The following is a 118755-nucleotide window of genomic DNA, read 5'->3' as shown; positions in this document are numbered from 1 at the left end:
CATAACACGGCCCCACTTTTCCCGTGTGCTGGGCCACAGTTGGTTCTGGCACCGCGGCTTCCGTCAACAGTATCCCCTCTGAGGGGTGTGCGGAAGGCTCATCCGGCTCTCCCCGTTCCCATAACCCACAATGCACTGTTCTCAGGTGCTTTCAACCACCCGACTGCTTTAACTGTGCGTCGCCAAGATTGGCTTCAAGCGGTCATGAGGTCAAGCTGACCTCATCTGACACATCAATAACCTTAATGTCTATAAGCAGAAAAGATCAATGGGCATTGATCAGACGCCGTCTGCATTATGAAACTCGACCCACATTAAAAAAAAAAAAAAACTAACAAAACAACACCCCCCCACCAACAACAAAAAACACAAGAGGCCTTCCAATTACGCACATATCAATAGTTACGCCTACTTTGAACCTTTTCTCTTCCTTTCACGTCAAAATAGGCCTAGTGGTGTGACTTTCAGAGCCAAGAGTTGGTGACTGTACTTTAGTCGATTTTACAGATATCTGCTGGCAACTTATTTTTCTTTTACTCCCTACATTTGAAAATAAACATGTTTGCATTTTCTACACCTTTGTAAAAATAGGCTTGTTACTTTGTACAATTTCCGCATATGACATTGCATTAAAAGAAAAAAAAAAACCACACGATGTAGAGAGGCAAATTCAACCAGAGTTAAAATCGTGATTGATGGATTGAAATATTGGAGGAATATGCAACAGATTTGGAGAAGCAAGCTCTTCCCCTCTGAATGCCTGATTTAAAATCTTTCATGTTGTCGGCCAGAAGAACGATTCAAGGCAAATGTTTTGTTTTGTGCCAACTTAAAAACCCCCGGGCTTTTGTCTGGCCTTTAAAAATTCTCAGTCTAACCTGAAAAATACATCTTTTTTTTCCTCCACTTCTAAGGGTGCAATATGGCACATCTGCATTACGTTTCAGAATCCCCCCCCCCACTTAAGAATTCTATAGGTCACTATAAGAATGCAAAACTGCTGCCTGAAAAAAAGACCACAGCAGCTGACTCTTAATTGCGTTTCATAACAGTATGGGTGCAAAACAATGATGTTATAAAAATAACATTTATTTGTTGCTAATTCCCCACATACATAGATAATATATAAGCACGTGACTATCACACTTTATTAAAGGGGAAGTATAGTTGTTTTACCTGCATCGAACCGTTTTGGATGCAATTTTGTATCAACAGTGAATTCTGGTCAGAACATCGTACAGGTCGACTCGCAAAAGAAAGATGAACAAGTGATGCCTGACTCAAGTGTGCAAACACCACAAATTGAGCCTGAACTGTTTGGACCAGTCAAATGTTGACTTTGTTTAGTGTGGTGATGCGCCACAGAATTATGCTAACACGATCCCCATTCACAATTAGTCATGCTAAATTAAAAAAACAACAACAAAAAATGTGATTCAGCAGAAAGGCTTTGCTCAAGACAGACTACACACGCTTTAAGGTTGTTTAAACAAGTTTAGTGAGAAAAAAAGGATTCATAATAACAGGTAATCTCCTACACCTGCACATTAACTATAAGCAACTTCCTGTCATAAAATGTTTGAATATGCTCAAACTGCAATTAGAGAAACAAAAGATACCAAGCTATAAAAATATCAGAAGGTGAAGCAGTCCAAGCACCAAAAAAAAAAAAAAGGACATGAAAAGGTAGCTGCCGTTAGAAGGAAAGAAGCTCCTGGAACACAGGACTCATTGCTGGAGTTAACATTATCTACAGCATGCAGTAAAAGGAACACAGGCTGAAAACACGGCTTAGTGGACAATGAAATATATACAGTGCAAGACAAAAACAATGTAACAATGTGAACTTGAGAAACTGATTTAAATACCGCCAGAGGAATTGGGAATGTTGTTTTCACTTGGAGAAGTTGTCATGCTAGCTGTTACTGATATGTTGCAAATAAGGTCTTTTGTGTCCCGAGTGTTGCTTTTCATATTATCACCTACATTGAACCACTTAGAAATTACATTTTAAAAAATGGTGCATGCTAACTGTACGGATTGACTTGAACGACTAAAATGGTCTTCAAAGAAGTGGAGTGTAATTAACTGTAAATGTAGTCCGAGACCAAAGTGCTGTGTGTTTGGGTTTACTGAACGTGACAGTTGTCCCCTTGCTCTGGTGACTCGTGCAAATGAGGAGCGATCACTTCTTCGCACTTGTCTGTCGAGGAAGGAGACACCTGGTGATGAAGAAAAACAACAACAATATGAAAAAGCGGGTACAGGAAAGGAAGCAGGGTGGACATTTTTCACAATCTCCAATTGAGGTGACTCGAATGCGGGAGTGGATGCCAAGATCCCCCAAAACTAACAGAGGCGTCACAGAAAATCGGACATTTATCTGCTCTTGCCTTTTGAACAGAAACCACAGAGTCAGATATTGTAAATCAGTGTCCAGTGATAATTTCACACCGCTGTCCCACACCCATGACTTCGCGTGGGGCTGAGCGCTATGACTTAGTATAACATCTCAATCTAGCCCCCCACCCGCATTTCCATTCCATTTATTACAGCTTTAATTGATTAATTTCCCTTTGCTTATAAATTGTTGTTGTTGTTGTTTTTTTTAAACAAAAGCTGATAAGTAATGGATCCTTGCGAAGAAAAAAAATTACACTTTGTCGCTGTTGTGAAAGCGCTATATAAATCAGCATGTATTGTATTGTATTGTATTGTATTGTATCACTCAGCCTCACTCGCTGGAAGGTGGAAGTCTAAATATGCACCATGTCTTTGGCAATGTTCAGCGCCATGAACGCTGATTGCCTTCCGGACTCTTTTTTTTTTTTTTTTGCATACAGAAAACAATGTGAAAAGGAGTTTGCACAGGTTGTCTGCTGATTAATGGGAATTAAAATAAATCACCCAACCTACCTTTACATGACAATATGTGACATATTAACCTCACAAATACTCTTTGGCTACTCAGTTGTGTTTGTGCTTACCTTGCTGTCTAAAGTCTGCCTGGCAGCCAGTCGAGGGCTGCAGCGTCTCACTGTGGTTCTCCTCATGATGAAGGGGCTGGCCTCACCCAGCGGGATGTCAGCAAAGCCTAACAGAAACAAATCATGACTCCACTCCATCTACAGATGTTCAAGTGCATGATGCGAAAGGCGCAGGGCATTCATACCTCTCTGTACCAGCTCTGGAAGCCCCTCGGGCCTGAACTCGTCCTCCTGTTCGGTAGTCTGTTTTGGCGTGGTCACAGCGTTGGCTCTGATCTTCTTGGTGAGGTTGTGAAGAGCCTCCTGGGCGCTGTCCTTATTGCTCATATGTTTATGACCCCTCTTCCCGGATGAGGACCCCGGTGGTGATTTCGGCGGAGTCGAAGGAGCAGAGTTCTCTGTTTGGACATTCAGTTTTTTGGTCGAGGACCTCATCGAGCGTCTGCGGCCGTCAGCGGTCCTGGAGTGGCCGAGGTTGTCTTTGTTGGCGGGTTTGCTCGCGATCAAATACTCCAGCCTCGTCGTCAGTGTTTCATTGGCTACCTCCAGCTTGTGCACCTCCAGCATCACGCTGCAGTATTTGTTCATGGTGTCGTCCGCTTCTTTCGTCTTCTCCTCCACCAGCTGCTCGACTTCTTTGAGTTCCCCTTTGACCTCCTCCAGAGCTCTGCTGCGTGCGTCCAGGGCCGCCTTGAGCTCCTCCACCTCTTTGCATCTTTCTTTACACTCCGCTCTCGCCTCCTTAAGGGATGACTTTAGCTCCTCTACCTCCTTCTTCCTCTCCTCTGCTTGAATTTGCAGCTGCTTATCCTCCACCTGTGATGCTTCACTGCAGAGACCATCTGGGGGAGGAGGGAAGAGCAGGTCCATGTTCAAAATGTATTGGATTTTTTTTCGTTTATAGTGATCGTTAGTAATGAGGTTTCACATATTTCTACGTTAATATGAATATAGTGTTGCCAACTGGTACTGTTCCATGGAACATTTGGTACAGGACTGAACAGAAAGACCGAAAAAAATATTTATAGATTTTTTTTGGGATCATCGGAGTCTGAAAAAATGTATTATTTTGAAAATCAGGCATATCTGGCCCTGCGGCTATCATAATGCTTGTTTCGTACACGTGAGGTGTTAAAGGTTTTTGGTTCTTCTGACCATTAAGGAGCTATAGAACTCCATACCTTGGGCATTACAGCCATCTAGGGGAGTTCAGCGCACACAGCACTTGTCAATAAAATTCAGTATGTACACTTTATGCGTGCACTTTTTTGTGTTTAAATACATGTGTTTTAATAAGAGGGAGGGGTTGGGCGCATTTAACCAAAAATAATATGTTGCAAATGTCCCTTCCATGGCAGCATGGCGGTGATAAACGAGCGTCGACAAAGAAAACACGGTGTGGCTAATGCCTGATTTTATTTCTGACTTGCATTAGTGGATCAATTTACGACTTTTAAATTATGCACACTTTTGGAAGAAAGGAAAAGGTTTTGGATAAAGGCTAATTCAAAACAAAACCAAATAAGTGCTGTACTCTATTACTTTTTGTATTTATCGTTTAACAGTATCAGTGCAACTCTGCCTTGCATGAATTTTTTGGGTTCCATTTTAAAATGCGCCAAACATATTCAGCTAAAGGAATTTGAAGGCCGAGGCAACGCTTCGGAGTGAATGAGTTAAGCAAAGCTGAATGTATGGTCATCTTCATTATTAATTTGGACAAACCTTAAAGAATTGAAGCTGCAAGTTAATAAAGGGTGCATAAGAGGAGCTGTTTGGTGGTGCGATATGCTGGGATTTAGATATGATTCGATTCGTTGCCAAATTGCGACGACTGATGGTGATTATTCGACTGGCAAAATAATCGTGCGTGGCAGCCCGAGTGTCAAGTAAACCAACCTGAGCTGTTTAGTATGAGCATCTTCTCTTGCTCCAGCTGTTTGCAAGTCTTCATCCAAAGTCTCAACTTGTTGTGGGTGGCGTCTCTCTCTTTGGACACGTGAGCGACACGAGACGACAGCTCAGACACCTGGACGGGAAAAAAGGAGTTGCAGGAATTCAAACCACCATTCTGTATATTGTCTGTTTGTATAAATGGCATTTATTCATTTTGTATCATGACAGACATTTTAAATTGGGGACGGTAGGTGTGCGTTGCGTACTTGCTGGTTGAGCTCGGAGACAGACAGCTGCTTTGTTTCCAGCTTCTCCTCCAGGGAGACAACCGTGGACTGAAGCTTCTGTTGCTCCTCCGACAGTTTCTCCTTCTCGTCTTCAGCTCTTTGCTTCTCCTGCTCCAGCGCAGAAAGAACTACGGACAAACTATTCTTCTCTTCTTCCGCAAGCAACAAGGCCGTTTGAAGCGTCTTCATCTCCCCCTCCAGCCTGTGTCTGTCCTCCTCTACTCTGTCTCTCTCCTGCTTCAGGGCAATGTTCTCCTCCTTGCTAGAAAGGAGCTTGTCATTCTCCTGCTCTAGTCTTTGTTTTTCGTCTAGCAGTCGTCTATTTTCTCCTTCTAGCTCTTCTTTATCATCCGTCTCGTTGGCCTTTACAATGTCTTCTTTCAAACCCTCAATGCAAGTCATCAGATTGTTTTTTTGCCTTTCCCACTCCTCTCCATGCATCTTCCACTTCTCCAGCGACTCCTGCAGAAGTTGTTTCTCTTCCTCCAGCTTCTCCAGGAGGCTCTTCATTCTCTCTCGCTCCCTCCCCATTTCGGTGCTCTTTTCTTCAAAAGATAGCTCTCGTTGATGAGATGCTTCAAGCTGCACTTGGAGGTCATCCACCAGCCTCGTGTGTTTCCCCGCTTCCTCCCTCATCTGCCTCTCCAACTCCTCCACCCTGCACCTCTGCCTTTCCTCCTCTTCTCTATGATCCATCTCTGCCCTCTTCAGGCCTCGCTCCAATTCCTCCTTGGTAGCCTTCAGCTCCTCCAACTCTCCGTTTTTCATCTGCAGCTCTCGCTCCAGATTCTCCTTCTCAGATCTCAAGCTGTCCAGAGTGGCAGAAAGCTTCAGGAGCTCTTCACTAAGACCTCTCTTCTCTTCATCCACCTGGGGGCCAGAGACAAGAAGCGAATCAGGTAAAAAAAAAAAAAAAACAGCACACTTTGCATCACGCTTGTTTCTCAGATGATTACTTGCAATTAGGGTCTGTTGTGGTTTATTCCCTAATGGGAGTTTGTAAACCCTGGAATTTGGCCATCAGATCTGCCTCATACCTAAATGACCGACTTCCCGTTCAATTTCTGGGAGGGCCCGTGAAACTGGTTTTGGGGGGCTGATAATTGGTAAGGAGCTCCTGAGTGAATTTTTGGGGCATCGCGTTCAGGACATGGCAAGATGCTCAAATGAATTGATGAGAATTCACGCTTGTCTATGTCCCCCAAAAAGGCTCTTAATTTCTCAGAAGGCCCAAATAAACAAAACACAGTAACTTTTTTGGTAATGTATAAACAACATTTTATTGGATCTCATTGGTTTGTGTGAGGTACACAATGCGGCCAACGAGTGTACTTTGCTATGTTTACTGAATACAACATCAGTTAACCACACCGTTTCACATGAATGGACAGTACATACTGTACCTTGATCCTTTCCTCTTCCAGCTCAGCTTTCAGGGTCTCAGTCTGTATCAGATTGCAAGTCAAGGGTAAGCGGTACAACATTGTGTCACAAACTTTGTCTTTGAGCATTTATGTTCTTGCAGGTATGTCTGCGAGTACCTGAAGGACAGCTTCCTCAAGGTCTTGCTCTGCATCCTCCTTCTCTCGCTGTAGAGCATCAATGCGGTCTTGCAGTGAGTCAGACTTCCTCTGAGCGGCTATAGACACACAGATTCCTGGTCAGGACATTAACAATATTGAGAAGTATGCAAAAAGATGCGTAGAAGTTACCTCTGAGGAGTTCGCCCACATGCTGCTTCTTCCTCTCGTCAGATTCGATGCGAGCACGGAGCTTTTCGATGCCGCTGCGCATCTGCTGGACCTCGTCCTGTGTGGAGTTCAGCCGAGAAGCGATTTCCCCTTTTTCAAGTAGAGACGACTCCAAAGACTGCGTCAGCTGTCGTACTTGTCCCTCCAAAGCCTTGGCAAAGAAACAGAGAGGAACTATCGTACCATTTTGAAAGACTACATTTAGTGACACGCTTTCATCACTCTTCATCGCCACCTGGATTTTGCTGAACATGGTCTCTGTGTTTTGATTGGCAGACGTGTGAGCTTCCTTAATCTTGTCAAGCTGCCCAATCAATTGTTCCTTCTCTTCAGTCTGCTGAGACATGGCTTCCTCCAACACATTCATCTGCTCCGACAGCTTGAGACAGAAAAAAAAATATTGTCATAGCATCACGTCAATTAAAATTGACGTCCTTTGTGATTTGGACGAGCTTATTCAAACAATAGTTATTTGTGTACCTGTTGCCTCTCCGCCTTCATTTTGTCTATGCTGCCTTGCAGGGCTTCGTTGTCCCTCTTTGCACCTCGGATGTCATTCTCCAAAATGGATATGTATGACCTGGTGTCACAGTCGGTTGTCTTCATCCCGTGTATTATCTCTCGCAATTGGCCAGCAGCCTGACTCAGCTCCTCTCGTTCTTCGGTGCAGGAAACCAGTTCGGATTGTAGCTGGATTGTCTTAAAAAGAAAACAGCATATGGTACACGATCCACTGTACAAGAACGACAGTGAACCTTTGCTGCTCTCGTGCCCCGTAATTGCATCATATTGTGCAGCTGATTCATCATCATAGCCTTAATAATATGTTCACTGGTTTTGCACCGACTGTAAAATTAGTTTAGAATTTATTCATGTGTTTGTGTTTAACAAGAATGTAGGATTTTAGGCTGAAATTGTAGAAGGCGCATTTCAAGTGGACATTCAGGAGTTGTGGGTTTATACTATAATACTGGGAACATAACCGGGGTTTAATGTATTTACTACAGAGAATCCCCACTATTAGCAGCGGGTAAGGAGTTCCTGGTTCACTTCAATCTCAGTGCAGCAAAAAAAAAAAAAAAAAAAAGTGAATAGTTGAGTTTATTAGCAAATAAAATATAAAGATGTGTATCCCCGCCCACAAATGGGCGAATTTGCCAGGCTTGATTATCATGATTTGCAATTCTGTAAATATCTTGCATGCGGTGAATGAATGCCCACCTCAGAGGTGAGCGTTTCGATTTGCTGCTCCAAGCCCGAGCAAGTCCTCTTCTGAGTTTCAAGCTCATTCCCCAGCTTGCTGCGCTCCTCCTGCAGGGCATCCAGCTCACACTCCATGCCTAGGATGTGTTGCTCCAGATTGGCTTTCTCGGAGCGAACCCTCTTCAGCTCGCTTTCCTGCTGGAGGAACTTTTCGTCCCACCCACCTACGCAGCAAAAAAAAGATAACGCACTGTAACTCAATCGCTGTTCAGGACATACATGCTTGTTAATGAGTTATAGAACTAGAAATATCTGGCAATGTTACCATTTCACAAATCAAGAATTTACCTTTGGCCATTTCGAGTCCTTCCAACATCTCCATAACATCAGCTAGCTGGCATTTAGCTGTTTGGAGCTGGAGCGTTAAGGTTTGTCTTTCATCTGACAGCTGAGACAACTAGATTCAAACATAGAATTGGTATCACAGTTTAACAACAAATGCTATTCTATCCTAGACTAGGACTAGATTGTTCTCTTGTGCACCTGCTCAGATAAGCTATTCTTCTCCTTCAAAACATTGTTCAGCTTATTTGCTGCGCAACGTGCTTCCTCTTCAGCCGCATCAACTTTCTGCTCCAAGTTTTGGACTTGCGCTTGGAGGTCTGAGGTCAACTCCTTCCTCAGTGCTAGGTCTGACGTGAGCAGGTCAATCTCAGAAAGCAGGGCACGGACTTCCTCTTCCCGCTTTGAGAGGTCTTTGCGGTCATCTTGTAACTGCACAGGTTCTGTGTCTGCTGGACGGAATATCAACACACAAGTTATGTGACTTTTGAACTTAACAAGGGTAAAAAATTATAATGCTTGAAAGTTATATATGATTATAGAGAAAGGATTCAGTGAACTTCATATTACGTATGTCCGGAGAATGTAAGCAGCAAATGTGTGTATTTCATTACTCACTGATGGAGTGTAACGTAGCGGCTTCATGTTCAAGGACGTTGCAGCCAATGCTCTCCTCCTGAACCTACAAGTGGGTTAAAAATTCACAGCCAAGTTCAATTTATGTATCAGGTCATATTCAGTGACAGCATAAACAACATTTATCAGCAACCTGGTCGGGGGAGAACTCAATCAAAAACAATTCTCTAATACCTGATCAAATGGTTTCCCGTCGATTATCTGCATTTGGTGTCTAACTTCGATACATGCATCTCTGTATTCTTCCACATGCTCCTCGATCATCTCTGGTTGGATTACATCCGGCTCAAGGATTTGTTCCGTTTCACTACAAGATTCAAGGAAGATTCATTGTATTGCTCCTAAACGTGTATTTTTGAGTAGTTCAAATGAAATGTCACCATACCTGGGGGACTCATCAGGTTGAACTGAGAGTTCCTCCAATTTGGCCTCATTTCCTGTCAATGAATTTAATGCTGCTTCCACAGTGGCTTCAACATCAAAATGGCTTGCTGCCTCCGCTGGAATTACCATTACAGATAAGTCAATCTCAATGTGTCATGGTTCAAACAAAAAGCCCTTATGACATTAGCATTTGTTTCAAGTCTGCACTCACCAGTCACGCCTGCCTCTTCAGGCTCTGCGGGACTCAAGTTTTCTTGGGGGCTCCGTTGGAGCTGCTGTATGAGATGGTTTTGTTGGCCCACTTGCTCCAGCAACAAGTCATACTGGTGCTTGAATACACTCAGCTCTTGTTGTAAGCATGACAACTTCTGGTGCATTTCAGCCTGCTCTGTTTCAAACTGCTGGTTCCTGAAACACAATCAAGGTGCAATGGTTATTTAAACATAAACAGAAGAGCAGAGACACTGACACAGAAACTCGCCGATACATTCCAGATCCACCTGCATTAGGTAAAAATTTGCCATCGAATTCATTTTCTATACATTTAAAAAATTAATTAAACGACACATTTTAAACATTGTTAAAATATTTCAATACAAAGAAAATGCAAGCATACGGAGAGAAACTACAACACATATCTGACAGTTGCATTTGACAGTGAGTCTGGATGTGAGTGTCGGCATGAGCAATGCCAAGAGGCGCACTTGCTCAAGTGTGACGATTGTGTTTGTGTTCAACTGTTCACCATTGCCATTCAACAAATAGTTGAAAAGTTCATCTGCAACTGGCTCTCCTTTCTCACATGCAAGGGAAGTACAGTACCATTTGCAAATGCTGGGATAATTCATTGCACTATACTGTGTTAGCCAATTAAAAAAATTAAATTAAAAAAAATCCAAATCTCGTGAACGATGAACCGCAATATAGCAGGAGAACTGTAATAACGATACCTGGCTCTGTTCTCCTCCATCTGCTTTTCTGTCATTTGAAGTTGATCCTTCATCAGGTGACACTCCTGTTCAGAGGACTGGAGGAGGCTTTGGATATGTTCCTTTTCCTCTTGCAGAGAAGCCAGCTTGTTATCACGCATCCCTTCGCTTGCTTGGGTCCGCTGCTTCTCCTCCATCAGCAGGGCTTCACTGGACTTCAGCGCCACATTCTTTTCCATCAGTTGATCATTGGTTTCTTCCAGCTGAAGTTTGTCCTCCACTGCTTGATTCAGCTTGCTTGCCAGCTCACTGAGTTGAGCCTCAAGTTGAGATTTCTGCTCGCAGAGAAGATCAAGTTTGGTGAGGAGCTGGGCTTTCTCTTCGGTGAGCTGCCTCAGTGTTGATTCTGTGTTTTCTCCCTCAGCGGCCATTTGTTGTGTCAGTGCTTCGGCTTGCTGCCTCTCCTCAGTGAAAACCTTTGCGCTGGTCTGCAGGCATTTGTTCTCCTTAGCTAACAAGTCCAGTGTGGTTTCCATCTGCTGCTTCTGAACATACACTTCATTTATGTCAGCCTGCGGTTGCTCTTTGTCATTTTCCAATTGCTTCAAAGTTGCTTTGAGGTTATTTTTCTCCTCAAGTGACACCCTGTCATGCTCTTTTTTATCTTGAATCATCTGAGTGAGAGTCGAAACTTCAGCCGTCAAAGTGGCGACTTCATCTTCCAACTGACTGCATTTGACAGCGTCCCCTTCCAGGCGAGTTATTTCACAACTCCTCTCCATCAGTTCCTCTCTGGCTGTCACATACTTGGTCTCCAACATGGAGTTTTGAGACTGGACCTCCTCCAACCGTGATTCCAAAACGGAGACCTAAAAGACATATTTGAAATGAGAATTTTGATTCCAAAGCTTTAATTGTTAGTCAGTGGCTGCGGGAGGCATGGTTCATCTCAAATAAAGAAATGACCGATATCTACCTGGGCTTTACTGTCCTCTAGTCGGATCACCATGTCAGACATGTGGCTTTGGTTCTGTGCTAACTCAGTCTTCAGTGACTGGATGGTCTCCTTTAGTGCCTCATTTTGACTTTCATAAGAGTTGACAGTTGTCTCATTGTCTTCCAGATCCATCTGAAGCATTTCAAGCTGAACCTGTATGCAAAAAAATAAATAAAAAAAACAAAATAAATACAAGCCCATTTTAATGTGGTATATAAAACAATCCTATCTTTGCAGACAGAACTGACTGACACAGCCAGAGAGGTATTTAACATTTATTTTTGTTGTTGTAATCATTAGCATCTGTTAGAGGAATCTATGAGCAAAATTGTATCATGTTTAAAGTTTCATTTAATCTGGACACATCTAAACGTTTGGGTGCGTATCCAGCACCCCCAAATTCCTGTGCACAAAGCCAGAGGGCTGTTGAAGTCCACAATTAGAACGTCAATACAGGTGGGCGATCACGGGGGAGAGGGCGAAACTCGGTCACAAAAGGGGAATGAATAATTCGGGAACAGGGGTTGAACAACAAAAGACGAGTTGAGAACACCCGTCGCGCCCAGACGACATTGGCCATCCGCAAAGTCTACAACATGCTAATTCGATGTAGACCAGCCAGAAAAGGCGCCAATGTACTGGTGGTTCAATGTTTAACACAGGTAACCCATCACTACCGAGGGGCCGGACCGTGGGTGCGGTATGCAAATAGTGTTTTCCTTGTATGTTACAATAAAAGCCTGAATTGGCGGGAAGGGAGCTCGAGTGTGATCGCGGAGCAACTAACCGTCGTTCGCTCTCAGAGATCCGCTTCCGCCGATATTGAAGACAATTTTCCTGTGTGCCGAGTCATTTCTTTAACTTTGTCCGAGAAAATCTCTGACAGCATCATACTGTGTATAGTTTTCATATGCAGCCTGTTCTTTATCCTGTTCCACTGAGCATTCACATTATTAAGAGTCCAAATTTTGGGGGCTTTTAATTTCTATTTTCAAAAAAAAAAGTTAATTCATTAAATACAAGTATATAAAAACCCGAGTAAAATATCAAATTCGATAAAAAAAAATTAAACAGTTATTTTTTTAAATTAAAGAACCAGTTAACTATAATTATATAAATACATAATTGAAATAGCTCAAAATTAAAAAACAAGAATAAATTATTTAAATGAATTATTTTACACTATTTTTTTAAAGTTACTCTTCAAAAGACCAGGCCCATGTACTGTATGCGTTTTAAAATCTAAGCCCCTTGAGGACAAATGTGTTGTTGCAAGATTAGATCATGATGGTGGACATCATAAGGAGAGATTGCAAAGAACCAAACCTTGATTTTGTTCATAGCAAGCATCTTCTCTTTCAGGAGCTCGGCCGTCTTGGCATGCTCTTCTTCTGCCCTGCTCAGCTTCTCCTTCAGACTCTTTATGCTGGTGTCTCTTTCCTCCAAGCCTTGTGAGGCTGCAGACAAAGTTACCTTCATGGTCTTTACTTCTGCTCGGACGTTACTCGTCTCCGCTTTGATGGCATTGAGGGCTTTCTCTGCGTCTTCACGCTCTTCTCTGAGACTCTTTTCCTTGTTGAGGAAACTTTGAGCTTCCAGAGCTTGACTCTCAGACAGCTGGCTCACCTTCTCCCTGAGCTTTGCTACTTCTTTTTCCAAAGCAGAATTCAGAATTACTCTCTCGCTCAGGGAGTTCTCCAAGTTTGTCTTGACCTCAGTCATGGAGGAGAGGGTCTTCTCAAAGGTATCCGCGTGATTTTTGAGGTCGGCGTGTGAGCGGTTGATCATCTCAAATTCACGTTTTAGCGACGAAAATGTCTCAGCTGAATCTTTGCTTGCGGATACTTCTTCCTCTAAGTAAGATATTCGCTCCTGCAGCTTGTTTACCTTCTCGGTGTGTGTATCTTTGATGAGCTTTAAAAGAGAAATGTTACACTTACTAGCATATGGTACTAAGCTTTGAAAAAACAAAATTTTCCCCCAACATGTGATAAGACTTTACCTCGGTTTCTTTCACCATCTCTTGGACATCTTTTTCCAAGTCTTCATTTTTTTTCTCCAAAGACAAAAGCCGAGCACGGTCTTCTCCAAGCAGCCTTTCCTTCTCTGCCAATTGGGCATGTCCCTCCCGAAGCTCCTCCTCCATCTGTAGCAGCTTTTGTGCATTTTCCGCATCCATCCTTTTGTGCTCGTCCTCACGCTCAGACATCTTCTTGCTTTGTTTCTGCAGCTCTGCTCCAAACTGCTCCTGGGCCTTCAGCAACTGGTCCATCGAGCTGATCTGAAACATTTGGAGGTGAAATGAGGAAAACGTGAAGCGCTGTGCAACTCAAAACACGTACATTCCCACTTGCAAAGCGCACCTGGTTTTTGGTAAGTAGGAGCTCTTGCTGAGTTTCCTCGAGCTGCAGCTTGATTTTTGTCATCTCCTCTGCCTTCTCTGCAATGCTTTCCTCACATTGTTGCAAGGCAGCCGCTTTCTCCTCTGACAATCTGGGTGCAATGAGAGATAGAACATGACACAAAGACATTTAGCTCTTTCTGTAGCTGTACTGAGTCCAGGTTAACACTCACAGTCAACGGGGATGTACACAAAAACTCATACACGGTCAACAAAACGTAATACACAAACTTGCTTAACTCTATACTGGCCATTTGTGTCCACCTTTCTTCCTTTTTTGGAACCATTATCTGTGTTAATGCAAATGTAATTAAACTTCTCATTGTTAGGGATTTTTGTCTGATTTTCTCATTTCAAACATCAGCACAGTGTCTATTGGAGAAGCGGCCATTTGTTGCATAAGTAGAGTAATAAACATTTTAAGGCAGAGGTAGAGAGAGCAGCAAATAAATGGCTCACCTTAAATTTCTCTCTTCGAGCTGAGCAGTAGCCTGAGCAAGGGTGTCCCTCAGCTGGCGTATTTCAGCTTGGCCAAGTTCAATCAGCTGTTCTTTGGAGCGCGCCAGGTCGGAGGATGCTCGCTGCTCGTCCTGCAGCTGGGTGACGCTCTTCTCGGCCTGCTCTGCTCGAGCAATCTCCTTTTTGAGCTGCAACTGCAGATCTTTGACCTGAATGGATCGAATGATTCGTGGAAAGCAGACCAGTGCAACGCTTTAGCCGAAAATTTACTGAAGACAGCTAAAAGTAATCATAGAAATTCACCTGCGTTTCAAGGTGGGTCACCTGCGCACCAACATTTTCCAGATCTTTGGTGCGTTTCTGTTCAGCCTCAGAAGATTTAGTCTGGAGAACCTTGTACTGATGCTCCCTCTCTTCCAGTTCTGTACTCTTGATGAGGAGTTCTCCCTTCAGGCTGTCAATATGTGCTGACAGCCTGGCCTGGTCCTCCTCTGCACACCTCAGTTGCTTCTACCAAATGAAGAACGACATACAGTGATGTCTCCTCCTGATGTATTTGGTTGGATAAATCTCAGGACTTTCTACCCCTTTACCTTCAATTCTTCGTTAGCCTCATTCTGCAAGGTCAGACTTTTGTCCAAGGCACCGATTTTGTCAGTGAGTTCCTGCTGCATGGCCTCTGCATTGTTGATGAGTTTATCCTTGTCATTTTTCCAATCCAATAGAGCTTGATGCTTTTGTGTCAACTGCTTGCACTCGTCATGACTGGCGGCAAGATTTTTCTTCAGCTCTTGACCCTCTTTTATAGCCTCTGCTAACTTGTCGGTCAACTGCTCCTCTGCTTGCTTCTGTTTCTGCATTTCCTTCTGGGACCTACAATGGGATGGCACCAACGTTGATTGACTCTCATCAACTCAAGGAATAATCATGGAGCTTTTCTTCACCCACCATTCATTTTTTGTCTCCGCATCAGAGAGCATCTTCCTTTGGTTTTCCAGCTGCAGAGTCGAAGTTTGCGACTGCTGCTCCAGTTTGCATTGAAGTCTCTTCAGCTCTTCATTTTGACTTTCACATTTTGCTGAGGAAAAATGAGCTGGTTAACCTCTAATGCAGAGTTGGGGAAACTTGTGCTCAATGGCCACGTTTGGTTTTTCAAACAGATGGGCAATCCTCATAGATTGCAAAATCAAAGTATACCTGACTAAATTCAATAAATTTAAAATAATTGCCATATCAGAAACTTGGCTTGATGAAGATAAAACAACTGAAATGCAAATAGAAGGTTATGAAATGTTTGCAACTAATAGGGAAAACAAAAAAGGAGGGGGGGTTGCAATATATGTAGACAAAGCACTTAAATGCAGTAAAATCGAGAGATTGACAAACACAATAGAAAACCTAATGGAATGTCTAACCATTGAAATACATAATAAAAAGGCATCAAATATCATCATAAGTTGCATCTATAGGACACCAGGATCATGTATTGACACATTCAATAAAAAACTAACAGATATGCTCAGTTACAACAACGATAAGAAAACACGAATAATATGTGGTGACTTTAACATTGACTTATTAAACCCAAATGGACACAAAAAAACAACCGACTTCATAAATACTATGTACAGCAACAGCTTTTTCCCAGTAATCCTGAAACCTAGCAGAATAACAGTTGACACGGCCACATTAATAGATAACATATTTATAAATATGATTGACCATAAAATGGAAAGTGGACTTCTCATTAATGACATAAGTGACCACCTACCTGTTTTTGCAGTTTTTCATAATTATTTTGATAGAAAAGCTAAGTCAACAACTCACATAACAGAAATAAGACTAAGAACCCAACGCTCCACCGACGCCTTTAAGCAAGACCTAGAAAAACAAAACTGGACCGAGGTCTATTCAAACGAAGACCCAAATACAGCGTTTGAAGTATTTCAGTCTACCATAATCTCCTTATATGATAAACATTTTCCATTAACTAAAGTCTCCAAAAAGTATAAAGACCCAAGTAAGCCATGGATAACGAAAGGCATAGAAAACGCATGTAAAAAGAAAAACAATTTATATAAATTGTTTTTAAAATTGAGAACTGAAGAAGCAGAAAAAAAATATAAGACCTATAAAAATAAACTAGTAAATATTATAAGAACCAGTAAAAGAGATCATTATCATGCACTATTAGAGCAGAATAAAAGTAACACACAAGAAATATGGAAGATACTTAACCAAGTAATCAGAAATAGTCCTAAAAAAGTGGATTATCCAGAGTATTTTATCAAAGGCAAAAATACTATTTTGGAAAAAACTGCAGAAATAGCAACTGAATTTAATGAGTATTTTGTCAACATCGGCAGTAACCTAGCAAAACTAATTCCTGATCCAACAAACTTGTTTGAAATAGATAGATATGTAGAAAAAAACTCCTCCACGATGTTCCTTACTGCTGTAAAACAAGAAGTATCAAATATTATAAAAACTTTTAAAAATAAAAAGTCAACTGATTGCTTTAATATTGACATGACAATAATAAAGCAGATTATAGAATATGTAGTGCGACCTTTCACGCACATATGCAACCTGTCATTCAAAGCTGGTATCTTTCCATCAAAAATGAAAATTGCTAAAGTTATTCCAATCTATAAAAGTGGAGAAAGACATCGGTTTACAAATTATAGACCAATATCACTACTACCACAATTTTCAAAAATATTAGAAAAACTATTTTCTCGCAGGCTTGATAGCTTTATACAAAAGCATGCGCTGTTAAGTGAGAATCAATATGGCTTCAGGGAAAAACGAACCACCTCAATGGGAGTTATGGAGTTTGTGGAAGCAATAGCCACTAATATAGACAACAAAGAATTTACTGTTGGGGTTTTCCTAGATCTAAAAAAAGCTTTTGACACAATAGATCACAGTATATTATTGAAAAAACTAGAAAGATATGGCATTAGAGGTGTAGCTTATAAATGGATAAAAAGTTATTTAGAAAACAGATATCAGTACGTGCAACTCAACAATAAAAAAACGAATCAACTAAAAATCACTCACGGAGTTCCTCAGGGGTCAGTGCTTGGTCCAAAACTATTCATCTTATATATAAATGATATCTGCAAGGTCTCAAAACAATTTAAATGTGTCCTATTTGCTGATGATACAACTTTCTACTGTTCTGGAATAAATCTGAAACAGCTCCTGACAACCGTAGAAAACGAATTAAACAAATTAAAAAACTGGTTCGACAGAAATAAATTGTCACTTAACCTGAAAAAATCGAAGTTAATTGTTTTTGGCACAAGACCAATCAAACACCAAGCTAAAATTATGGTAAACTCAATTGAGATAGAAAGAGCGTATGAAACCAAGTTTCTCGGATTAGTAATAGACTCAAAACTATGTTGGAAGCCACATATCGATAACGTAAAAAGAAAAATAGCCAAAACCGTAGGGATCCTCTACAAAACCAAGGAAGTGCTAAATAAGAGATCTTTGTACACATTATACACTTCATTATTATTACCATATATGACCTACTGTGTGGAAATATGGGGAAACGCCTGCAAAACAAACACACTCCCTATTCTCAACCTACAAAAAAAAGCAATTCGAATTATTAATAGATCAAAATATACGGAACCCACAAATCCACTATTTATCAAATTAAATACGATGAAATTTTATGACCTGGTTGACTTTAAAATCGCCCAATTAATGTACAAAGCACACAATAACCTGCTCTGCCAAAACATTCTGAGGTTTTTCGAAATTCGAGAAAGCAGCTATGATTTAAGAGGTACCAATTTATTCGAAGAACTCAAAACAAGAACAAACATCAAGCAAAGAAGTGTATCTATCAAAGGTGTTAATCTGTGGAATAATCTCGCAACGGACCTGAAAATGAGTAAATCGCTTGCTGAGTTCAAAAACAAATTCAAAAAAATAGTACAAACAACCTACATCAATCAGAGTTAAAATGATAAATTCAAAACATTAAATATAATGATAAATCAGAACTAAGTTGATAAATAGAGACAGGTATATAAATATCCATTATGAATAGAAGAGAAAATTGACACAAGAGTGTCAGGGTGTGGAAGTATATAATCCCGATACAAACCAAAAGTTGTAAAAATATCACGGTTAAGGGTAAAGTATGAGCCTTAATGGAGACTTCTTTCTTCTTACTTTTTTCTTTTCTGATTGATATAAAAATGATTTATTAGATACAATCACATAACGGGGTAGGACTAGATACGTTTTTTACTTCTTCCTACTCCCTTGAACATAATAACTGTGTTGAATGAAGATTGATTTCTTTCTTTTTACTTTTTTTATCTACCTTATTTTCTGTCAAATTATTACTGTATATATAAAATTAGATTTATAAAAAGAAGAAAAAATAGATACGAAAGATTCTTTAAAAAACTTAAACTAATTTAAAAAAAAACATTTTACAATGCGTGTTTATATTATTATTTACGACTAAATCCTCTAATATTCAAATAATTCTAATTACAAGTATTGATAATTAATGAATTAAAATATTTTCAAAAAGTACATTACGTGAATAAAATAGTTTGGTCGCATTTGTGTAATGTATTAACCAAAATAAACACATTTTCAAAAAACGTATGTACTTTGATATATGAATTCCAAAAATTAATACATATTGCCCTTTTTTTTTTTTTTTTTTGAAATCATCGGCTAAATTAATACAACAACCACTGCAGGTTAATTAATAATATAAATGCCCATGGGCCAAATTTAAAAACGGAGCAGGCTTTATGTGGATCGCAGGCCATATGTTGCTACCAGCAAGTTACCTTTTAGATCATCCAGGCGTCCTTGGGTGCATTTGAGACTCTGGTCCGAGGTCTTCCTCTCGTCCTCCAGTTGTGACAGACGCATTTTGCTCTGGTCCAACTGAACAGAAATGCTGTTCTTCTCTCGCTGGTCCTCCTGGAATCAGAAAGAAACTTAACTGAGATGATGTACAGTAGACAGGCTATTAAAATGTGTGTTTATACAGCATTCATCACTATGTTATGAAACCAGTGCTCTAACGCCACAAAGGCAAAACAATGACAGGACAAAAAGATTACATTATATTGAATTCCAGACACTGGAAGCTGTAAGTGGCTGTTTCAGTGAAAGCAAATAGTAGAGTCGACTTGTACTGGTAAATCAGCAATTCGGAACAAAAAGAGTCAGGTGAGACAACAATGGAAGAAGCCATTTAAAGTTACCTTTAGTTTCTTGCAGAGGTCCTCCTCTTTGGTCTGGCTGGCCTGGAGGCTCTGCTGTGAGCGGAGCAGCTTCTGTTTCTGCTCCTCCACCTCCCTCTCCAGCTGACACCTTTGAGAAGACATCTAGAGCAAGGCAAGACGATGATTTGACGATAATAATGACACAGAGCTGAACATGGAAAATTTAACTGAGAATAAATTAAACTCAAGCTGACTTACTTTCTCCAAATCAGTCTGAAGTATATTCTTGTCTTTTTTGTATTGTTGGATCTCTTGTGTTAACTTAGTTCTGGTCTGCTCCATTTGTTGCTCCAAAGTCTGATTGGACCTTTGCAGCTGGGCGAGCTCCTGCATACAGTGAAATCGATAAGGTGTTATGTTTTAATTGTATCACATTTAAAAGGCCAGATGGCGGTCGGGCTGTGTGTCATTGCACCTTCTGACTATCTCTCTCCTGGTCCTTGACCTTCTGTTCCAGGGCTCGTCTGCAGCTCTCAGCGTTGTGTCTCTGACAGCTCATTTCTTCAGTAACTTGCTTCAGCTTCTGCTCTACTGAAGAATACTAAGAAAAAGAGGCAGAAACATTGAAATCACCACTGCCAGAAGATTTCATGCATTCCTCTTCTAGATGGTTTATTGGACAAAAATAAAATATTAGTAGTAGTAGTAGGAATAGAATGAAATAAAATCGTGCCCTACCTTGACCTCAAGCTGCTGATGTCTGTCTGTGGTCTGACGCAGCTCGTAGCTCGTCTTGGTCAAGTCTCGGTCCCGTTCAGTCAGGTCTTTGCGGGCTTGGTTCAGTTGGACTTGAAGGTCCTGCAGTTTGGAGGCCTGGCTACTAATCTCTCTCTCGTGACTGCACATGCTCCTCTCCAGCTCTGACACACGGCCACGCAGCTCTGAAACAAACATGATGAGTATGTTTCTTAATTATACCAGCAATCTGAAAAGATAACCACCAAGACAATAATTCAGGACAGTTACAAATCCACTTTAATGTGTGCTGTATCAAAACATGTGCGTTTACAAACAGAATTATGCTCACGTCTTTCTTTTTTTTTTCAGAGAAGAATTGATTTGGACACATAACACTGGGGAAAACAATTTTTAATTGAGTAAAGCCTAACAGCTGTACTGTATTTAACGAATGTTTGGGAGCCGAATCCAAAACAGATCTAAGTTTTTCTCCATCACGCCAAGTTTTTGAGCTATAGAATCCCTGCTTTCTTAAAAAAAATATGAAATAATAAATAAAAAATAAAAACACTAAAAGGGAAATATTTATTTAGTCACTTATTCAAAATGGAGATTGCCGTTGAGAGGAGACAGAGCCTGTAACGTTTACATTTATACTTACACGCTCAATATTACCTCAAAGGGCAAAAGTTCATTTTGTCGAAACTGAATATGCTAAGAGTGAATCATTAGACTTGCCATTTTTAAAAAATTTTTTGCTGCAGAACAAAAATATCAATGTTGTATTTGATGTACAGTCATTTGATTATAGAGGTAATGTTTTAGTTTCTAAGTGCATATCATGTGAACAGTACCTTGATTGAGGATTTTCAGTTGTTCCATTTGTTGGGATCCAGCCGGACTCGCTGCGGTTCTGGTACAGCTCATCCGCTGGCTGGGTTTGATGGGCGTTTCCTCGTGGGCATCCCAAAGGGACGTGCCACGCCTCTTCAGAGGCGTTTCAGTAATTTCCTGAGACTGGCGGGTGTGCGCCTGATCTTGTTGCTGCCATGGGAAAATAGAGGATCCAGCTTGGCGAAGAGCAATGTCCTTGTGGTTCACACTGGTTGAGGACTGATTCAACAGCTACAAAAGAAAGAAGTTTGCACAATGTACATTACACACACAAGACTTTCAGTGATTATGACTGACATACTTACTTTGACTTGCAGGACTTTGAGTTCATTCTCCAGCTTTCTTCTTTCTTCGACTTCCAGGTTATATTTCTCTTGAAGATCCTCTAGTTTGTTATCTGCAGCAAATATACAAGTCAGATTTGTGAAATGTGTTCTTGCCGGTGCAACAATACTTATTAAAGAAAAATAATAAAAATATATACAGTATATATACACACACACACACACACCCAGATGGCGCATGAGTTTTTTATCTTTTGTTTTGTCACATGGTGTTTGTTGTTTCGTCGTGTGGACCTGTTGTGGACTGTTTTCAGCGTTTTTTGGCCACGACATTCGTCAAAGGAGAAGAATCTGCGCTTGGTTGTTGCGCCTTCTCGGCAGCACGGCTGTACCAGCACAGATTTTGATTGGGAGGAATGTCGGCGCCATTGACTGTCGGTGCTGGACAGCCCCGGGGTGCGTTTGTTTTTTGCGACTGTAATGGTCAGCATTTTTCACAGCCCCCTTTTGTTCAGTGGAGATGTCGGCGCTGTTGGGACAGTCTGCGTTGGTGCAACTGGATGGTGGCTGCTGAAGTTGAGGATGAGGAGAGAGGAGCGTCGGAGCGCAGATGCGTATTTGGAACTGAGAGTCGCCATTTGGAATTGAAATGGATTTACATGGGACAGGAGAAGTGAACCAATCTCTTTTTTTTCCATCAATGGATGCTACAGCTTCTTGTTGACTCTGAAACTTAGCTTGTAGCCGACGTGTGCACATTTTGAGCATGACGTCTCTGATCCACTGGTGAAAGGACACTTTGATTCTCTCCACTTTCATCTCAAACTGCTTTAAACAACAAAGCGTATGAGGGAAAAGTGGTTAGGAATGCACGACTGTCCGTGTTTTATGTAATAAGATATCCTTTATTAGTCCCACACTGGGGAAATTTACACAACACATTGTGTAAAAACAATGTGTTGTGTTTATTATTTTATTTTATGTTAACTGTTATGTTAAGCGGTTTGTTACAGCTGCAGCTGTTGTGAAAGCGCTATATAAATCAGGATGTATTGTATTGTATAAAGCTTAAAAAGTTAGGTAGTGCGGGTTCACAGTAGCTGGATACCTTGCTGTTTGTAAACAGAAACTGGAGTGGAGAAACTCTTCTGTGGAGTAACAAATGGCTGCAGATCCAAGGAGGAAGAGCCAGCAGGTTGAGACCGATCCAGCTCATTTTTGTACCTGAAAGGCAAAATCAGATGTTATTTGGTGGTCTCGGATGAGCGATGCACTTTCACAGTACCTTTTGTTCAGTCAAAATTTGCACAAAATTAAAAGACACAACTCACTTCTTAAGCTCTTGCTCTAGTCGCTCTATGGTCTTTCTGCAAGTGTTGACCTGGCCCTCCAAATATCTCACCTTTATTAAAACAAAGTAATTTACATAGTGCACATTTTATTTTAGATGTGCCCCACAGGACATTTGCTTAAATTTGCTCTTAACTATATTTTGTGTATTTGAGTCACTGTTGAATATTGTTATGCCAAACAATCGTAGTATTGCATATGGAACAATATTGTATTTAAAATAAAAGCTACCTCAGTCGATCAATGATCAGACAACGCCAACAAGACAATTTCCGATATGAGATTCAAACATGAACATTTACATAAACACATGCTTGATAATGACGTTGCTGATGTGATGATTTCTGAATGACTTTCTCTTAATATCTCAAATTCAGTCTTGAAATACTTCAATTTATACCTTCATGACAGTGGAATATGGTACAAATTACTGCCCGATAATTAAACCTATTTAGAGTTGACTTAACTCAAACTCACCTGCTGCTCTTTGACCCCTAGATCGTGTAAAACCTTTTGGCGAGCTTTCTCTACAGAGTCACATGACTCTACTAAAGACTGGTTCTCTCTTTTCAAAGCAGATGCTTCATTGCGCTCACTGTCCACCTGTATAAAAAATAAAATACGATACAGTTTAGAATCGATTTTTCCCGTTGGTGCATTTTTTTTTAATGAGCAGCCATGCAACTTACAATTTCCCTCAATGAAAGAACACAATTTCACTCGCCAGGGTTAAGAATCCAACCATAAAAACCCCTTTGACCACTGACCTTTTGTTTCTGCTTTTGCAGGGCTGCCTCCAGAGAGTCAAGCTGGAACTGTTTTTGAGTTCTCTCCTTTTTCACTTTGTCCAGCTGTACCTCCATCTCCTGGATCTTCTGCAGGGCCTTGCCTGGAAGTCCATCCTTCCACTCCTCCCCCGCCCAGCTCATGGTCGCTCACCTGGCTAGATATCAAACAAGAGCTGGGTTAGAGTAAGAACAAAACTATACGGACAAAAGAATTGAAACAGTAAGTCATATCCACAGGAGCTGAAAATCTATTTTACTCGCATTTCAAGGGGTATTGAATTGAATACAACTTTATTGTCAAATGTGCGTAACATACAGCACAGATGAAAGGTCTTCCCTCTCAACATAAAACAAGAGGTGTCCGTGCCACCATCAAAAGAAGGGTTAACAAAAAATTACAAAATAATACAAGACAACACATGAGACACAGACAATCGTGCAATCTTAACCACTCTCCTGCATACACTTTGTCTGAAGTAGTTATAGATAAAGAGGAGCGAATCAAAGTGTCCTTTTCACCCGTGGATCAAAGACGTCATGCTGCAATGTGCACACGTCTGCACACTATCGAGACTGTGGTATATTTTTTTTACTAATTTATAAAAGATATATTAAATACATGTTGTTCGAGCTAATCCCAAATAACCATTATGTTTACCAACGTTGTCTAATGCATTTTTAACAATCAGGACTAGTATGTGACAAATGGACGAACTCAATTTTATCTGATGTATTATTGTGTTAACAATCGTTAAACCAAGGTTAATAAAATGGCTTAAGTTTGTTTTGGTTGTAAGAAATATTTTGATAGTGATAAGTTAAAATAAATGGTACCGAAGGCACGAACTTGCTGACCGTTAGATTTAGGATTAGTCTGTCGTTAAACATGGAATTAAGCTACAAGTCAGCTTTACTCTGAATATTGAATTGGCACCGAGGGAAATATCGGGCAACGTGTTATATTGACACGACAAGGCATTCACCCAAATGTAAATATGAAAACTTACTTTGGCGCGATGCTTCTCGGCCACGATTGTTGACGAGTTTCGTTGAAAATTCAAATTCTAAAAAAACAAATCGCATTTCCTACAGCTCGACAGTCATTGGCTACAGCTCATGACGTACCTTGAACGCCGGACATGATTGGTTTAGACCCGAACCATTTCACAGTGCCACCACGTGGCGATGTGTTGTATGTGCATACATCTTTCAGCAATTTTTTTCCCCATTTCTTTTCGTTCTTCAAATGGATTCTTTTTTGCATTTTAGAGACATTCAAGATAGATACAACGATGAAATACAGTATAAGCTATGTATACAATAGAGTGATCATGGTATTTTGTTTCCTTTTACTTTTGTGTAGTTATATTCATATTGACATACGCAGTTTAAATAAATGACCAAAAAGGAGCCACACAACGCGTCATAAGACAATTCAATAAGGCAATTGCTGTCATTACTCCAAAATAAACACTACTAATTGTAATTGAAGACCATAATGCCATTTATTAGAATTCACTGACAAGAGTACAGAAAGATTTTAATGTGCATTCCACAAGTACTACAACCATCCATGCCTGACAAACTAACAGTTAGTTAAATGCAACCAAAACGCTTTTGCTCATGCAGAATTTACAGTGCATTGATTGGGCTTTTTTAACGTGTGCCACACGTTTAGTCTTGTTTTATGACATCACTGAGAAAGAGGCGCATTTATCTCAATTGTGCTGAATCACCGACAGCCCTTAAATGTAACTCTGCAATGCAGTTGCACAGCTCATCATGTCATGAACCCGATTTTACAGACCAGAGCCGATGTCACCTGTGTGCAGACGTTGCTACCGATTGTGAGACAAGAGGTAAGCTGGACCCATGATTGAAAGAAGAAAAGTGGAAACGCTACAGATACATGCTGGCATTGCATGATTAAGATCCATCAAACTACTGGCATAAAACTGAAGTTTGCCACAAATGACATCATCTTGTTTTAACATGAACCCTGCATTTTAAAACGCAGTAGAAGTGATATAGTCTTTGTAACGCAGTCTCAGAAATGATTTCCAAAAGAACTCATTCAAAGTTTAAGAATTCAGCAGCAACATTCCACGACGAGCCAATAATTCAACTCAATTGTTAAAACGTATGCAAACAGTAGCTGACTACAACACAATGACATTCTGGTCAAATACTCAGCTTCATAAATATTTAGAGGAGAAAAATAAATAAATACCGTTTGTTGGGCTTGACAAACTTGCTTAAACAGATGGTTTTGCTAGCCTCAGGCCAGCAGATATCTTACACATTTTGTACTGTATTGTTCAATTACCGGTACTGTAAATATTCATTCAAGGACATCCCCAAAACGTATTAGAAATTCTGACATTACAAACATGAAGCTCAGTTTTGATTGACGTCAAAGCGGGATTAATTGTAAAATATGTATTTGGAAGTGTTTTCTGCCATCGCTTTGTGCAAGTGTACCTAAATGTGTTTGATGAATGTCCACTCGGAACAGGACAATTCACTAAAGCCCGTGGTGTTTTTGGTCAACAAGCCTCATACAAACAACAACAACAAATTATAAAGCATGCAGGTCTTCTTTTTTTTTTAAGCTAAAGCAAACATGACAGACACAAACCAAAAATTCACTGACCCATGACAAGTGTTCGTATTTTCTCTTTTGTTGCTACAGAGTCCCTGATGATGTACGCTCAGTCTTTAGATTAAATTACAAACGAGAATTTAAAGACATAAGAAACACCAACCAAGACGAGACATCCGTTTTGTCCAGAAGGCATTTTGCAAGGTAGAGTCAAAATCCTCTTGTTACAAATGATGCTGATATAAAGTCAAAGAAATGGCCCACAACAGACCCCAAAAAACCGAACTCTTTGGAAATCATTTTCCTTTTAAGTGTGCCAGTGAAAGATGGCTGATGAAAGTGCTTGTACTCATCTTCAGCAAAAATTTGAAGAGATGACAGCAAATCGCTTCTGAAGCAAGACAAAGAAGATGGAAAAAAAAGGCCCATGCCATGTAGTCAGTGTGTGTGCTTTCCTCTCCTTGGTTATTGATTCCTTTTGCTTTTTATTTCTGCTCCTCAATCTCCCGTTTGACTTCTGCAACATAATGGTGATCTTTCCCATGAGCCACCTCCATGATGGCCAGTGCCTGCAAATAAGAAAAGGTGATGCTTTTCCCTGCTTAAGCGTTCACAACCATAAAACTCTCTGGAGCATGTTTTCCCAAATGTACTCTACATTTATTTATTTAATGCAGTCTACCACCAGAACAGAATGTGTTATCATACCTTCTTCAGAGCTTTGACTCCTTGTGTCTTCTTCTCCAGCCCCAAATACAAGCGACCCAGCTTCAGATACATGGATGCCACATTCAGAGAGTAAGCCGGGTAGTGCACACTGCAGAGAGCAAGGTTATCAAATTAGTGGCTAGTATGTGAATGTGAAGCAATGAACTGTAGGGACAGTCATAACCATACTGGATGTTCTACCTGTATGGCTGTATGATTTTCTCCCCGTAGTTCATGGCTCCATCCCAGTCCTGCATGTAGAGGCAGACACCCATGGCTTGATACATCATGTGCAGCATGTAGACGTTTGTGTCTGCAAATATGGTGCCCATCTTCTCCTGACTGAGTTCACACATTTCCAGCAGCTCGCTCGGGCGTGCGAGAGAGAGAGTCAAGGGGTCACGAGTGAAGTTATCGAACTTATTTAAGAATAAAAAGAAAAAAATGTGAGGAGTGGAAAAGGATATTCTTATAATGTTTTGCTCTCCTGAATTCCTCGATGACATTCTTGGCGTATCGGACCATGGCTCGGATTTCCTCTGGCTCAGGTGCTCCGGAACTCAGCTTCCGGATTTCCGTCTTCTCTTTATCCTATGATCAAAGAGAGAAACATGACTTCATAGATCATAGGATCTTTTATTGAATGGGTTGTGAATGAAACAAAAAAGTGCTTTGAGCAATTTCAAATAAATTCTTCAGTCGTCAGGTTATTTGAAAATGTATAAGAACACAATCATTTAACATGCAACAAATTAAACTTGGGTAGAATTTGATTGCATTATTATTTTTTCTTAGTGATTTATTCTTGACTTTCAGCATATAAAAGAACTCAGTCATTCAACATGTTATTACAAAGATGAATGAGGGCCTATTCGAAGGTCCACATTTACAGTGACTATGCAAAGTTTACAGACCCTTGTTCAAATGCTAAGCTTTTGTAATCCCCCCCCCCAAAAAAAAAAAACGAGATCAATCATTGCAAAACTCTTTCCACCAATTATTGTGATCTATGACGTGTACAATTAACTGAAGGAAAAAAAACTTTTTTTAGAGGGGAAGTAAACATGAGAGAAAATGTGCTTGCAGAAGTGTGCACACCCTATCTGGGGTTATGGCTGGATTCAGAATTACCCAATCACATTAAAATTCATGCAAAATGGGAGTCAGCACACAAGTGTTACTGATTATCGTTTAAAGTGTCTCGATTAACCCTAAATCCAATGCAGATGTTCCAGTAGGCGTTTCCCAATTCTGTCACATTGTCTCAGTTGTTTTGTTTTCCCTTCAAAAAGTTTTTTTTTTCTTCAGTTGTATCAGGTTATAGGTCATATTAATGGTGGAGAATGTTTAGAAACTATTTTGGTGTGATCTTTTTAATTTCACAAAAAAATTATCATATGAACAGGGGTGCTATACTGCGACTTTTTATATCCACTATTTGTGTGCATGTAGGCAGACACTCGTACCTTTGACTTGGTTGTGCACTCTGTACACTGGCATGTGAAGAAGTAGGATTCTAATAACCTTTCCCTGCGGTCCTCTGTAGGGTAAAGCAAGTCGATGTAACTGTTAAAGACCTGAGGAAAGGAAACAAACACCTGTGAACCCAAACTGGCCTTGATTCGGAATAGATGTGATCGAGTATGTGTGTGAGTAGACGCTTACCTCTTCTCCAGGGCTGATCTCCTTCACAGCTCTTACTTCTGCCACTGTGCCTTTGTATGTCACAATGACATTTGGACTGCAGCTGTGGTTCATCAGTGCTACGCTGTAAGGAATCGCGTCAGAATAATGAGTGGAGAATGGCCATGGGAAGGAACATCTACTTGATTTAATACAGAACGTGCTGTCTAATCTGAATAATTCCAAAGACTTTAGGGAGAATATTCTATGGACTGACAACACAAAAGTTGAACTTTTTGAAAAATATTTGTCTTGTTACACACCTGCCGTTAATGTAACAATGTTTCAGAAAAAGAACATCCAACCAAGAGTCAAATATGGTGGTGGTAGTATAATTGCCTGGGGCTGCTTCTATTTCAGGACCACGATCACATGCTCTGACTGATGAAACCCGAATTCTGCTTTCTTTACTAGAAAATCCTGTGGGAGAACATTTGGCCAAATGTTCGCAATCTCAAAGTGCATTTGAGTTTTGCATCACAACAATGACGATGATCAAAAACATCGCAGTTGGTAAACTGCCAAATAGCTGAAAAAACACAAAATGAAGGTTATGGAGTGGCCAAGTCAAAGTCCAGATCTGAATCTGATTGAAATGCTGTGGCACAACCTTGAAAGGGCTGTTCATAATCGAACCCTCCGGTGTCACTGAATTAAAGCAATTGTGCAAGGAAGAGTGGGCCAAAACATTTCCACATAAATGTGAAAGACTCTTTGCCAGTTTAAAAAAAAAACGAAATCAAGAAGGGGGCATCCAATTTTTCACATCTCTGTATGATGCCAATGAACATATGCGACAGAACTTCCTGCATCGTATTACTTTTATTTGCATATGTCCTCTTTTCTTACGTTATTTGGTCATTTCAGGGATGGCAATGGCTACTGATGAAAAAAAATCGGAAAGGGGCGTGGCCTGGACGGGGCGACCAATCACAACAAGTAAGACATCATACACGTCCAATCGCAGCGTTGTTTACAATCGGAAGATGGAAAGACTGATCGGGAGAGCTCGTGAAAACTCGACGATAAGGTACCTGACCCCCTCTAAAATGTTCTCAACGGATTTAGACGATTCACAAAAATGATAAATTTAAGAAATAAAACGGCAGATTTCCGCGTATCCACTGGAAATTGCCATCCCTGTCATTTACTTTGTACTGCGATCACGCATGTGTCCAATGTGAGCCGGGACAAATTACATGTTTGTGCTTCATCTTCGTTTAAAGTATGCTGGTTAAGGACTAGATCAAACAAATGCCCCGAAGATATCTATAAGAATGAAGATCAAATTGGTTGTCCAAAAAAAAAAAAAGAAAGAAAAATTACATTAATAGCATTAAGTTAAAGGATGACACTGGTGTACTTACTCTGGAAAAACAGCTGATCCCAAATGTGAGAGCTCCTCATCCTCTATTGTGAAACCGTTGCAATTAACCTGCACAAAAAAGTAACAGCAACAGTCAGAAGATGGACAACAGCAGCCCTGAGTAAAACTGACAAGTCTTTCAACACATTACTTGAGGCATGTCAGACAAACAAAAATGCGCCATCAAGTCTCTCTTCTTTAATTAACACTCATTCAATTTGAAAGGCAACACTGTTTACAGTACAGTGTATGCATGAGTAAATAAGGCAACAAACTTGTGCAAAGAGCTCAGTGAGTGCCAGGTCATCGGGGATGTTGCTGATGTGGTGGGCGTAAAAGTGGTGCAGGGCGGCGATGTCCGTTTGGTTCATTTCATCCTTCTCGCTGTCCATTTTGTCGAGATCTGGGAGAAAACATCAAAGAACAAGACAAGGGATGGATTTCTTTTTTGGGGTTGTTGTCACATCACCAACTGTGTATACATCACGGCCAGAACTGAATTCACCTCCAACATATAAATATGATTTAAGGGGGAAAAAAAAAATCATGATCACCACGCAAGACAGATGGTGTTTGTGCTGCAAAAACACCCAGTACAATCGCACCATTCGTATCATATGGTGTCGCAGTATAGCACACTGTAAAGCGATGCCATGTGACATTGTTCAGTCTGCGTTTGAAAACATTTGCACTCTAAACACCTTCCTAGGGGGGAAAAAAACTCCATTCACTTCTGCAAGCGTATGCTCAACTACTTCATCATTGATTACCTCGCTCAAGGGCACAGTTTGAGTAACGTTTTCTGGAGAACATGAAATTACAGCATTAGGAGTCTTGGGATTTAAGTCCCAGTGTGCTGCACATTTTGAGTGAAAGAAAGCGAGAGAAAAAGGACCGGCGGCTACAGTGGAGTCTCAAATAGACACACTGCTAACACTATTATAACTATTTAAGTCACACGCGCAATTGGAGGAGGTAATTTGATACTGCAGCTGAATGCAAGTAGGTTATGGAGATGTCTACTTTACTAGTTTAATTTAATTAGCTATGCTTTGCAAAAAAGTGCTCGAGGTACAAAGATTACCAACATGATTTTTATGAAACTTGGCATAGTGATGGTTCATGTGTCAATGTAGTTCAGACAAGCACATCCATACTCACGTGCTTCAAACTCTTTGAGCAGAAGTAGTCTTTCTGAAGGTGTGCGGTCTGTTGTGACTTTCTGTAAACATGACATGAATTCAATAGCAAAAAAAGAACATTATAAACCAGGTTTGTTGGAACAAATCACTTTTCTGTGAGCTCAGCTGCCTGGAACAACAGCTGGAGAGCCACAGTATTGACTGCAGACATGTTGGCTTTCCCTAACACTGGATTGACAACAACGACAGAGAAGCCTTGAAGACGACTCATTCTGCGTGACTAGTCGACATAGACGTTCAGATTTAATGAGAAATTTTCATATATGAAATCAGCATCATCTGTCCCAAGGTGACCATAAAAACCTTATTAATTGTACGAATATTAGTATCTGTACTCATGCTCCCAAAAATGTCCTGATACTAAAAATACTGATAAGACTTTACCACCCTGACATGACATCTGGGCATGTGGAGTAGTAGCCATTTCGGCCTTGAAAGTAAACATAGATGACAACACTGTTACATGACTAAATTGTCCAAAGTGGCCCGGTGGTTGGAGACCACAGCTCGACCTGTTTCATGATGATTCTGGCCACCAGTCTGACAGTCTCTGAGGGACACCAGTTCTCCCCATAGGCACACATGGCGACGCACTCCAGCTTGTGCATGGGCCAATCGCCTCTCTGCGTGCATACAGAAACACAATAAGCAACCTCATGACAGTGTAATAAAAATATATGGACAATAAATAATGGGAGTTACCTGGCAGTCAATGTTGCAATAATAGGCCTGCTTACATCTTCCACATTTAGAAAGGTCTTCTTTTCTGTAATGAATCAAACGCATTATTGATGTGAGTATTTTGATCTGTTTGCGTGTGTGTGTGTGTGTGTGTATAAACTGACAGAACCATAGTTTATAGACAGCACAGAACTAACTTGCGTATACTGTATATTTTATTGCATAATGGACACACACTTAAACCCTCTCTTCAGAACTTTTCTTTTGCATCGCAACTCTGTAGGGATTGTATTTTTAATATTTCAACCGAACAAAATGAAGCAAATGTACAACACACACACCCCTGGCCTTCTCTTCTCTGCTCCACTACTGGGACACATGGGCAGCTATATTTAGCGATAACCTTTCACTGCTCCACAAACCTTCAAGTAGCATGGGCACAACATGCATGCGCGTGAGGCAATAAAATAATTTAATAATTAAATGACGATACTGTAGAAATTAATTGAATGTTTCCCGTTTTGCCTTCTTTCGCTAAAGACAACCCCTAAAACATTTTTTTCCACACGCCCCTAGTGAGGACGTTTTTCAGCAAACACGTTCACTTTGTTATTTGGGGGAAAAATGTACAGTGTGTTCCTAAAAAAATTGACAGTTTCGTGGCCTAATAACATAGCGAATTCTTGCTCAACTAACTCCAATTTTAAACTGAAAAAGTTTACAGTTAAAAACTCAACCAATCTGTATGCTGAAAAGTGTAAATAAAGTTGAAAGTGCACAGTGAGCTTCCAAAGACCTCAACAATGGATACATGTTTGTGTAGGGTACCACATGATGCAGTTGGAAGAAGTGAAATGAGCAAAACAAAACAAGTGTCCATTAAAAGAGTGATTTCGGCCTAATGAATGAGAGGTAGTTTAAATCGGATTACGTAGTTAGCTTGTGAGTGAAATGGAGTTTATCGTACAACCCCAGGTGCACGTGAGTGAACGTCTCAACATGACTGATAGACAATACATGTGATAGACAATACATGTGATCCGTTGCGTTAGCAATCATTCAGCTTTGCGGTAAAAACAATATCATCTGCAGTGATAAATGTTGAGCTAATACACTGCACTTGACTAACCCAGTCAATTGCGCTGGGTGGCCACGGAGGGGTTTGAACGCTAACCCAGCCTAAGCGACGAAATGGACATGTGTCTAACTTTCAAATAAATAATTCATGTTAGATAAATAAATAATAAACAACAATACGAGATGGTTGCTAGCGGAGTGTTACCTGGTGAAACAGTGCTCGCAGTGCGTTCCTCGCTCGCTCTCGGTCAGCACGTACGAGTAAGCTGGGCAGGCGAACACCAGCTCCCCCAACGCGAAGTGCCTCAATGCCCGCAGACCTCGGCCCCTGTCCGGGTGAACGAACCGCTCCGTCCCCTCTATGCCTTCATTCTTCATGGTTCCCTGTACTGTTCCACCGGAGGTGCGTTTTGCTACGGACTTTACAGAGATCAGCTTCAGGTTTTTGATGCGATGCTTCTTCTTCTACGGCGCATTACGTACCTTGTTAATGCGTTTACCCTTTCGCCTCCCTGGTGGACAGATGACAATACAACAGGCATAGTGCATACTAATCTCACAATTTAACAAAGAAAAAAAAAACATTACTTCTGTCTTAAATTTTCTTCCTCATAGTTGTTTTCGTCTCAATCCTATGATGCCGTGTCTAACAATTCAGGAAGTCGGATCAATTTTGCACACTTAGAAGTCTCTCTCTCATACAGGTTTTCGGTGTTTTTCTGTGTCGATATGAACTTGGAGCTCTCCGACCAGCACCTTTATTAGACATTTACCTGCAAGATTCGCAGTTAACTTTTTTCGTGTATCGTCATTGTCCTCGACTCTGAACCGTTAGTCAGGTGCAGACTGGCTACAGTTGTATTTGGCTTTTTTTCCACCCTTAAATCTGACGCATCAATCCCATTTCAGCAGCAACACGTTGGCAATCAAATTTTAAATTCAGCGCGCCTGCTGCGCGAGCAACCAGTTCAGGGTATACTGCCCAAAGACAGTTGGGATAGGCTACAGACCCCCCACCCGCGACCCTTGTGAGGATAAAGCGGATCGGAAAATGGATGGATGAATACACATTGATGTTATGAAAGACGAAAAGCACAAGAAAGGTGACGAGTAAAAAAAAAATTAAACAGGATGGTAATTTCATGATGCATCAGCCCAGTGAAAACAAAGCAGCAGAAATCAGTGACTTAATCATGCAAGTCATAATACGATCAGGGACGCACACCAAAATACGTACTCGACTCGTTTCAAAAATGTTTTTATACAAATGCATTTAAGTTAATCATTTTTCCCCTCATTCAAATTTTGCAGTGTCTATAAAAGAGGGAATGCTGCACACTGTGACAAAAACAAAACTTGCCAGTAACCTGGGGCTGGGTACACTGTTCATATATGTACATACTGTACACAGATTAGGATGAAGGTATCTCCAAAATATCCACTTTTACATGAGAGACCACAAAGCATCAAGTTCATGTCCTTTAATTTTTAGATATTATCGATTGTTGAGAATTCAAGCATGGGACACACTTGCTGACCATCGTCATATTTTAATAACTAAAGGTTGGTCAGTTAAAACGGATGCTAATCGAATAATTAGGATGAGCAATAATTAAGCAAATAAAAATGACAATTGAATCAAACTGGATTGTTACACCTCCTTTCTCTTTTCCACAGAATTGCATTTAATCCCGCGTCATTTTGAAACTGTGACGCATGCTTTGGATGTTCTTGTTACAAGTATTAAGACATTAATTAGGAAGTTGAGAGGTTTATACCCTGTGGAAAACACATCCTGTCAACACGTTCTCATTCATCATGCAGAAAAAAAAGAAAAGAAAAAACAGGAAGAAACTTTGGCACGGTGTGCTCAAGATGTAAACATTCAATCATCCAATCAATGGTATTGTGTTGTCTTTTTAAATAAAAGGCATTGAGTTAAATGGTTCTGGTTCAAAAAGACTTGCAGACTGTGTTGCCATGGTAACTCTGATAGGTACAGTTGGATTTCAAATGGCTGAGCAGAGAACAGTTCATAAAAGCAACAACTATTAATAACGAATCGACCTAAAACTCTTTGGTGGCACATCATAGGTTTTAGTCCACAGGGAGTGAACCGTTTTCTTAACAAGACCCATTTCAGTCATGCAAAAGTCCTCAGGGAGCCACATTATTTGTATGAGAAAATATGAGGCAATCAAATATATTTGTTTGTGGAACTGCATGGCGGACCGGATTACATCCACTCGTGGTCCGTCCATGGCCCACAGGATGCAGGTTCCCCATCTGGTTAAGAAAAATGTCATTTTCAACTCTTCCAGTTTCTACTGTGTGGCAATAGAGGGCGCTGTGCACCAAACAAACATTTGCTATTCTTCACGAAGGTTTCTATGCAAAACAACAATTATGTGATTTGAAGAAATCTGCACAAGACTGAAAACACGGCAGCATGAAAACTACACTGTCTACTTTTTAATATTGAATTTCCACCATCTTGTGTGTGGGGTTGCCATGATATTACAATAATGAACAGAGAGAGTGCTTTAAAGTGTTACTTATACTTGATCATACTTTATCTGGTTGTCTAAAATTTATCTCTAAAGATAAAAATGTTGAGATAACGCAACAGAAATTAACTTTCTTTTGCATTTGCCCAAGCACAATGCACCTGAAAACATCAACATTTGAGTTTTAAACCTCGGAATTAACGGACATTTGGGTCCTCTGAGTACAGTACAGTCACCATGGCAACAGGGCCCTCCTCACAACCAAGCTCTGTATCTGAGATACCCGTGGGCCACGGGTGCTGGCAGCCCAGCGCAGGAAGCCGATCAGGTGTCAGGATCGGCCCTGTAAGCAGCTGCAGTGTCAACATGGTCACCTCAACTGAAGTTTAAGACAAAGGAAAAGACAGAACAAAATTGGCCCATGACGGACAACATTTGGTAAGAAAAGAAAAAAAAACAATGTGAGATGTGGAGAAAATTCTGGAGAAATTGAACCGGTAATCTTTTATGACACACTAGCATTGCTGTCCGAGGACAACATTGCGAATCCACTCACTCATTTGGACGTCATGTAAAAATCATGTTCTCCTGCATGCACCGTTAAGTGGCGAGCTATTCAACAAAACCATTTGTTATTCAATGAGTACTGTACTCCATCACCATCACCACCGCAACTGTCCTTCACAATAGACCACACCTCCTCGTTTCACTTTGTACCGGAGTCTCAAAATGAGATTGCTTGTTTTAATGAAGCAAGCATAATACTTTGAAAGACTGACATTCAGTATTTTCTGGAGAAGTAAATCGGATGTGGCAAAATCAGGAGGGTGAATTAAAAATTAAAGAGGGAGTTTAGAATTAAAAAACACTTTATCATTGTTGTTTAAACACAACCTGTAAATACAGAAAACGTGAGCACAAATCATGACTGTCCTTTAAAAAAAAAAAAAAAGGTAAAGGGGCGGCTCAGACTACTGTCGAGCCATAATTACTGTTGAAGCAAATGGCATCTTTGACAACACACGATTTCAATGTAAAATCTAAATACATTGATGACGCAATGTGCTTCGTGGAAAATTGTTACACATTGCTACAAGCTGAAAGAAAAACAAATGGCCATCATGTTCGGAAACGCTCTTTACAAATCTACGCTAACATTTGAAAACAAACAACATACAGTACATTGTGGTGCATTTGCCTTTGGTGCTTCAGTTGTTGGCGGTTCGTTAATTAAACGCTTTGCGATGTCATCGGACAGCAATAAAACTGTATGGACCATAATTGTTTGACAAAACTATTAATTATTTTAAATGACACTGCATCTGTTCTGTCATAACTTCACCAAAAACAGTTTGTCCCATGTTGAGTCACTGCACAGCTACAAACATGCACAATTTGAACACGATCCACGTAAGAATATAACCTGTGCTCCTTTCACTTAACATCTATGCAGCTGCGGGTGTGGTTGAGTTCCCCCTGTGGGATACAATAAATCAATTGGACAAACATCTTACCAAGTGTGGTGCTTCAGGTCAGACCTACCATAGAGAAACTAATAGGAGTTGGGGGTGATAATAAAAGCTCCACTATTTATTCCCGTTACCTCTAGAGAGAAACTGCCGTAACAGTAAACAACACAAATTCCGTCTGATGTGCTGAGCAACATAAAATCGCAATGCAAACAGAAATTGTATAAAACGGAGGCGCTCCTGAGGGAGTAGCCGAAGAGCAGCAAGAGTAAAGAAAAGACATCAGTCCTCTAGAGTTCATTGTCCTTGCAGTTTTTTTCCCAATTTGCCTAAGAGAGGAAGAGTAAACAAAAAATAAGCTTCTAAGAGCTTCGTGCTGTGTTGTTGCTTTAAAGACAAAAAGAAGGATGCTAAAGTGCAGCAGCCAGTGCTACAGCCTGAGGAGAGAGCAGAACTCCCCGACTCCATGTTCTCCAAGAATTCCTTAGGAGCTTCGCTGTGTATAGTGAGGAAAAGTTCCTCCTCAACTTTTGTTGGAAAGGGGGGGGGGGCTGTAGGGCTGAAGATTAGTAGAATTTTTTTTTTTATCCACCTCATCGCTGCTGATCCTGTAAACCGATGCGATTCAACATAAGGACAAAAAGAAGAAAAAAAAACGTTTTCCTCCAATTGTGGCTAGGTTCGGAAAACCTTGTTTTTGTTAAAAAAAAAAAAAGCTCCTAGAAGCCTCCACAAATTAACAGTAATTAAAACATTAAAAAGAAAATAATAACAAAATAAAAACACAAAAGAGTTCATTTCCACCAGCACTGAAGAAAACAACCAACTTGGAGAATTCATGTTATTCTGCCTCCTGAACCATCAATGAGAAAAACACTGAGGTATGTAGTAGTTGGATGGAAAGCCTTCATCGCTTTTATCCCCCTCATCATCAGCGTCACCGGCACTGGTCCTCCCACAAAATATGGTCAGTTTCCTGTTTGAGGTCTACAAGGCTCTCAGCCGGTCTGTATGTTGAAGGGGGGAGTGGTGGTGTAGAAATGATCTCAGACCCCCTGGGAGGAGCAAGATGGACCCATTCATCCATCATGTTTGTCTTTCCCCTCCAGTCGACATCTTCTACAAGTTCTTAAAGTCAGTTGGTGTGTCATGCTCTTAGCAGAGGATGATGATGTCTAGTGGCAGTGTTTGTCCCCCTAGGACTGTAAATTCAGGGTGAACTTCCACTGCTGGCTCAGGTTGGGGCTGCACACCTCCACAGTGAGCCCACCCATGCGGGCACTGCGGCTGTCAAGACACAAGTTACTGCCCATGTGACGAAGCTTCGAGTTGGACTCAATCTGCTCCCATTTCTGCTCATAAAACAAGGCAGAGACGGCACACCATTAGCGGTTTGTAAGGTGGACATTTGACAACATGTTATGGGGGAGCAGGGGGCAGTGTGTTCCATAACTGGGGACCAGCAATTTTACTGGCTCTGCTCATTGTTTAAGACCTGGACCCTGAGACCTGAAGGAAACCGCGGCTGCCCCCAAATCATTCATACCTTGGTTCCGTTCAATCTTGTTAATTGATGCTGATTTGGAACACTCCATCTTATGCTATTCTAGGTTACCAGAATCCATCACAATGATGCAAAAGTTTTCATTTCCTCAAAATCAATTACAAAATGAACTACTCACAATGTATAACGGGTATTCGGGTACTCCGTGAGTCGTCACCTTACCGTGGTGGAGGGGTTTGTGTGTCCCAATGATCCTAGGAGCTAAGTTGTCTGGGGCTTTATGCCCCTGGCAGGGTCACCCATGGCAAACAGGTTCTAGGTGAGGGGCCAGACAAAGCACGGCTCAAAGACCCTTATGATGAGAAAAATATATGGACCAAGGTTTCCCTTGCCCGGACGCGGGTCACCGGGGCCCCCCTCTGGAGCCAGGCCTGGAGGTGGGGCTCGTTGGCAAGCGCCTGGTGGCCGGGCCTACACCCATGGGGCCTGGCCGGGCACAGCCCAAAGAGGCAACGTGGGTCCTCCTTCCCATGGGCTCACTACCCATGAGAGGGGCCAAAGGGGTCGGGTGCAATGTGAGCTGGGCGGCAGCCAAAGGCGGGGACCCTGGCGGTCCGATCCTCGGCTGCAGAAGCTAGTTCTTGGGACATGGAATGTCACCTCTCTGGCAGGGAAGGAGCCCGAGCTGGTGTGTGAGGCAGAGAATTTCCGACTGGATATAGTCGGACTTGCCTCCACACACAGCCTGGGTTCTGGTACCAGTTCTCTCGAGAGGGGTTGGACTCTCTTCCACTCTGGAGTTGCTCACGGTGAGAGGCGCAGAGCAGGTGTGGGCATACTCATTGCCCGCCGGCTCAGTGCCTGTACATTGGGGTTCACACCGGTAGACGAGAGGGTTGCCTCCCTCCGCCTTCGGGTGGGTGGACGGGCCCTGACTGTTGTTTGTGCATATGCACCAAACAGCAGCTCAGCATACCCACCCTTTTTGGAGTCCTTGGAGGGTGTGCTGGAGAGCACTCCTGCTGGGGACTCCCTTGTTCTGCTGGGGGACTTCAATGCTCACGTGGGCAATGACAGTGAGACCTGGAGGGGTGTGATTGGGAGGAACGGCCCCCCCGATCAGAACTCGAGTGGTGTTTTGTTATTGGACTTCTGTGCTCACCACGGATTGTCCATAACGAACACCTTGTTCAAACATAAGGGTGTCCATTTGTGCACTTGGCACCAGGACACCCTAGGCCGCAGTTCGATGATCGACTTTGTAGTTGTATCATCGGATTGCGGCCGCATGTTCTGGACACTCGGGTGAAGAGAGGGGCGGAGCTGTCAACTGATCACCACCTGGTGGTGAGTAGGCTCCGATGGTGGGGGAAGATGCCGGTCCGTCCTGGCAGACCCAAACGTATTGTGAGGGTTTGTTGGGAGCGTCTGGCGGAATCCCCTGTCAGAAGGAGTTTCAACTCCCACCTCCGACAGAGCTTTTCCCATGTTCCGGGGGAGGCGGGGGACATTGAGCCCGAGTGGACCATGTTCCGTGCCTCTATTGTTGAGGCGGCCAATCTGAGTTGTGGCCGTAAGGTGGTTGGTGCCTGTCGTGGCGGCAACCCCCGTACTCGCTGGTGGACACCAGCAGTAAGGGATGCCGTCAAGCTGAAGAAGGAGTCCTATCGAGCCTTTATGGCCTGTGGGACCCCAGAGGCAGCTGACGGGTATCGACTGGCCAAGCGGAACGCAGCTTCGGTGGTCGCTGAGGCAAAAACCAGAGCGTGGGAAGAGTTCGGTGAGGCCATGGAAGCCGACTTCCGGACGGCTTCGAGGAAATTCTGGTCCACCATCCGACGTCTCAGGAGGGGGAAGCAGTGCACCACTAACACTGTGTACAGTGGGGATGGGGCGCTGCTGACCTCGACTCGGGACGTTGTGAACCGGTGGGCAGAGTACTTCGAAGACCTCCTCAACTCCACCAACACGTCTTCCTTGGGGGAAGCAGAGTCTGGGGACCCTGAGGTGGGCTCTCCTATCTCTGTGGTTGAAGTCACAGATGTGGTTAAAAAGCTCCTCGGTGGCAAGGCCCCAGGGGTGGATGAGATCCGCCCGGAGTTTCTCAAGGCTCTGGATGTTGTGGGGCTGTCCTGGTTGACACGCCTCTGCAACATCGCGTGGTCAACAGGGAGAGTGCCTCTGGATTGGCAGACCGGGGTGGTAGTCCCTCTTTTTAAAAAGGGGGACCGGAGGGTGTGTTCCAACTACAGAGCGATCACACTCCTCAGCCTCCCTGGTAAGGTCTATTCAGGGGTGCTGGAGAGGAGGGTCCGTCAGGAAGTCGAGCCTCAGATTGAGGAGGACCAGTGTGGTTTTCGTCCCGGCCGTGGAACAGTGGACCAGCTCTACACCCTTAGCAGGGTCCTCGAGGGTATGTGGGAATTCGCCCAACCAGTCTACATGTGTTTTGTGGACTTGGAGAAGGCGTTTGACCGTGTCCCTCGGGGAGTTCTGTGGGGGGTGCTTCGTGGGTATGGGGTACCGAACCCCCTGATACGGGCGGTTCGGTCACTATACCACCGATGTCAGAGTTTGGTTCGCATTGCCGGCAGTAAGTCGGAATCGTTTCCAGTGGGGGTAGGACTCCGCCAAGGCTGACCTTTGTCGCCGATTCTGTTCATAACCTTTATGGACAGAATTTCTAGGCGCAGCCGAAGCGTTGAGGGGGTCCGTTTTGGGGGCCTCAGTATTGCATCCCTGCTTTTTGCAGATGATGTGGTGCTGTTGGCTCCTTCAAACAGGGCTCTCCAACTCTCACTGGAGCGTTTCGCAGCCGAGTGTGAAGCGGCTGGGATGAAGATCAGCACCTCCAAATCTGAAACCATGGTCCTCAGTCGGAAAAGGGTGGAGTGCCCCCTCCGGGTCGGGGAGGAGATCTTGCCCCAAGTGGAGGAGTTCAAGTACCTTGGGGTCTTGTTCACGAGTGGGGGCAGGAGGGAGCGAGAGATCGACAGGCGGATCGGTGCGGCGTCTGCTGTGATGCGGACGTTGTATCGGTCTGTCGTGGTGAAGAAGGAGCTGAGCCAAAGGGCGAAGCTCTCAATTTACCGGTCGATCTACGTTCCAACCCTCACCTATGGTCACGAGCTATGGGTCGTGACCGAAAGAACGAGATCCTGGTTACAAGCGGCCGAAATGAGTTTTCTCCGCAGGGTGTCTGGGCTCTCCCTTAGAGATAAGGTGAGAAGCTCGGTCATCCGGGAGGGGCTCAGAGTCGAGCCGCTTCTCCTCCACATCGAGAGGAGCCAGATGAGGTGGCTTGGGCATCTGATTCGGATGCCTCCTGAGCGCCTCCCTGGTGAGGTGTTCCGGGCATGTCCCACCGGGAGGAGACCCCGAGGAAGACCCAGGACACGCTGGAGAGACTATGTCACCCAGCTGGCCTGGGAACGTCTCGGGATCCCCCGGGGAGAGCTGGAAGAAGTAGCTAGGGAGAGGGAAGTCTGGGCTTCCCTGCTAAAGCTGTTGCCCCCGCGAGCCGGCCCCGGATAAGCGGTAGATGATGGATGGATGGTATTCGCGTTTTGGGTGAATTTTCAGGGTTAGCCTAAAATGAACGCTAAACTTTACAGGTGAATTTAATTTGACCTTTAGTCACCTTTTTACATTCATTGTTTTGGGGCGTTTTACATAACTTACTGTTCTCTCACAGCAAGATGAACGCCAAAATTTACAACGGGTGTTTAATTCATCCATGGACCAATACATTTCCGCACTACTTTGCCTTTGTGTGACTCTTCCAGTCTCACTGTTGCCTGCCGATGATACGTCACACTATAAGCTCAATTGCCAGTTATTGTTTGAAGCCTTGCAATGGCAAGGGACTGTTGTTCAACATAATTCTTAAGCATAACTTAATGAGACATCATGCCCATCGGTCGAGGTTTTTGCTCCTTTTTGTCATGTTTCGTAATATTTGGGTGTCAGTATACCTGTCTGCTGTCATTGTCGCGACAGCCCTGCAGTTTGATGAGGGAGCCGGCCGTTCTGTCCACCACTGTCAGACACAAGTCCATGTGCTTGACTGACTTGTCCTTAGTCAGAGCCCATTCCTTGAGCAAAAAAAAAAAAAAGGTACAATGGTCAAATAATCTACAGTAAAGAACATGATACTATAATTTCACTCATATTCAATAATATGAGAAAATGACACGTTCTTGCCATATTCAAAGTCGGCGCTGTCATTGCCAACTTTCATTATGAATTCAAGGCATTCAAAACAAAGAATAATACTGTCGGACTAAAGTTGAGTGAGTATTACGGTACATTATATTATTGGACTCTATGCTCACGGGCAACCTTCACAATCTAATAACATCCACCTCAAGATAATACACCTTTGTCAGAGAGTTATGGTATTAATTTAACAATATGTTCGAAAAGTCGAGAGAAAGAATAGTCTGAATCGTCCCCATCTCATGAAGCCGCAGGCTACCAAATGAAATGTAAAAGGCAATAAGCTATGAATAAAAACGCAATAAATAGGTTACTAGTGTGCAAAATGGTGCATATTTAAAGTTCTTAAATTTTAAATGGGTAATGAATGGGTGGAGTAGATGTGTGGGAGCGGTTTAATTGGAGCAGTAGCCTCATATTACAGTAGCTGACGTTTGCACTAGTGTAGCATTGCCCTGCATTATACTGAGGGCGGGTGTGTGTAACCATGCAGTTCTCTACCAATGCAATTTCCACGCAAAATCATAAACATACAGAATTCATGATTTAATCAATTTCAGACAATGTCAATTAAAATTGGGATTTATTATCAGTATGGTAGATTTTGTACACTGCACAGTGGTGCCTTGAGATAAGCTAAATTCGTTTTGTGACCACGCTCATAACTCGACATACTTGTACCTCCAATCATCTTTCCCCATTGAAATGCACAAAAATGCAAATACTCCATTTTAGCCTACCTTCCTCAAAAAAAAAGACAAATGTTTGCAATGCGTTCTTCAATTACAAAAATAGCTACAATAATGTTCTTTTTTTGGGTTTACATTAAAAAAACATATGCTAATGGTATAACTAAACAAATTGCAAAGAATACATTTTTGCTGCATTTTTTTTTTGCTTAGATTCAATGGACATTGTGTTGCTCCTTTTGTTGTGAACATGCCTTGGCCATCCAGAGGCAGTATAATACAGACAACGGATGTAGGTGGGTTAATTCAGATTTACTCAAAACATAACTGCCTCCTTCTAAGCGCCAGTGCAACCATTCGACCGCCAGGTGACTGTAAGTTTAGACATGCTGACCTGCGTGTGTTGCCGTAGTAACACTACCTGGTTTCCGCCAGCGTTGTGGCACTCGTAAACGCCCACCACGCCGTCAGCAAAATGTCCGAGTGTGTCGAGGCAGTTCCCTCCCTGCTGCAAGGCTCCGAAGGCGATGTCCTGGTGGTCCGGGACACTAATCACACATGCAGAAACCTTTAAATTGTCTTTAAATATTTATGCACAAATCAGCGATTAAGCACAAGCAAAAACGATGAAGTGATATTGTGGGCGAACATTGTACAGTTATTAAATGCAAACCGTTTTGGATGCCGTAAGACACATTTATGCATACAAAATGAAATACAGTCACCATCTTACCGCAGCTCAGGGTAGACATTCTCCAGGTACCATTTAAAGGGCTTACAGGCTAAACGCTTCTTCATATCCAAACGACTCTGGATGCTGAGGGAGACAACCAGGGACAGAGAGGATGAGAGGCTTGTCACTCACGGTGAAAACGGATTCAATTATAGAAATGATGAGAAGGACTAGAGAGGCCCACGGCATGACTGCAGCAGAGGAAACAAGCAAAAAGGGGGAGATATGACAACAATGTTCCAAAAACGTCATAAAATATTTCATCTATCTAGAGTCTCTCAGGAGGGCTTTTGCAGTGTAAATAAGCAAAAATCAAAGCCCAGAAATGCAATTAAAAGAAGTGCCCAAAAATGATTACGATTAGCAATGAGCACAGGGAGCCTGAAAACAAAAAAATTGTAACAAAAGTGTCACTAAAGCATTAAGTTTATGTGAATGGTTACGGACCGGGACCTTAATCAGACCAAATTGAGATACGGCATTTTTATTTTTTCATTAAAATGTAACAACAACAAATAGAAGTGTGTTTTTAGAACTAATATTTGACGTTACTTGGACAAATCAAATTTAAACTCAGACTTAAGATTTGACAGAAACATAAATAGAAATAAATGTATATTTTTTTGTTATACATTATTTCGAAAATTACAGATGCAAATATGTGTCACAATGTACATCATGAACACAGTGTTTCAGTTCTGAGCTTGGCGGTAAACCCTAATTAATGCAATTTACAAGCTGAGGCTGAAGGGGGCGCCATTATTTTTCCCATTTTTTTTTTGTCTCCCAATTGCGGCCATGTGACACCCTTGTGATGCCTTTGTGCAGCCACACACACTGAAGTGACATTTCACCAGTGCCTGCATCAACAAGCATCAACAAGCAAGATGACAAAGATGGCAATGCTGTGAAATTACAGTAAGCTTACGCCTAAGAATTGTTCATATATCCATCTCTCCTTTTCATTAGGCTTTGAAATAAAATTAGCACACAAACATCATCAATAGATGTCATAGCTCAGAATGGTTTCCATGTTCAAAAGAAGTAGGAAGAAGTACAAAAACTTATCTAGTCCTACCCGGTGCCTATATATTTCCCCGATGAAATTATTACACTAGTAGGTTATTTATATACAGATAGGATCTGAAAGTAAAAACAAAAACAAAGAAATATGCTCCTCAACACAAGTGTCAGCGTGGCTTGTGAACTATTCCAAATATACAGGCTATATATCCGAAAACAAATAAAAAGATTAGCCCTTACTTCCCATACGGCACATTTCTTGCCGAGGGAACGGCGGCGTAGTAGAAGTTTTTGAACTCGTCCATCCATACTTCAGCAGCTCTCCTGGTGTTCCTGAAATGGCGAGAAAGAACGGAAGAGAGACAAGATGAAAAAGTGTGCCTGTGATGAAATTATAGTTTTTGTACAGTATATCTTAACAGCTATCCAAGGGCAGCATCCCCCTGTTTGGACAGTCAAGTGGGGTCGTGTGTTTATTTCTCTAGTTACTGCTCTCAGTGGAGGTTGCCAGGCAAAGCAAAGTGTTGACACAGAGCCTGGAGCTATTTTTCTATATTTACATTCTTTTCTCATAATGTCACAGACAGACAGACAGTTAAACGCCGAGTCAGCTGGATTCACAGTAATGGCAGCAGATCTATACTGTGGATGACACATAAGGCAATTTTTTAGCTTTACAGCCCATGGTCCGAAATTCCAAATCTAGTTGATATCTTTTGAGAATATAGCTGCTTACAGAAGATGTCATAAATAAAGCTGCATTATTGGATAAATGCTTGTGTTGCGATTAATTCCGATTAGAGACTTCTATAGTGTTAATCTAGATTTTGAAGTACAGTGGAGCAAACTACAGCCACTGCAATAGAAACATCGCTAAATTACTGTCTTAAAAAGCATTGCATGAGCACTGTTAGACAGAATTTGTGCCGGTGTTTGGAAATTTGTGTCGGGATTGTGAAGCTTATAAATTAAAATGTTCCAATAAAAAGTTTCTAACACTGATCTTAAGCCACCGGCTGACATTTTCCTAAGATGTCCATAGTACAATGCTAGTCACTTAGAATTCTGTACGAGTTGAAGTGCGACACCAGATGGCATTTAATTTTAAAGAGGCAGAGTTAATAGGAGGATAACTTCATGCATGAAGTGTTTCTTTCTAAAGATGATGTCTGGACATGTTCTTTGTAACCCACTTGTTCTAGCAGAAGAGACGACATAAACGGGTCTTTCTGGTCTATGATCGGCCCCTTTGCAACATGCCAGTACAACTTCACTACATAGGAGAGACCGGAAGAACATGCTGAATGTCATCAGTTGGGGCCCAACTCTTGGCTCTCTAGGGTGGCCGACAACAGACAAGAAGAGAGCGTCTGGCCTTTTCATCAGTGATAAGCAGCCGCCGTGCATATTGGGGTAACTGCGATGCACCAAACGCTCTGCCATTTTTCATAACCATCCCCAATGGATGCATTTTGGGGTTGGGGTGGGTGCTGCGGGATTTATCTACTGATGTTCACCAGCAGCTGGAAACACCGAGAACGGCACCAAATGTTAAAAATTGAGATTTTAAGAATGAGGCAATTTCTAAGCTACAATACTCCAACCAATGTGACCAAAATCTACCTCTAAATGTACCTCCAAAATCACAAAACCCGCCTCGTGTATGACATCATACAAGACAGCAGCATATGCAAACTCTATTCAGTGAGCCCCAAAAGATTCATTATTTGCTTTTCCTTTGGCCTTTTGAGTGTGAAGCAACTTCCCCCAATGACCAATCACAGATACGGTGAAAGACCATGAGAAAATTTAACAAGACTTGAATACTGGAAAAAAAAAAGACCAAAATTCCACAGCACACTAGGTTTTGAGGCAAATGGCAAATGGGGCTGCCGTGGCCGTTGGGATCTTGTAAACATAGCCTAATCAGATTTATGTACCGGTACATTAAACGCTGTACTTTACCACACGCTATTTATTTTCAATGTTAAGAGGGTAGTATTGTTTAAACATTTTTTTCACACTTTGGTGACTTAAAAAAGGGGGGTGTTCAAGTTGGATGGAAGGTGAGAGATTGAGTCTTATTTTGTTTTTAACATTTTACTCCTGCTTAATATCAGGTTTACATTTGTATGACCCGTAAAAATGTAGTGCGTTTCAAAATTTTGTCCTCAATGAGGCCACGTTCGCAGTACACAATGTCAGAATCAGTTCCAGCAAAACTGACAGTTTTTAACTTGTAGTCCGGACCCACCAAGAGGAACATAAAAGCCGCACTTCGCACAGCTTCAAGTATGCAACACAGTGACGCTTCGGTGGCTGCACAATTCACTGCCCTCATCTAATGAGATGAGAAAAATCTTAATGACTATCTAATGTGTGTGAATATGTTACTGTTGAATATTAAGAGTGTAATTGAATGTTGGTCTTCAGTAGCTCAACATTAACGACTAATAATGTTACTCCCCAACCCCACAATGTTGGCTGCCCACAAAGGCTTCAGGAAGGTCATTTAAGGGACGCGCATGTAATTGTTAGTTTAAGGTCTAATGCACCTTGCAAAGACAGTGCCGCTTCCGCCAGGGAAGGTATAGGGGTGTTGCTTCCGGAAAACGTGTCCAACCCGGCTGCACGGGATGATTTCCAGACTTCCGCCGCACTGCCACACACGAAATGAGATCTCTGAAACACAACACAGGCGGGCCCATAAACAAACAGGGGATTATTGCGAGAGCCATCAGCGCGTCGTAAATGTCTTCAGCGTTGCGGCGGTGTCAGGCTCCCTCGCCGACATTCGAGTCATCGGAATATGCGATAAAATGAATGTACGAATTGGCAATCTCACTTCATTAAAAATCCCGTCAAAGGAGAATGCTTCTGTCTGACAGCTGCACGCTCGAAACAAATTCCCAACTTAATTTAAACAAAATTAAGAGGGAGAAAGGCTTTATGGCAATATGTTTAGGGATGAACTACAACAGAGAACCTGAACCGAGCCGCACTCCAAACAGGATAAAGACGTCCCAGAAGAGTGGAAGCTTTTACAATTGCAAAGATGGGCCCATTCCCCTTTGATATTTTCATTCCCGTAGGTGTTCGTGACTGTGTGTCCCAATGCTTTTGACAAGATTGTGTGCAATGCAATTGTACGAGAATGCTGACTTACAAACCGGACAACAGTTTTAACAAGCTTCATTAGTCTATTGACTTGATGCTGCACTTCTACTGCGTATTACTGACATTTGCATGAGCTGCACTCACCCAGATTTTCTCCTCCCCAAACATCCATCATCATGTCATATTTCCCCAAAAGCTCAAAGTATTCCTTATCCATGACAAACAGACCTCCTGCTATCATGGGAGTCCTGTATGGGGGAGGGGTGGGGGTCAAAGAAAACAAATGATTTTAGTAGTTAGTAGCCAGAATGGTGTGAGCGGTTTTGTGTTGTATCGGGTCTTACTTTATCGGGGCGATAGGATTGCCTTGTCTTGCTCGTCTCTGGTCCAGAGTCATGTAATCCCATTTAAATACTAAATTCCAGTCGAAACCTACACACACATATAATGGATGAATTAAGTTGTTTTTTTCATCGTACTTTGTCATCATGTTTTAGTCAGTAAACCCAGTATCGCAGTTCTTCGCCATCAGAATAAGAGAAGGGTGCGTAGAGTGTGCCGAAATATCCGGAAAAGTACATTTGACATTGAACACATCGAATGCTGCCTCAATTACCTCCTTTGAGATCAGCCGACGCTCCTACATACTGGAAGTTGTCCATGTTGATGACATCAATTATGGGAGAAACCACCCTGGTTTTATCCTGGAAAAAGGGCGAGAGGAAACATAATTGTATCTTTCTGTTAAAATGCATATGTCAGAGACAACGATGGATGTCAATGATAATTAAGACACCATTAGGTAGATAATATTTCAGTGCTTAAAGAGCTAAAAAGGATTAATTCAAAAGACACCTTCCTCGGCAATGCACATCCCAGATTAACACACGTTCCAGCGGAAAGACAAGGTTGCACAAGTGGGCAGCGAGCAAAATAGGAAACACTGTTCCAAGTGAGCGTACTCATTCTGTGTACTCTGTCAGTTGTGTGGAATTGAATTGATTCATTGTGTCTTGAATCGATCAAGAAAAATGGAGTGCACTGCTTTGTTTCATAAAGTAGAGGCACAGTTTATTCAGTTTCAACTCGTTTGTAACTCAAAACTCTAACAGCAAAAACTGCACTACACAATATTTCATGTCCTAATGTTAAAACATTTGCTATCTATAATGGAGAAAACAAACATTTTCTCAATACTTTCTGCCGTCTGAAATGTATGTAAAATAAATCAAATAAAACAATCGATCAACTCATTAATGAAATTCAGACAAACAAGACTTAAGGAAACCAATTAAGTCACGAACTAATGGAGAGAAACAAAAGAATCCTTTCCAACTTTTCAACAAAGTCAAAACAAAGTCTGTTGAATACGGATAAATATTTCATGTCATTGTTAAAACATGAGAACGTACTTCCAATGAAAATTTTGCTAGGCAAAAGAATATTTTTGTAGTCTCTATTCTTAATGGTCTTCCTTCAAACAGCCAATTAATTTGTAATAAAGCTCAATTCATTCATATTTTAGTAATGCTAACTTTCGTTTTTTAAACTCATTTGAAACCATTCCCTAGACCCCCGTCAACCACTACAATCAATTAAATCCATGAATACCACACTTGAATTTTGATATCAAAACATTGCGAATCCGTACTTGTACTGTACAGAACATGAGACACGTGCGTGCTCGACGTGGCGCTGAGTGCCAGCCAGCCCGCTCCGTGGGTGCATGCAGGACCTCTGTCCTCCTCTTGAGTGAAGGACAGAAAGACAACCATTTCACAGATAGAAATAGACACACTATGCGATGAAGCAATTGGCAGTGCTGTGATGCTGCCTATTTCTTATTTTTTGTTTTTTCAAAATACTTAGAGGCAGCAAGGAAACAAAAACACTTCCACCCTGAAAGCATTCCAGTGTGTTTGGGACATTTTGAGGGTGTTTGGTGGCGGTGTATTTGTCTTAAAAGTGGAAATAAATGCCTGAAAGTACGTAGTCCAAATGATGACTTTGCACCCATTCAACCAACAAGTAAAAGATGTATCATCACTTGAACACCACTTGGAAATGTCAAAGGTCTCAGACTAAAAGTATAACAGAAAAACAATGATGGCGGGCAAACTCCTTTCATACTTTTAAAATCCAGCACTTAGAGCCTTTCTACATGCTGTCTAAATAGGAGGGCTGTATTAAATTACAACCACAATAAACTTTGTTAAATGAATACCTCACTAATAGTGTTAATCAAAAACGATTATTTCATTTTTTCAAGTTTGAAGGCCCCTGCGCATCAAGTCACGCGGCAGAAGGCAACAGAACTGAACAATCACAAACAAATTAGAGTTTCATACTCGCAGATACACAAACTTGCAGCAAAAGAAAAACTGCAACTGCTGGTGTTCTTATAGGAAAATAACACTTTCAGGCACTATCCTGCATATCATTTATTGAAGTACAAAGAGCATAGTGTCAAGAACAAAGTTGATTTCCCTGGTTGCTTTAGCCATATTATAATGCAACGAGAGGAAAAGGCTGAGAAGAAGTGGACCGCATGGATATTTCAGATACTGTTGGCGGTAATAGCTCCATTCGTTGATTGCATTTGTGCAAGTCAACGTCAGAGACTCTCCACGCTTTGCTTTTTAGCCACAATACTGTATTGGTATGGCTTGGTGGATCTTATTTGGGATCTGTCAAAATAACATTTAATATTGTGGTAGTAGTTTGGATTGGGAACAGCTACAACTTTACTGCATCATACTGAGAGTAGTTTCCACTGTTGCCAGAAGGAGAGGAATGAAATATTAATATGCACATTTTAAAAAGAGAAATAAATGCATGGCTGCAGATTACCACTCACTAGTACAGTATACCACCTTTCATCCTTTGCTGTGATACTGAATATGTTACACGTTTCAAAGATGTGCAGCAAAACAATCTTTACAAGGTCATCACGAATGAAATTCTTCACAGGCTTTTGGATAACAATGAATTCATGAGGGGAAAGAAAATTGGCATAACTACATCCAAAATTAGATCTTAAGCTCTGCGGCAAACACCAAATTGTAACGTGAGTGAAATAGCATCCTTTTTTTTTCCCGTTTCCCTGTTGGGATGTATTATGTGCAATCAATCCCTTTTCGACCGTCAGTCAAAAAGGAATATTATTATCTTTATAAATCTACTTTTTTTTTTTTTATTGAGCCCCTGCTTTGGGTCTAATTTAATTTCTCTCACAGGATGAATAAGGCATGCATCCATTCCTTAATTTCAGCGTGAACTTGCTGTTGAACGAGGAACTACAAGCATGAGCAAATACTTGATTAATGTATGAGTGTGCACGTACGTACCTCAGCTACTCTCTCCAGGAGCGGCTCAAGCCAGTGGTCGTTACATTCACAATGAGAGTCCAGGAAGGTGAGAACTGGCGCCGTGGCAGCATCTGCACCACGAACCCTCGAGCGCATCAGTCCTGAAAAAAACTTGGTTACAAAGAACCGCATACGCACAACTTTTCTCCAGAACAGAATGTCTTCATCTTGAGCCTTAGGCTGGCACTTGATATCAAAGCAACAGCACCAAGAGGGTTGTCCCGAGATTAAAAAATGAAAACATCTTCTGTTCCTCTCATTACCTTCTCTGCGGTCGTTTCTCAGCACGCGAACTTTCTCAATCTTGCCCAGCAGCGCTCCATCCTCCGCTGCAACAAATCCAAAAATATGTTCTTTCACACAGTGGTATCAGACCACTTGTGTTACCATACTTTTTCAGGATGGGGGTTTGGCAAAACGTCCTAGGGCGGTTCTGGGGAAAATAAATCCATCCATCCATTTTCCGATCCGCTTATCCTCACAAGGGTCGCGGGGGATGCTGGAGCCTATCCCAGGGGGGACAGCCTGAACCGGTTGCAAGCCAATCGCAGGGCATATAGAGACGAACAACCATCCACGCGCACACTCACACCTAGGGACAATTTAGAGTGTACAATCAACCTGCCATTCATGTTTTGGGAATGTGGGAGGAAACCAGAGTACCCGAAGAAAACCCACACAGGCCCGGGGAGAACATGCAAACTCCACACAGGGAGGCCTGAGCTGGAATTGAACCCGGTAACTCTGCACTGTGAGGTCGACGCGTTAACCACTGGACCACCGGAAAATAAATCAATTTGTCAATTGTTAAGTCTTTTAAATATATACTTCAGAACTCGTTTCACTGCCAGTGCAAATGGTTGAGGATCAAGTTCCCGTAGCTGACACATGTTGTTCTAATTGCATTAGTTGATAGTGGATCATTAGGTGCTCCCTCAAGTTGCAGCCAAGTAGTGCATTCTACTGGAACGCCGCAGCAGAAATGATGATGTCTCCGCATTGGCTCACCAGAGCACATCATTAAAGAGAACATATCATGGAAATTTGCCTTTTTAATTACCGGTAGTTATACAAAAGTAGTCAAAAAGGAATTGAAATATGTCTGTGAGCAAACCGTTGTAATTTACATACCGCCCTCCAAATCAAGTTCCACCACCTACTGCTTGGCAGCTATACTAGAAAGAGAGCTAACACTCTCAAGCGATGGCCAAAGTCCAAGCATGAGTCGAAGCCAAAAAGTAGTGTCTTAGCGCAGATCAGTGTTAGCCACCAACATTAGCTTCTGATAGGCTGCACACAGTGGACATGCATGTAGATCTCGGTTAAATTAAACAAAAAGTTGAGTTTGGCAGCTTCCTGGTGAAATGCTTCATCAATAAGTGAAAATACGCCCAAAAAAATTAGACAAGCTCATGTGCGTTCACACTTTGCACTTGCTTTTTTTCGACTCTGAACTCAACAAGTAGACACCCCCGAGCTATGCTGCTAGTTAGCATGGTAATGTACTCAATTCGATTCTGGTCACATGTTACGGCCATCTGTTGTGTGCATTGTGCTTACGATTATCACTGTAGTCATCGACCAAGATGATCTCTTTCACCAAGTGAGTGGGACTTTTCTTCAAGACGCTGAAGCGTGATGAAGAAAGAGAAAGGGAGAAGGACGAAATAAAACACCAGGATCCCAATATTTACATTTGTTCATGTGCAACACGAACAAAAAGCATTCACGTACCTGACAACGGTGCGCAGCAGAGCGGAGCGGGCTTCATTGTGGAAGGTGATGACCACACTCGAAGCTGGCAGGTCTGACTTCCACTGCTTATGTCTGCAACTACGCACACACACACGCACATTTGAATACAGATGTTGTGAAGTGGGAATGCGCCGGTGAGCACAATGAATTCACACAAAAGTGCATGCGTACCCACTATGCTCTACAGCGGTGATTTTCAACTAGTGTGCCGTGGAAAATTATCCACTGTGAATTACGTTGACAAAAATACATAGTATTTTCTAACAGCTTCTTTTGGTGTTAATTTACATATAAAAATCATGTATAATGAGAGGCTCTTCCACTAGATGACTGAAGGTACACAAAACTGCATCGACACTTTTTGTGAATCGCTTTGCCGAGTGGTATGCCAATGTCCAATATCTGCCTTGGCTCAAAAAAGGTTGAGATTGGCCGAGATTGGCATTGGGTTTCACTACAGACACACCAAAATTACAATCAAGAACATAAGACACTGGGGAAGAGAGCAAAACGGAAGCAGTAGAGGACCCTGGCCTCATTAGCAACAGCCTCTCATCGCGTCTGACCCCGGCCACTACAAACAACCAATTAAAAATCTGCCATACACACCAGACTAGTTTTGATATGCGTGTGCAGTATCTAGAGCCAAAGTGTAAAAAATGGATTGAGTGTGTATGTGTGTGTGTGGTCCTTTGTATCTGTTCTATCTCTGTCACAGCATCATTGGCTTCAAACAAGTCAATATGTCACTTCATCAATCTAAAATGAACATCGCCTCAATCGTCACATTGGCAGAAAAGACTATTAAAGTGTGAGCCTTTTATAAGAAATCTTTAACTTCTTAGGATTCTGTGTTGAAAATCGCAAATGAGTCCCTGGGCTGGGGAGACCCTAGCTTCCGTCTTTTTGCCCGTTCACCGTCGAGAGCGCCTGCATGCTGGGCAAACTGACAGAACACTGCCAAATCAATATGAGACGCATCCCTACTCTTTTAGTAGGCTAATGGCTTTAGCGAGCCACGTCAGGTCAGCGCATCAGTGAGGCATGACCGTTGTCACTCTCAAAAAGACTTAACGGGGCGTTTGTGTGGCCGGACTGGAAGTGCAAAAAATAAAACCTCTTTGATGAATAGACAGGGGTGAGTGTTGGCAGCAAACATAGAGAGCTCATATCGTTTGCTTAATGAGCTATTAAAGCAAGATCAGCATCACCAGGAAAATGTTATCAAATGAAGTACAATGGGTTGGTGAAGCAGAGAAGCAATAAAACAGATGCTAATCCTTCTGCTGTAATAGAACGACTTCAAGGAGAGCGATCAAAGCAAATGTGTTATGCCTCTAGTGTGACAACAGCGGGGCTGTGAAAAACTTGATGTATTTAAAGTTGAAGAGGACAACTAACATCTGTCTGAAGAGCAAATTGAAGCAAGGCCAGGAAACAAAAAGGATGGGTGCGTTTATTTTGAGACTACAAGGGCACTTAGAAGACCTCAGCCAAGACAGAATAATGACAGGCAGTGGTCAATTCTTTACTAACAGATTTGCACTCGATATAATACTGTAAATACACACTGTGGCATATTTGGTTACCCATTCTCCTATTCTCTAAAAGGGTTAGAAAGTCTGCCTTTCTGTGTGAAGTTTGTATGTTTCCCCCTATGCTTCCTCTCCTCTCCTCAAAATCAATGTGTGAATAGTTGTTTGTCTACAGTGCATTTTAAAAGTATACATACTCCTGTTCAAATGTCAGGTTTCTGTGGTGTATAAAAACTATTTTTTTAAAATCATTCAAACCTAGCACTTGAGCAGGGGTGTATCGACATATTATTGATTCTCTGTATATGTGCCCTGTGATTGGCTGCCAACCAAACAGGGGTTGAACCTGCCTCTAGCCCAAAGTCATTTTGGAAAGGCTCCAGTTTACCCGAGACCCTGAACAGGATGAGCAGAAGAAAATGAATGGATGAGTTAAAAAAAAAAAGGTCCAATAAACAGAAGGATGTACGAGTTCCTCTATCGCTGTTGCCAAAGTACAGCTGAGGTGTTGGTTTGGGTTTAAGTGTGGTCTTACCCATGCGCCGTACAAAAACAAAATGCCTGTAGAAAAACTGTGCTGTTAATTGGTGCTTTATAAGTAAAATTGAACCGATATGATTCCACCCGTGATTGTACCCTTTTATACTGATATCCTCTCACTCGCCATTACAAGTGGAAGGATTGCTCACTGTAAAGTGTGCTTGGAACCTGCTGCTACTTCCTGGTGTTGTTTCATTCGATCGACACCACTATAATAGAACGTGTTTCCATCGGATCTGATCATTGTAGGACAAATTAGTCAAACAGACATGGAGAAAGGCTTGCACACTGTAGTTGCACATGAAAAAGTGTGAAGAGGTGAAACGTGGATCTTAAACAAAAGATTATGCTTGTGTGGGTGCGTGTTTGTGTCTACATCGGCGAAAAATGATAATACATACTGGTCATGTCTAGTATCCGGTACAGCTCTGTCCATACGGAGCTTATCGCTCTCCACCTGGTTGAACTTGTTTCTGGCATATGGGTCCTGACCTGGTCGGACCACTGTAGCTCCAACATACAGATCTTGGTCGAAGTCCTGCCAGCGGACTTTACCTGGACACAGACAGAAACAAATAATAAGCACAAAAAAACTGCTGTGCTTTATTGCCACTCTATGGGGACTATTGACAAGGGTGGTTAACAGCTAATTTGTTCAGATATATGCATGGGGCATAATAACTGGCTGATTGATCGTTGAGGATTCTGGCAATTATGTGAGATTATTGTTGATTGAACGTCTTGGCGTAATGGACAATAAACGAATCACACAACTCAGTAGCAAAGAGCACAGGCATTGCTGTTTCAACTCGTGGGTGGCCTGAACAGCGACAATTTGGGACAGCATTATACTTCCCAATCTGACATTAACACAGAAACAGGAGTTCTGCGTATTCTAAGGTTAGTTGTCAGGAAAGAAGCAGTACCGACCGGTAAGCATGAGTTTTAAAGTCAATGTTTAAATTCTCAGTTCTGCTTTGTGAAACACATGTCGAATAAATTCAACATTTCCAAATCATTTTAACCTCCAAAGATTCTGAGCCGACACAAATGTGTCTCGGCTAGAATGGGGATTATATATTCTACATCCATTGTAAAGTGGGAATATAAAATGTGGCAAGGTTGATGCAAGAAGACTTCAGAGCTGTCTGAGAAGAAAGCTGCTTAGCTTCTGTAAGATATTTTCTACTCATAAACAGAGAGAGAGGAAAGAAAACTAATACGCTGTCGTGATAATGTGCGAGTTGAAAAACCTGCAAACAATCAAAAAGACGTTGCCTGGGTTACCAAGATCGCTAAACAGAGAAAAAGGTTTGATTTCCCAGTTAATCACGACCACTGAGACACGGCTAATTAGCTGAACGCCGCTGCAATGCTAATGACTTGTTTTAAGCGTATGGCACTGTGAGATTATACTATCTGTCTGCGGAGGAGAGTGCATGGAATGGCAGGCGGAGACAACGAGAGAAGGGAACGCTGACGAGGATGAGAGGTGACAACCGAAACGAGTGCATGTGTCTAACTTGACAGTATGTGTATGTGTCTCGCATGTTAACTAGATGGGGCTCACAGTGATCAGCCTGTGAGTGCAAAGTGACGCGGCTGAGACACGGCAACATGATGTCCTTGCTGATCTTGGGGCTCCATGGCAACCATTAATGTTTCTTCTTTATTTTGTTTCCCAAATAAATTTGAGTTTCTTCCATCTTTAAATCCGCCTGGAAGTTTTAAGTATATTCTGTGTCCACCGAGCTGCACCGTACGGTTTGGGGAAGTCGCCATCAAATAAAAAAGTGACTATGAAGGAGTGAGCGCCAGTACGCGAGATTGGTCCTCTACCGGCCTTATTTTAACATATTGAATTACACATCGAGGCTGCTGACACCAGCCCCAATTGATCAATGCAATTAAAAAAAATTGACATTAAATAAGTCCTCCTCTGCAACGGTTGGTGCCATCCTGCAGAGGTTTGACATCAGCAAATCAGGAAAGAAAGACCTTTGTTCACAATTTTTTGTCATTGTGTTAAATTGCACACTGTATTGGTGAGTACTCAAAGGTTAAATATTCATACTGGTATCGGTTGAAAAAAAGCGATATTGAACATGGCTTTCAGTGATTGTCGCGTTCCTTCTCGTTGTTCATTGTTTGTCACCATCCCGCTTACACACCCACGTGCAAACACAAACCTGATTAGGTTTTACCATTTCATACTAACTTAATGCAGACTGAACTGTAATGTACATACTATCATATCTACAGAGACCCGCTTTCAGGGCTGACATGCTCGATTAGATGTCCACAACCTCTCTCATTCATGTGAAAGGAATTTAAAATTTTTTTTTAAAAACACCCTCCATGAGCCCATATTTTCGAGTGCTTCCCCTATAGAACTGGCTTGTGGTGTGCATGCTTGGATTTATTTTTTCCACTGGTGAATAATGGACAGTTTGAACAGTCTGCACTTCTCTCCCTTGGCCTCTTGCTCACTGAGCTCTTTCCACTCTTAGCCTCTTCTGACTGTCTGTTTGTGTTGGCTGCAGTATTTTCTGGAAATCCCACGATGCTGTGGTGTTGTCATACTGATGGTGCATGGCAGACAGGACTCCCCCGAGTAACCATTCCAAAGCCATCCAGTGGAACTCCACCAACCCACTCAGTTCACTCCATTCCAACACACCACTCACTATGTGTCTTTAGAGTCACTCCAAAGTAAAAATAAGCTCAACATTGCTCTTTTTATTGTTTGACGTTAAAGTATGACAATATCTGTTCAAAAATCTCGAATTTAAAATAATTGTTTAAATGTGTGGTGAAATGAAAAATCTTGTACTATTGTTTTTAGAGATGATTAATTCAGGGTGGAGAACTGAACAAACGCAACAAGAAATGACGAAAACTATTTCTGGCCCTTAAGGCAACTGCTAGTGAATTGAGAAATCCATGTGGAATGAAAAGAAGGCAGACTGGGACTGTTTAAAAAGCAGCAGGGGATTTCTTCTCCAAGCGGTTGCTAAAAAGCTGTTCATTTTCCAAAGGTTCAATTTAAATGCACTTATTATAACACAAAATCTATTAAGTGCCCCCCTTTCGATTTTTAAAATGGGCGGTGCACAGTCACCGAGACAACCCATGCACACTTATCGCTCTCCATGCATTTAACATTTTTTTCAAAGATTTTTTAAACACATTCTTTTCCACCCTTACTCTGTCCACTCTCCTCCTGCTTGTCCTCGAAATATCTTGGGAATTTAAGTGCTAGTGTTATGATAGGCTAAACTGCCAGGGTGATGAATAAAGGCACCCTGAAGTTGTAAAGCCTCCCACATCTCTAGTCAAATTGGAATCCATTTCCACTCATGAATCAATCAGATGCATGCACTCAACTTTTCATGGGTCATACGGACTGTGTGGGAGGGAGGGGCGACAGATCCGAGCAAGGCTCCAGACGAGAACTGCATGACAAGTCGCTCAGCTATGACTTTTTCAATCTGCTCTGCTTTTGGATTCAGATGTTGTTTGTTGAAACAGTGGGTGGAGATGCATAGTTGGGTTTGCGGACATTTCGCATTGGAATTTCTACCATTGGACTGCCAAGTGAAATGGATTGTCTTTTCTGTTACTAGTTGGTGTAACGTATGAAGGTCGAAGAGGATGGGAAACATGTAAGACTGATCAATTACTTTTGAAGGAGGAAATGATTTGGTTTGCCAGAACCAGATACATTTGCTTTCTAGACACAGCTGGGATGTATTTATCTTACAATTTCTATTGTAAAACCACAACGACAAACTCCAACAACTGGATGTAGTTAGATATGGCAGACCCCCCCTGTAACCTGATTTTACTCCTAAATTAAATAAGGGTGCGTGCTATGCGCTACAACCTTTGTCGGAATAATATCAAGTAACATGTTCAAAATGAGTGAGTGAAGTTTTTTCTTTTAGTCATTCATATTGAATACATTATTTAAATATAAAGCCAGCAAATTATCTTGAAAATAGGCCTGTTATCTGACGCCCTGAAACCTTTTGCCACATGGGCAAACCACACTGTGCTTGACATAAAGACAGTTGGCTCAGGGCGGGTCAAAGAATGTCGCTCGAGATGGATTCATTTAAAGACAGCAGCAGGACAATTCGAGGACGCCTTCAAATACTGTCGCGATTACTTTGATGGACTTGAAGGATTGCAGTAAAATATTTAAAAAATAAAATAAAATCTAAAAAAAAGTTGCAGAGTCTGGACAAGATGACAGAGTTGAAAACAGCTGTCATACCAAACTCAACCAAAATTGTGTTCTCCAGTGTAATTATACCACCCTATGGAGAACTGGAATGTCGGCTTTATGCATTTCGTGATGCATGCGCCGCTGTTCAGATGCAATGAAATTAAAATTACACGCCTTTTGAAAAAAATACTGTCACAAGACTCTTCATGCACAAAGTGGGGAAATACAAATGAATAAAATGTACAAAAACTAGCACTTGGGAGAAACTCTCATAAGCTCCAGGCGATCTTTGAGCACATTTAGGTCTCAGTCCGAAAGAAGCTTCTCCCTTATACAGAAAACCAAGTTCATGTGTCACCAAACAGGACAAACAATGTCCCACTGTCCACCAATTCTCAATCAGTCCATTCCCAGGTCCAAGTGTAATTTGATTTGAAGTTTTAACAAACATCCATGACCTTTTTGTGAAATTCGAAGTCCTCCCAATTTTGGGCATTGTTTTATGAACTAAATTTTTCACAGAAAGTTCTGAAAGAATTTGGGTGAAATGATCCAGATCCTGGGCGGCCCGGTAGTCCAGTGGTTAGCACGTCGGCTTCACAGTGCAGAGGTACCGGGTTCGATTCCAGCTCCGGCCTCCCTGTGTGGAGTTTGCATGTTCTCCCCGGGCCTGCGTGGGTTTTCTCCGGGTGCTCCGGTTTCCTCCCACATTCCAAAAACATGCATGGCAGGCTGATTGGATGCTCTAAATTGTCCCTAGGTGTGAGTGTGGGCGTGGATGGTTGTTCGTCTCTGTGTGCCCTGCGATTGGCTGGCAACCGATTCAGGGTGTCCCCCGCCTACTGCCCGGAGACGGCTGGGATAGGCTCCAGCACCCCCCGCGACCCTAGTGAGGATCAAGCGGTTCGGAAAATGGATGGATGGATGGATCCAGATCCTACATCCAACTGGAGAATACCTGGTGGAATAGACCGTAGTCACGCAAGACTGTGCATTCGTAGTTATAACCCTCTCTTTGGACATTTTGACCAAAAATATATCGGCATAACTGTGATGCATTACGAGTAAGATTCTTACCGGGCGGCAAAACTTCCTGAGTCTTGTCATCAGTATTATGAGCTCTGTGTCGGCGGGCCGCGTCGCTCGAGTCCCACTCATCCTGAAAGAAAAAATATATAGATATATACTTTATATTTTGAGCACAACTTATAAAAATGTCAGTCAATCTAGAAAGCAAAAGATTTAGCTATTGTGGTCACGAGTCATCCAAGCACTTAATCTAATGTAACGTTTAAAGCCACTGAATCAATGCAATGTGAGACAGGACTATTAGAAGTCTAGACTTCAGGGAACGGCATGCAACAATTTGGTTAGCAGGCATCTTCTGAGAACCTGTTGCTTTTCATACCTTTCTGTGTAAATACATATTCTGAGGACAAAGAAGAAAAACCTTCATGCCAGATAAAGTATCTGCCACTGAAAAGATTTCATTCCCTTTCTGGAATCTTTTGCCTTTATGTCTCCTCATATTGAATCTTCAGAGATGAAGATCGAGAGCCATTTACAAGACTAATCCATCAGAAACAGTGTGTCTGAGCTCATTAATTCCTTCCATTCAGCCGTCATTTTCAGACATTTCATAGTGAGGGAGAGATCCCATTATTTCATTTTTGAGACATTTTCGACAATTGTGTGCTTCCTGCCGTCTTTGTGGGTACAGTTTTGTTGAAGGATATAAGATGCAACTGTATTGGATTTGTTGATGGGCAAATCATCGATTGTCAACAGGCCTGACAACAAATCATCTTTTTAGGCAACCTTGATCAATTTATATGGCGCATTATACAGAATACGTTTACACAGAGAAGATATAGTGACGTGAGATACAAGGGTCCCAATCTTATGCATTTTTAGAGCCATTTGACAACTGTCACCCATTATAAATCTGTGGGGTTCCACTGTATGTCCATTTAGATATTATACTGCCTCCAGGTGGCCAAGGGACACACACTGGAAGAAGCAGCACAATGTCCATTGAACTGAAGCAAAAAGATTGCAAAAAACTGTTTAATTCTTTACAATCGATTTAATTATGTCCTCACTATTTTTTTTAATGACAGTAATATTAATCGTTGTTTTTCTTGCCAAAAAACCTTTACAAATACTTTTTCTTTTCTCATGTTTTTGAAGAACGCTGTAACTGGTTGATGGCATTTCCATTCATTTTAATAAATGGGGAAAGATAATTTAAGTGTTCTGCGTTACAAATTAAATTCGTACCTCAAGGCACGACTACATGTCTACATAACAATTTCACTGACCACATTACCAATTTTGGTTAAATACTTTTAGTGACGCCGGAGGACAGTATCCGAATTTTTCCTTATCAGAAGCCAGTGTCAGTTTTCTGCATTGAAATACAAAATTTCCACAGATGACAAAATATTGCAAAAAGACCTCCCAGAGGAATGGAAGCATTTATAACTGCAAAGGGTGGACCAATTGCGTTTTTCTTCCTTTTTCCAATTCGCATTCACATCGGTGCAAAAATGCAGGTGGAACCGATACTTTTGTACACATAGCAAATGACGGTGGAAATAAATACACTTACATAAGGTGGCATGACATTTTCAAGAGTCAACATCATGTAACATAAAATGATGACACCATTATTGCCTTTTCTCAATAAAAACGAATGCTGTACAATCATTCCGACATTTGATCCACGCCCCCTGCCACCCAGTGTCCCATCTGGAGTAAAAGCAGATTTAGATGGGCTGACATCCTTCATTGTGGCTCTGTGACACCGCTGTAAATTATTTCATAGCCGCTTAAGATGACAGACATCAGCTACTGAAGTTCGCCAAATGGCTTTCCCTCCCCGCCAACACTTGAGTCAATCGGTTTATTACGTCCCATGTTCTTATTTCTGAGCGTCATCCAGCCCTACCAAAACACTGTCAACTGATTCTTAACAAGTCTTGCAGCTCACTGGCTGTACACACGAGAACAGTGGTATCTAAGAGTGCTCATGGGAACACACCCTCCCAATGAAAATACCACCCAATTAGCATCTGGACTTATTGGCAGCATCCAATGCACGCCATACAAGTGTGGCTTCCAGTAGCAGTTTAATAGCTAACGCATGGGGTCCTTTCAACAGAGCCAAGTGGGCAACATCAGTGGAACAAAAGTGATGTCACAGTGAAATAGAATTTTCTAACCACTGGACATTTTAGGGGGGGTTTCAGCCAAGTTGGAAAGTCCCTTAAATCATGCTAGCACATCATTAGAACCTTAAGTCATTATAAATGATTAAAAATGGGCTGTGCGTCAATTCAACACAAGAAGCTGCAAGGAAACTTGGGAGCAAGAATAATCTGTTCTGCAAATATGTGATCAGAAGTAATACAGAAAGACTGTTTTTAACAACAAGGATTTAAGATTTAATTCCGCCTAGTTTTGTCAGTGCAGTACAGACGTACACCTAACATAGCTATGCGTTTCTATACCGCAGGGCCCTTTTCAGGTAGTGGGGAGGTTGATCTCGGCTCACTTTGGGCATAAGGAGAACTACCCGGCAACACATAGAGAGGCGGACAACCATTCACACCGTCAATGAGTGGGAACAGAATCTGTACTGCCTGCACCAAGGTCAGGTAAGTGTACTACTACAACATCAGCGACTCTGAGGTGTTGCCTTCACAGGTGATAATATTCCAGTGTTACCATACACGGCGTCAAAGAGTGTTTAGTTCTTATGTTTCACTGTAGTTCAAAGGCAGAAAATGTTGTTTCACTCATTTCAAATGACGTACTCTTAGATAATCATCTGAACCTCTTTCAAGGCACTCCGGGGGACTCAAGGAAAAACTAATTTTCTGAGACTTTGGAGAGCACAGCTTAAGGGCACGAAACACAGAAAGGTAACCCAAAGAGGCAAAAGCAGAACTCAAGTCTTCAATCTTAGATTGGTCTCCGTTGCAAGCAGAATGATGTCATATTTAATGGGTCTGGACAGTTGTATACCACTGAATTTCAATTTTCACGGTTCAATTTGCACTTTGGACAAATGAAAATGGCAAGTAAATGTTGGAGATATGCTAGTCTACTTGGTAACTTCGAGTGGAGTGCCCCTGAGCCAGGCACCAAACCTACCTAATTGATTTCCAACACTAGAATTAGACTGCAATCATGAGCAGAATAAATACATTTTAATTGACCCTAGGTATATATGGTAAGACCCAACTGTGAATCAGTCACAAGTTCACATTAGGTAGTTGGAGGAACATGGGTTGGATTGAAAACTGACACAAATAAGTCCTTCGTATAACTATATTGTTTGCTCCGGACGACCGATGGATGGCTGAAAGAGTGCCTCATAAAATAAAACCTTTCCCAAGGGACACACAAACTCGATGAATTGAATACACTCAGCAAGATTCCTATTTTCAGATTACCACCACAAATCTTTGCGATTCACAGCTGAGGACTTTAAAATGAAAATGAGAAACAGTTAAGCACTTTAGTGGACACGTGGGCATAATCGCCTCTCCAAAAGCTACTGTGGATATAACTTACAGAACAAATGCTGGAGTAATATTATTGCATTCGTATGATGGATTTTACAACCTGATTTTTTATTTTATTTTTATGTGTGCAGTTTTCGGTCCTTGAAACATGGGCTGTTGCAATGGTGGGCAAAACTATTTTTATATAACTCAGTCTAATTCATAGATGGTTGAATGATACTGACCTGCCTTTTCCATCCTTTTATTTCTGTTCTCTTTTGGCTTTCACTTGTTTTCTCTCATTGAGCTCAACACTGCTTTTGGTCACCGTCAAGACTCAGGCCTGAATGTGTCCTATCCGCTTAAGAAATGCAGCAATTTGGGCCTTGCTGTGACACAAGCAGACATTAAATGAAACATGACAGTTCCAGACCAATAATGTCTCAATGTGACAAGAACCTGCCTCGTATCAAAGCACCACGACTAACAAAGTGCACACACCGACACAAAACAATTTAAATATTTAATTTACAGCCAGAAGTAACTACAATGGCCTTAATGCAAGTCTAAATAATGCTGCTATGTTTCTTTTATACATTTTACATCTACTATGAATGAATGCATTGGTGACTCATGTCAAAACTTGAACAGGAGTGCACGCAAGCAATGACAAAATTATTATTTTGCAGACATTATATGAATTAGAAAGATCAGAAGAGTTAAAAAATTCTCATGCTAAAATAGAACTTAACACATTTTCATAGAGCGGGTTTAAGACTGCGTTTGTTTTAGTTTTAATAAACCACAACAAATTTGCAAACCTGATCCATTTCCGTCCTTTGCACCACAGGCAAACACATTTGGAAATGCACCCAAGAAGAGGTGACCAGTTGATGGAGGCCATACCAAAGCATTACGGTGTTCACATCTGACCAAACGAGCAGCACCAAAGAGGAAAAACTAAGCAGGGTTCAACTGGACCGAAGGGTGCTAGTGAGAACGCGCCCCAAGGAGGAAACCTTGAACAGAAACTCAGAGAGACTATCGGTCCTCTACCTCGACGCATTGAGTTGAGACAGAAAAATAAAAGCTAGATGGTTTAACAATTATTATACTAATATGAGCAGTGAGCAATTGTATACAAATAGTAATACAGTAGTAGTACCTGCCACGTATTGTATGAAAGCACAATTCAACCAGGTGTAATTAATAGCCCTAGTCTATTTCATGCCAAGTGAAGGATGTTTGCTGGGTGTTCTCACACCTGCTGCTTGGCTAATAGGATAAATGTAAAATCCTCCAACACATCACGACATGCATGCATGCTTGAGAGTGTGTGAGAGAGAGAGCAAGAGAGAGAGAGAGAGAGAGAGAGAGAGAGAGAGAGCGAGAGAGAGCTTTCGCCAGTGTCAGCTCATATTTGTATGTGTGCACATGAGGCCCCAGAAACATTCGTGTGTTCGGGAAGGTTACACGTACGCTGTGTAGATAAGCGCGCATGTGTGTGTGTGAGCAAGTGTGTGTGTTCATCCGCTAATGGTCAGTGTATATAATCCACGATAATCTGATCACAGTTGATGACAGATTAACTCAGAGAGAAGCCAAGCGCTTTCGCGCGCACACAAACATTTGGATGGCGTCAGTTTGCGTTCATGACTTTTCCGGCCGTGGTTGTTTCGTCGACTATAACCTCCAACCCAAGTTGTACTCCGCAATGCACACATGCCGACAAGAGCAAGGACAAGGGTCATATTTACCTGATATTGACTTCCTGTTAAGTAAAAGAAAGTGGTCAAATTGGTCAGAAGAATATTATGCAGTTTCATGGGTGATTTCATAAAGATGCAATATGATGCAAGCATCTCATTTGACTGATATTCTCTCCGACTGTTCGGTCATTCCGTTTATGTGGAGTTAGACAGACTTGATGGTGTAATGTGGGTTAATAAATAAATCAAACTAAATTGTACATTAAGAAAAATGTTGATGCAACTTCCTGTTTCGATTACCAACAGTGCGGTGGTTAATTTGCCTGAGTTCCAGGCAGCTTGCGAGTTCCCAATCGGTGACAGTGTGAATGGGCATTAAAGGTTGTCCGTCCTTACTGTTCTGTATACCTTGTGATAAAACTGATGACCAATGTCTGTGGAGTACTTCCAGTAATTCACCTATGTGGCCACAATCTTGTCAGATTTATGGCCAAACTGGTTGACCTTCTTAGGGTCACGGGAGAGCTGGAGACTACCCCAGCGGGCTTTGGGCAAGAGGCAGGGGTACACTCTTTACAACTTGCCAGCCAGCCAATTGCAGTGTACACTAATTCAAAATTCAATAATGTCTGAATACAACAGTGCTTATCGTAACCAAAGCAAACCGAGTCAAACCGAGGTGGTTTGCAACCATGCCGCTACTTCTGCCAGGACTGGTTGGAGAGCAAGAGAGAAAAAGTGGGAGCTTGTGCGGACTTTTTGATTTCAACAAGCGCATACAATTATTCTTAAGGCTTCTTTGGACCGGACCGGATTGCTTCACAAATGAACATTTGTGTTTGTTTACCGCAGTGACTCAAAATAAAAATGTGCCTCAAACGTACAGAGCAAAAACCCAATTGATCAAGACATGTCAAATTTGGGTGCACATAAAAATGTACAAAAGATTTTGTACAATCCCACCCTTTGAAAGTGTATGTGACATACTTCAGTATGGCTTCAGTGTGACCTCATTCCCAATTTGACTGTGTTATTCCCCTCACCAAAACACCCTGCAGTTATGTCGTTCCCATAATCTCTGATCACAAGTTGCTCATTGGAGAAGAACACTTTGCTGAACTCTCGTAAGGATCATGGGACCTAACACCAAAAACCAAACAAAAAAAACAAACAAACAAAAAAATAAGAATGCCGCACCGCACCTCAATGGAATTTGTAATTGCATATACTGATGCCACAAGATATAGGCCAAGCACAAAAAAAATGGAGAGAATAATAAAGAATCAATGTCATGCATCAAGAATGTACACAATCATGAACTCCTATTACATCGACGACTGTCTTCAGTTCTTAAATTATTCACAGCAAACCCTCTTCACATGATGTTGGTTAAGAGTATTAACTGGGACAGTACAGTGAATGAACCCTTGTGTATCGCCAGGGTTACGCTCCAAAAAAAAAAGTGCTCTATTAATACAGTTGACTTGACATGACTTGACAAAAAGATCCGTGTAGAAGTCAGCTTCATTTTTTTACCATTATTATACAATAAAATACTATAGAATAAAAAAAAAATTAAATGTAAAAATATAAACCTTTTCCGCACACAAACATCTCAAAATACAGATGAAAAAGCAGAGGCAATGTACAAACCTGAACAACAACACCTCGATTCCACTAGATGGCGAAAAGAATACAGTCATACCTCGGTTTTCGACCATAATCCGTTCCAGAAGGCTGTTCGAAAACCGAAACCACGCTCTTTAAAAAAAAAAAAAAATCTTTATTGAACACATCGGCTCACAATGGAACGCTACACGAGGAAGCGTCACTTCCTCGTGTCAGGAAGGCGAGAGGAGTCAAGTGGTGCATTCAAGTGTGTTCAGTTTGGTCGAGAAACGATTTTTGGTCGTAATCCGAGGCATAAAAAAAACTCGGAACTTTTTGGTCAAAAACCGATTTGGTCGAGAACAGAGACGTTCGAAAACCGAGGTTTGATTATACTTAAATAGCATTGGCAAGTCAATACAACAGATTTTGACCTATCAATAAGTTCTTACAACCCCCCCAATCCCCCGCCCAAGTTCTCGATTGCAGAACCTCGAATATGCCCGAGTTCAGTGTTGTTCAACAAGAAAGGATTAAACCAGGGATCGAAGCTCAATGTTGAACTGTTTATTTTTATAAACAGTTCAACATCATCCTCGATGTAGAGCTGAGGCTCACAAAGATTTATCATGTCCACATGAAAGTGAGCACAGATATTTATGATGTCCGCCAGGCAAATAGCATTCTGCAGCTGTGGTGTTAAAATAACCTGAGCAGGTCTAGGTCAAAGCGAAACCTGCAACACAATCCAATGCATTTGCATTCAGACATGGCACTCAATATGATCTGCATGTCACAAAATATAATATTGTTTTAGCTCAGGGTCAGCACTCTTAAATTATCAAAAGAGCCATTTGGGAGCGCCACGTGACCCTGAACGTTAAAATATATTTTACGTGCTTTATTTTGTTCCCCCCCTACATTCACTATGGGGTTTCCAAATCCAAACAACTGGGTAGTCTGACTAGCGTCTCGGAATGGACTGACTTTAAAACGTAGTCGCTCCATGCAAACTAACAACATATGTGCATCATGACAGCTGTCACCACATGTGGTCAGACAAATAAACACACGCTTGTAGAATGAGATTGATGTGATATGACATTAGACCTCAAACATCTGGGGTCACACCACGTATACAATCTTGGAACAATAAATCTTGCAAGTCTGAATGGAATTGGTTGTTGCTCTGCATCAACTTCAAAAAGACCTTAGCTACCCATGTTGAGCTGGATAGTATTCAAAAAGGAAAGTGCTCTTCTGTCGACCTCAGACAAAAATTCCTGAAAGTGGTAACGTTTTTGTGCAAACCGTCACAGAACTTTCAAATGAGCGTGACATGCGTGCACTCACGAACGCACGCTTTTCTTTTGAGGAGCGCTCACGGTTTGTTTCGCCTCAAGAAGAAAAAGAAAGAAAAATACAGAGGGGTAAATTCACTGTGTCAACTTGCAGCTGAGCTATTTTGCTCACACGTTACGAACCAAACTGCAACAAGTCACACCAACGTGTGTGTGTGTGTGTGTGTGTGTGTGTGTGTGTGTGTGTGTGTGTGTGTGTGTGTGTGTGTGTGTGTGTGTGTGTCAGCAGGAGAGACTGGGTGTAAAACAGCTCAATGGTACAATTGTGTGCACTGGCCTCTTTCCCGAAAACCCATCTGCATCCCACAAACACATGCACACACAGAAAGCTGCATGCATATATATATATTACACACACACACACACACGCGCGCGCCTACACAGGCACACATAATTGTCCGTCTAAAACAAGAGCGTGCAGGAAACAAAATATGAAGCAAGTGACCTTCAGGTTTGAGCTGAAAAAGAAGCAAACAAAATGCCAACCAAATCTATTTGAAGCACTGCAGCCATCGAGCGTATGAATAATCAGTTGGACATAATCATCAACAATCATGCTGTGCATAATTTTTTTCTACAGCCTCACAATATCATTTTGGCACAATTTCAAAAGCAGAAAGATTCAAAAATGGATATTCCACTGCGAAGAGGTTCTACCCACTGTACATTTTCTCTACTTTTTATTTATTTATTTATTTTGGTCGCTGATCAAAAAAGTTCTGTTTGGATAAAGCTACGTTCACAATATAGAAGAATATTTTTGTGACACAAGAACATAAGTGAATAAAATGAACCGAGTCACATCTTGATGCTGCCAGGGACCAAAACAATCAGCTCATTTGCCTCCCAGCATGTTCGCCTCGCTTAAGAGAACTCAGATGCGCGACACTGTTGTTGTGGTACTGCAGCAAATCATTCACACACGCTGCTCGTTTTTTTTTTTTTTTTTTAATTAGTGTGTGGGATAAACCCCCCTTGAGTAGAGGACATGAAAGGGCATCGAAATTGAAATTTAAGGAAGGGCAACGCAAAGCTGGAGAACCCCAAAGAGTGAAGAGTTCATGGGAAATCAAAACTAATGCGCCCATTACACGAGGCCTGGTGTGGCCTGTGACAATGATAGTATGGTCATCAGAGGGAATAAGCCATTTTTCTACAAGATTGTTGAACAAACTGCTTTGATTTATTGATGTTAAATTTGAACTTTTTTTTTATGGGAAGGCAAAGTCTCATTTTGACATTTGTCAACTGCTGCTTCAATGCCGGAGTTGTATTCAGAGGAATATTGGTGGCCTGTACATCAAACGTTGCACAACTACTTTATTGCAAGCGAGTCAACAGTCAAGTTTTCTGGGTTTAGTCGCGTGACATTTGCAAGGTGAGCCCTTAGGAACTGATGTCATTTTCAGCCGACAGCAAGTGTCAGTACAAGGCAAAATGGCAGGCCCTTCAAAGGGCTAAAATCGAGTCGATTTTTCTGCTTAATTCATACTCCACAAACAACATTAATCAGAATACCGTGTTTAGACAAGTGTGGCTAAAACGGTTTTGATTTGACTTCCTGTTTTAAGAGGAAACCAGAGCAGAGAATGGCTGGAACTGACCAATAGGGAACGTCAGGAGGAGCAATGAGGCACTGGCGAGGTACAGGACACGAAGGCTGAATCATCCCAATATGCGTGAGCCGAGGGACCGCGTTGGCCTCGATGCTGCCAGGCTGGTGGGGGGGTTAAATACCTAACTTGACTGTACAGAGTCTTTCATCAACCACAAACTTCCTCTCTTTTCTTCACCCACCCCCCCTTCCTCTCTGCTTTCTTTGATCCTCCCCTTCTGCCTCATCCCCCTCTCAGAGAACACTAAATGACTGTTCCCTCCTCAATCACACTCCCGCTCTGTGATTACGCCCACCGCAAAAACTAAGTATCTGCTGGGTGTGAGACAATCTGCATAATGGGAGCCCATTGTGCAAAACTTAGGGTGAGTGCTGCTAATAGGAATGAGAAAACAATGCAAGTATTTTTACATGGAAAAGGGCAAAAGTAAAACGATTGCCAGGCACCCAGAACAAGGATGAGGTCATAAATGTTACAGTGCTGATGAGTACTAAAATCACAAAAACAACATATCTCAACGTGGTGTCTGGAGATCCCGTAAAGTTCAGAAAAGATTTTCTTTTGCCATACAAGGAGAAATGTTTCTTATGAGCTAGCAGAGAGAGGTGTGTTTTTGTCAGTGTTAAAGGTGCACTGAGAAATTCAATCGGTAGCAGGCTATTTTGCATGTGTTTGTTGTTATGTGCACGCTGCATAAACCGTGTTTGTCAATCTGGGCACAAAATATGTGCATATAATCTTCATAACCTTAACATCCTTCCTTATTTATATGTCAGCTCTAATTAAATTAAACACACGTGCACCGGCCCGAATGCTTGAAAACATAACAGCAAACCTCTGACAGGAGATAAAACAGGCTCCATCTGTCCTTCGCCTAGTTACAGCAGAGCCGAAGCAACATTTCACGACATGACTACAACATAACATACTGTAAGCTTCCTGGCAAGTCAACGCTATGATCCTCTGGTTCCACTCCAACATGGAATCATATACAGTATGTAGTACCACAGATGTGAATTAGATTGATGTATTTTCGCTGGTTCGTGGACTTTAAAAGTCCCAATTTATTTCCCTAAAGTTATCCTTTTGTCAAAAATTAACCTTATGAAATTACAAGATGTTCAGTGTACAGTACACTCACCTTTAAGAAGTATATCCAGCCCTCCATGTTATACTGTTCATCGTTTTTAGGGCCTATGAGTTTTGAACTCAAAAGGTTAAAGCAAGAGATTTCTAACAATATTACAAACAGCAGTACCACAACTAACCATATAAGAGCCAAACTGGTCAATAACGCAATCTCAGATGGGGATTTTTTTTGGATAAAGCTCTAGTCTCGGATTGGGTTCAATTTTGGGGGGGTTTCTAATGAAATGGCCAGTCAATGTGTGTACTTGTAGAAGAAGAAGAAGAAGAAAAAAACCTTGATTTGTCTCACAATACAGATTGTGTCAGCTCATATTAAGGGCCAAATTATGGCACAGATTTTTTACAAATTAACATGTATTATTTCCTTTTTTGTCAGTTAATTTGGTATTTGGTTATAAGAACATTTCTGTAACAATGTTTATTTTTAAGTATTAATTGAAATGTATATGAAACAGAGCCACTTTTATGAATAGATTTAAAGGGGAGTTGGTAAGATGTTCAAGAAACCACCAAGCCAGAGGAAAAAAAAAAATACAACCAATTGGCAACTTGTCAATCATTGGCCGGAGATAACTGACAACCTTTCTGCTCAACCTGTACTTTTAAATACGGTACCTCTTTTTGATTTAATTCTACATTGCATATACCATGCAACCAACGTAGCAGCGCGAGCTAACATCGGCTTGTTTACAGTGCTCATGCTAGCTTCGTATAGCTAGTGTTGCTATTTTGTTGAAGCCGGATATACATTTTCTGTGACTATTTATCACCACGATGCACGTCACCACATGTTTTGTGGTGTTATTCAAATCTATGGTTTTGGCCTTTCTGTCTGGAGTGTACATGTACTCCCGGTGATTGCATGAACTTTTTTTATGTTCTTCAGCCTACTGGCACGGTTCAAAAACACAAATTTCTTGTAGCTGTCATGTGATTGCGGGTGGGAATTTTCTGTCTTTATTCCCCCAAAATACCACGTCTTGGAATGTGTTAAATGAAGTCAAACAACAAAACTAAACCATCATTTGGGTCGCGATTGACTGATGTGGTCTAGTATTCAGCCTCGACTGTAATGTAATGTGCTAAATTCACCAACATGTTCAACAGGCGAGGAGCAGATGTAAGGCATCTAATGAGGGCTAATTACATACTCTAACTCCACTCTAACTGGGTAGAGGGGAGAATTTTCTCAAATGGTCCGCAGGTCCCCTGAAACGAAATCGTACTGTCCGCGGGGGGAGCATTCCCTTTTTTTGCATTATGACTTTATGACTTTATGACATTATGACTGTTTTTTCCATGATGTCTTTTGAAGTGTTTTTTGTCCAATGAGTCACATGAGCCCTTTTTTATTCTGGCAAGTGGAATATACCAGCTGTGGACAATTTGTAAACAACAAGTAACGGGAAGCAAAGACTGTTCAGCATGACTCAAAAGATCTCAGATGATTTGGGTAAATTTTCCAGTTATATAAATTTAGAAACAATACGGACGTAAGAGAAATATATTGCACACCGATTCTGACTTCAAAAGTTCCAACGTACTGTAATTGAAAGCCCAATTGTATATATGTTTGCATGCCACACATTACAAGGTTGTGGAACATCATCCTGAACTATTATTCAATCATGAGTCCTGATCCTTATCATGCCAGCGGCCTGCAAGCAATACTGTACTGGTTTAACACTTCCCTATGATAATGCCATAATGAACTCGGCAGATGAACTAGATTTGAGATTACACTCAAATCTTGTTCATCACACATGCAATCTCATCAAGTCATTCAGTTAAAGATGGTTTCAAAGCAGTCCCCTGTATTGCCAGCCATTTTAGAGCATTTTGACTGATCTTGGAAGACCACCAAAATTTTGCGTTGTGACTGTGTAAGCACTGAACCTACCAAAAGAAATCTCCTTTCACCTGAAAAAAAAAATAGTTTGTTTCTATCTCTTTCCATTCTTTAGCAATCAGCACTAAAAGATGGGTTGGTCTCACCAAAAACACCCGCTTCTGACAAAAGAGGTGCAGAAAATATCTTTTCGTAAAATGTATGTCACGAAGACAAGTGCCCAAGAACCATAACTGTCTGTCTAAAATGCTAGTGTCGCTGTCTCAAGGATTTTTGATAAGGGGGAGTGAAGTTCAGGCTTTACTTCTCCTAAACTTGTGAGAGACAGCTATTCATGTCCCATTCGAAACTGTATTTTGACAACCCCAAAAAAACATAACAGTATGGATGAGTGGAAAGAATCCCTCCATGTTCTGTGCTGTCAGAATGTTTGAATACTTTGGTTTGTAAAGTCCAACATCAGATTGATGAATAAATGGGACATGTCACAAGAATCTCAGTTCCATCCATCAAGTCGCATAACACACAAATAATTCCAAACATTTGCAGGATGCAGTGGGCTGATTAATCGGTGTGTTTAGTTTCCAATGACTTTTAACATCAATTTATCAAATGACCCAGTCCATCAAACATCAAGCAACCTGCCAAAGTTTCACTATAATTCTTCCCTTTTTTAAAGACCGCGAGCCGAGTCAGCGGGTCCGCTTCCTGAAACCCTTTCCACATGCTGTAAAAGAGACACATCACAAGTTTCTCCTAGCTGGCACTATAACTTGAGTGTAGACTTTCGACTTTGTTAAAAGATTGTGTGAGTGGGTGAGTGAGTACACATTTTGTCATAGTGACGTTTACGGTTTACCAGAGGGAAGTTATGGAAGAAAGTTTTTCTTTATTGATGCACTGATATTGTAAATCTGGACTCGTACTCTGTCTCGTAAAAACGCTACGACACCGATTTCACTTCACCACCGTGACAAATACGGGCAAATGGAGTAAACCGGCTTTTGCCCGAAAGCAATTTTGGGTGCGCTGAAGGTGGAATAGAGCTGTACAAATTTGATCCCATTTACCATTTACTCAGCCTGAAAAGTGGTATGGCTGCAGGACTAGCTCAACATGACGCAATTACAATTCATTCAACGTGTAATCAGGACAGCAGAACCTCAATGCTCGAACACAAGCTGCTCTTGGATGCTTGCGGACCTCTGAATGACTTGCAAAACAAATTCCATACGAAACCATGGATATACTGTATACTGTATATATAACAAAATTGGATCCAGGTATAAACTCTTCATTAACTCCACAGTCAATTTTGGGAATAAAAATGGCATTTTTCTTGATGGTCGCACGTAAAAAATGAATAAATAAATAAAAGGGGTGGGGGGGGGCAGTAACCCTTTCAGGGACATCAGTCACTACGGTGGACAGTTTATAATCTTATAGGTTATCATTATTGGTGTATGAAAAGGTTAATAACTGTTAATTAGGGATGGGTGAGTACCAATATCAATATAAAATTTCTGCTAAGTATTTAAGTGTACAGGGCCCATGTGAAAGCTTCGAGTGCATTAGTGTGTTGGAACCAAAATGTATGCATTCGTTTGGTAAGTCCATTTCTGCATGACTGTCAAAGTGGTTTTCTCAGAACTGCATCCTTGTCCATCCTCTAAAATGCACGTTAAGAGGTATGTTTAGAAGGTTTATAGGGTGGTAGGCGGTCCATCAGCACCGACGGAAGGTCCGCCACCGAATGACTCCAGTTTTTCATGAAAATAGTGGTGCCAAACTGTATTTTTAGCGAAGACGGAAGTGCGGTTTCCATAACGATAGCAGAGTGACTGACTGGGCCGTCATGAAATAATGACGGCCCGACGATGACAGACAGGCAAGGAGGCCGCTGGCCAACGACAAAATATGGATGGGCAATTTTGTTTTTACACATGCACAACTGGGTTAATATTACGCTTTAGAGTTTATTATTAGTGTGTTGCCACCAAGATTATATGTTATTTGCAAAACAATTTAGTTGATGTGATGTCTGTCTCCATGAAGGTATCATGCATTACTTACACATTTTTCCGCCTTTCATTGACTGAGGAAAAATAGAACATTGTTATTATTGAGTGCAGTAATAAGGTCTATTTTTTCTGCTGAATGAAGTAAAGGCAACATAGCGCTTTTACTGACTTGTGTATATGAAACAGCCCGTTTCTTTTCTTTTTTTTTTTAATACTTCTGTGATACAATTTGAATGATGGTTTAAAGTCTAAGCTTTGATGAAGAATGATGAAGTTATCACGTGCGGCATGTCTCACACCCCTCAATTCATCTAAAAAATAAAGTGTGAATGGGCCTTAACCATTGTACATTAGAACTTATCGCTCTTCCTTAACTTTGATAACACGTTTGGTGACACTGAAGTTTCGCTGCTTCGAATGCAAACGTGTAAATTATGCTTGATGAATGTTACCACAAGACAAATTCCATTTGGGGCTCATATTTTTCAAAATCTTTTAGAAATTTGGAACTGTAATACACCAGCTCCGGCCTCCCTGTGTGGAGTTTGCATGTTCTCCCCGGGCCTGCGTGGGTTTTCTCCGGGTGCTCCGGTTTCCTCCCACATTCCAAAAACATGCATGGCAGGCTGATTGGACGCTCTAAATTGTCCCTAGGTGTGAGTGTGGGCGTGAATGGTTGTTCGTCTCTGTGTGCCCTGCGATTGGCTGGCAACTGATTCAGGGTGTCCCCGCCTACTGCCTGAAGACGGCTGGGATAGGCTCCAGCAACCCCCGCGACCCTAGTGAGGATCAAGCGGTTCGGAAAATGGATGGATGGATGGAACTGTAATACAGAACCTCAGGGTCACCTTCAGCGGTTCCACTGGCTGATAGCGCATGTTATTTTCAGTGCATAGGGGCACACCATTCAATAAACACGTAAATCAAGGTAAAAGGTGAGAACACCAGTAAGTTCAATACAAAAAAAAGGTAGACTACATCCTTAATAAGTACGTTTTGATTTTGGCTTTGAAGAGAGAAATGATGTCTGTGCTGCACAGCAACTGAATGCTCTGCTCCCCGCAGTGATGAGGCAGGCAGGAGGTACAGAGAAGATAAGGATCGAAGGATGCCGCCGCATCTCGCAATCTGCACAATGTCAGACAGGTGTGGGATGGTGAGGTTATGGATGTCCTCAAAAGGAAGCGGGGTTTTCAAACGCATTCTAAATTTATCCAGCAGCCGTGGGATCTGCTGCAAGACTGGTGTAATGTGTTGGACGGATCCTGAAAATTGAAAGATGACGTGCGCTCCAGTCATCTTCACTGGAGCCTGAGGCAGGTGTATAAAGTCAGCAATATGATGGCCAACCGGGACCTGGATGCAACACATATACGCAGACGTCACCAGGTGAGATTTGGAAAAAAGATATGTCTGGATGGACGTCTGCTCATATAAAGCTCAAACAGCATGTGGCAGGGCAGACAGATTTGAGCTAAGAGATACAATGTGTGCGTGATGCATACCGTATGCTGACCCAGCCTGCTTTTTAATCACATTATTGCAACAGCGGATCAATGTGTGTTGTAATGTTTGTCACACGCCAAGCTCGTCTTGGTCATCTGGTAGAATACTAAATGCTGTTTGACCTCGGGCAGATTATTGCATTAAAAAAGGCGACCTGCATGTTTTCAACTGTCAACAATTTAAATAAACCCTGCAGTAAGAGTTCACTAGAAACTCAATTAAAACTTTATCACGCTCAGCCAGCTGTGAGCGGAGGTCAGCGACACGCAGGATGTTGAAATGAGATGAGTAACACTTGTCATTTATTCGTCATTTCAGCGCTCACGCCACAACGGACGACATGACAAGTGTGTGCTCTCCCTCAGAGGAATTCAACATTCAGTAACAAGACGGTTGGTCTTCTTGGAAAAAGTAGAAGGATATAATCTGGCTTCATGAAGGCAGCTGTAACACACAGGCTCTACCTCAACTGACCAACAAAGAAGGACAGAAGAGGCAATACTCTTTGCCTGTGTAGGTTGTCACGACACGGCGAGACGCAAGGTGCATTCAAATACAGTCGGACATTTCAATACCAAACAGAAAAAGTCCCTCGATGCATGAGTGAACATAAGGAGCTCCAACTGTAAATAATTTGGGCTTTCTCTCATTCAATACAAGATGACATATACCAAGAACAACAATGGGGGTGAGATGACTTTTTTACTGAATTACAATCAATATTCCATTTTTTCATAGTCAGATTTTTTTTCTCTTTTGCGAGCTCTTATATTTGATTGGTCGTTACATGTGCGACATTGCAATGCCGTTCACTTGTGATGCAAATTGCAGCAAAACCAGTTGCTGACGAACCCTGCACAATGTGCAGTAGTTCCGTCTGTCGCTCGGCGTACCTCACTTGTTTGCTTTTGTGGTACCACACCCAGTGATGGCATAGAGGAATCTATGATTCAACAGCATTCCACCAGTCTCTTACTGACGCATTCTTTATTCCAACAATGTCAGAATTGCAGTCATCTGCCCCCGTCATCATCAAGACCTTCATCACTGTATTTTATTGATTGAGTGATGGCTCCATTCAGCAAACTGCCAATACTGGTTGTGCTCGCAGGCTAAAATTGCATGTTATTTTCTCATTAGTGTAATACTGAACTGCTAAAGTAGCGTACGCGTGCGTGTGTGTGTGTGTGTGCGCGTGCCGTGACTAACTCCAGCAAGCCATAAGGGACAACATCTGAAATCATACTTCACTGTGGAGGAGGGTGATGATGCTGTGGGGGCATATACGCCGCTTTTCTACTCATGTTTGCTTTAAATAAGCAAGAGAGGTCACATCGCCTACAATAAAATAGCAGATCTTATGATAAAGCTCGAGTTTGAGACATGTACGGGCAGGAGGAAGAACCAAGATACCTGTCCGGACAGAACAGATGAAACTTTTTGCACTGAAGTTTTGGACTGGCCAACGTTCTGCACCACCTCACGTGTGTGTTGAGTTCCTAAGCCTCAGCCACCACAAGCAAGTGCATCCAAGCCACCGGCTAGGCACAGCACGCTTGTAAAATTCACTGCTCTGGTGACCCATTTTTAGTTTGGAAGGCTACCATATCAGCACTTGGGGATGTGCGCGTGATTCACCGATGCTAACGTTTACATCATGTTCCCAACAGCACCGCATCACTGTTCCAGGTTACCAGAGACAAAACTGGATGGGCATTAAAATATAAACGGAGACGGGAGGAGCAAACGTGCCAAACAGTGAATGCCATGGATGCCCAGCAAGATTTGTTTTGTTTTGTTCCCCCCCCCACCCCATCCATCAACATGCTGCAGATGTGAAAAGAAAACAAAACACACATTAACTTTGATCACAAGTAACGCTGGACTTATACTGCTTTAGATGTGAGTCTGGTTACTTGATGTAACTTTTGGGACATCTTTTTTCAGCTCTTGCCATGTACGTTTATTGACATTATTACTTTGTAATAAAATAACACTCAGAATCAATGCTCTGATGAATTTAGTGGCTGTGAGGGGTGTAAAGGTCTCGCTTGGTATCACCCACAATGAAAATAAAACCCACAAAAAGTCAAAGACGAAACAAAACGCACACACAAAATCTAATTCTAAATCTGCACAACTTCAGAAGCATTGAACTTGAAAGTTTCCACTGTATTTGCAAAAAGATGTCGGTGACATGTTCACGATGCTTCGTCTCAGGATGGAAAAAGCAGTTTTCTTTGGTTTGCCAAACATCTGCGGCTTTGCTCGAACAGCTGACAATGTTAATGAAGTCTGTTGGCTTTTCCCGCGGCTCGCTACAATTCTGGCGCTGAGCTTCCCCCCTCACAGCCCTGATTAGCATGAAAGTAGACGCTACGCTCACAAGGGTTGGCAGAAAGCAAAACATGCTTGTTGGCGGAATTCAGAAAGTGTATCCTGGAAAAAGGTTTTGCAACACCCATCTCCTGTGTACCACGATATCAGCAAAGAGGGCTTTGTAAGATGTCCAGGTTGAGGTGCTGCAACTCGTAACAAAACATCACCTAATTATGGATACTTTTACAGTTTTAATTATGGACAGCCAACCTCAAAAGATTTACTTGGACCACTTTGTTTACTTTATTCCGTACAAGATAGCGATGTCACCATCCGAAGCATTTTTTGTTTGGGTCCTGAAGTCTTCCTCCTTACAAAAGAATCCAATTATGGCTGTTTTCACAGTAGATGACCAAGACAAATACTGACATACGCCAAGTTTTCATTAAGTGGTACAATATAATCAAGCTCATCGTGGCATGGTTTTGGAATGGTAAACACCAATTTTGCTTGCGTTTCCCCACAGGCTGTGTAGGGCGTGATGGAGATAGGTGCGTCAGCTACACAAATGTCGTGACAATATAGCAGTGTGACACAGTGAAAACCTGGCGATAAATTCAACAGAGACGACCAACACAGCAGAAAAAACAAAGGACAACATTGGAATGCATCCAACAATGGCTATTTTATCAGAATCTGGCTATCTATTACAGGAAGACAAGCAATGTTTCAGAAACAGCACATTTCTAATTACACTTCTGCATAAATGTGGGTTGCAAAGCCCAAATCCTAACAGAAAAGCTACTGTCGTCAAATGCTAGTGGTTCCAATTTAGCCCATTCTTTGCTTTTTTTTTCTTCCAATTTTCTACTATACCACAGTTGCTGTATTTTGGGGAAAAACAAAAGGACAAATACTGTAAATGCTGAGAACTGCTATATTTGAAAATCCACAATCTGGACTCACTAGGTATGGTTTGTCACTTTAGATAAATCCCTGATATGTAAGCAGCTAAGAGATTGAGTGTCTAAAAGAATTGAATTTACTTTTTGTCAAATGATTGATCTCTTATGTTTTCCATGAATTTATTCATTCAGTGATTAATCCCATGAATTAAATTTAATCAAATAAGGACGCACCATAGACGAGCAATGCCACACAGCCTGTTCAATGACAGCATTTGCATTCGTCAATTTAGAATTACGGTTGGGCACAATACTCAAATTATCTTTTCATTAAAAAAACTGTGATAAGGTGCAACTCACGTATTGCATTTGGTTATCAACAAGAATGACGCTATTGATTCAAATGTCCACACCCTTTTTAAATATTCTGTTTGCTTTCCATTAAGACAGGTAGAGCCCATCATCCAAATTCCAAATCAACTTGAACAAGGCATTGCTGCCTCTCTGAACCCCTTAACAAGCATGAAACATGCATGCACACACGCTTATCAACTAATGGGAAAGTAAAGGGGCTAATGTGGTTGACTGGAGCGATGCAAACACACAGAGGCTGATATGACCAGACAAGAAGCAGGTGGAATACACACGGGATGTTCTCACACACACAAATGCACTTGCTGTGCCTACAACTACCCTTGCAGAGTGCCCCCCCCCACACACACATGCATGTTTACTATCCATTTACAACATGTGCTAGTCTAAGCACACGAGGAGGTGGGGGGGTATATAAAAAGACCACACCCCTGTTCAAAGGCCAGTTGTTTGTGTGTGTGTGTGTGTGTGTGTGTGTGTGTGTGTGCGCGCGCAGGCAAAACGAGAGGGGCAGTATTCAAACTGCCACATGACAGATCAAATAGGAAGGTGTTATCAGGTGGGATGGCATACAAGTAACACATTCTGGGACACAGAACAGCATAGGTTTGCATCATTTTACGGATTAAGGTGACCATCCAAGTCACCCAGTAGTAGTCAGCAGGTTACTGGTTCAAGAACAAAACCTCTAATTGCCACTAATGAGGAGATTAGCATAATGCATGACAACCTCCATCTGTTCATGTGCGTGAGGATGGATGAAAAAGAGTGAAGGTGTAGCTGGCATGATTACGGTCACAATCTTTAGTCTTTGTTGGGAGTTTTTTTTTTTTGTTTGACTCGACTGTTGGGGCCTATCCCATCTGATTTTAAGCAAAAGGTGGACTCCAGCCAGGACCGGTCACCAGTCAATCACAGGTCCTATATCAGTTCCGACATTAAGAATGGCCCTGGGCCACCATGTAACTAGGTTTAGGCCACCCAAATTGCACTGATGCTGGCTCAACCGGGCCACAAGTACAAATTCCATAATTAAATGTGACAAAACGCGTTCTTAATTTTTTTTATGCCATTTATTCAATATCTCGAGTTGTATCGGTTTTAATTGATCATCTCTTTTCACCATCACTGTGTACACTTAGTGATCCTCATTCACTGCTGAAGTGCGCACAACCTACTCAAGCTTATTTTGGCCACTGAGTCTCCACGCTCACTATTTTATCCACAAGTAGGTCTATATATATAATTTTATATTTCTTAAAATGCTGTTTCAAATCACTATATATGCAGTACACAGGGGAGCAGATAGTGTCCATTATTATCATTATTATTTTATTTTTTTAATACCAGCTGCCTTGACATCCCACTGGCGCTCGTACTTACATCTATTTTGGCCACTGGGACGACACGCAGACTTCATCCACTGTTCGGCCGACATACAGTATCAGTCACAAGTTTGGAAAGACACATTAAGAGATCAACAAAATCAAGCTATTAGCTCTTGATAATGCACAGCAGTGAACTAAAAGTCATTCCAGCTCATACGCATCAACCACATCAGGAAGCTGACTGAGAAAATACCAAGATGTGCAGAGCGCTCATCTACTTTTAAAAATTCTAATCATAAAACATTCTGATTAACTATTTTTGTTTACCAAATCATTCCATCAACATTTCTTCATATTCATAATGACGAAGATGGACTACTTGGAAGAACAGTCAAGAAGAAACAACTTGGTAATTGATGGAATTGAGGAAAAACCGGGAGAAACGTGGACTGAAACAGAGGGAAAAGTTCAAAAAATCCTCAAGGAGAAGCTGCTGATACAGGGGCAAATTGAGGTGGAGAGAGCTCACCGCACAGGAAGACAAGAACCTGGAAGACCTCGTCCGAGGCCAGTTGTGGTGAAATTTCTCAAATACAAGGACAAGGACGATGACTAAAGTATTAATAAAAATGTGGGAAATTGCTGACTCAGAGAGTGTTTCCAAACTTTTGACTGGTACTGTATGTAAATTGTATTAATAATAACGTTCATCTTTCAGACACGTTCGCTCCCACTTGAATGCTATGGATCACTTCCTGTTCTCCGTTTAGGTGCTGACGTTCTTCATTCCACATGCGAAGCCCCCCCGCCGGCCTGCCCTGTGAACCAGGCCGGCAGCCTCCCACCAAGACACCCGCCCGGGAAGACACGCCGACCAGTACTGACCGCGACTCTCTCCCGCTGCCACGGGACAACAGCCGGCGGGAGGTTGGTGCAAGTTCACTGGCTAGTCCCGAAACACTGACAATCCTTTCAATTGTAACTTCAAGCCAATCTATCGATACGAACGGGGCCTTCGATTCGTTTTACACATCACCGGCGCGGCCATAACCGAGAGCATCACGCGGGCAGAGGAGTCCCTGGAACGGCGCTCTATCGCCGCTTTGTCCCACCGAAGAGACTGGGTTGGTCAATATGAAAAGGAGACAGTCTTACCTTTCGCCCCAACGCCGTCCCCGAGTAGAAGTAGTAGGCGATCCCCAGCACCCAAAGCACCGCAAAACATAACAATATCCTCGATTTCCTACGCATGGCTGTCTTCTCGTCTCGTTTCGTCCGCCTGCCGAGTGTTCGGTGGGTCGCTGGTTTTGGTAGTGGTAATGGTAGAAGTGGCGGCGGCGGCGACACGTCCCGGTCTGTCGTATTCGCGCAGGGCGCTTCGCCGCTGGGTTCACGGTCCTCCTGTGGGAGCAGGAAGCAGCTAGCCAAAATTCAGCAACGAAGGTGAGAGGGCAAAGGCTAACCCGCTGTAATCCAATCAAATGTCGGATAACCCCGTTGTGGAGGAGGGTTCGATGCTGCAAGCTCGTCGAGGGGCGGATCTTGATAAAGTCGAATGGGAAAGACACGGGCGAATGTTGGAGGAAATTATTGTAGTGAGCGGTTTTAGTTGCAGCTCAGCCCTTGCAGCAGCGAGCGAGGATCTGTGTGCGTGTGCGACAGGCTGTCTGCTGCTGTACTCTGTACGTACGCCAGGGGCGCTAGAGACGTGTTGGGCAAGAATCAAGTCAAATATTTTCTTAATAAGAATATGTTCTATGTGCCCCCACCAGTCGCTAAACGCTATCCGGACTAATATTGCGCTTGTGGAATCTGAATTAAGCAGAAAAGTCCACCTGATTTTATCAATCTCAGAGGGCGGCCATTTAAACTTGTTCTGCAACTTCCATCCATCCATCCATTTCTCAAAGTTGACAAAATTCTGGGAAATGTGCAAACTTCAATCTACTTAAAATTCACACCATCTTTTTTAACATTGTTTGAGCCTAAAAGTGACAAAATGTTATTTTCAGCACGAGCCGCTTTACAAACACACCAGAGTTCTGTTGGAGCAGGTAAAATAGGACCTTGGCTGTGTGCCTTCTGACCAGGACACCCTAAAAACAGTTAGGAGGATGTCAGATTTCCCCTTAAGGAGTCAGTCTGACGAGTAAAACAAACAACAACAAAAAAGACAGGAAAGACAGAAAAATCAGGAAATAAGAGTAACCCAAAGCATGAGGTATTTCACTCACTTGTATTCAGTTGTTTATACTGTATAGTATAGAGGAAAGTGTGGGGAAAAAAACATGCCTTGTCAGCCCACGCAATGTTTCCTTGTCAGGGTCAGACGCCTATCTTGAAAGATGACAATAGCAACCTTGTAAACGTCTATTCACTTAAACGTCATATTAACTTCGGAGAAAAAAAATAAAATAAAATAGCTTCAACTGTGGTGGGAAAATTATTACTAACATTACAAAAATTGCGAATGTTTTTATCGGTTCAGGCTTTCCCTCATGGTTGGATAAAATGTCTATTTACACTTCCCCCAAAAATGAAATAAATAAATAAAACTCATGCCATGAATCCCAATATCATCATTAATGAGGGATACTGAGCGTATAGTGTCGCGGTGTCAACAGCAAGTTCCAACAGGGATACAGAAAGACTAGAAGAGTCTCAGAAAGGCACAGAAGCGGACTTCTCGAAAATGTTAACGCAGCAAACAGTTGAGAATTTTGCCATTACAAAATACAAAAGGTACTGAAACACTGAACAATTCGACACGCATCCGACTTGAGACAATGTCAATTGAAGTTCATCTGTTAAACGGTTTCGTGAGCCTGAAATTTCGCCCAAAATCAAGTCCATCTCTCCCAGGAAGCTCACCAAATGGTGGCGTGCTTTTTTTTTTTTGCAAATTTCCCCATTGTGAGACTAATAAAGGCTATTTTATATTATGCCCTGTGCGCTTCCAGTGTTCCACGGCTTGACAAGTTATTACACTGTATCCAGCTAATGTGAGAGCCATATCTCAAGGTGCAAGGTCAGTGTTTCATTTATTTTCTACATTCAGTAGACTGGAGATAATTGGTTTAATAATGTAACCTGGAAAATGTGTGTAACTTTTTCAGAAGCAACTAAAGAATACAAACCAAAGAGGAGGACCGAGATTATGCACTCCTTTTTATCGTTTACATTAAAAATGTCCCAAAATCATACTTGTGGTGTCACAAACAAAAAATAAACAGGAGCTGTTGCCCAAGCAAAGCGTTTCATGTCAATAATCACTGGCAGTCATATTTTTAATTGCAATGGCCCAATTTCCAGTGTGGGAGTCTAACCATTTCTCACAGCATAATATCGACTTAATACAGTGTATTTGAAGTTCAATTCTGTTGTTGTTTTTGTTGTTGTTGTTGTTGATGAAATGGGTCATTTTTGGTGAGAGTTTATCAGCACAGCACATCTTGACATTTACCCACTCTCACCCCCCAATTTTCAGTTGGATTTAGGTCTGGGCTCTGGCTGGGCCATTCCAATATTTTCAACTTCTTCTGATCAAGCCATTCTTTTGTTGAAATGTGAACTTTCTCCTCAGCTTCAGCTTTCAAACAAACGGGAATGTTTTTGGACCAAAATTGATTATTTGCAAGTGCTCATATGTCTCGCCACCTTGACTAAAGTCCCAGTTCAAGCTGAAGAAAAATAAGCTCAAAGTTGCCACAATGCTTCTTGTCATAGCTTGGTGATGTCGCAGTCTTGTTTTTAGGCGAGCTCACAGATAAGCAGCTCTGCAGGTTTATCACTACTGTTGTTTACATTTCCAAAATACCAACTGCAGTCAGAGCCAAATCACTTTATAGCGGGGGGTCACCAACTGCAGTCCTCGAAGGCCCCTATCCTGCACGCTTCAGATGTTTCCCTCCCCCAACACATCAGATTCAAATGATCAGGATCGATATCAGGCTTCAGCAAAGTTTGCCAGTGAGCTGATCATTTGACTCATGTGTGTTAGAGGAGGGAGACATGTAAAAGGTCCAGGAAAGGGACCCCTGAGGACCGGCATTCGTGACGCCCGGTTTCTTCTCAGTACAAAGGCACAAATTAATCTCATTTACACAAATCAATGTTCAATTGTTCATTTTAGTCCTACAGATAATCTCTATGAAATCCTTTGGCAAATTACGCATTCATGTCAAATAAATATGAGCTATTCACAGAAATGCTGCATCTGCAATCGTTTTATTTTCACAGCGGTGCAGGCAATCCCCAAAATTGATGAGCTTGGCAGCATGGGAGTCTGCGCCAACAGTTACTGTGCTACTCCAGCACAAAATACCTCGGCTTCAGCTTTAATCAATGCATCCTTGAATGAGCTGTTAGGCCGGGAAAAAAATTAGAGCAGTATGGTCCTGACACGATCCATCAGGTTGACTGAGATTGTAGTTATCCCATTGATTTATTTCAACAGTGCTACAACTCCATTAGCAAATGAGCAAAGTCATTCTTTTTTCCCCCCTGCTCCTACTTGAAATAGTAGTTACAATACTTGTTCAAGAACTAATGTAATTGAAAAGGCTTAAAAAATGACTATTTACAGTACATTTGATGGTGGCGCGGGCACCCGCAGCGGCTCCTCTCTCTCCTGAGGAATGTCATTTCATCTGTGCTGTATGTTGTACGTGTAGCACTTTTGACAATAAAGTTGACTTGACATCTTACTAAACACTCGAAAAAGTACGTTAGATAAAGGGACAATGATAATGCTCCTCTGTCTTGATACATGATCAGTTTCAATATGTAAAAAAGGTGAACAAGACACAACCACACTGTTGGATGCCATTGCCTGTCAGACAATATGTTATATGGTTGTGTGATAATTCATTTGAAGGACATCACAATTTGGGGGTGACCCGGACCCAAATTGGAGCCTATTGTGTCTTTTCAAACAGTGTATTTGTCTTCTCCTTGTCTTTGGGGTTTGTGGTAGTGGGTGTAGCTACTGTAGAGCTCGTTAAACACCTCACGGACTCCGGTCTGCAAGCCCGTTGTTAGGAACTTGATATCGTGCTCCAGACATAAGTCCAGTATGTGGTAGATTCCTTCTGTCAGGTGCAGCTTGATGTCTGGCCGCAGAGTCACCTGAAGAGACAAGAATAAGAGGTGTTGTTGAAGAAAAAGAACAAAGGGCTTCAAATAAGGTGAGCCTCCTCTAAGTAAATCAACATTAACCTTCAAAATCTATCTTAAAAATAATTTTGACGGTCCACTGGTTTGTAGCATTGAGAAGACAGTCTTTGTTGTCATGGCAACCCCAGATTGTCTACTTTAGTGCTCTATTATTTTGCTTGACCGGCCAGGATAAGCTCTCTCTTTGTGGTGGCATTAGTATTGGCGCTAAAATTATTCTTCAAAGTTGTATGCAGTGCTCCTATGATATTTGTAAACACTAAAATGATCAGAAAATGAATATTTCATGATATGATGCTATAAACTGGCGCACACAAGTTGTGTGAAGGTGTACATACTTAAAGGACGCAAAGCGCAACCACTGCACGCCGCCACAATGGCTATCATTTGTAAAGCACATCCAGTTCATAAATTTCACAACAGAAAACCTCGATCCAAAGCCAGGGTTTGAAAAGAGAAATGAACGGGCGTAATACATCTACTATTTGTCAAATAGAAAAAAAAAAACATCGAGCAGTCGAGAAGGGAATGATGATGACAGATGCCGTGAGCAGAACATCAAGAGCTTTCAAAGAGCTGTACACTGATGTCAATGTTACTCATTGACTGCCACTGACAGCAATATACAGTCTATCAAAGGTGCATGTTAGGGCTGACAGTGAATGAGTTTTGGAAAGTTGCAATTGAACGTGTTTCAAAAGCAGTTGATTGTTCTTCCTGAGGAGCCATTACATTATAAAGGTGCAGACAGACTGCAACGGCAGGGGGGAAAAAATAAAATACACGAACTTGGGACCTTACAAAGATTGGAACTTGATTGCTGAAAGATTTTTTTGAGGAGTTTTTGTGTCGACCACAAAAATGGTTAACCAAAAACAGACAGACATTTGTTGCAGCGGACAGGCAAATGCTTGTAGCAGTCTTCTGGCAACAGAAAAATGAATCCAGGGATTATGCCCATTGTTTTTATTTATTAAATCGTCAAAAATTCAAGGTTTTTATTATTACTGAAAAGCGGACGTTGTATCGGTCTGTCGTGGTGAAGAAGGAGCTGAGCCAAAAGGCAAAGCTCTCAATTTACCGGTCGTTCCAACCCTCACCTATGGTCAGGAGCTATGGGTCGTGTCCGAAAGAACGAGATTCCGGATACAAGCGGCCGAAATGAGTTTCCACACAGGGTGTCTGGGCTCTCCCTTCGAGATAAGGTGAGAAGCTCGGTCATCCGGGAGGGGCTCAGAGTCGAGCAGCTTCTCCTCTATGTCGAGAGGAGCCAGAAGCAAGTTTATCCAAAGGCTCGGTCTGCTGTAACTGTGATGATAAAATATCAATTATGTATTCGATTAATGAAGTTGACTCCCCAAAAAATCTTTCGGCAATCAAGTTCCAATCTTTGTAAGGTCCCAAAGTTGAAAGTGCTTGTCAGCGCATGAACCATGCATGAATTCAAAGGAATTGCCTACAGATAGACCTCAGAGACAAGAGGTCGATGGAAAAGTCCCCCCTCCCACCCCCCACTCTCATTATAGGGTGCTGTGAAGGAGACATTTTAGGGAAAAAAAATATCTAATGCATCTTGAAATAATGCTGTGACAACAACATTTGGAAAAAGTGAATTGCCGTAAATACTTTCCAGCTACCGGAGACCTGAAAAAGCAAATGTTTAGTTCACTGGCTTTCAAAGTGTGGTAAGTGGGCTATTTCGAATGGTATGCAAAAGAACCACTATATTAAAAGTTCAAGCTGTGCATAGTAAAATAAAGTTGTTGTTTTTTTCAATACAATACTGTACATTTGTTAAGTACCATTCAGTTGTATTGAACTTTTAGGGACAAGGCGTTTGCATTTTATCTTTTAGCACAAATATGTAGGTACAACTTTTACCTTGTATGTGCAATACATTTGAATTGAATTGTTATTTCAGTAGGTTCTTTTCGACCATACTTCCGCCTCATTTTTGACAAACTCTGGTGGTGAACACTTATGATGGTGGTACTTGCAGAGTGAAGTATAGTATTTGATTAAGTGGTACTTGATGGAAAAGGTTTGAAGAACTCTGGTTTGCTGCTCGGTTTCCGTGCTTTTGTTCACTGTGCGCTCTGTGTCGAGATATATTTTAGTTTTTTGACTACTACTCCAATTTGCAAATTTGTATTAAGCCCTATTTAAATTCAAACCATAAAATAATGTTGTCCTTGTAAATACATGATTCACATTTTGGAGAAATCATACCAGACTGCTTCTTGGAAAGTTTAATGTGTGTCTCAGAATCAGGACAGAGACGAGGCTAAATTACATTAGACTTGCATGAAGTTCTTGCCGTTTAAAAAGTCCACACATCACAGGGTTTGATGACTTAAATAAACCCCTCCTCCTGCCTTTTCCATCAGCCTGTCCATTCATATGGCCGTTTGTCCCCATCTCCTCTTCAAAATGTGTTAATTCTATTGCGAAATGCTGAGTCAAGTAGGCGTCGCATTAAATACAGTCTGGTAGCGGAGCGGAGCCATGTTCACAAGCCAGACGTGAGTCACCGCGCCTTGAACCAACATCAAGCCAAAAGCTTAATTCCAGCACATGGGGCTTGAATAATCCTGAGCCCCTTCGCACAGATTTGAGAACATTTTAAACAGCGCTGACAGAAAAACTTCGACTTTTCTTCTTGGCGTCAAAATATCACAGCTCCGCTGAATGTTAATGTAAGCCAACAGAGCTACATCCCTAAATCAAATGAGATACCTCTGTCTCATTTTTGTGTGTGTGTGTGTGTGTGTGTGTGTGTGTGTGTGTGTGTGTGTGTGTGTGTGTGTGTGTGTGTGTGTGTGTGTGTGTGTGTGTGCCACTCACAGCTGCATAAAAAAACACTTGACACTAATGACAGATGGCTTTGGATTGGTGACTATGTATGACGTCTGTCACCCATTAAAGCTATTTTCCAAAGCTCGGTCAGTATTGGAAAAATAAATCACAGGAATCCTTCAAGTGTGTGTGTGTGTGTGTGTGTGTGCGTGTACCTTTTGCAGTTCTGTGACATACTGAGCCACCATGAAGGCAGACAGTGTGGTGAAGTTCTCAGAGATGGCAGCAATGTGCGAGTACATCCGTTCTACCAGCCGAGAGCACTGAAGATAGACTTCACTTTCTCCACCTGCAACCACACATTGACATGATTCATTAACCAGCGAGTCAATACGTCAACTACAAAATACACCAGCAGATTGTAGCTGCTATAAAACAAGCTAAAATGTCTCCAAAGCAAAGTCGTAAATCAATGTCGCAACGAAATAGGGTTAATTAAAGTAGCGGATGAGGGGTTTGTGGAAAAAGTATACGGGACTAATAAAACATACGCGGTTCACCAAACATTTGACGGGGTGTTTAGAGCTGCTTGTGAGCATTTTATTATGATTTTAGTCCCTTAAAACCGTACAAACTCTTATGTTTAATTTCTGTTGGCATCTTCTGCCGCGGTTAGGGCTGACAGTCTAGGGTGAGACACTGAATACTGTTTATAGCAATATTCTTTAAAAACAATTCTCATGCATTGGCCTTTCATCCACATGTCAAATGGGTTTTAAGTCTCTGAGAAATTATTTCTTGAAAAATGCTAGTCAGAGGGACGTTTTTTAAACTGTTTTTTGTTGCTTTTTTTTCATTCGTTGTATGAAAACAAAAGTATCTTGTACAGACATCTCACAAAATTGCCACAGAGGGGCAATGGAAAATACTTTTCAATTTATCTGCCTTTGCCTTGGAGGCAGAACCCAGCGAAGGTTGCAAAAACAGTGTGTGCTTTTCAAGTGTGGTACGGGTACCATTCGTGATATGTTGGTTCCCTCTAATGGTACACACACACACGCACAAGCACACGCACGCGCACACACACACAAAAGTACAGTTACTTTATATTTAACTCTTTATTTAAATACATTTTCATTGGGTGGAATGTTTGAAAACCTCTCCACTAAGATATCTCGCAATCAGATAATAAAAACTTTTTAAAGGCTCCTGATTAGCTACAATAAAAGTTGGGGATGATCTTGTCATGATCTTGGCTGCCTGTAAATGTAGACACATTGCTGGGATATTTTTTACACCTGTACTTGAAGTTTTAAAAAAAGAAATAAATACTCATACCTCCTGGATGAAAAGATTAAGCCCATTGTTAGATGTCACAGAGGAAAAGTCACAATAATCCTTTTATATATCCAATTTCCAAGTAGATGAAAAAATAATCCTTGCTCAGACCAAAGTCTGACTTTGAGGTCAGTTTCATTTAATTAAAATAGGAAAAATGTACCTGTGTCGGCGGCTCTTCTCTGCCGACCTTCCTGCATGATGGAAGTGACTAGACGGTAAAAGACATTCAAGAATGATGGCGCGGCATTCAGCATCACCTGAATGCATACGAGGAAGGGACAAAAAGCAAAATGTCAGACAAGAAAGAATAAAGAAGCTTGATAGCAATTGTATTTAGTCGTGGAAAAATGATCTGCTGTAGTACATATTTGCCTTCTACAGCTTCAAATGATTTAGTGTGTGCAAAGCCACATTTCAAGGTTTCAAGGGAGCGTGATAAGGTTGGTAACCTCTGCTTTATGATATACCATATCAGCTGCTTCACTGACATTGCCGACAATCAAGAAAAATTGAATCCACATTCCTGCTTGGCAGTTGTATATCAGTCTCTCAGGAATTGGTGCGGCATGGTTGTAGGTTGAGGACTTATCGAGAGCCAGAAATGTGGAGGTACCCTTGAGCAAGGTACTGAATGCTTGTAGAATCCCCAAGTGACTCATCGTCACATCAGTATTTGTTCAATTCAAGCTACAATGGCCTGGCGGAGGATGAGGAGAGTAAGATGATGTCATCAACTCACAAGGTTTCCATCAGTAAATGCTAGCACTCTCGCACCCCTCCCCCGCGCCCAACACTCTGACCTATCACACCTCACCACTTCAGCTCACTTTCCTGTTCCACTTAACCCGCATTGTGCAGTCCAGTCACATCTTCCTCGTCTCTTCTCCTGCTTCCTCATCACCAAATCTTTTCGTTCTTTGCTGCACCGCTACACTAAAACCCCATCCCCACCACCACCCTCTCTGGCAGTCTCCTCTGCTGCAGTCTTTCAATTTGAAAAACATCTGAAGTGAGTTAGAAGGTTTTTGCCTGCATTTAGTCAATGCAGCTGCATTGTTTGTTACGGAGGTCCAAACATGACAATACTAATACTGGCCGGCCACAATACAGATAAAACGTGAGAACACATTACTAATTTGCGGCGAATAGATCTAATGTGCGCACAAAATTCTAATTTAGATTGATATTTCCATGCACAACTTGAACGTCTGAGTAAGCAAATACCATGGGTGCCACGAGAAATGAATCAATGTATTTTTTCGAAATAGTATTTATGAATTACAAGTGTACCTTTGTTCATCTTTCGATGCCAGCAACATATAGGGACATGCAGAATATTAAAAGTCAGGCGTGAAGTAAACTTGGCCAACCATCGTTTGAGTAATACTTCAGGCTACTAAGTACTATTTCAATAATTACTTTCGTTAGGTTTTTTTTAATGCAATCCACCCAGGAACATAGTTAGACCCATAGATCTATCTGTAATTTAAAAATAAGAATATTTCAGCAAAATAAGTGAAACTGGATGTTTTCCACTGGATGGGAATCATCCCCTGGGTGGGAATCATGACAATAAAAGTTTGGACGGACAGGTACAACATTGAGATTCAATTATCACTGTGTATATTTACACACACGCACATTGAGTACGCATACCTGAGTATGACACTGGATGATGGCAAAAAGCGCCTCGTGAATAGCCAAGAACGCTGACTGGTAAACAACCGCAGTCAGGTGGTCAAGCGGCACGGCCTGAAGCGCTCCGAGGATCAAAACTACGTGATGAGGGTTTCGGATTAGACCCTCGCCCTGGCGCAGGAGCGTCGTCATCGCCGTCACGGTAGGAATGGTGAAGGTCACGGCCAAGCTCGTGACCTGACTGGATGACCGTACAAGAAACTATAACAAAGATGGATAGTATGGCATCAATACTTTTTTGTGGTAGACAAACAAAAACTAATGTACATAAATAACTCTGCTATGTTAGTGGCACAGCACTACTGCAACTATTTTTCAATCGGAATCCCTCAGACTGGATTAAAAATCATGCGCAGTATCAGCCGGTAACAGAGTACCTCTCCAATCAGGTGGTAAAAGGCATGACAAAGTGGGTGCCAATAATACACAAGAAGCTTTTTTCAGTGCCTCTCATTGTACTGGATCTTGTGGGTCACTTCGCCACTTTGCACATTGCAAGGGGACTTTCATATAAATTCATTAATATTATGTCCATCTGTACACAAAAATATGATTGGTTCTTCCACAGCCCAAGGACATCACAGCCGTGGAGGTCAACAGTAATAGGTAATAAACAGGCTAAACAAAAATCATGGATTTTTTTTTGTTCGTGGAGGTGGGGGCATACCATAATTGAGTTACCGGTATTCTGGCAAGATACTACAGCAGGGAAAACTTTGTAAAATGCATGTGTTTTGAATCACTGATTATTTATAATAGTTCCAAATTAACCCAGAACAATCTGTTCAAAAAGCTGCATATTGAAAACATTTTGTAGATAGGGTACACGGCTTAACTTTTTTTTTTGGCCTTATGCATGATTGTATGTAAACAAGTGGTGCTTCTGGCTCGTCTGATGCAAAACACATTGGAGCTTCATTATATGAACCAAGCATCGCACGCGCGAGTGTATGAGATTGTCATTAGGCTGACAAGTCACTCCTAACGGTTGTCACATGTTCTTCTGGCAGGCTGTCAGTGAATGATTAGAGATGAGGAATCACAGTACGACTAACGACCTCTTGTGTTTCTCTTTCTGCCCCCCCCCTCAAAGGTCTGATTGTGCACATTACTGTGAGTCATTCCAGAGTTCTCCCTCTGACTGCATTAAAAATAATTTGTACAAAATGATGAGTGTACATTTGGACATGCCAGTAAAGTACCGTAAATAAAAATTAAAAAAAACAACAACAACAACGTTATGTTCTGGGCTCACACGTTTCTTACAGTATGTGTACATTTTGCTTACCACCATAGCAGACAGAATTTGCGGTGCAACCAACCAGAGAGCTTTGGAGCAAGGTTCAGGTAACTGACAGCAGGACAGCAACTTGGCAATGATGACAACAGCCAGCACTTCCTGGAGACGAGTAGATCGAGGGAAGAGTGAGATGACAGGCTTTTGTCCAATACTGTACACTCATTTGTTGCAATATAAAATATGCCTGCACAACTGAATGATGACTAAAACAAGAGCTGTGGCACATATTTTAGAAACTGATCTAAAAATGATACAAAGATGATTGACAACACTGCTAACTACAGCCACGATAATAAACATGCTGCTGATATTGGGACCGGTGTCAAGTTATTCTGCCAGTGCAAAAACACAAGAAGAAAATCAAACCTTGTAATTGCCAGCGCTCAGCTTGCAAGTGTCTAACCCATTGTTGATCATAGTCAGCAACATGCTGAACTTGCAGGGGGTGCTGTTCTCCAGCAGGTGGTGCAGCAGATTCTGCACGGCTGGCTCCAGCTCACACATGTCAGATGGGGATAGCCATGGAGCTACAAGAAAATAGAATCATTTAGTTTACAAACTTAATTTCACAAAAGTCTTTGAAACAACACGTAAGAGAAAGAAATAAGAAAAAAATGCCTCATCAGAAAATGAATAAAACAAAATGTCTTGTCATTGCCTTGACTTATTTTGTTGTATGAATGGTAACCGGTAGAGGATATCAAAGTAAATTATGAACCTTCTGCCATCCAATGGAAGAGCATTTAGCAATGATAAAACGGAGCCAGGAGACAAGTCTCTCTCTGACAAGGGGGAGAAAAAAAATCTAACAAACAGGAATAAATAAATAAAAAATTACGAGTACCAGCTGCCAGAAAGTAGCGCAATGCAACAGAGTAAATGTAGTAAAAACTATCTGATCAAAGGTACTCTGACAAGTAAAATTCCTCCCAAATGTTTAAGTGATTGTAATCGAGTAAATGTAGCTTGTTGCCACCCATCTTTGCATGGGTAAAAGAATTCCCGCTCACAGCAACAACCAAAATCAGCACTCACTCAAGAAGAGTGGAAGCTGTTTGAGCAGCAATTCTCTCAATAGTCCTTATTTTCACTCCTTAATACTTTGGTACAGATATAGTGTATCAATTAATTTGTATGGCTGCACAAAGGAAGAACATACCTGTCAAAAGTGTGTGTACATTTTGAATGATCTGAGCATACAACTCATCCATCGCTTTTACTTTCTTTTCTTCCTCTTCCCCCTGCTCCTCTCCTCCCGTCTTCATCGCTGCCATGTAGAACGCTGACAGGAAATGCAAAGATGAAACTAGGAAGTCCATGGGTCTGGCTGCCGAGTTCATCTCTTTCAGAATCTGCTGGCAGAAACCCTGATAGAGATTCTCCTGGCTCAGGATGGTCTTGTCGTTGCCCTCCACCGCCAAGGAGGACATCTCACACCGCAGCATGACCGTGACGGTGTCGACCACAAAGGCAGGACTGAGCGAGCAGGTCGGCTGCATACCAGCCTCGCCGACACTCTGGGCCTTCAGGACTAATTCCACAGCTGATCCCATTGAGGATGCGGTTCTTGCAAGGGATTGGGTCAAGGTTTGATCCATCGATGTACTTCTTCCCAGGTAAGAGGTCATCGCCTTGGAGGTGGCGGCCAACGATGCCAGTAGAAGATGAACAGACATGATAGAGCCGCCAGAATTTGATGTGGTGTCCTCACTGGTAAGAAATGAGGCAATCTGGTCCAGATTGAGGCGCACGCTGCTGTTCCTGACCAGAATTAAGTTGATCAAATATATGATGAAGTCCTGCATGGCTTTCATCAAATCCAACCAATCGGAGCTGCCGGTGGAGCTGAATCGTCCTTTCTTGCTGTGCCAGAGGATCGGGGACACCACAGCCTGCAGCAGAGTGCTGCCGTGAATGATCTTCAGAACACTTTGGAAGTTTTTGCCCTCCACAAGACAAGCAAGTATCTTGAGCAGCTTCACTTGGAATCCTGCGCAACAATGCGCTGAATATGAAGCTTCTGAATAACAAGCGGTGGATGTGAACATGAAGGCAAGGAGGAGGAAAATGCATGACAAGTCCTGAGAGTTCAGCCCATCTGGGTTAAGGCTTGAAAAGATTGACAGCAGGTCTGTCAGCTCTTTGGTTTGAGCGTCGCTCAAAAGAACAAACACTTTGCCAGACTGTGAGGACACTCTCATGTCCTCCACAATGGTCTGTTTCACTAAGGCGGACAAAAGCTCCATCTCACCATTTTGTGCTTCCTGATACTTCTCGAGGGTGGGACAAACTTGAGGGGCATGCGCGGCTGTTAGAACCCCAAAAATCCTCTGCGAGATGGAACCAACAGTAGCGGAGAAGACCGATGGCAACTCGGCCAGAACGGAGCTGTGGATAAGCTGTGAGGATATGAGGGAGACAGAGAGTTGATCTTTGCATCTGCTAGACTGCTTGCTCAGCAACGACGTAACCAGAACATTTGCGATGCCGTTCACGTCTTCCCTGTTCAGGTAGGGGGCCAGCAAAGGTAGGTTAGATATGACAACAAACCAGTGTGCAACACGGTGAGAGCTGGAGTCCACACTGCTCATCTGCCCGTCCCACATCTGATCTCCTTCTGAACATAACCGGAGCTCATCTCTAGCCAAAATAAATCCGACTGCCCTGTGCAGGGACTCTGAGGTACTTGGTTCTGCGAGTGAGGCTGAGTCCAACAGAACTTTCTTTATCTGTTGCAAAGTGAGGAGCTTCAGATGAACAAAGCTGATGGGACTGCCTGGATGCAGACGAACAGAATTTATCTCACAATTTAGGAGATTCTCGATGTTTGTTAAGGCTTCAGCATTGGAGTCAAGAGGTGTGTATTTGCTGCAGTAGATGTGAAAGAGTGTGTCCACTTCTATCCAACTGTATCTGAGCAGAAGAACTGAATCTTGGGTTTTCAGCTCCCATAGAGAGTTAGATGCTTTTGGAGACTCTTCCAGGTCCACTTTCTTTTTTCTTTTCTTTGTTGCTTTCGGAACTGAACTCACATTTACTTTCGTAGCCTTGCTTTCTGCGGACAAAAGGTGCAGCAGGTCGTGGAGAAGCTTCCGCATCTCTTCCATCAGGGTTTGACCTTGTCTGACCAAGGGAAGAGGAGAAGCATTGTCTAGGGTCTTCACACTGGACAAAAGAATGTGAAGGAGCTGGCTCAGACTGAAAAGCTTCATTGATGCATCTTCCCGCTCCCGATCCCTCTTTTCTTCACCACTCACTCCATCAATCTCCATCTTCTCTGCCTCTCCATCTTTCTTGACCAGGCCAGGTAAAACATATTTTCTCACGTTCTCCACCACTAAGGAGCAAATTTCAAGGCCCTGCGAGGGAGGGGTATCCAGAATGCTGGTCCTGAGTGAGGCAGAGATGCCGGCGGAGAGCAGGGGGGGTCGACCCTTGTCAAGAGATGGCTGACAGATCACTGAGAGGAGCTCAGAGAAGAAGCGAGGCAGCTGACGGAGCTTGGTGTATGTCTGGAGTAGACTGCACAACATCATCTGTTGGGAACGAAAAAAAAAAACAAAACAAAATAAATCAATTTTTGAAAAGAGTGCTGCTTTAGACGGGTAAACATTTCAATTCTTCAAGCTTCAAAGAGGCAATGGTGAGTTGGGAGCCTACTCCAGAGGTTTTGCCAACTCTTATTTGTACTTTCCCTTATCATTTTGCACCTCTTTGCATCATGTGTAACCATTATAACTATTTGCAGCATTTTGGCAATGGCATTTTTGGGCGGAGGGTGTCGGCGTGTGTTGTTTTTCTGTACAGGTTGGGAAACACTGCGTTAAGATTTCTCAAGGGAGGAACAAGGGCAAGATTTTATTTGCAGCAGAACACACTGAGTGATACCTCAAATTGAAAGTCTTGGCAAAAGCTATCCATATTTGTGATCAAAATTATTCTTATTTTGTCAACAGGCCCTCATAAGATGTCGTGATGACAAATACACACTTTTGCTGGAATTGTCACCAACTTGGGCCTCTTTAGTTATTAAATCATCACTCACTGTTAACGTACAAACGTTAACATGGCCTGGATGACAAAGAATCAACAAAAACATTAATCATATAAGATACTACCATACTTTTCTCCAAATAATTTTAAAGCGAATAGACCTGTAGTAGATTAATGCACTGTTTCCTTTACATGTACTAATTTAATGACGGTATTGTCTGAATTTACTCACAAATGTACTTGCAGATACACATAGCAATCTTAAATAATCCAGCAGCACAAAACTCAGCTATGGTAATTAGTTTTAAATAGTTATTGTCGCCTGGGTTAAAGTTGTTTAAGGGGGGGGGGGGGGGGAACGATTATTTTAGTGCTCATATAATTGAGCGACATGGATGGATGGATGTTTTGTAAAATTATCTAGTTACTGAGGTGACAACTAGGTTTCTTTGTTTGATCATATGTTGAGTCGCACGCTGTCTTGACAGCTTGCTGCGATGTCACACAATCTAAACAACTGAGCTCCAACATAACCCCACAGTGGCAACATAGGGATGATCAGGGGTTGTATTGTCCTGCTTGGTGGCTATCATGAACTGAATTCCTGTAAAATTAAAAAAAATTTAAAAATAAAAAAGGAGTGCATCAAGACCTGTCGGGCCCGTTGGACTCGTGTTTCCATGCAGTCGGCATTAACCCAGGCTGAAGATAACAACTCGTCAAAGTATGGGTCCAGAATCATGTGGTTGAGACCCAGAAGCAACTTCAAACAGCGATACCATGCAGGGATGCTGAAATACAGAGAATATACAGTATATTCTGTTTTAAAGCACATCATCACCGGTTGAAACGCATATAGATCTTAGTTCCATAACACTAAAGGGGAGTTGAAAATCAATGATTTACCTAGGCTGGGCCTGATTGAAGAGGATTTGTGCGAGGCTTTTGTAGAAGGTGAGCTGGACCTCTGCATGTCTTATTCTGTCTCCTGCCACATTATAAATATCTGCAGATAGTGCCTGGCTCAACAGTGATTCCATAGCCAGCAGAGCTAGACACCAACTTTCGGGCAAACAGGGGCCATCAGAGGGGGACAAATCCAAAGCAGGCAACAACTTTGTGTGGTAATAGAAACACAGCATCCTGTGCTCTTCCTCATTTTCCGCTCGACATTTTCTGTAGCTTTCAAGAAACAATTTAAAAAGCAACGGGACGCTGTTTGATTTCACCGAGTAAGGCAGCGGTGGCTCACATGAACCTAATTTGCAAAGTACAGCATTGGCTGGCCGTAGGGGGCCTTTTGTCACACCGGTTCCACGTTTCCCAGTATCCCCTTTGGAGGGTAGAAGCTCCTCTTTGTAGGATGCCAGGTGTTCAGGAGAGAAGAGTGACAACTGAAGGATGGAGTCTATCCTGACCCGAACGTCTCTACAAAGATGCTGGCGGAGACTCAGATATGTGTGGGACGGAGCGTACTGAGCAGCTGTCAGCATGTGTCTGAGGAGCAATAACGGCTCAATGAGCTGGTTTGTTACCAAGGTGAAAACTCTGTTAGAATTGGCTTGTCGTCGCTGAACTGATATATACAACGTTAAAACCTGAAGCAACAACTCAAACACATGAGCTCCACTGGTGATTTTCTTCGGGCTCTCCTCGAGCTCTTGGTTAAGAATTGCTTCAGTTTGAGAGTCCTGATCGTCTGTGTGAAGACTGACAGTGTCAGTTATGAGTTCAGGCTGATGGGATCCTGAGGGCAGAGCTTGTTGCAGTTGATGGCAGGCGAAGGAGCAGACTTTAACCACGAGACTGACCATGAGCTCGTACTTGGTGGTGAAGACAGATGAGAGAGTAGAGGATGAGAGAATTCCCTGGCACACACTCAGCAGGGTGGACACACCCACTGATACCGTGGTGGGGGTGCCGGAACACTCGTCAAGGAGGTTGAGTAGCAGCTAGAAAAAAAAAGTACCGGTATGTCATTTCTCACTCTTTAAGTAAACTATAGAAGTAAGTCTGCCGCGGCAAGAGTGCCGCGAGAGATGATCAGGTATGCGACAAGAAATTATCCAGTTGCACTTAATTATTCCATAAATTATTGATTTACTATAGATGCATGCATCTTTGTTCATCCATTAAAACCACTACAGGTAATGTTGATATCTTGTGTTCCCGATCGTCAATCAATTTAATAACAATCACACACCTGTGCCATGTTGAGCCTCACACTGACCGGCTTGCCCTCCTTAAGAGTGACGTGGAGTTTCCGACTATGAAGGAAATCATTAAGGCAACTCCACAGGCCCTCGAGCACAATTTGTGAGAACTCAACCTTTTTATTATACCAGCCTGTAAGAGCATATGTGCACCAATCCAACAGGACCTACAACAGTACAAAGTCAAGCAGTGCATCACAAATGAATACAACTTCAATTAACATCAATTTAACAAAGGAGTTGAATTTTGCCATTTGAAAGATGACCATCAAACGCATAGATCCAGAACACCTACTTGTTCCTTGTTGGGTAGCAAGCACTGAGAGGAGATCCAGGCAAAACGTGCTAGTTTTAACTTGTCCTCCCATGGAGTATGAGGGCTCTTTAGCTTCAGATGGATGCCAGAGTAGATGGCAGCCATTGTTGCTGCTACTTAGACCTAATGAGGAGGATGAAAAGCATTATAGCTGAAGTAGATTTTGTGCATTACGCCATTAAACTACCATGAATGTTTTTTTTTCAGCAACAATTCAGAGAAGACTGCATATTTTGTATTTAGTTACTAGAACACAACAAATCTGTGATTCTCAAAGTCTGGTGGGTACCAATGGGGGTAAATGGGCGTCCCCTCGTTGTAAGTGAAGTAACACTGAATTAATGTTGAAACTGTACATTGTGTCACAGTGGCATGAACTTGTATTTAGATCAAATACAGTATATTCAATTACAGTTCCATTGTATTTATCTTTTAAAGGAGCGCACTTATAATAATGCGTTATCTACACTAGATGGTGCCTAAAGCACTTTACAAATAAAACAGAAATGCTTTTAATCTTTTTAAAAAATGTTTGTTTTAAATTGAACACATGTATAATATATTCTAATTTATTTATTAAGTGCAGTTTTTCCATTTACTATATTTAAATGCAGTGTCAATGATTAAACAGTGTTTGATAATATGGTGCATTGGGTTGCGATAAAATATACATTTTAATAAGAATCTGCCTTGTTTTGCTTTTTAAACGCAATGAATAATACGCTACTGCGTTTAAGAGTAGGTCAATGACGGTCGCACTGGGAAAGCTAATTATGATATACATATTTTTTAAAAGTGGTACATGGTACAAAAGGTTTGAGAACCACTACAATAAATAGACAATGTTGATGGTTTTGGCTGAACAAACAAAATTACAATCGATAAGTGTTAAACGCGCACGCCATACTAGTTGTGACTGTTCAGTGTCCAGATTGTGAGGGTTTAAATCTTCCACGCACACTGTGTGTGCTATGAAGAGATGGCTAGTCATTTAGCACACTTCGCTAACGACCACCTCGGCTAATACTAAAGCCTTTTCTTCTGCGAGCAACAAGAGTAAACATTACTCTGCCATAATATCGTTTATGAATCACAATAAGTTCACAAATGTCAACCACATTAATTCATTCAACTTACGAGTTCTCAAGTCACACGTGCCTCCTGTTTTCATTTATGACCTTTCAACTTCTACCCGGCCCACTAGGCAAAAGCAATGGAAAAATGATGAAAACAGTTGAGGTGCATTTTCCGGAGAAAACCGTCATTAAAACAAGTTGGACAATATGAATAACCGTTTTAGGCCTTTTGCACTGTAACAATTATCCAGCACGTTGTCAGGTTTAACACACACGTTTACCATTGCTTGTGTTTGTTTTAGGCAGCAGCAAAATGATGGATGACGGTCATTGAATGGGTGATTTAGCATGCATCATACATATTCACATTTCAAAGAGGGGCGTATATACATTTTCAATTAAAAAATGAAAAGAAAAAAAAAAGCAAAGTACGTCGGGGCTATCTCAATCTGGGATTGTTTGGTTTTGCCTGGCAAAGTTTTCGACCACGAGCAGCCATTGAATATCCTATCTTACTGGAGGAATCGTTTTGGACCGTATCATATCGAGGTCACCTTTCCTGTTTCTGCGCTCAGCGCATCTGTCTTATGAATGTTTTGTTGAATTCGTTTGTCGTACTTTCCCTTGCATTTACCTTCAGCTTCCAGGGACCGGGCTTGACCCGACTGTTGACAAATGCTTAACAGCATATGACAGTGACAGCGAGGCAGGGTGTAGTTAACCTGTCGGCGATAAGAGATACACGTCGTGAAACGGCTGTCAAAAGCAGATAAAGACGGAATCTAACGGTTAAAACTCGACGATGTAGAGCAAAGTGAGGTCCCAAATTCGCCCAGCCATGCTGACGTGACTGGTGGACGTGTGGCGTATTATTACTCAGTAACAACCACACTCCCTGGAATATATATTTTATTGTTATTATTATTGTCGTTTAAACCGGACGACAATGCGATTTTTAATCAGCATGTCGACGTGTACACACGGAGCGCGTTTACACAAGCCTCCGCAGCGCAGGACGATATGGCTCGCTGTCTCTCCTGACCCCCAGAGGAAGCGTCCCCCGGCCGGGTCGAGGACCTCGGCCTCCACGCCGACCGGCTTCCTTCTCTCCCAGTCAGTCGTGTCGAGTCTGTCCCGCAGAGATCTCTCTTCACTCCGCTCGTACGTCTTCGGAAAGACACGGACGCCCTTACGCACACTTGTTGCCTTTGCAAGCTCATCGGTACCCTCCACATCCGGATCACTTAAGGGTCAGACTGACACGGAACGTGGCCACACACCGACCAATGTACCACTGGAGGACGTCAGGAGGGTTTTGCGACTTGCTCACCCGGAGAGATGGAAACTATCAGGTAAGAGAGAGACAGATTGATAATGTAATGGATATAAAAGGTCTACACACAGCTGTTTGAGGGCCAGCCAGGTGTTTGTGACATAGATGAGACCAAGAATCCCGTCATTAATGTGATCTATAACCTCCACAACCAATTGATTTGTTCCAAATCTTTTCAAGCGGTAAAGTAAAAATAGCTGAAACAATGTGGTTGCACAAGTGCGCACACCCTCTAATTACTGGGATGTGACTGGTCAGAATTAACTAACCACATTCAATCGCCAGCACACACTTGGCATCATGTGAAGTGCCCCTGATCAACCCCAAATAAAGTGAACATGTTCATGGGCTGTTCCTGACATGTTTTGTTTGTCTTCATGCAAAAGTGTTTTGATTTTGTGTTAATACTGACAGATATTTGGCACTGCGTAATTTCATCCAACAATTTCAGGCCATCTGAAGAAAAAATAGCCCCAAAGCATGATTCTGCCTTCTCCGCATTTCACTATAGGTATGGTGTTCTTTTGGTGATGAGGGGTTGTTACCATCTGGAATTATGGCTGAAAAGTTCAACCTTGGTTTCATTGGACATTAACAACATTTCACAATGACAAGTGGAAAGTGTGGACAAATGTGTAATAAATAAATAATAGTAATAATGGGAAATTTTAAAAAGTGTTGGTAAATGTAGAAATATTGACTCACCTGCTGCATTTAAAAAGATAGGCTGTGAATTGCACCTAAATAAAAATAAAAAAAATAGAAATGAAATTTTACAGTCCCGTTTTCATAAATGTGACCAACGTAAAAACCTACTCAACACACAAAATGATTACCCTCTATTATTAACATACATAATGCTCATCCAGGAAGAACAAAACCTGATCTGGCTGGAAAAACAAATTGTTTGAGCAATGAAAATTTCCAAGGACATCACGTCTTTACTTTCCAGTGACTCCATTAGTTTCTCTGTATCCTTTCTTGCAACCTATGACATGAGATGACACTTTCCACTCAGTGGCCACCTATTTCTGAAAACATCCTGTTTGACGTCAAGCAATGTTGAGGTGCTCTTGATCAATTTTTAGGTGTCATCTTGGTCTCAAATGTGAACAACTTGGTGAGGAGGATTGTATAATTTGCATTTCTCATTGAAACAGAAAATCTATTGGTCCAATATGTTGAGAATTTATTCCGTTCAGCTCCTTGTTTTGCACACTTGATCAGCATTCCATTTCATCATGCTGTTTGAGTTTAAAATGTAAAATCAACTGACAATGTTCTCATATTTCACTTATAGCTGCTGTTGGCTTCCTCACCATCTCCAGCGCCGTCACCATGTCGGCACCGTTTCTCCTGGGCAGAGTGATCGACACGATCTACACGGCTGGAACGGACGCGGAGGCAATGACGTCCTCCCTCACGTCGCTGTGCCTCATGTTGACTGGCGTGTTTTTGTGCGGTGGGGCAGCCAACGCCGCTCGAGTCTACCTCATGCAGATTTCCGGTGAGTCGTGGATGGAGATAGTGGAATCCAGATTCTGCTACAACGGAAAAACAAAGTAACGGTATCATAATTGTACCTTATGAATTGTAGTTACAGTGGAATGTATACTGTGCAATAATTTCAACAACATGGTGGAACAGGACTACTTTTGTCAAAATGAAGCTCCTCAACTCACTTTTGACAGTTCCTCGGCCCCAATATGTCACCAAATAATGCCAAAGAAATACTGTGATACCATTTGATTGAGCAGTAAGAAAGTGATTAGTTTTTCCATGACAAACAAAGGATAAGGTCCCCCCCCCCCTCCAAAAACCCCCGGCAAATTTGCTACTGCTGAACCATGAATAGTTTGGGGAGAAATGAGCCATCAGAAAAATTCAAGATAAAAGTGCTAAATGGTGGCAGCAAACTCAAGTCACTTCACGACAAGCAGTTGTTTGACAACAGTGAACAATTTTTTATTTATTTTTTTTAAAGAGGCTTCAAGCTGTATATTGCCACCACCACTTGGAGTTAATGTCGAAATAAACATAAAACAATGAGAATTACACATTGTACATTGAAAACCAACACATAGTTCTGCCTGACGAATCTCCACAAGCTTGATCTTATCACATAAAGTGAGACGCCATTGACGGGTTAACAAATAGCATTAATAGTGACGATATTGATGAACAAAAACGGTGAAGCACCACACGTAGACATAACAATACTGTCAGGCAGATATTTTCTATCCTCTACAAAATAGTTACTAATATTACTGTATCTTACTGAGTGAGTTCTGAAACTCTTCTTTGCGTTTCCATTCATTTCAATTGTGAAAAATCATTTTCAATGCAAGTTACAATTGCGGTCACGGAACACATTAAACTCGTAAGTCAAGGCATCACTGTACAATACTTTGGTTTTGAGTACAAGTGACAACATGATAACGCGACGCTCATTGCAGCAGGTTGAACTCCCAAGTTTTTTTGTCAGTATGCCATAAGTTATATAATGCCCAAACCTTTTGGAAGAATGGAGAAGGTGCTTCTATAATCGACTGATGGTGCTTGACATTTCCCTGCAGGCCAACAGATTGTGCGCAATCTTCGCGCCTCCGTTTTCTCCTCCATCCTCAGACAGGAAGTGGCGTTTTTCGACAGGAACAGGACAGGCGAGCTGATCAATCGCCTCTCCGCAGATACGGCCGTGGTCGGCCGCTCGATCACCGACAATCTGTCTGACGGCCTGAGAGCCACAGCCCAGGCGGTTGCTGGAGTCAGTATGATGGTGAGTGTGTCCCTTTGGATGGTTGATCATTTTTTACCATTTTAGCTGACAGGATATTTTTATGAGCGCAAAACCCTTTGAGAGCACACAGACCTCTCCTGCCAATGCTCAAACATTGGCGCCTCCAATTGAGCTTTGAACACTAACAAGAGGTCACATTTCATGCAGAGCCATGTTAAATGGGATTTTCAAATGTCGTCTGGATCAAATGTTATTTTCTCCGAACTTTAGTTCAAAGCTTTTAAGTTGACAAGGATGTGGAATTTTTAAATGTTATATCCTAAACATTAAAGATCAATTCTAGTGGCATCATCCCTGTGAAAATTCCAGCAAAGGTCCCACAGGCACATTTCTCATTCATACATAACAGCAATCCAGGTTTAGACAGTATCTCAACGTAAAGAATAAATGAATACACATTAAAATAGACATTACAACTTTCATCACACAAAGAAAAGATCTTAAAGAATGAAGAATTAAAAGGAAAAAAAGAATTTTCAGTACTTTATTATTATTTTTAACTGTAAAAATGATGATTTCTCTGCGTTTCCATCTACTACTAGTCAAAGGTTTGGACACACAGCCCAGTACTATTGAATGAGAAACTGTGTCCATAGTTTGGCTGCTTGTCTATGTTGTTCTGTTGTAACCTTAATGAAATTAAGCTTCACAATTTAATTAGCGAGGAGGCATTTTGGCATCTGCTCTTCCCTAAACACATCACGTGCTTCCTGGAAGTCCTCGTGGTGTGTTGACAATTGTGTTGCTGCAGGCTTGTTCACTACAAGGAAGTAAAAGAGGTTTGCATCTTTTGTCTGCAAAAGTTGAGAAACTGGTTTGAAGTAATTCTCCGAACAATGCATGGGAAATTAGTCAAAAGGCTCTGCACCTCTGTTGAAACACCAAAACCTTTTTTTTAAAAGCAGCTTTTGTTTTTTTTTTCACAATTACCTTTTTGCTTATTGTCAAAAAAAATGTTGAAACAATTCATAACATATTGTATGTCATATTCAACTGGAGAGTCCAGCCATTTCCGACATCTTTATTAAGGTTCAGTGATTATGATTACAAAGTTTTTGACATCACTGATAGGTACCCTTCGGTGGCCGCATTACAATCAAGAAAGTGTGTTTTATAGTTATTTTAGGTTATTTTTAACACCTGTCAAAGGTGACAAGCAGTTTGGGCTCGTTCCTGATTTTGTGGTAGCCCACAAAATAGATCTGTTCCTGCCCTGGGCAGATTAATTGGTAATCATTTTTTAAGCAGTGTACTATAGGCTCTTAATCATTAATGTAATTATGTTTACAAATCAGAGCTTGACACACAGCAGAGAGTGAAGCAAAACATTTTTCCTGAAAGATCTTAATTCATGTGGCATTATTAAGGGAAATGTTACTATTTAATAGTAAAGATATATATTTTTTATCTCTAGAAAAGCTCTACAAGTCAAATGTATTATTATTTTTAAATTCTTTGCGACAAGTAATAAACTGTGAACGTCTTTGCAACCTTTTAATCAACCCTGACAAAACCCAAAGTTCGCTATGTTTGCAACCATTTGCCGCTCGGTGAGATACCAGCTGAAGACTTTCGTCTTGGGAGTTTCCAATTTGAGACAATGGTGGTGACCTCCCACCCCAACTTGTTTCTTGTCCGAGCTTTCATCACCTGCTACTTTCTTATTCGCTCTCACCCCTGCAGTTCTACGTCTCCCCCAGCCTGGCGAGCTTCATGCTCCTAATTGTTCCCCCTTTGGCCGGGGTGGCTGTGGTATACGGCCGATATCTTCGCTCCATCTCCAAACGCACGCAGGATGCTCTGGCCCAAGCCACACAGGTATACCATACACACATGCTTGTCGGTTAAAGAGAGCCAAACAGTGTTTCTAACCATGTTGAGAAAGTTTTCAAATATGTGGTAATTATTGGAGGAACTTTGCAAGGAAGTGTGACAAAAATAAGATTGCAAAGAGATTGCGTCAAACCATCTTGCGCTCTTAGGGGGGAAAAAAGTGTTGTTTTACCTTTAAGAGTATTAACCGTTTGCCATTTGTGGTGGTACTGACAGTTTAGTTTTATAGTTTGGAAACATAACACCACTCTTTTGACACAGGAAAAGGTACAACCATTATCTGGAGTCCAATAATTTGTCATATATGCCACCTTAGAGTAGATCATATCTTAATGAGCATAATTTTCAACCAAATTTTGAAATTTGACTTTTGTACAGCTTAGAAACATTCCTCTAAAAAGGACACTTTGATTCGCTCCTCTTTCATCTATAACTGCTTCAGACAACAAAGTGTATGCAGGAAAGTGGTTAAGAGTGCTCGATTGCCTGTGTTGTTTTGTATTATCTTGTCATTTTTTTGTTAACTTTTCTTTTGATAGCGGCGCGGACACCCGCAGCGGCTCCTCTTGTTTTATGTTGAGAGGGAAGAAATTTCATCTGTGCTGTATGTTACACATACACAACATTTGACAATAAAGTTTATCCAATCCAATCTATATTTTTGATCCTGAAGTTACATTGGTGTCTAATAAATATAGATTATATTTTAACAACAATGAGTATGCCGCCTCTGTGTAGGGTCACTGAACACAAAATAAAATTCAGAATTTTGATGATTAGACTTACCTTGTGAATTACCAGTATTATTTTTTTCCATGTGAAATTTTGCTTTGCAAGACTTCATTAGCATTTACTCATTTTTGCCACGTCCATTTGTTAATTCCGAAAGGAAGGTTTTCGAACAAATCTGTAGGAGTTGTCCCCATTTATGCTGAGCACTCTACACTGACCCCAGCACCCCAATAGCTGACAGTTTGAATTTGATATTTTTGTTGAGTATGTTACGTCGAGTTTTATTCTCCAGGCACAATGAAAATATTATCCTAAAAAGATTCTGTTGACGTTTTCAGTTGGCAGAGGAGCGAATCAGCAACATGAGGACCGTCCGAGCCTTTGGGAAAGAACTATCTGAAGTCAACACATACACGCAGAAGACGGATCAGGTCCTCACACTGGCCAGGAGCGAGGCTGTGCTACGCGCCGCCTTCTTTGGAGTGGTAAGAAAAGCGGAAAGAAAGCCCAAAGCAATCCCTACTGACAATTCTACGAAATGTCTTGCATGTGACTTTCCTACTGCGAAGGTATGAGAATATCATCCATCATCACATTCACCCTTCGTCACATTTTTCATATATTAAACAGGGGTGCATGTAAATGGTGATCATGTGCATCGAAAATATTCATGGCTGCACTGAATTTAATGGTGTCCGTGTGGATTTGCTTATCAAGCATATTGCAGCTCAGTCAGCGCGACTGCGGTCAGGCCAGCCTCCAATCGAAAAGTCAAAGCCAAGTCAGCCGCTACGACGACTGCTTCTGAGGGACAACTTCAAAAATGAAACTCTAATAAAGCGCTGATGTCCATGTAAAATATTAATCGTTTAGCGTTACAATGTTTTTTTTGGGGGGGGGGGGGGGGTTCTCATCAATTATACTCATACCAGTAAAATAATTGATATTCAAAATGAAATTCACTGAGAGCTATGTCTTTCCTCTTAATGATAAAATTACCTGAAAAGGACCGGCGAATGTCTTTTCTCTCACACTACTGAGGCTTCCGGTGCATATTCTGAATGGATTTCAAACAAGAATGTGTACGTGTTGGTGTGTTTCAGACTGGTCTGAGTGGTAACATCATGATCCTGTCCGTGTTGTACAAAGGAGGCCTTCTGATGGCGAGCCAGCACATGACTGTTGGAGAACTCTCCTCATTCCTCATGTACACCTTCTGGGTTGGCATCAGCATTGCAGGTAGCACATGTTTACACATTATGCACGTTACGCGCTGTTCCTGCAAGTAGTCACGTATCATTCTATGTGGCAGGTTTGAGTACTTTCTACTCTGAGCTTATGAAGGGCTTCGGTGCAGGAACAAGACTCTGGGAGTTGCTGGACAGAAAACCCGAGTTCCCTCTTAATGGTCAGTATGCGCATGCATGAGTGGGAAGTGTTGGTGTCATCAAAGACTCCTGAATGATCAAACAAAAATTGGACAGTCTCATAGAAGTTAACAGAGGAATGTCTTTATTGTCGAACTATTGTTTCAAGCCTTTATCTTAATTGCACATCAATTAGGCTTCGCATTAGTAGGCTTTGCATTAGGCTTCGCATTAGAAAAGCAAGATGAATTCCACTGGGCTATGGGAAGTTATATGTTTCTGAGGGATTTACACATTTATTCATATTTTAGTTCAAAAAATGATGTGCTTACCTAACTTTTTTGATGGTAGGCTTGACTTCCAAATCCTGTCATGGAAACAAGCATTTAGGACGGAAGTGGAAGTGAGAAATCGAGCCTTTTATTTAAAGCAGTTTATAAATCTTCTCAAGTGGCTTATCTCACGTGCAAGGGCAGCAATCACACTTTGAGGCAGTGGCAAGAAACACCAACCTGCCCAAAAAAAGATACTTTGGCCCCCACGGCCTTTTACGGCTTGTTGCAATCCCTATCGCAAAATCAAGTGGGAAAGAAAACTCACTTCTTCAATCTTCGCCCTCCACAGAAGGCCAAGTACTTCCTCCAGAGCAACTGAAGGGCCGCTTGGAGTTCTGCGACGTCTCATTTTCCTACCCGACCCGCAAAGATGCTCCTATCTTCCGTAACCTCAGTCTTCTGGTACCAGCTGGAACAGTCATGGCTGTAGTGGGACCAAGCGGATCTGGAAAATCAACGCTGGTATCGCTACTCCTCAGGCTCTATGACTGTGACTCAGGTAAGACTTGGTTGTTTTCCTTTCTTCTCTGTTCGAAGGAGAAGGTGCTGGTTGTAGACTCAGTCTTCACCTCTCCTACAGGCTTCGTCATGGTGGACGGCCATGACATCAGGGACTTGAATCCATACTGGCTCAGAAGTCACATTGGAACTGTCAGCCAGGTAGAAGTACAGTTCACAGAGCATGCTTTCCAGAGAAGGCCATCACGGTTCTAACAAGTTCTCACTTCTTGTTTCTCAGGAGCCAGTGCTGTTCTCCTGTTCTATTCGAGACAACATAACATACGGCGCGACAGAACCGGATGCCGTCACCACAGAGGACATCTACAGGGCAGCCCGAGTAGCCAACGCATACGATTTCATCCAGGGTTTTCCCAAAGGCTTTGATACTGTGGTGGGGGAGAAAGGAGTGCTGCTGTCAGGTGAGGATCATCTGTGGCTCAATGACTGCTGTTACAAGGACTCTTGTACATGCACTCAGCTGGCCTTGAAATGTTCTGTGGATGAGTGGTTAGTACGTCTTCCTCACAACTCTGAGGTTGTGGGTTTTGAATCTCAGCATTGGCCATTCTAAGTGAGGTTTGCACTTTTCTCCTAAATTGTCCATAGGTCTAAATGCCAATGTTGTCTATATGTGCTGCAACCGGTCCTGGGTATACAGGTCAAGTCACATTTATTTATATAGCACTTAATCACAAACAGTCTCAAAGGGCTTCACATGTATTCACGACAACCCTGACCTTAACCCTCAGGAGGGCAAGGAAAAAAGAAACCTTGACAAGGGGCTGCAGATGTGCAATAACTCTAATAATACATGAAGACAAAATGAATATTGTAGATTTTACCCAAAGGCATAAAGGTTAATGAAACGGTAATATACTAACTTCTCCAGCAGTTTGGGGACTACGATGCTATTTTTGCTTGCACCCATCAATACATTGAAATGTGAAAAATGATGTCCACACTCCATATTGGTTTTCTAAAATCACAAATAGGTGGCCTTTCACCTACATACAAACGGCACTATAGTTGAATAGAAACAGAATGTGAGGAAATCTGCTTCCTCTTGGGTGAATGACGAGTTTGTGTTTGTGTCCCAGGTGGTCAGAAGCAGAGGATAGCAATTGCAAGAGCTCTTCTGAAGGTCGGTGAAGAGCCTTAATTGTTTTCTGGCTAACCATTCTAAATTTGCATGCATTGATCAACCTCACAAAAGCAACGAATATGTTGCAGAATCGTTCCTCCTGACCTTAAACTAGTGCTTTTCTGTAAAAAGTGCTTTGGTGTCAACATTTATGGGTGGAATCTTAAAGCTCTGCCCATTCAACTTGTACTTTTTCTTCATCAGAATCCTAAGATCCTGCTTTTGGACGAGGCCACCAGGTACGACGCCATAAGGACAGCCTGTTGTGACATATTATTTGCCATACAATTGGCTTGAATGGATTATTTTATTCTCTATTCCTTTGTTGCATTTACTAGTTATATAATGTCCCATTCTCAGTGCACTGGATGCCGAGAACGAGTTCCTGGTGCAGGAGGCTTTGGAGCGGCTCATGGAAGGTGGATGCCTTTTCTGTCTCTATATTATTATATTTTATATTTATATTACATTTGATATTTTGTCATTTGACCTTAAAACGACTGTTTCAAAATAAACCATGCACAACGTACTGTAGTTTTTCTGCTGTTCCATTGATGACCCCTGATCAGCTGCTTTAGTTGTTGATCATATTGTATGAGTAAACTGGCGAGGACAGACACCTCTTTAGCGTTTGGCCGTTACTGATTTTTCAAATGTGAAATTCCTGTCCTGACTTAGTAAAGAATGGGAAGGATTTAGTGTAGAACTCTTTTCGACTTCTTCCATATTTTCTTCCCATCCACAGGGAGAACGGTCGTCATTATCGCTCACCGCCTCTCCACCATCCAGAACGCCAATGCCGTCGCGGTTCTGGACCAGCATCGTGTGGCTGAATGCGGCCAGCACACAGAGCTGCTGGGAAACAGACAGGGGCTGTTCCGAAAACTGATGGAGAAACAAGCTTTTCATCAGAAGGAACAGAAACGGGCCATGAGTTAATCCTCGTCAAAAGGATGGTAAAAGAGGAAATGAGTGGCGATTAATGGCTTGGGTGAACACTAACAACCCTTTTACCAAGTGACGAGGCTGTCAAAAGAATCTAAACAAGTACTGACTGTTTACTACCTTAACTTTAGCAGTAAAATGTTATTCCCCACTGGAGGAATAAAGTTCTAAGACACACTATTCGAATTGGAGACACCCATGGTTTTAAAACACTGTCATTGTGGATTCATAATTCAGTTATATTACACGTGAATGGGTTTATGAGCTGTGCAAATAATACACTTTTTTTTAAAATACCAGAGGCATGCTGTAATCTTACAGCACACTAATTTCTAAACTAAAAAAAGAAAAAAAAACGAAATAGCAAGACACGTTAAGTACTGCTAGTCATATATTTATGTTCTCTGTGTCCGTTTTGGTAGACGATTCAACTTGAAGCTCACACGCAGAGCCTTTTTAGCATTTATAGTGAAGTGAAGCAGCTATATAGTGTTGGGAGTGAGGGGGGGGAAAAAGAAGGAAAAACACATTTTTTTAAAAAAAATGAACATCTTTGATCCTCTAACGCATACTTGTCTCCTAAAATAATTCTAAGTCCGTATTATTACACAAGTGCCATCTGAATTTGTACTGAGATGCACTTGTTGAGATTTGATATTTAGCAACAGTAATTTACTTATTTAGGAAGTTTGGGTTGTAATTTTACTAGTGACTTATTTTGCACGTACCGGTATATTGATGCTAGTTATGATTTGTTACAAAATACGGTGGAACCTCCGAGGTCAGACACGATCCATTTCAGGGTCAAACTTTCAGCATCATCAAAACTTTACCTGCGTAGTCCATGGTTTTTGAAGTAAGGCCAGGCTGCACACCAGATCGAATGGCACTAAACCGTTGTGCAGAGTGCATTGTTCTGAAACTACTTTTCTTTCGTGGCCACAAGCTTTGCTGTGATTCAAAATTTGAGTCACGGGCAGTGGTGTACCACGCCCACTACACCCCTGGTCACGGGTTAACATTATACCGTAGTCACATGAGCTTTCACCACAAACGTTTCTGTATCTCAAGACAGAGCAAAGGCCTACACAGTGTAGTATAATACTCTGTTTTCAATAACACAGTATAATAACTATATTTATCATTTTCTTATGTGCCTGGGGAAGAGTTTCTGTCGCAAGTGCAGTGAATGAATTGTGTGGTCATCGTGTAGTGGAAATTCAAAAGGGCCTCAAATATTCCCACACTCTTCATTTCTTGACTGCCAACGCAATTCACTTCTTCCTTGACAATCGAGACGTCTTGCTTGTGTTTCAATAAGACGATAACATTTGGTGTCTCAGAACATTGTTTCCCAATAAGAACACCAGTTTTTCCATATCAACAAGTTGGTTTTTTGTGCGTCACGAATTGTATTCTGTCCGTAATCGTTCAGTCACATTCTACCATGTCGCTGAGTGTGTGGTGGGCTGAACATTCTTAACTGTCATCCATACAAATATAAAGAATTGAACCAATGCATTATTGTAAAAGTTATAGTGACGGTTGGATGACGCAACTGGTGAATCAAGGAATTTCAGAAGTTAAGTCTACTTCCTGATTCTTGACAATTGATAACTGTCATGCAAGCTTTCGTCTGCTGCTTTCGAAAATTACAACACCAAAAAGGAAAAAGAAAAACACCTATAAAATGCATCTAATCAGTGTTCACTTAGCTCAAGTTTCAACATTGGTTAAATTTCTTAGTTTTTGTGCAAGTAGAGGCTTTTTTTTCACAAAAGTTGTAGGATTTTCAGGAATGCTTGACCATGGATGTTTTATGTATATTAAATTAAAATTACTTGTACTCTTTACCTTTTAGTTGTTAGCTGCAGGCTTACACTTGGAGTTTTGTAGTGCAAAAACACTTCATATATTATGGAAAATTTTGTTTTCTTATATTTCAGATCCAAACATGATTCCCTTTAAGAATATACATTTTTAACAAGCTTTATTTCCCCGGTGTCTTCTTCCCAGCACATGACAATCATACTAACTTGAGTTAACAGCAATTCTTCTGACTACCGGTAAATATTTTGCATGTACATGCGCATATGACGACTGTGTGTGTAGGGGGGGGGGGGGGGGGGGTATTCCATACTGATTAATATGTAGCTAATAGAAAATGTTCCATTAATCGCTTCAAACTCAAATTTCAGGGTTAACTGATGTAAATGATCTCAATCTGTCACATGCTCAGTCTTGGTCTGGGGTGATTATGTACAATATTGTACAGAGAGGTTTAAGTCTAAATATGTTTCATTATTTTGAAGGGCTTTACTTTACCAATTTTCTTTTCCAAATGACTTTAAATGTTGAATATACAACACCTTGATGAACAATTTTCGTTTATGTTCTTTAACCACATGACTCCAACGATCAGATAGCAAAATGGACAGTGGAGGAACATTTTTGATATGTATTATATTATATCTTAAAGTCATCAGCTGCTCAGATCTATTGTCATACCAGAAAATTCACTGATTGATTATGATTTCAAATTTCAACCTGATTCTAACAACAGAAGATTAGCCTCACTTTCATGTTGACGGTGCTCAAAAAGATGATAAATGTTTGTATATGTGTATCATGGGTTTCGAAATGATCTAGAGTACACTTCAAATCATGTTTTGTTAAATTATTATAGTTTTGTGAAAAAGAATAAAGTGGAATATGTCTACATTTGCAGGCTGTGTGTCAGTTTTTGTATGGGAGTGCTCTTGCGTTTCGGTGTAAATATGTGCAGTACATCAGCTTGTCACCTGGTGGAGTTCTTGCTCTAACCCAAGTCTGATGAACTCAAATGACTGTTTTCAGGTCGGTGTTGACAGTGCACTTCTCATCTGTCATTGGGTGTGCTGCAGGAGAGTCAATGTAAAGTTTGCCGGATGAGGTTGGCATGTTTGTGATTCAGTGACAGACACCTTTGATTTCCTTTCCAGCTGCATGTGCTGCACCTCATTTTTGCGTTACATACACCCTGACCTATAAAGGCAACAACCAGTATTTTAATATTAATAGTTATTTGAGAAGAAAGACTTTCATCCAGCCCACCGTGCAATTCTAAGAACAATTGAGGAACTGTTACATTTTTATTCGTACATTTAGTATAGCCTTGGAGGACTCTACAAATAATATTGTGCAAAGTTATTTCACTGATTCAATTCAGAAAGTGAAACTCTGGGCTACAGATTGATTACACAAAAGCGTAAAATATATACAGTATATATATATATATTTTTTTTTATGATTATATTTTATGGGCTTAACAAAACCCCAGCTTCATCATCTCAAGTTATTACAATATTATATAGATTATCACAATTACATTCAATATAGAAGTCTGGTAGGAATTGGCCTTCTGAAAAATATTTTCCTGCATTTCATTTGTACAGTATATGATGTTTAAAAAAAAATAATTTAGACGTAGTGTTTAACTTAATCATATATTTTCATCTGTACCTGTGGCTAGAAAGCAAAGTGCGGAGAGTTTGTGTCACTGATCCGTACAAATGCAGTCAGCAACAGTATCTTAAAATATCTACACTCTCGTCTTATCCTCGCCTGTTTTTTTTTTGGGCCATTTGCTTCTCCCTTGACAATCGTGCCATGGTTTTGTGGTTCAATGAAATGAATAAATAAATGTAATAAAATATATTGTATGCAAAACCTGAATACTCAGAAACATCTGAAGACAAACATATGCCACACATTCAAGTAAAAGGTTTGGTGGCAACAAATCTTGCCTGAAATATAAATTTTAAAACATTTTATGCGTGTTAAACCTCCCGACAGTTTGCCTCACCCTTGCCTGGAGAATGTTCTCCCCCCCGAGATGCTACCCCTCCTACAATCTAACTGCTTACAAAGTAGAGCGTCGTTCCAGTGCCCCCAACAAGTGTTTGACTCCTCCTGCACTCTCTCTGCGTGTCCGCATGAGTTAACAGGGTAACAAACCTCACAAAAACATCCATTAAGTCCGTCAGCTGGCAACATCACATATCCACTGACACACAACACTTCTTCTCCCGGACACCTGCTGCACACACACAAACACACCCTTTCACCTCCCCAGTCTGTCCCCATCCCGCCCCCTCCTGGTCTGTCTCTCCGCCCCCTCATCCCTTCTGATCTCCTCCCTCCCCACTCCGGCTGGCCCGGCAAGTGCCTGGCCGCTTACATTTTAGGCCTTTTGCAGTCACCCGCATCAAAAATGGCACACGACCAGTGCGTTAAAGTAGCTCAACCCTTTGCCATCCCCCTCCCACAGCACAATCATGCACACTCACTACTTTCAATGGCCACCCAAGGAGGCGTCTCCCTATTTTCACACATCCTGCTTTCCAAAAATCCTCGGACCATTTTTTTCACCATCCTGCCCTGCCCTCTTCTGGGCCGCCTTTTTCTTAGAATATCAGTGAACAATGCACAAATGACTTAACCATTTATTTTTTTCAACATATCCACAAGTCTATTCCCTTATGAAATTGTAACTTCAAAAGTCAGAACATTTAGAGTTCAACCAACATTAGGTAGAACTGTTTCTATATTGCATTTCCTTATTAGGGTTGCTGTGGAGTTGGAGCTTATCCCAACTGACTTTGGGAGAAAGGCGGGGTACATTTTGGACACTTGGCCAGTCAATAGCAAAGCATATATACGCAAATAGCCATTCACACTCACATTCACATTCACATCAATGCACAATTTAGTGTCTTCAATTAACGTAACTACTGATGGCATATGGGAAGACTACCCAGAGAAAAAATCCCAAACCACAAGGAGAACAAAAAATCTCCACACAGAAAAGCCTGAGCCAAGATTTGAACCCCAAACCTCAAAACTCTGAGGCAAATGTGCTAACCACTCAACAACCAGGCTGCCATGAATGAGTGACACAATTATCAGTTAAATACATGTATTTACCAGGCATTTTCCAACAGTAAAAAGCCTGGAGCTAACAGCAAAATAACTAGCATGAGACTAACTACAGACTGACGATAAACAACGTTTACTTCACATATTTTCCATCACTGGGGATGAGTAGTTGTACTTTATTTGTGTTAATTTTCCATTTATTCCATTCCATTTATTGTTATAGTCTGTCTGCAAGTGTGACTGCACTGTTTGTGCTCAAATATAAGTTGTTTAAATGTTTAAAATTACGCGAAGATGCTAGTTTTGTCAGCTCATCTATTGCGTACAGCACTGTGTGTTAGCATTAATCTAGAAGACTTTTGGAAGACAAAGTTATGTGGCCTGGTCAAGAGAACAATTTTTAAATTCTCTTTGTTTTATGTTTTTCTGTAAACTTCAACTCGGAGTGGCAATTAATAACTTGAAGCAAGAATTGTGCTGCTTGTAAAGTACGCAATGACCAATTGGTAAATTGGGTCATCCACAAGTCAAATTACCACAAAATGAATCTGCATCAGGGTACATAATTGACAGTGAAGAACTAATTCGCTGCTTGTATCAAGCAAGCAAGGTCATGAAAAGTCAAAATATGTGCACTCCTATTACATTACAGGCTAAAGATGCTATTGTGCTAACTATGCTGCTAACTGAATTCCAAACATACATTTGATGACATTTGAGACTTGTTGACTATTTCAGTTTCATTACAAACTGCTCATTGTTTCTATCCACTGGCTAGTTGTCTTTCAAACTCGATATCTACCAGTTTATTGTATGTGTAAACTTTTCAGGCCATGCATCTTTGATTTGATTTTAAATAGATTTTTTTTCAACATTTATGAGCCAAATTCGGATAAGTCCTATATTGCTTCTGTCTACGTGTGCCCTCCCACTGTCCTAAATCCCTGGAGTTTATTTTAACCTCCTTGGCCGCTCCTCTTTCACTCCTTGTGGTCCCTCATACGGCACTCACACCTGCCAACACACATATGTGTGCTGCATGTACACACTGTGTTCCTTTTCCAGCCTTCCTTAATGCGCGTGCATGCGCACACACACACACACACACACACACACACACACACACACACACACAC

At 41.6% G+C, this 118755-nt stretch overlaps 5 protein-coding genes across 8 annotated transcripts; 1 reads left to right on the top strand and 4 right to left on the bottom strand.

The window, feature by feature from the left end:
* Positions 1 to 1111: 1111 nt before the first annotated feature.
* On the bottom strand, positions 1112 to 23688 carry cenpf (centromere protein F). 2 transcript variants are annotated; one of them, XM_086107192.1, is made up of 37 exons: positions 23525 to 23688; positions 23235 to 23360; positions 22739 to 22809; positions 22516 to 22631; positions 21429 to 21520; positions 21084 to 21354; positions 20230 to 20432; positions 19967 to 20092; positions 19750 to 19878; positions 19531 to 19653; positions 19108 to 19243; positions 15221 to 15350; positions 14866 to 15145; positions 14576 to 14782; positions 14273 to 14481; positions 13776 to 13905; positions 13415 to 13693; positions 12739 to 13326; positions 11392 to 11565; positions 10437 to 11284; positions 9698 to 9894; positions 9488 to 9602; positions 9277 to 9409; positions 9085 to 9148; positions 8668 to 8918; positions 8473 to 8581; positions 8143 to 8348; positions 7402 to 7620; positions 7157 to 7300; positions 6883 to 7072; positions 6712 to 6809; positions 6574 to 6615; positions 5150 to 6040; positions 4887 to 5016; positions 3173 to 3829; positions 2988 to 3094; positions 1112 to 2222 (listed from the first exon to the last, which is right to left on the bottom strand). In XM_086107192.1, exons 1-37 carry the CDS (start codon positions 23684 to 23686, stop codon positions 2130 to 2132), a joined length of 8046 nt encoding a protein of 2681 aa, XP_085963318.1. In that variant the 5' UTR covers positions 23687 to 23688; the 3' UTR covers positions 1112 to 2129. The 2 variants fall into 2 exon arrangements, with proteins under 2 accessions (XP_085963318.1, XP_085963319.1); XM_086107193.1 differs by having other exon boundaries at positions 8668 to 8915.
* A 1337-nt stretch (positions 23689 to 25025) lies between these two features.
* smyd2a (SET and MYND domain containing 2a) lies at positions 25026 to 33329 on the bottom strand. Its single transcript, XM_086107448.1, has 12 exons — positions 33070 to 33329; positions 31809 to 31872; positions 31619 to 31729; positions 31066 to 31126; positions 30180 to 30307; positions 29906 to 29973; positions 28521 to 28623; positions 28322 to 28432; positions 27323 to 27446; positions 27057 to 27231; positions 26856 to 26964; positions 25026 to 26716 (listed from the first exon to the last, which is right to left on the bottom strand). The coding sequence occupies exons 1-12, from the start codon at positions 33240 to 33242 to the stop codon at positions 26633 to 26635; spliced, it is 1311 nt and encodes a 436-aa protein (XP_085963574.1). The 5' UTR covers positions 33243 to 33329; the 3' UTR covers positions 25026 to 26632.
* Positions 33330 to 34106: 777 nt separating this feature from the next.
* On the bottom strand, positions 34107 to 83445 carry galnt2 (UDP-N-acetyl-alpha-D-galactosamine:polypeptide N-acetylgalactosaminyltransferase 2). 2 transcript variants are annotated; one of them, XM_086107190.1, is made up of 16 exons: positions 82963 to 83445; positions 60631 to 60712; positions 55724 to 55877; positions 53227 to 53325; positions 53053 to 53120; positions 51756 to 51821; positions 51472 to 51593; positions 48741 to 48828; positions 48469 to 48556; positions 48269 to 48372; positions 47563 to 47689; positions 45248 to 45340; positions 43985 to 44068; positions 43646 to 43799; positions 42319 to 42438; positions 34107 to 38192 (listed from the first exon to the last, which is right to left on the bottom strand). In XM_086107190.1, exons 1-16 carry the CDS (start codon positions 83056 to 83058, stop codon positions 38037 to 38039), a joined length of 1701 nt encoding a protein of 566 aa, XP_085963316.1. In that variant the 5' UTR covers positions 83059 to 83445; the 3' UTR covers positions 34107 to 38036. The 2 variants fall into 2 exon arrangements, with proteins under 2 accessions (XP_085963316.1, XP_085963317.1); XM_086107191.1 differs by having other exon boundaries at positions 43673 to 43799.
* A 1509-nt stretch (positions 83446 to 84954) lies between these two features.
* urb2 (URB2 ribosome biogenesis homolog) lies at positions 84955 to 102437 on the bottom strand. Of its 2 annotated transcripts, XM_086107180.1 has the most exons (13): positions 102350 to 102437; positions 101777 to 101839; positions 100619 to 100762; positions 100314 to 100490; positions 99017 to 100062; positions 98763 to 98901; positions 95277 to 97653; positions 94484 to 94644; positions 94106 to 94216; positions 92776 to 93018; positions 91280 to 91376; positions 89994 to 90127; positions 84955 to 86934 (listed from the first exon to the last, which is right to left on the bottom strand). In XM_086107180.1, the coding sequence occupies exons 3-13, from the start codon at positions 100742 to 100744 to the stop codon at positions 86737 to 86739; spliced, it is 4809 nt and encodes a 1602-aa protein (XP_085963306.1). In that variant the 5' UTR covers positions 100745 to 100762; positions 101777 to 101839; positions 102350 to 102437; the 3' UTR covers positions 84955 to 86736. The 2 variants fall into 2 exon arrangements, with proteins under 2 accessions (XP_085963306.1, XP_085963307.1); XM_086107181.1 differs by lacking the exon at positions 101777 to 101839 and having other exon boundaries at positions 102350 to 102421.
* A 224-nt stretch (positions 102438 to 102661) lies between these two features.
* Positions 102662 to 115423, top strand: abcb10 (ATP-binding cassette, sub-family B (MDR/TAP), member 10). The gene is made up of 14 exons (XM_086107182.1): positions 102662 to 103067; positions 104349 to 104555; positions 105625 to 105827; positions 107532 to 107666; positions 108752 to 108898; positions 109517 to 109652; positions 109726 to 109821; positions 110405 to 110614; positions 110696 to 110775; positions 110855 to 111035; positions 111714 to 111757; positions 111962 to 111996; positions 112118 to 112176; positions 112503 to 115423. The coding sequence occupies exons 1-14, from the start codon at positions 102662 to 102664 to the stop codon at positions 112694 to 112696; spliced, it is 2133 nt and encodes a 710-aa protein (XP_085963308.1). The 3' UTR covers positions 112697 to 115423.
* Positions 115424 to 118755: the final 3332 nt, after the last annotated feature.

The sequence above is a fragment of the Hippocampus guttulatus genome, chromosome 3 (genome assembly GCF_054856545.1).
Source record: "Hippocampus guttulatus isolate MCC_2025c chromosome 3, RoL_Hgut_1.0, whole genome shotgun sequence".
Lineage (NCBI taxonomy): Eukaryota > Metazoa > Chordata > Actinopteri > Syngnathiformes > Syngnathidae > Hippocampus > Hippocampus guttulatus.
This window is presented reverse-complemented; position numbering and strand designations above follow the sequence as displayed.

Bases quoted from the DNA above. Each gene is read 5' to 3' on its own strand.
- abcb10 (XM_086107182.1), top strand. From the start codon at position 102,662: ATGCGATTTTTAATCAGCATGTCGACGTGTACACACGGAGCGCGTTTA. The intron at 104,556-105,624 runs GTGAGTCGTGGA...ATTTCCCTGCAG, and splicing joins CTACCTCATGCAGATTTCCG to GCCAACAGATTGTGCGCAAT. The intron at 112,177-112,502 runs GTGGATGCCTTT...TCCCATCCACAG, and splicing joins TTTGGAGCGGCTCATGGAAG to GGAGAACGGTCGTCATTATC.
- cenpf (XM_086107192.1), bottom strand. From the start codon at position 23,686: ATGAGCTGGGCGGGGGAGGAGTGGAAGGATGGACTTCCAGGCAAGGCC. The intron at 14,482-14,575 runs GTGAATTTCTAT...CGATCCATTCAG, and splicing joins TGACCCACCTTGAAACGCAG to GTCAAAGATCTGCAGTTGCA. The intron at 9,410-9,487 runs GTATGGTGACAT...TGAATCTTGTAG, and splicing joins CAACCTGATGAGTCCCCCAG to TGAAACGGAACAAATCCTTG.
- smyd2a (XM_086107448.1), bottom strand. From the start codon at position 33,242: ATGAAGAATGAAGGCATAGAGGGGACGGAGCGGTTCGTTCACCCGGAC. The intron at 28,624-29,905 runs GTAAGTACACCA...GATTCCTTACAG, and splicing joins GGATCAGCTGTTTTTCCAGA to CGTAGCACTGATGAACCACA. The intron at 26,717-26,855 runs GTATGATAACAC...TCTTATTTGCAG, and splicing joins GAGTCAAAGCTCTGAAGAAG to GCACTGGCCATCATGGAGGT.
- galnt2 (XM_086107190.1), bottom strand. From the start codon at position 83,058: ATGCGTAGGAAATCGAGGATATTGTTATGTTTTGCGGTGCTTTGGGTG. The intron at 53,121-53,226 runs GTACGTGAATGC...ATCACGCTTCAG, and splicing joins CTGCTGCGCACCGTTGTCAG to CGTCTTGAAGAAAAGTCCCA. The intron at 48,829-51,471 runs GTACGTACGTGC...CCCTTTTTCCAG, and splicing joins TCCTGGAGAGAGTAGCTGAG to GATAAAACCAGGGTGGTTTC.
- urb2 (XM_086107180.1), bottom strand. From the start codon at position 100,744: ATGGCTGCCATCTACTCTGGCATCCATCTGAAGCTAAAGAGCCCTCAT. The intron at 93,019-94,105 runs GTAAGCAAAATG...TCTTTGTTATAG, and splicing joins AAATTCTGTCTGCTATGGTG to TTTCTTGTACGGTCATCCAG. The intron at 90,128-91,279 runs GTACATTTTTCC...GTGTGGTTGCAG, and splicing joins GAGAAGAGCCGCCGACACAG to GTGGAGAAAGTGAAGTCTAT.